This window comes from Lissotriton vulgaris, chromosome 7 (assembly GCF_964263255.1).
Source record: "Lissotriton vulgaris chromosome 7, aLisVul1.2, whole genome shotgun sequence".
Lineage (NCBI taxonomy): Eukaryota > Metazoa > Chordata > Amphibia > Caudata > Salamandridae > Lissotriton > Lissotriton vulgaris.
The window spans coordinates 1,683,374,826-1,683,519,004 of NC_141695.1; the positions used below are offsets into that span (position 1 = coordinate 1,683,374,826).

At 46.2% G+C, this 144,179-nt stretch overlaps 1 protein-coding gene across 1 annotated transcript; it reads right to left on the minus strand.

The window, feature by feature from the left end:
• Nucleotides 1-14,800: 14,800 nt before the first annotated feature.
• On the minus strand, nt 14,801-110,903 carry LKAAEAR1 (LKAAEAR motif containing 1). Its single transcript, XM_086929063.1, has 3 exons — nt 110,559-110,903; nt 73,761-73,883; nt 14,801-15,998 (listed from the first exon to the last, which is right to left on the minus strand). The coding sequence occupies exons 1-3, from the start codon at nt 110,877-110,879 to the stop codon at nt 15,936-15,938; spliced, it is 507 nt and encodes a 168-aa protein (XP_086785189.1). The 5' UTR covers nt 110,880-110,903; the 3' UTR covers nt 14,801-15,935.
• Nucleotides 110,904-144,179: the final 33,276 nt, after the last annotated feature.

Below are 144,179 nucleotides of genomic sequence, written 5' to 3' on the forward strand. Positions count from 1 at the left end.
CTTTTATAAATAAGAACCGAAGATCTACAATTCTTTTTGGACTTTCTTACACTATTGACTTCACTGTGTGCGCCTCTCTGCTCTTACATAACTATTCATTGCTGGAATCCCTGGGCTTTGGGTTAAGTATCAGACAGAACGTTGTGGGAGGAAGGAAGAAAGCGCTATTTTAGTTATGCAGACATTAGGGGCCCGATTCACAGAACTAACATAAAACAAAATCCTAAACTCACTACTTTTGGTATTCACATAAGTTAGGATTTTGTCTTAAGTTTGTCTTGAGACAGACTTAGGACAGACTTAAGACAGACTTAAGTTAGGATTTTGTCTTAAGTCTGTCTTAAGTTTGTTTTAAGTGGGATTACTAAATCGAACATAACAGTTTTATGAGAGAGCACAAGCACTGGGGTCTGGGCAGCAGACTTCAGAGCCATTACCGTTATCCTTTGGAGCACAAAGTGAGGGTGACCATACAATAAGAAACACTTTACTACACTCTGGGCCGAAGGCCTTTTTCATTCAAGCTGCTGTTTCATTGAACTCTTTAACAGACTCAATCTGAAAGCAATGGGATAATTCAAAGGCCATTCTGGATTTAAAGACTTAGCTTTATCCTTCTTCAAAAACACTGGTAAATATCTCAGCTTCTACACTGTAAAGAAGCTTCCAGGTGTAAGCACACAAGTTACATAGCAAATAGATAAAGGAACATAGAAATGTGAGGATAATATTCTTGAACTTCATTTCTAAGCTGTGCCATCCTGTAACGCTTTCCTTTGATGGTTCTGTTACATTGCAATATTTGTCACCTTATGATTTCTGAAAGATGGAACACCTACATGCCCAATCTGAGAATTAAACCCCAAAAGCTCCCTCTTTCATCAATAGGTAGAAATCCACACTGAATCCAAATTCCTCACTGAGAATCTTTCTACTGTTTCCTGTCCCAGGGCATTAAATAAGATTTGTTTATGGGAATAGAGTTGAGGTGGACAAGCCAGCAAATTATTAGGGAGAGCCAAGCCAAGGGTCCTGCTTGGCCATAACAGCCAAAGCACAAAAGAAGCCATCAAAATATTTGACCTGTAAACCGCATAGCAAACCTCATATAAAATATGAAAAAGAATCTTTAAATTAAAAAAAGAATATTTCTTTAACTTTTGTGTTTCGTTTTGATACATTAGATTCTAACACTGCATTGCGTAGTATTTACTAACAGTTATAGGGGTAGATTTACAAGCCCCTTGTAATACTTTTGCGCCATTGTTGCTCACTTTTGTGATGAAGCGGCTGCGTAAAAAATGTGCATCTAGGGAGATATGTCACGTTGTAAGCCCTGAGTCACATTATACCTGCCTCAGGTATAATGTAGGCAGGGTGTGCATTCCCACGCAGGAAATCCTAGTGAAAGTGACGTGGTGAAATCTACAAGATTTCCCTACTCCACTTCTAGGACGCCCTTGAATCAAAACCTTACACCTGCTTGAAGCCGGCGTAAGGAGTGACGCAGTACAATAAGTATAGGCCTCAACATGCATTGCTGCAGTTGAGTTGTGCTTGTGACACGACTCCCGCAATGTGTGACTTTTGGGCTATAAGCTGAGTCAGAATTTCTGGCGCATCTGTCAAACCATGCGCCATGGTGTGCCGCATTGTAAATACAGCACATCCATGGTGGTGCAAGGATATTGCAGGCTGGCGCAGGTAAACTGATGCATCTCTACGAATACGTCAGTTTCTTGTAAATCTGCCTCATAGTTTCTAAACATGAGCTTGGAAGCATCCATGAGCACCCAAACCCTGACAAAAATTCCAAAAGTGAACCAAGAGATGTCAGTTTCCAGGGGCTGCCTATACATGGCCTATATTTGTAATACAGATTTAAAACATATAGGTATTATTTTATAAACAAGAGGTTTATGCCTGGTGCAAGGCCTTAAATTAATTACTTCAAGGTGCTCTCAAATATCACGCACAAGGAAAACTAGAAAAAGTGAAGTAACGTGATAGGATCACTCAGTCTCCTGAAATGTGAATGTCTGGATTCGAACACATTTTATGCTTAAATATTGTGCAATCTAACCATTGGATGGAGATCTCCTTGTCATTCCTCTTTAAGACCAAAATACAGTTCTTTGTGTTCATTTTTTGAGAAGCTACTTTAGTACACTGTGCCCAATAAATGTATCACTGACATGTTAAAACAATCTGACACGAGTCTTCATAGAAAATACGAATTTAAGTTAAGACTTACATAAGAAACCACTGACTAATTCAGTGAAATAGCTCTCCCACCCTCGCAGCTCCACCACTGAGTGAGGCCCTCCCCGAGCCCCGGCACTCTTGAGTGTTGCTGGTGTTCGAGGCCCTCCTTCACCCGCAGGATCACCTGCGTCTCATCCCTGGTGGTCCAGTGAACCCCTGTTCTCCTTTGCCTCGCTACGCTCTCCTCCCCATTTTTTCACCCGTTTCTTGTTTCTCCCTCTGTCTTTTCTGTTCTGCACTTTTTCTGCCTTTTCTAATGTTTCCACTTATTTCCCTATTTCCTTAGCCTCCTTGGTGGTCCAGTGGACCTCTGTTCTCCTTTGTCTCGCTCTGCTGTCCACTCTGTTTTTCACTTGTTTTTCATTATTTTTTAGATCCGTTCTGCACTTTCCTGCTTTCTGCCTTATTTCACTCGTTTTCTCAATTTTTCCTCTCCTATTCCTCCTTTCCCGCCAGTTTCTCTCCGCCGCTGCTGCCCCCAGGGCCCTACCCCCAGCACAACTAGCGTGACCAATCCTGCTTCCCTCCCCGCTCCCACCTCCCAGCTGTCCAGCCCTCCCCGACCCTTATTTAATGGCGGCTGAACCGCTGGCGCATCGAAGGCGTGCCAAAGGCAAGCCCCTCTGCACCCGTCCGCGACCCAACCGCGACTAGTGCCAGGAACCCTGGATCCCCGCACCACCAGCGCTATGACCCGGCAGCACTCCACACACTCAACCCAGGCCACAAAAACAATTGCAAGTTAGCATCACCGGCCGACACCCACGGTCCTTTCAGCTGTCAATGCTGTCGGCATACCTGCAGCACCACAAAGACCATGGACCTAGCGCAACCCACCTGCAAGAACAAAACCAAACCGAAGACCCTGCAATGCATCCTCCTCAAAGTCCGATCCCTCCACAAACATGCCACCGAAATCTGGGACCTCCTCGACAGCACCACCCTCGACTCAGTGTTCCTCAATGAAACATGGACCAACACCTCCTTGGGACCGGACATCGCCATCACCATCCCCCAAGGATACAAGATCTCCAGTAAGGACCGCCCCACCCGCCCGGGAGGAGGAATCGCCATTGTCCACAAATCCACCCTCCGCCTGAGCATACTCCCCGACGAGCCCACAGACCTGATGGAACACCTTCACTTCAAGATACTGGCCAGCCCCACCAGCACCCTCTGAGGAATCCTCATCTACTGACACCCTGGACCCAGCGGACCTATTCCCAAATCCATCACGGACATCATTTTCCCCAGGCCACCGCATCCACCAACTACACCCTGCTGGGAGACCTCAACTTCCACCTCGACAAGCAACAGGACCCCAGCACAACATCCCTCCTGGACAACCTCCACAACATTGGACCCCGCAAGATCATGACCAAACCTATGCACTGAGCAGGGCACACCCTCAACCCCCTCTTCACAGCAGGAAACTCCATCACCTTCAGCCACACCACCGAACTCCCATGGACTGACCATAGATGTGTCCACTTCACCTTCAGAACACCCACTATCCACAGACACAAGGTACCTGCTTTCACGAAGAAACTGGACCCGAATCACTGAGGACCAGCTAACCTCATCACTCAGCAACTCCACCCCTACCATCGCGGAAAACGACAACCCCAACGCTGCAGCCCGAACTCTGCACAGATGGATCACCGACAGCGCCAACACCTTAGCCGCCCTCAAGAAAAACAACAACACCCACGCCAAGAAAGCTAGATGGTTTACCACCGAACTTTGAGAGTCCAGACGCACTTGCTGCCGCCTCGAAAAGGACTGGAGGAACACTAAATCCACAGAAGCCCACAACAACTTCAGAGCTGCCACCATAGTCCACCACCAACTCATCAGAAAAACAAGGAAAAAAGCGATTGAAGACAGAATCTCCACCCACACGCACAACAGCAAAGAACTTTTCAATATCATCAAGGAGTTCGCCCAACCTACCAGTGAGTCCACCGACAACCCCCCTCACAAGAACTCTGCGACAAACTCAGCACCTTTTTCCACCACAAAATCAAGAGCAATAACTTCAACGAAGACAAACAACACACTGAACCCTCACCAACCACCCCCGACACCACAAAGCTAGCAATAGACAACTGGACAGCCCTCACCACCGAAGACACACTGAAGACGATGAATTCAATCCACTCCGGGGCCCCCACGGACCACTGCCCCCGCCACATTTTCAACAGAGCCGCCGACACCATCGCACCCCTGCTCCGCCACACCATCAACTGCTCCCTTGCAATGGCATCATTCCCCGATGACTGGAAACACGCCGAGATCAACCCCCTCCTTAAGAAACCCTCGGTGGACCCCACGGACCTCAAAACTACAGACCCATCTCCCTGCTCCCCTTCCCTGCGAAAGTCATCGAGAAAGCCATCAACATCCAACTCGCCACATTCATTGAAGAGCACAACATCTTCGACTCCTCCCAATCCGGCTTCAGAAAAAACCACAGCACGGAAACCGCCCTCCTCCCCACAACAGAAGACATCCGCACCCTACTGCACAAAGGAGAAATAGCAGCCCTTATCCTCCTCGACCTCTCAGCGGCGTTCAAAACAGTCTCTCACCGTACCCTAATCCGCAGACTCCATGACGCAGGAATTGAAGACAAGGCCCTCGACTGGATCCGCTCATTCCTCTCTGGCAGAAAGCAGTGGGTCAGACTCCCCCCTTTCCTCTCAGACCCTACAACAACCACCTGTGGAGTACCCCAGGGGTCATCCCTCAGCCCTAGGCTCTTCAACATCTACATGGCTCTGCTCGCCCCCATCGTCAGAACCTACGGACTCAACATTGTGTCATAAGCAGATGACACCCGACTCATTCTCTCCTTATCCAACGAACCCAACACCGCCAGACACAACTTTCAAGAAGGCATGGAAGCCGTCGCCAAATGGATGGAAAACAGCTGCCTCCAACTAGACACCAACAAAACAGAAGTACTCATCATGGACACACACCCCGACACCTGGAACAACACCTGGTGGCTCCCTGCTCTCGGAAGTACGCCCACCCCCACGAACCACGCACGCAACCTGGGAATCATCCTGGACTCCAAACTCAAAATGGACCGCCAGATCAGCTCCGTCTCATTCTCCTGCTTCCACACCCTCTGCCTCCTATGTAGAATCTTCAAATAGATTCCCCTCGAACACAGAAAGACCGTCACTCGCACCCTGGTCACCAGCAGACTCAACTACGGCAACACACTCTATGCAAGAATAAGCAAAAACCTCACACACAAGCTACAGGACATCCAGAATGCTGCTGCAAGACTGGTCCTCAACCTGCCAAGACACTTCCACATCTCCCAGCACCTGCGCACACTCTACTGGCTCTGCATCGAAGCTAGAGTCACCTTCAAGATGCTCACCCGTGCTCACAAGGGCCTCCACGACACCGGACCAGCATACCTGAACAGCCAACTCAAATTCCCCGCACCCCAAAGGACCCTACGATCAGCCCATCTCTCCTACGCTGTGGTTCCCCGCACCAGAAAGACCAGATCAGGTGGCCGCTCCTTCTCCTTCCTCGCGGACAGAGCTAAGAATGCCCTCCAGCTCCACCTCAGACAGACAACATCACTCCCCTTCTTCACAAGCAACCTCAAAACTTGGGGGCATATTAGCAAGAACCTCATTAAAATTATCGCTGTTTTAGCGGCAGGTAACTGACACTAAAACGACAATATGGGCTTGCTAATATGCGTTATAGAATTCCAATGGAAGCCCAGTTTAGATGTTAGCGGCTGTCGCCATGCCGCATCTAAGACGTGCACATCTTAGATGCAGCATGGCGATGGCGGGTAACGTGTCTGGAGAAGCGTGGCAGTAAGGGAGGATTTCAAAATAGATGTCCCTCACCAAAACAGGAATAGACTTCCGAATAAAGGTGGTAGTAGGCTGTATGCGTATCACACGCTGGCTCCCCGAAGTATAAAAAGAAGGATACTCTTGACAGCTGTAGAGGTTAAGAAATAGTTGAACATTGGTGGATCTTTGAAAACTCGTGCACTTGACTACCCTAGTCCTGATGAGGCCCGAGAATCATAGGGCTGAAACGCGTCGACATCCAATTTGAAGACACCCTCGAAAAATTAAATACGTTGGAAATTAAATTAGGAGCACTATATAAAAAATAAAGGTTGAGGTAATAAACCTCCTTTGCTCCTTTGTTTTGGGTGATCTTCTGTCCCAAGGAATCGTCATTTAACCCTCGGCATTCCTCTGCTGAGCCTACTTGGCTACATCAGAGCTGTTCCAGTCTGCTTCTTCTCATGCCCAAACACATGAATTGGGGCCGGTGACCTTATCCCACAGTCACGGCTTGGCTATGGGATGTTACATATTGCCAAGAACATCTGTCTTACTTCTGGGAACTGATGCCCTTACGATCCCGCCCCAGGGACATATGGGAACCTTTTCAGTCCTTCATGCCACAAAGAGTTTCCCCACCACTCCCGCTAGGAGAGGCACACTTCGAGGTACCTCTGATCACTCTGGGTCCTGACTGTTTCCTTACCTAATCTAGGAGTGATATCGCAAATGTTGAATCCTGGTGTCTGTCACACATCCACTTGGCATTTTGAGCATCTTCGTTTCTCTGCACCATGCTGTAACACGTTACTATATTCACTTTCATAGCTGTCCATTACTCACCTCGTCCGGACTGATGTAGATGGAGATATTAAGTAGGAATGTCATTACTTGCTACACTATTGTGATACTTATCAATTGTGTCTGCCTGGGTGTCCGGCGATAACTCTGCACCGGACACCCACGCGGGCACGATTGATGGAGGCAAAAGCTGCGAGAGACAGTGGATATGCACACACTCACATGTGCACAAGGGTAAAGGTATGCCTATGAGGGGCCAAATCCAGGAACACTAAAAATAAACGTACATTGGTGCAGGGTGGTGTGACTGACCCACGCCCGGAAGAAATTGACGTGAGTTCTTTCCCATGGCAATGAAACATGTCGGCTTTTAGATGAGCAGACACACAGCACTGAATAAAGTTGAACAGCCAGTGTGATCTAGCTCGGTTTTAACTGGGACCGGCGGAGCCACAGTTTTGACTCCAGTCCTGATTCTTGGCTTAACTCTGCCGCACACTGAAACTAACTGTTTGGTGCAAAGGCAGTATTTGACACCACACCCTAGCACCTAGTTTATTTTCCTTTTCCTTCACTCACTTTAACACCGTTTTGTTTTGGGTCGGTGGTCGCTGATGATGAGAACCTGAGGAAGCAGGCGAATACCTTCCTGCTCACTCCCATGGTGTTACTTCCGTGAGAAACCGCCATCCCCCTCTCACATTTTCTTTCATTTCTATAGTTGCTTTATGCATCTGTAGCGCATATGCATCACATGAGGATAGGGGTATAACTGTGTGAGACACTGGTTAAAATCGGATATATGACGTTACACCGGGTCCTTTTACAACGCATACCATGACCACGGATCTATTACAACGCAGGTCATGTTACAAAGGATCCCTTTACAACGCTATTCACTACAACGCAGATACTATTACAACGCAATACCATTACATCGTAAGTATAATTACAGGTAAGTAAATAAAATTAATATTTAATGTAAATAATTATTAATGTATTATTAATTTAAATTATTTATTATTAAAAAAATAAAACATATATTAATCCAATTAATTTTAATTTTTTAAATTGTAAATATATATTAAAAATAACCCTGTACCCCAAAACCCAAACCCAGCCCTAAAACCTAAAAATACCCCTGTACCCCAAAACCCAAACCCAGCCCTAAAACCTAATATTACCCCTGTACCCCAAAACCAGCCCTTAAACCTAAAAATACCCCTGTACCCCAAAACCCAAACCCAGCCCTAAAACCTAAAAATACCCCTGTACCCCAAAACCCATACCCAGCCCTAAAACCTAAAAATACCCCTGTACCCCAAACACCAAACCCAGCCCTAAAACCTAAAAATACCCCTGTACCCCAAAACCCAAACCCAGCCCTAAAACCTAAAAATACCCCTGTACCCCAAAACCCAAACCCAGCCCTAAAACCTAAAAATACCTCTGTACCCCAAAACCCATACCCAGCCCTAAAACCTAAAAATACCCCTGTACCCCAAAACCCAAACCCAGCCATAAAACCTAAAAATACCCCTGTACCCCAAAACCCAAACCCAGCCCTAAAACCTAAAAGTACCCCTGTACCCCAAAACCCAAACCCAGCCCTAAAACCTAAAAATACCCCTGTACCCCAAAACCCAAATCCAGCCCTAAAACCTAAAAATACCCCTGTACCCCAAAACCCCAAAAAAGATAAACTTACCTATAATTATATTTACGATGTAATGGTATTGCGTTGTAATAGTACCTGCGTTGTAGTGAATAGCGTTGTAAAAGGATCCGTTGTAACATGACCTGCGTTGTAAAAAATCCGTGGTCATGGAATCCGTTGTAAAAAATCTGTGGTAACAGTTGTACACCGTTAAAATCAGCACAGTAGATAATTGTTTTATAAAAATGTTCTTGAAAAAATGGTGACCCACATCCTAATATCACAGACGGTATATTATTAACCGATGGCCCAACAGATTTTTTGAGAATCTAAAACGGAATGGTTAGGATCTGAGCTGTAGATTCACCGTGTGATCAGGTCCTATGTTGTGAATGACTTTAGCGTGGGGGGTGACCTGTTCTCCACCCCATAGCTCCTTTGTGTACATATTCTCATAACCACCATGGGTTTTGATGCACACAAATAAGTGTATACAGGGATTTATGCCAAAATCCTGTGCCTGCTTGAGGCAGGTGTAATGAAGTGAAATGTTTCAATTTCTCCTCGTTTTTCCCTCTTTGTGTGTGATGTGTTCTGCAGCACACTTACAAAGTGGGAAACGCCTTAAAGTATAGTTTTTGTACTGGAAGGGCCCCCTTACTGTCCAAAAACTATGCTTATCTAATTGCAGACACCCTTGCACTATGTCACAAGAATGTCTGCATTGGAGCATGGTAGCCAAAGTGCACCTGCGCAGGGAGAGAGCAGAACAGTGCAACATTTCAGTAGATATGGCAATGTTCTGCTTTCTCCAGTTCAAATAACAACTTTTTTTGCATTGCATAATTGTTTGGAAGTCTAGGCCTCGATATATTAGCAGTAGCTAAGTCTAGCACTTTGAAAAAAAAACACTTTGACAAACCCTGAATGGACCTGCTGATGTCTTCTCTTCCTGGATGTTGGTGCTATGAATTTCCACTCTTCTCAAGATGACTGCAAAGCCCGAACACTGTTGCTTGCACTGCTGCCTGGAGTTACCTACTTGCATGGACTGTCCCAGTAGCTGTGGAGTTCCAGGGTTGCTGATTTGTAAACACCACGCAGCCGGTGCTACCCCAGAGAAAGAGGAGGACAACCACAGTAGTCACATTAAGAGACTAGTGAGCATACTCTCCTGTACCAACATCTGCTTTCGACCTAATAGAGGGAACACCATCTTGTCTATCTGTGGCATGCTGTAGCCTTCATCTGGTGTGGCTAGGCATGGTCCCATACCATACATGACTTTAGGCTTGGATGCCTGAAGACGTGAACCTAGGCCACATCTTGGGTCATGCCATAACCCTGCATGGCTGTGCAAAGATCCAGAACCCAGTCGACATGGTTGCTTGATGTATCCAAAGATTCAAAAAAACAGCAAATAGCAGTAGGAATCGACAGTTGCACCACCCTAATGTATACACAAACAGTCAAGGCAAAACCTCATTTGCTATAGTTGCTCACCTCCTAGGTCCACTCCTAGAGAACCCTAATTATACAAACAAGATTAGAGAACAGAGAGGCAACAATTTAGAATACGGTCGACAAATAAATTCTTGTTCAAAAACAGTTTTCATATATGTTGACAAAAGAAGTGACGGTCCTTCAAGTTGTTCTTCAAATATATATTTATTGTAGTCTTCAAATTATATCTCGACAGAAATGACAGCCAACGCGTTTCGCCCAGAAATTGGGCTTCCTCAGGGCAAAGAAATAATTGAACATCAACGACACTGCAAAGTGTTCTCCCACAGGTGGCGGACTCAAAGACGTAGATGGCGAATTAAAGCTGTCTATCAGTAGTGTAGTCCGCACGCTTTCTATTTAGGTATAAAATTTCCAGTGTGTACGGAACACGGAAACGGTCTTGACATCGTAATGAGATTTCCAATTGAAGCTTACTCAAAAACGTATATTAGTCGAGTCTCAATAAATAGTGTACTAGATTCGGGTAGACACTGTGATATGTGTCACTGGATGTCATAAATTATGAGGCAGAGTAACGTGACGCCATCCAGCTCCCGGTCCGATGTCTCCGTACGTGTCGGTTTCGTACGGAGACATCTGGCCGGGAGCTGGATGGCGTCACGTTACTCTGCCTCATAATTTATGAAATCCAGTGACACATATCACAGTGTCTACCCGAATCTAGTACACTATTTACTCAGACTCGACTAATATACGTTTTTGAGTAAGCTTCAATTGGAAATCTCATTACGACGTCAAGACCGTTTCCGTGTTCCGTGCACACTGGAAATTTTATACCTAAATAGAAAGCGTGCGGACTACACTACTGATAGACAGCTTTAATTCGCCATCTACGTCTTTGAGTCCGCCACCTGTGGGAGAACACTTTGCAGTGTCGTTGATGTTCAATTATTTCTTTGCCCTCAGGAAGCCCAATTTCTGGGCGAAACGCGTTGGCTGTCATTTCTGTCGAGATTTAATTTGAAGACTACAATAAATATATATTTGAAGAACAACTTGAAGGACCGTCTCTTCTTTTGTCAACATATATGAAAACTGTTTCTGAACAAGAATTTATTTGTCTACTGTATTCTAAATTGTTGCCTCTCTGTTCTCTAATCATGGATCCAAAGGTCATCTGATTAAACGTGAGGTTCATCAAGGATCCACATCATATCCAAGAGTCTTAAACCAACAATACCTAGCCCTGAACAGGAAGGTATACCTTGCTCCCTAAGTCAGTCGCCAATTGAATTTTAAGGCTGGACTTTTTCAATCACAACTAGAAAATCCTACAATAGATATTGTAGAGTTTCTCGTACACACAGGAACAATGAGGTAAAAGCTCTACTACAAACATTAAGAATTGAGCAATAGACATTTTGTTAAGTGTTTAATACATTTAATAGAAGTTTGATATTCATGTGAATTTACAGTTTATGAGCAAGTCTTTGTTCACAAAAAGCTCCATAAAGAGTTAAAGGTTTTGGTGAGAGGATTGGCAGACATTACCCGGAAGCACTTACAAAATTAGTGCAACACGGCCCGCAGACATCTGGGGTACATTATTTCAGCATATGGGCAATTTTGCTGCCAAGCATGATGTGTGTGAAGCTCAATAGGATATCATTGGTCCCCTGTTTTCTATGGGAGAGGATTGAGATCAGTTTCAATGAACAGTAGTTTGTAAACAGCACAGATGTTACTTATAACAATAGGTCTGGGGATTTCATCTTATCCGTGTTTTCTGTTAAAAACTTGCAGTTTTTGTTATTGCTTATGAATTACTGATTACATTACTTGTTTTACGTTTTAGAATGTGACCGTTTTAAGGCATTATTAACGTGCCATATCTCTTTCAGTGTAATAATCGTGGTTGGATATTTCCTCTTTATTGTGGTTGTAATGAAAATGTGACACTCCATCTACTGGCAGCCTTCACACCACCTCCCATTATCCAGGTCTTGGCTGTTATTATGAAGAGTTAAGGTGGCTTTGAAGCCAAACTTCTATCACAGACACAGGGCCCAGTATCCTGGTCTGTAGGGTAAACTTAGAGCCTCACACTTGATGCCACTACTAGGGCATGCCAATACTCCCTTGGTTCTGGAAACACCCATGATGAAAAGAGTTGAAATGTGTGTGCAACTCTCAGGGGAAACTTCCTCGTCCAGTTCATACAACGATGTAATGACAAAATGCATTTTTTTCTTAGCAGCACAGCTATTTGTGATTCTCCTGTGGCCTTTAAAGCTTTAGTTACACTGAAATGCTACCTAAACTTTAAAAATATGTTTCACTTTTGGCCTTTTTTACCAGGATCCTTTGTTGTGTCTACTTGCATGTCGTTCTAAATAAGGACACTTTGTTATAGGCCGAGATATCTTGCACATGGGCTGTCAGAAATGCAACGATCTGTTTCACAAATGTAATTTGCAAATAGAGTCTAAACAGTGAATGTTTTACAACTAAAGAACTTGGGGCCATATGTAGGAAGCCTAATTGCGCTCGCAAATGCTGGAATTCGCAGAATTTCAGCAGTTGCGATCGCAATTAGGGCAGTGTGCTATGTAGCACACAAAAGCCCACATGCAAAATAAGGAATCGCAAAATTTGCAATTCCTTATTTTGCAATTGCATTTAAGGAATCACAAATTGTGATTCCTTAAATGCAAGTAGGAAGCACCCAAGTTTAAATTTTGGCTTAAGGAATCGCAAAATACCACCAACTTCAGGTTGGTGGTAATTTGCGATTTCTTTGAAAAATGCACTTTTTGGCATTTTTCAAAGTGCCATGTGGGTCACATACATGCCCTTATGGCATGTATGTGGGCCACATGTGCACACATGTTAATTTCAGGGGTACAACAGGGTGTCCTATTGACACCCTTGCAACCCTGAAAGTGCATTCTCAATTTGCGATTCTCTAACTGAGAATCGCAAATTGAGAATGTCTTCCAATTAATTCCTATGAGCCTTCTAGCCCATAGGAATGAATGAGAAGGTATTCCTTATTTTTGAATCTCAATTTGCGATTCGTAAATAAGGAATAATTGGGATTCACATAAAAATTTGCTAATCCTACCTATATTTCGTTTTGCGATTCTCTAATTGAGATTCCCCCAAAAATCCCAATTTGAGAATGGCAAAACAAAAATTACCTACAAATGGCCCTTGGTCAGGTTTGCATAAGATTGCACAAATATTAAACAACTGAACAGGCCCTGTGTCCCTCCAATGAATGTATGCGGGAGTTGAACTCTATATTTTAATTTGAACTACTTTAATGATATGTGTGCAATGCCAGATTAATGCCTGCTTGCATTGGGAAATAAATCAGGACTCTAGCATGCACTACTAAAAAAGCGGTATTCCTCTTAAAACATTTTAATTCATGTTTTCAATGTATTTAATTCATTTCAACATTTCAGCACTTGTTGTACAATACAAATCATCATTTCATAATATAGTAGAAGAGATTTTCATATCACATAATACATTGCATTCAAATATAAATGCAATGTATTATGTGACATGAAAATCTCTTCTCCTGTGTCCCTTTAGGCAGTCGACACTGATTAGAACTTCTTACTGGAACAGCAGATCACTTCCCACTTTGTTGTGGGTGGAGCTTCTCGAATATGAGGTGCAAGACAGAGATCAGTGTAGTGTGTGTCATCCGGAAGAGATTGCATTAAATAAAACTGTATATGGTGAAGAGGGGGAATACCTACTTGGGTCAGTATGAGACAACACACAGTACAGTTAGTTTCCACTTATTTACATTACACGTATTTTCAATTTGAGGCACAGGGAGATAATTAATTTTCAAGATTTAAACAATTTATTAAAGATGTCTGGAAAACAAAAGGATTAGAACATTGGTCTACAGTTCCAAGTTTAGCAAATTAAACACTGGACCACAAATACTCCCATTCCTATATTCACATTGGAGGCATGCCTGTTCTGAGGGAATGGCCGTGCAACCTTATCACTCAATGAATGCACCTCATACATATTCAATGAGAGACATTTACAACTGTTTAGTATCTGTAACCATAGTTGTAGCTGATTAGCATGGCAGCAGCTGTCAGTACATAACATCAAAATACATCCATGGGAGTAATTTGCCAGAGGTGCACTCTTGTTTGGAGTGCATACAAAACAGTGCAAATCAGGCCAGGATACAAAACACAACATTTAGTGCACCACCTTTCCAGTATGCCTAGATTCTATACAACTGATTACAATTATCCTCTGGTTTTACTAAAAAGATTGATGTACACAAAAAGAAGCCCAGTTTGCACCCTTCTGGAACCCTCGGGACAAGAACATAATGAAATGCCAGATACCTGATGGCATGCTGTCTGTAGTCTGATTTTACTGAAAGAGTTGTTAGTGTTGGTTTAACAAATTGTGTACAAGTTCTGAAGAAGTCACAGAATCAGATGATCTTAACATATGACGAAACATGTAAATTAAATTATATGTGGGCCATATATTTTACTATAAGCGAGATACTAAATTGTTTAGTAAAGCGCTGTGTTAGAAGATCTGGATGCCAGTCAAAGTCTTCCCCTCACACCCCCTCTCCATGATCTTCGCAAGCCTGGATTGTGCTTGAGAGCCAAAAGCACCAGTATAGGATGCACTGTGTGATGGTGACCACACCAGGGTGCACTTCATAATGAAATAGGCAGTAATGGGAGTCAGCCTACCACCAATTTCATATGAGTACACTACAAGTTATGATAACTACGAATGGGTTATATGCAGGCTCGTTTTACAGAAATTGCATGTCCTCCCCCTCCCAATAGGCCTACATCTTGTCATTCAGTTTCTACGAACACCCAATAAGTGTATGCGATTAAGTAACATCTCTAAACCCTTTGATTTGTGTCCGAGGCTGGCTTGCCAACCTTTTTATGTGCAGCCCAATCCAGAGGGCACTTCTTAGAAGCACCAAATTATATTGTTGTGCACTTAATATTGAGAGGACATACAAATGGTGAGGTTTCTTCCCACTCCCTGCTTGTTTTGCTTGAAAGCAGTCAATGGCCAACAAAAATTCTCTCCATGTCAGGATTGTTAACTAAGTATTGAGTCAATGCAGTTCTAAGGAAAGTGGCACCGCTACATATTCATTTGTACATATATTTGGCCACCGGCGCACACCAGAACATGAAACAGGTGCGCAATTTGTGTGTATGGTCAATGTACATATTAGCGTACACATCTTGTGATTTTCCATAAGCTTGTTCTTGGCAAGGCTGTCAAAAGCTGAAAAGAAATACAGTAGTTCTGCTTAAGAGCACAGGCATTGCTAGAAGGAGGGTGAATATTGGCTTGAACATACCCAGTCCACTGTTCAAGCCTGGAGAACAACCACAACACCACAAGGCAATCGGCATTTGTTAAGTAAGAGAAACCAATGTCATCTTGGGCAGATCCCAAGCAATTGGCACCAGTGGATACATATTCCATGGCGACATCGTCTTTGACAGGTTACGTGAGTGGACCATGGATACACCGTTATGCACACAGAGTACATTTCTCTAACTTTGATTTCTTGTGCCTTGGGTTTCTAAATTCAATACATCTTTCAATGGTTTTGCTGATTTTAGGACTTCTGATCAGATATTGCGTTGCCTTGAATCTGAAATGCAGAAATCCAGAGGCTCTCATGACTACTCCAATTTGTTCACATTGTGTCGAGGGGTTTTCCATGGACGCCTCCCAAAGCAAAGACGGACAAAAGAGGAACACAGGTGAGTCTGTAGAACTCTTGTTTATCTGTTTCTGTGATGCTTTTTGGAGCCAGCCTGGCTGACACAAGGGGTCTCCTACACCGTCTTCTTGCAGAAGGTTCAGATGATCCTATTGTAAGTGAGTCCACTGTCATCCTCAAGGATGGTCTCCACCCGCTCTCTCTGTGGAAACAAACATACAGGATTCAGCATGGATCCCACAGTACCCAAAGCAGCAATGTCTGGAGGTTTGTTAGATCCCTAGACTCAGCCCTAGCTGCCACACAGGCTTGACAACAACTGCCACCCTACCGGCCGTGCACCCCGGAAAAGACACTCAGGAACCTGATGTGCATCGGTGGTGTACTAGCATGGTCAAGGAGAGGGAGAGCTACATAAATCCAACATTATACATGCACAGCTATCACTCAATCGTTTTACAATGCAATTACAATAAACTAGACATTTTATTACCATTTTAATGGTTAAAATGTTATTTACTAACTGCAAGGGCAACTCAAAAATCATCATACGCTGTAAGGCAACTCAAAAATCATCATATGTGTAAACTGGGAATGTCCCTTATTGGTCCAGAATGGAGAGATTCATGCCATAATTTTTAGGATAACTACTATGTAAATGAGGTTCATTCACATCTGGCCCACATTTACTAAGCATTCGCATTATCGTTGCGACGTGCATGGCATTGCAAAGGGTAAGTAAGATTTCTAAAGCCACGCAAGGGGCAATTTGCGCCACATTGCGGTACTTTGTAAAGAAAGTTTGAAGTGGTATGCGTTTCATGCGTGGAGGATGGGCATACCTGTGAATCCACTCAAGGAATTCAACAGAATCCCGGATTTCCTGAAATCAATGAACTGGGGATTGCAGCAGAATGCCATGCCACACCAACCATTGCATAACAACAAGAATTATATTGATTTCTCCTCATTACGTCTTCTTTCTATTCATGATAAATTCTGCATCATGCACAGACAGGCCAAATTGCCTCTTAGGATTGTTTTTGTGTAGGAAGGTGCTTCTTCCTGCACAAAAACAATCCTGCCTGAAACAGTGGTACCATTGCACCATGGTGCAATGGTGTCTGTAGTGGTGCTAGGCAGCCTCAAGTGTGCAAGTGTAGGTAGAGAGCTGGAGGGTCTTATCTTAGTGGATATGGCATTGTTCATTCTCTCCTGTGCACACAAAACAGTGCTGCAACTGTGCTTGCTGCCCTGCGACGTGTGACATTTTAGTAAATATGCCCCTCATTGTATAAACATTTTCTGATCTTACATGGAACCTCCCTCATACCACTCACCACACTTTGAACCTACATTGGTGCCCCCTTACATCATTATGTATCTTCACTCCCTGGATATCATCTTATCATTGACTAGCACACTCTGCGTTAATCCTGAATTAGATAGGATCTGTTATGCTTGCACCATATGTTTCTATGCATATTGTTTCACCATTTTAGGCTTGTTGTGATCTTTTTCCTTCCACTACCACTAACTGTAAAGCGCTCTGATATCCTTCGGGATCTAGTTCGTGCTATATAAAACTTTATAAATAAATAAATAAACCCCAATCGGAGGCTCACAAGATCCACCCCACCATAAAAACGACCAGTCTACAGAAAACCTTCATATTACAACCACACCACTAGCATTTACTGAGGCCGGGACAGGTTAGAATACACCCGACACTGGCACAAACCCTCCCCCCCTTGCATAAATTGTTGCAGCCGTAATGCTGCCCAGGAGAACGTCATGTGACAAAAGAGCAAGCAATTGGCGATCTATGTGCTGTAGAAATCTTCCAAACATTTTAAAAACCTCACACGCTCTTCAGTGAGACAAGGAAACGGGACGTGGGGTGGAACAGATTACTGCAAAAGTACTGGTCGGTACAACTAAAGAGAGACCCGTCCACTTTGACTGACCTAGACCAAATATTAAAACCCTTACTCTAGGACTACACAGATCACCAACCCATCAGACAGACATTAGACCCAAATTACACCATCTCAGCAATGCACCCAGGCCCATGCACACCACACATTCACTCACACAAACATTCTACTGAAACCAAGGAAAGTACAGTATTACTTGATACAGCATGAAGGTTGCCAAAACCCCATGTGACACAAACATTCTTCTAAAACCAAGGAAAGTACAGTCATACTTGATACAGCATTAAGTCTGCTAACACCCCATGTGACACAAACATTCTTCTAAAACCATGGAAAGTACAGTCATACTTAATACAGCATGAAGTCGATGGAGACCCCAAGTGGATGGGTCAATGGGCAGAGGAGACGCATATTAGATGGAGGAAGACATAACCCACTCCCGATTGTGGTACACTCGGATAAGACAACCCTCACTGTCACACGAGTTTGGCCAAGATGTTGCAATGCCCCACATCCCTCTTCTGAAAGCAACTGCAGGAAAACCCCACCATCCAAAACAACACCGTGGGTATGTTCTGTCTGCAGACAGCCCCCACAGCGTGCTCCAAAGGCACACATATGTCTGCAAGAAAATGGTAAAAGGGACAAATAATTGGTGGACGTTTAAAATATAAAATGTGTGTAATATGACAAAGAAAGATGGAAGCACACTTGAGACCCCTTCTTGTGATCTATTCCAAACAAAGGTCATTTCAAACAAGGCAAAATAATCAAGAAACAAATCTACTCAGGATGGGTATAAGGATATTAAATTTATGTTTGTCAAAAAACACAAAAGTAAGTGAACTTGCTCAAAGAAAAGAACCTCAACTGAGGGGAGACCATCTAATCAAATCTAAATTTGCTGACTATCAGACCGTAGAGACTCTTTGCTAATCCGCTTGAATACTTACAGGACGACCATTGGGCATATTATTTAGTATCTTTTGCCTAGAAAAAGCCCTTGGCGTGCCAGCCATTTGGGCGAAACACGTCAGCTGTTTTTTTGGTTCTTTCATTTGACTTGAAATAAACACAGAACTGGGAAAAACCTATATCATATCTAGATATTGGGATATTTATTCCAAGAATTTAAATACATACACTTGCCACGACCTATCTTTCCTACAGTTACTAACCAAATAACTACTGGGACGCTAAAAACATTTTGAAAGGTAGTCTTTCTTTGTGGGGGTCAACAGAGACGAGTAAAGTTCAAAGTAGTTAGCGGAGTGTTGAATAACAGAGACATCGATTTTTTAACATGTTCACCGTCCACCAGTCTTGCACGTTGATGACCTAGCACACCTTTGATATATATAATGGCCTCTTTATAGAGGGATGGAAAACAGAACACCATCTATAATGGAAGATAATCAGGAGACCCTCATTTGCGTCTTTTTTAGTTTATATCGACTGTAACCTTAACACTGGCAGTATACGTACTCTTTTCGATAGTTTTCAATGCCCCATGAGCTTGCAGGCGAGGGGTGTTCAGCGCGGTTGACTGCAAAATAAAACCGCACCCATGTGTCATTTACGGAACATATCCGAGATGTTACTAGCCCCTATGACCCATTTATCAAAGACTCGAGGTCAGAGTCTATTACTCACATCACCGGCAGAAGAAAGAATCCTTATTCCTACCCCGTGCTGCTCTGAGGATAGCCGGTCTCGTGTGTTTGGCATCATTAAAAGCAATTCATTTTAACCTTTTGTAATTTTTTCACACTCACTTGTTAGGTCCCTACACTTTCACTGACACCCCTACACCCACACATAGCCTCTGTCACAACTTAAGTGCTCTCGCCTAGTTCGTTTGGTCGTAGCACGCCCCGTCCCGTTATAGGGACGGGAAGACCCCTATGATGAAGCATGACACTAAAGGACTTTTTAGTGTGTGAGGGGTATTTTATCAAGCACATTGTGCTCTCATCTTTCTAAACCTAAGAGAGTGCCTAGTATCACCTCATAAAATAAAACATAAAAATTATCACTTTTTCACTTTTGATAGAATCTCTTTGTTTATACAGTTCTGCTAGGAGGGTGATTCTATCAGTACCTCTACGCTTCCTTTTTTGTTTTGGACTCATCTGTATTCTCCATTGGTGAAATTGATCAGTCCCTCCCTTTTTCAATGTCCATCTCGGGTGCCAATTTTTGAATTGTGATTGCCTGAATATATTGACAGCTGCTAATGAAGGCTTTTACGGCGTGGTCATCCCTGGATGACAGGTCTCTGCTTCGCTCTTCTCTTCTCATGTCTGCGCCGTTTAACAAGTGCATTATGGGCCCTCTTCTTCACCATAGTGTCTTATTGACGACCGATTATTGTACTTGTACAGTGTACTTTGGCTTTTCCTTTCTTAGATTTACCCTCAATGTGCTGCATCCCTTCTCCTTTGCTCTTCTGTCTTACATCCAATGGCGATGATTTGCCTTTGACCCGCTCACCCACTATGTCTCTCTCTCGAGAGAGAGAATTTTCATTACTGAAATTGGCGTCTTGAGGAGTCTAATTGCATGGCTGTTGACAGGAAGTCCTCAGTTACCCACATTTGAATTCAGTCCTTGTTGGTGAACATATTGATGGTACAATGTTACAACAGATTTTTCAGTCCTGCCACACAATCTTCATTGATTTACCAGGCTCCTGGCACAGAGTTTAATGCATGACCAGTTGAATGCATACTGGTCCTGGTCCAGAATTCTCTTGTGGTTGAAATGCCCACAAAGGGCTTCTTTGAGTTTGTTATATGTCTCTTTCTTCCTTCATTAAAAATCCATAGTGTTATCCATCAGGAGCCACTTTTTTTTCCATCAGTGACAGCAGGTTTTACTTTACTGTGTTTCCCCATCTGCTTTGAAAAAGGTATCCAGTGTCTCCAGCACTCTCTTCCAACTCAGCCCCAAATCTATGTCCAGAGGCATAGCTTCAAGAGGGTATTTGGGGTGTTACACCCCCTCCTAATAAATGTGTTTTCTGGCAAATTGTTGAGTGCAGGTATTTTGAGTCAGGTATGGTGAGGTCTGTCTGATTTCACCACAACTTTTTACATACACAAAGACAAAAACATACATACACAGTCCCTCTCTCGGATTTGAAAGTCTTTAAAAAGGTTGATTATTTGAAAAAATATTGTGATTTCTCTCACTTCATACCCCTACCAATCCCCATTCCTCTCCCTTTTCACTGCCCCATGGACCCCTCTCGTGCGCCCTGCTTGTAGTATAATGTATTTTAACATTTTAGTGTTGGAAAGTCTGAAGCTCACCCACCAAATTATACTGACCAACCTACAGGTGTGGCACTTTGAGGACAGTAGTGGAATTTAACAAACCTCTTTCTTCTCATGTGTAGTGCTGCACTAGGTTATTGCATATTTCTATTGGTTCTGTGTATGAAGTCTTTTTTTAACAAGAGGTTTTTATGACGGTTTGCTGTTTGCCATCACTCATACATGGCTACTATTTTGATTGTGAGGGCACTCAGCCCTAGAAACAAAAGAATTCTGCACATTGGAATGTAAAAACCACCAATTATTCCCTGTAAATTGGAACATGCTTATCCACAACAGTTGCAGAATATGAACACTGCCAGGCTGCCAATATGTGCAAATTTTGGGACTGTAACTACATTTAAGGTACTCAGCCATAATTGCAACTTAAAAGCTAAAAATGTATTTGCTTGAATTTTATTAACACTAAACCCAGTGTAAATTTCGTTATATTTGGAATGTTAGTGGGAATTTTCCACAACTAACTACATGTCCCACAATGCACTAAGTAACTACAATCACTTAAATACTGAAAGTGAAGTAGGACAATTGTTTATGCCGCCGTGAAAAGGAACCAGGAGGTTCGAAACGCGTAGGCTTGTACATTTGCACTGAATAAATCAAAAACTTCTGACTAACGGAGTGCTGGAATACTTTATTGTGAGAAATGCAAATACGGAGCCCTGTCCTGGCTTCGACTCCAGCACCGACCAGCTAAGCGCTCCCTCTGCGACAGGACAGTTAGTGTTGAATATATATATATATATATATATATATATATATATGTCGAGTATCTCCCTCCAAAAGAAAAGAGCAGGAACCCAGGGGAAAGGTTGGAGGGACTTTATTGTTCAGGTCTCATACTCCAGTGGCGGCGAATGCATTTCGGGCATTCCCTTCCTCAGCGCCCAACACCGGACTCGTGTAGCACCGTCATAGTTATTCGTGCTGCCTTTGGAATGTTTCACGCGGGTCCGCTCCTCCCCCATTAGCAATCGTGCTCACCTGCTGCAGTCCGACTTCATCCTGGGACTACAACACCCACAATGCTGAGTGGCAGCAGTGTAGGTAGGTGAACATTGCGGGGATGGGTGATGATTCTCTGTTGCGGCACCCCTGCAAGCTAGCAGGCTCGATGTGACACCCCGCTGAGTTTCTAAACAACAGGACCCTCCTCGAGTCCCCAATACCGCCACAGCCACCAGCGTCAGGATTCAGTGTGCAGGGGCATGACGGGTCAGCAATCAGCCCAAGGGAGGTAAGATACCTCGGCTGCTCCCTTTCTCCTTCAGCCAGGGCGGGTACCAGAAAGTGTTCGTAGCCGAACCAAAAGAGAGGTCATGAGGCGTGCCAGTTATGATCTGGACCCAGGAACGTGGCAGGGGTATCCTGAACTGCGCTGCTGGCCATCGCAGAAATGTCTGTCGAGTATCTCCCTCCAAAAGAAAAGAGCAGGAACCCAGGGGAAAGGTTGGAGGGACTTTATTGTTCAAGTCTCATACTCCAGTGGCGGCGAATGCATTTCGGGCATTCCCTTCCTCAGCGCCCAACACCGGACTCGTGTAGCACCGTCATGGTTCTTCCTGCTGCCTTTGGAATGTTTCACGTGGGTCCGCTCCTCCCCCATTAGCAATCGTGCTCACCTGCTGCAGTCCGACTTCATCCTGAGACTACAACACCCACAATGCTGAGTGGCAGCAGTGTAGGTAGGTGAAAATTGCGGGGATGGGTGATGATTCTCTGTTGCGGCACCCCTGCAAGCTAGCAGGCTCGATGTGACAACTTGCTGAGTTTCTAAACAACAGGACCCTCCTCAAGTCCCCAATACCGCCACAGCCACCAGCGTCAGGATTCAGTGTGCAGGGGCATAACGCGGTCAGCAATCAGACCAAGGGAGGTGAGATACCTTGGCTGCTTCCTTTCTCCATCAGCCAGGGCGGGCACCAGAAAGTGTTCGTAGCCGAACCAAAAGAGAGGCCGTGAGGCATGCTAGTTGCGATCTGGACCCAGGAACGTGGCAGGGGTATCCTGAACTGCACAGCTGGCCAACGCAGACATCCCTCCAAAAGAAAAGAGCAGGAACCCAGGGGAAAGGTTGGAGGGACTTTATTGTTCAGGTCTCATACAGGTCGAATGCATTTCGGGCATTCCCTTCCTCAGTGCCCAACACCGGACTCGTGTAGCACCGTCATAGTTCCTCGCTCCTCAACACCAAACAACTCAGCGCACTCGCAGGCAGGTGCGATTCAAATGCGGGGGTGCACCCGCATCAACACTCCTGCTCCATTTCCTTTTCACCTCGGCTTCCGCCAGAAAGGAACCGCACTCGTAGGGACTTGTTACCATAAGTTTATTTCAGTAACAGAGCAGTTAGTAAACAGACGCGTTTCGGATTAAACCTTTCTCTATGTTTACCGGAACGCCATGCCACCACAGTATTTAAACATCATCACTTCCGATGTGAACATCAAAAAAGGACTAACCTCTATCTCAGTATTCTCTAAAACAGCGCCATATTTGAATAGCAAACTGCTCGACTTAAGAACATATATATGTAAGCAAATCACATTTACATGCAAATACTTAATCAAGCCCTGGATGGGCTATACTATCGTCATGTTCACAAGGTACAATCAAGCCCTAGATGGGCATAATTTCATGATGTAATAAATACTCAGTGATTCAAGCCTCCATTATAACAATACATAAATCGTCTCAAAATATACTAGCATGGAACACATATTCACAATGCTATCTTAGGGACGACATTCAATAGAAGAATACAGAAGATACAGAAGGATGATATGAAGAGTAGAGAAGAATAGAGAATTTAGAAGATCATGTAGAAGTATGATTTGTAACATAGGCAGATTAAAACATCAATATCAACCATTCATCAGTTCATTTCGGTTGAGTATATTTTTAAAACCACATTTATAATAGAAAGAAAGCAGATCCATGATAATACAAAGCAATTGTTCTTATTCACCCAAATGTATAGCAAGTTCTTCATGACTATTGAGCCCGTGTGGTGTTTTAGTACATAAATCAATTATGAAGCGGGATTCTAATCGTCTGAGTCTTACAATCCTATAACCCCCTCTGGGGTTATCCATCACATGGTCTAGACAAAATATGATAATACATCCCTGTCCCGTTGGTGTTCTTTATCAAAATGTCTAGCGACAAGGTAGGACTCATTGCCCTTGGCTATCACTCTCATATGCTCAAGGACTCTGACTTTGGCAGGGTGAACCGTGCTTCCCACATAGCGTAAGCCGCACGGGCCCATGAGACAATAAACCACATACGGTGTACCACACGTCATGAATTTGGTTATAGTTTTACGTATGCCTGCACTAGGGATGTCATATGCTAAAGTGCGTTTGCTGGCTCTGCACGCTTTGCATTTTCCACACGGGAAAAAGCCTTGCATAGTTCCAAGTCCTGTAGATAGTTTGGGTGTAGGGTAAGTATGTATCAATTCGCTCTTCAGTGATCTAGCTTTCTTGAATGTGATGAGGGGATTAGGGGGAAGATCTCCTCCTATCACCTCATCTGTCTTCAAGATATGCCAACTCTTCTTCATGATCCTTTTAAGACTACCTGCATCACTCGAAAAGGTGGTGATGAGGCGAAATTTGCCCTCACTGTTGTTCGAGTCACTCGAGGCCACCATTTTGTCTTTAAGCAAATCCTTTCTTTTTAACACTTTGACCTTTTAAAACGCTGCATTCAGGGTTTCGTGGCTATATCCTCTAACCAGAAAGCGATATATGCTCTCTCTGGCAGCCCTTTGAAACTCCCTCTCATCAGAGCAATTCCTCTTAATCCTGAGGAGTTCCTCATAGGGGATGCTCCTCACCAGTAGTGGGGTGACTGCTGGACGCCTGTAAAATAGAATTTCCAGCAGTTTCCTTACAAAAAAGTCTAGTTTTGAGATGGCCATTTTCCACATAAATATTAAGATCTAGATAGTTTACTGATGTTGAACTCACTTCTCCAGAGAATTCAAGATTCACCATATTGGTATTCAAAATCTTAATGTATTTCTTTGGCCATCTCCAATGATCCATTCCATACGATAAATAAATCATCAATGAAGGAGTACCATCTTACGATGTTCTTAGTCCACTCCTGATTGGTCGAGCCCCAGGCTACCTGCTCCTCCCACCAGCCGACGAACAAGTTCGCGTAGCTGGGGGCGAAGCAGGTGCCCATCGCTGTCCCAGAGGTTTGCCTATACAGCTGTTTTTTTAAAAGAAAAATGTTGTTACATAAGAACAATAGTTACTTACCTGTAATCTGTGGTTCTCCAGTATTGGTGTCTTTCATAGATTCATATGCCTGAATCATTCCCCGTCGTCAGGGTGGGAGTCCCACGGTACATAAAAAAGCAATAATATGCCATAAATATGTAGTAAATACCAATAGAAATAAACCAGGAAGTAAAGTAGCCCATGCTACAGTAGGAAAAAACTTCCACACATATGACTATCCTAGTCATTTTGTATAGTCCAAACTACAGCCAATCAGGCGCCAGCACCCACCAGAATGTTCTCCCCAGAGGCTCAGGCTCTCAGATTTTCTCGCAGGAGTGTAGGTAAAAACCCTTATCGCCAAAAATCCTCTGAGGGGAGGTGGGCGGGTTGCATGTGAATCTATGAAAGACACCAATACTGGAGAACCACAGATTACAGGTAAGTAACTATTGTTCTTTTCCAGTATTAGGGGTGTCTTTCATAGATTCACATGCCTGAATCAGAGTAGCTAGCAGTACATATCCTTGCTGTGCAGACGCTACTGAAGCCAAGCTTGTAGCAAGTAACTCATATAACAATGCAAAGTGAAAATACACATATCATAGTAAGCATAACATAATGCAATTATGGAAATATGTGTGAACAGAATATAAGAAACGTCTGACAGCAAAAAACAAGGAGGTGGGAAACAGAGGCTCACCTTAGTGAAATAGATTCCGCAGAACAGCTCGACCCACAGAAGTATCAGCCTCGCTGATTGATTCCAGACAATAATGTCTGGTAAAGGTATGGCGACTAGCCCAAGTAGCCGCCTTGCAGATCTGCTGAAGAGGGACTCCAGCAAATGAGGCCGTAGATGAAGAGACCGCTCTTGTAGAGTGTGCTCTGGGCGCTGACAGTAAAGGTCTCCCAGCCTGTGCATGGCAAAAGGCAATGGCAGCAGAAATCGATCTTGAAATAGTCTGTTTTGAAACTGCCTGCCCTTTACGAATCGCACCGTAGGTAATGAACAACTGATCAGAGGTGTGTAAAGCAGATGTTCTTTGCAGGTAGAATTTAAGACATCTTTTAATGTCAAGCGAGTGTAACGCTCTTTCCGCAGGTGTTTTCGGGTCTGGAAAGAATGACTTAAGAACAACAGGTTTGTTGAGATGGAAATCCGAAGGTACCTTCGGAATGTATTTTGGATTTGTGCTAAGTATCACAGAGTCACTAGTGAATTGCAGGAAAGGATGATGCACAGTGAAAGCTTGGATATCACTAACCCTTCTGGAGGATGTTAACGCCAAGAGCAGTGATACTTTCCACAAAAGGTACTTCAGGTCGGCCTTGTGGATGGGTTCGAATGGGTGAGGCATGAGTTGAGCTAGGACCACATTTAGATGCCATGAAGGAGGCGGACGGCGTACAGGGGGAAACATTCTAAAGAGGCCTCTGAAGAATTGTTGGATAATCCTTGCTGAGTACAGAGAATTGGTCCCATCCTGTCGATATCTGGATATTGCAGCCAGAAACACCTTTAAGGTAGCATGAGACAGACCTGTTCGTGCTAACTGCAGGAAAAAAGGTAGAATTTCCTCAGGTTTTGCTGAAAAAGGGTGAACCCCTGCTGAACGGCACCAGATGCAGAAGCGCTTCAATTTCAGACTATACGTCTTGATGGTAGCAGGCGCTCTAGCTTTTGCTAACACCTCTTTACAGTCCTCCGGGATGCAAATTCACGGTGTTCAGGAGCCAGGCCACTAATTTCAGAGATGCTGGGTCCGGATGGAAGACTTGTCCCTCCTGAATGCTGAGCAAGTTCGGGATTGGATGTAACTGAATTGGCTTGCACTCTGACAGTAGGAGGAGCTCTGTAAACCAATATTGGCGCGGCCATCTGGGCGCTATGAGGATGAGTTGGCAAGGTTCCTTCTTCATCTTCCGCAGAACCTTGGGGACTAGTGGAATCGGTGGGAAAGCGTACGCAAACGTCTGAGACCAATTGATGGAGAACGCATTCCCCAGAGAGTCCTTGTTGGGATGCCAGCTTGCGAAGCTTTGGCATTTGCTGTTGGTCCCTGTCGCAAATAGATCTAGGTCTGGCCAACCCCACTGATGAAATATGTGTTCCACTGTTTCCTGGTGAAGCTCCCATTCGTGGGTGGTGATCGTTGTTCTGCTGAGCGCGTCCGCGAGGACGTTTTCTGTCCCCGGAACATGCACTGCTTGTAGATTTACATTGTGGTGAAGAGCCCATGTCCATAAATCCTGCGCCTCTTGAGACAGGAAAAGAGATCGTGTTCCCCCCTGCTTGTTCACGTAGTGCATGCTTGTTGTGTTGTCTGTTCGTATCAACACATTTGCATCCTGAATAATGGCACAAAACGTCTTGAGTGCAAGAAAAATGGCCCCCAGTTCTAAACGGTTGATGTGACACCGTTTTTGATGAGCAGTCCATTTGCCGCTGATCGTGAGGCCTTGTAGATGAGCCCCCCAGCCCTCGAGGGACGCATCCGTAGTGATGGTTAGATTCGGTGCTTCTTGAAGGAACGCCCACCCTTGTCTCAGATGACTCATCTGTGTCCACCAGAGAAAAAACTTTTTCATGAGTGGCGTGATTCGAATGAGGTCCTCGAAAGTGCCCGAAACCTGTTGCCACTGTAAGGTTAGTTCCTCCTGGAGTGGCCTCATTCGGAGCCGGCAATTTGGAAGTAATGGAATACAAGCCGATGCCATCCCTAGAAAAGACTTGTACAGTCGGACTGAAGCTGACTTTCTTTGCATCAGATCTTGTGCTAGCCGACTTATCTTTATCTGTCTCTCTTTTGAGACGAAAGCTCTGAGTCTTTGAGTGTCTAGAGTCGCTCCTAAGAATGCTCTTCTTTGAGACGATTGCAACTGGGATTTGCTGAAGTTGATTGTCAGGCCTAGAGACTGAAATATGTGCAGACACTGTTGTAGGTGTTGATGAACGGTTTCGTGAGAACTGGCCTTTATAAGGCAGTCATCTCGGTATGGGAAAATTTGAATTCCCTCCAGCCGGAGGTGCGCAGCCACTGGAGCTAAAACTTTTGTAAATACTCTCGGAGCTGACCGTAAACCAAAGGGAAGGACCTTGAATTGGTAGTCCCTGCCAGCCACCCTGAAGCGAAGGAATTTCCTGTGGCGAGGTAGAATGGGGATGTGGAAATAAGCATCCTGGAGATCTAAGGTGACCATGCAATCTCCTGCTGCTAGAAGATGCAATATTTCCTGAAGCGACAACACCCGGAATGTCAATTTCTTTAGATATTTGTTCAGAGGGCGAAGATCGAGGATCGGGCGCCATTCCCCGTTGTTCTTCTTTATCAGGAAGAACCTGGAGTAAAATCCCATTCCTCTCATCTTCTGTGGAACGCTCTCGATCGCTCCTTTTTGTATCATCACCTTGATTTGGGTAAACAGCTCCTTCAGGTGAGCTGGAGGCGGTTCTCTTGGGGGAAAATTTGGAGGGATTTTTGCGAATTCTAGGGCATGGCCCCTGGCCACTATATCCAGGACCCATTTGTCTGTTGTTATTGACTGCCAGTTGGAGTAAAATTTTTATATTCTTCCGCCAAGTTTTTTGTGAGGGTGGAAAATTGGTGGTGGCAGGTGAAAAGTCTCATTGGCGCTTGTCTTTGCCGCGGTAGTTTGTCTTACCCCTGTTTTGGGTGTAGGTTGATCTTTTCTGCCCATAAGACTGGTAGCGCTGTGTCTGATAGCGCTGGTTGCTTTGTCTGTATCTGGATTGTTGTTGGTATCCACCTCTTTTGGAGGACGTCCCTTGTCCTCTTGCTCCTCGAAAGGGCGGCCTGCGGAATTGTAGGGTGCCCAAGGATCTTGCTGTTTCAGTATCCTTTTTAATTGTTTGTAAAGCTTCCTCTACTTTGGGACCAAATAAGTATTCGCCATCGAATGGCATGTCTAAAACTCTGTTTTGGACTTCTTGCCTGAAAGACGTTGAATGCAACCACCCCTGTCTGCGGAGGACAGCTGCTCCTGCTAACTGTCAAAATCCTGTAGATGCGACATCTATAGCTGAATTGATAATCTCTTCCGAGATTCTTTGGCCTTCTTGAAGAATTGAAGGGCTTCAGCCTTGGATTGCTCTGGGATAAGGTCGATAAATGGTGCGATGTCAGACCACATTTGGCGGTCGTACCGCCCCAAAATGGCCAACGCGTTGGCCGCACGAACAGTTGTTGCAGCCATGGTGGAAACATGCTTTCCTATTGAGTCTAGGCGTCTACCATCCCTGTCCGGAGGCGCCGTAACTGCAGAGGATGGGTTTCTGGCCCTCTTCTGGGCAGCCTGGACAATTACTGAGTCAAGTTTCGGATGTCCGATCACACATGCAGGCGACTTTTCAGGTGCTTTATACTTTTTATCTATGCGTGGCAAGACCGGAGGAATGGAAGCCGGCGTTGACATTACCTTGATCCCCTCTTTCCAGATGAAATCTATGATGGGTATTGTTTTTATCTGTCGTCTGGGCTGATCCTTGAAATCGTACAAGAAACACTCTTGCTCCGTATGTTCCATCTGTATATGAAAGCGTTTGGTTGCACGCTCCATTAGTAAGTGAAAGCTAGCCACATCCACTGGAGGGGAGGCCGACGCAGTCTGAGGAGATGTTGAAGGAGATTGTACTTGATAGTCATCCCACTCCGACAAATCGTCTACTTCTCCTTCTTCCCTTTGTTCTTCGTCCTCCGAAGACTGCGGAGCGTCTTCTTGAGTAGGTTGTGATTGTGGAGACGGACGTACTGCTGGAAGCATGGGTGGAGGTGCTTCAGAGGTTGGAGTTGTCGGCCCAGAACCTGCTAACTCTGATGGTGGGAACCTCCTGTAGTAATCGTCCAACATATATTGTAAGTTGGATAGCAGAGCCATAGGCACTTGAGCAACAGGGTTTTCCTCCACTGGTGTCGAAATATGCACAGGAGAAAGAGAAGCATCATATTCTTCTTCTTGAAGTTTGATATGCAAGTCCGATGGGCTAGTTGCTTGTCCAAATGAATTCTGGACCATCTCATCCTCACTTTCAGTGTCCAAAAGTTGGTCTGGCACTTCAGAAGGCACCTGGTGAGGTGAAATACGAAGGGGTGAAAGCTGCATTGTTGCTTCACGTGTTTGCCCCGATGCCTGTTGGAACACTGTCGACGGAGACCAAACCTGTAGTGCTGTGCATGATGATAATTGCGGCGTCGACGGAGGATTTCCTTCCAACATTTTTGTCGTCAACGGGACACTTTTCGTCGACGGGACACTTTTCGTCGACGGGACACTTTTCGTCGACGGGACACTCTTCGTCGAAGGGACACTTTTCGTCGACAGGACACTCTTCGTCGACGGGACACTCTTCGTCGACGGTGACACCTTCGTAAACGGTGTGAGCCCGTCGACGAGCTCGACGACGATCTCTTTTTCGTCGGCGGTAGAGCCTTCAGAGGAGTTGACGACGAGGCGTCAACGATGGACGTCGACGGTACAGGCCTCACGGAGACAAATACCATAGTTGGAGACGCCGTCGACGATGACAATATCATACGAGGTTTTGGTGAGGAAAAAGTTACCGTTGATGTCACTGTAGTCGTCGCTCTCGTCGACGAGGAGGTAGAAGTGGACATCGCCGCTTGAGGAGATGAAGTCTGTGGTAAATTCCTCTCAGATGTCTGAAGAGTTTTGACGGTGACTCCCTTTTTAGGGTCAGAAGTACTCTCCAAGCCTTTGCTTGAGGGAACAGCCTTGGATGTTGAAGGCTTATTAGGTGGTTGTTTTTTAGTCACCTTTGCCTTAGGAGATGACATTCCTTCAGGCGCAGGCCTCTACCTGGAGGCTATAGTAGAACCAGAGGCAACGCTGCCCACATCAGATGCAGGATTAGAAGAATCCTTTAGCCTCTTTAACCACAGAAGTAAGCGACCCTCTCTGTGCCTGAGAGTCTTTTGAGGCATGGTTCTGCAGATCTTACAGTCAGAGGCCTGATGATCTGGGTATAGGCAATAGATACACTTTTTGTGTGGATCTTTCTCAAAAAGCCGAAGCTTACCACAACAATCACAGGCTCTGAAGAGAGACTTCTTAGAAGACATCCTTGAAAAAGGTTCAAATTGAAGTTAAAGTTGAGAAAACTGAGCAGAGCTCAGGGAGACTCCCTTTCACACGACGTGCGGTAGAAAATCTGAGAGCCTGAGCCTCTGGGGAGAACATTCTGGTGGGTGCTGGCGCCTGATTGGCTGTAGTTTGGACTATACAAAATGACTAGGATAATCATATGTGTGGAAGTTTGTTCCTACTGTAGCATGGGCTAATTTACTTCCTGGTTTATTTCTATTGGCATTTACTACATATTTATGGCATATTATTGCTTTTTTATGTACCGTGGGACTCCCACTCCGACGACGGGGAATGATTCAGGCATGTGAATCTATGAAAGACACCCCTAATACTGGAGAAACAAAATTCAACAAATTCCAACACCATGCAACTATGCTGAGTGTATTTTACTGATCTTTTTTCAAGAAAGTACTTCATGGCTTCCAAACTGTCCTGATGCCTTATTGAAGTATAAAGGCTGGTAATGTCCAACACCATCATGACATAACCATCCTCCCATTGCAAGAGGTCCAATTTACTCAACAGGTCTTTCATATCCCTGATATACGACTGTAATACTTTCACATGGGGCAACAGAAAAAAGTCAACAAAAATTGACATATGTTCGGTGAGACTACCCTGTGATGTCACAATAGGTCTCCCTGGTTGTGCGGATCTACTTTTATGCACTGTGGGTAGATGATAAAATGCTGGTATCACCGGATTGAAACGTCTCAGAAATAGATACTTCTCCATTTCCAGTAGTCCCTTTTTATGCCATTTAGATATCAAACTGACGTACTCCTCAGTGCTTGCACGATATTCGTCATGTTTAATAGGAGTATAAGTGTCTTTGTTATTCAATTGTCTTAAGGCTTCACCTTCATAGTTGGCCTTTGTTTGAAGGACAAAGTTCCCCCCTTTATCGGATGGCTTATACACTGTCCCTTCGTCCATACTCAAGTTTTTTAGAGCCATTTGCTGTTCCAATGAGAAATTATTTTTGCTTTTATTCTCATCATTCTTCCTATATTTCTGTTTCCGTCTTTGTTTTTCAAGGTCCTTTATGACAGCCTCAGAAAAAATGTCAATGGCGTCAACTGCCGTTTGCGGAAGAAACTGGGATACTGGCTTAAAGGGAGTCAGGCCACCACTTTGTTCAATGCCTGTGATAGACAATTGTTGGGATCTGCTCATCGACAATAAAGCGTCTTCGGAGGTTTCAGTTCTTAGTTCCTCCAAGTCCATAATTGCTTCAAGGTCTTTGCTAGCCAGGATATCAGTGGCTGATGTCAAACCTCCTTTTTTCGTGTTTTTGCTAGTTTTTGGTTTCGTTTTGAAATATTTGTGCAACCGAAATGAACTGATGAATGATTGCTATTGATGTTTTAATCTGCCTATGTTACAAATCATACTTCTACATGATCTTCTAAATTCTCCATTCTTCTCTACTCTTCATATCATCCTCCTGTATCTTCTGTATTCTTCTATTGAATGTCGTCCCTAAGATAGCATTGTGAATATGTGTTCCATGCTAGTATATTTTGAGACGATTTATGTATTGTTATAATGGAGGCTTGAATCACTGAGTATTTATTACATAATGAAATTATGCCCATCTAGGTCTTGATTGTACCTTGTGAACATGACGATAGTATAGCCCATCCAGGGCTTGATTAAGTATTTGCATGTGAATGTGATTTGCTTACATATATATGTTCGTAAGTCGAGCAGTTTGCTATTCAAAGATGGCACTGTTTTAAAAACTACCGAGATAGAGGTTAGTCCTTTTTTGATGTTCACATCGGAAGTGATGATGTTTAAATACTGTGGTGGCATGGCGTTCCGGTAAACATAGAGAAAGGTTTAATCCGAAACGCGTCTGTTTACTAACTGCTCTGTTACTGAAATAAACTTATGGTAACAGGCCCCTACGAGTGCGGTTCTTTTCTGGCGGAAGCCGAGGCGAAAAGGAAATGGAGCAGGAATATATATATATATATATATATAGAACTTTCCTTTCCCCACGCTACACCTACCTGATTGTCGAAATGGACTTTGGGAGTTGCAGTTCACACAGACCATGTGACTTGCAACAGGTGAGCTCCAGTACTTACTGCTGTTGGGGGCGGAGACTGTGAAATATTTTTAAGTCGATGACCTGCACACATCTCAAACACTGCTGGCGCTGAGGAAGGCAAATGGTGCCGAAATGCATTCGCCGTGTTCAGTGACGAAATAAAGCTGCCCTCATGGTTTCCCCTCTTGTGGCCTCACCTCTTTCTTTGAAGGAGCTCACCTGGATACATTGCGCGGCGACCAGGAACGCGCTGTGAGGTCCCCGCATCTTTAAGTTGGTCTGGCTCTGCTGGTGTCTGCTGCGGCGGAAACAAAACTTTGCTCCAAGGTATTGGAACTGCCAGAACCCACCCATTCGTTTTGGAGGAGAGAAAGTGGTGCAGGGGTCATTGACCTCGCAATTGGGCGTTATTGGATTGCTAATTTCAGCCCCCACGGACAAGACTCTGAACTTTGGGTTGATGCGGTTGGGGACCCGAGGGGGTGCTGGAAATCGGACACTGGCAATAAACAGGTTTGGTGCTTCATTTTTCATCGTGCTTTTAAACACATCCCGCAAAATTTGGAACTTTCCTTTCCCCACGCTACACCTACCTGATTGTCGAAATGGACTTTGGGAGTTGCAGTTCACACAGACCATGTGACTTGCAACAGGTGAGCTCCAGTACTTACTGCTGTTGGGGGCGGAGACTGTGAAATATTTTTAAGTCGATGACCTGCACACATCTCAAACACTGCTGGCGCTGAGGAAGGCAAATGGTGCCGAAATGCATTCGCCGTGTTCAGTGACGAAATAAAGCTGCCCTCATGGTTTCCCCTCTTGTGGCCTCACCTCTTTCTTTGAAGGAGCTCACCTGGATACATTGCGCGGCGACCAGGAACGCGCTGTGAGGTCCCCGCATCTTTAAGTTGGTCTGGCTCTGCTGGTGTCTGCTGCGGCGGAAACAAAACTTTGCTCCAAGGTATTGGAACTGCCAGAACCCACCCATTCGTTTTGGAGGAGAGAAAGTGGTGCAGGGGTCATTGACCTCGCAATTGGGCGTTATTGGATTGCTAATTTCAGCCCCCACGGACAAGACTCTGAACTTTGGGTTGATGCGGTTGGGGACCCGAGGGGGTGCTGGAAATCGGACACTGGCAATAAACAGGTTTGGTGCTTCATTTTTCATCGTGCTTTTAAACACATCCCGCAAAATTTGGAACTTTCCTTTCCCCACGCTACACCTACCTGATTGTCGAAATGGACTTTGGGAGTTGCAGTTCACACAGACCATGTGACTTGCAACAGGTGAGCTCCAGTACTTACTGCTGTTGGGGGCGGAGACTGTGAAATATTTTTAAGTCGATGACCTGCACACATCTCAAACACTGCTGGCGCTGAGGAAGGCAAATGGTGCCGAAATGCATTCGCCGTGTTCAGTGACGAAATAAAGCTGCCCTCATGGTTTCCCCTCTTGTGGCCTCACCTCTTTCTTTGAAGGAGCTCACCTGGATACATTGCGCGGCGACCAGGAACGCGCTGTGAGGTCCCCGCATCTTTAAGTTGGTCTGGCTCTGCTGGTGTCTGCTGCGGCGGAAACAAAACTTTGCTCCAAGGTATTGGAACTGCCAGAACCCACCCATTCGTTTTGGAGGAGAGAAAGTGGTGCAGGGGTCATTGACCTCGCAATTGGGCGTTATTGGATTGCTAATTTCAGCCCCCACGGACAAGACTCTGAACTTTGGGTTGATGCGGTTGGGGACCCGAGGGGGTGCTGGAAATCGGACACTGGCAATAAACAGGTTTGGTGCTTCATTTTTCATCGTGCTTTTAAACACATCCCGCAAAATTTGGAACTTTCCTTTCCCCACGCTACACCTACCTGATTGTCGAAATGGACTTTGGGAGTTGCAGTTCACACAGACCATGTGACTTGCAACAGGTGAGCTCCAGTACTTACTGCTGTTGGGGGCGGAGACTGTGAAATATTTTTAAGTCGATGACCTGCACACATCTCAAACACTGCTGGCGCTGAGGAAGGCAAATGGTGCCGAAATGCATTCGCCGTGTTCAGTGACGAAATAAAGCTGCCCTCATGGTTTCCCCTCTTGTGGCCTCACCTCTTTCTTTGAAGGAGCTCACCTGGATATATATATATATATATATACATACATCATGGGAGCTGTAGTTTCTATTGTTAAAACTGCAGCTGCTCTGCATTGTGATGTGTCAGCTGACTTCCCATTGGGGGAGGACCGGAACACTTAAAGGGTGATGTGGTGCACTCTCCATTTTGTCAAGGGCGTCTGACGAAGGCACACTACGCCGAAATGCATTATGCCCAGCAAAATCTGCATTAAAGAGTCTTCCAAAGCCCCTTGGTGTCCTCTGACCTCTTTTCACTTTGAGGGGTCGCCTTTGTTTATATTTCTCCGCGGCACCTGGCAAGCCGCGTACAGAGGACCCGTTCTACAAGAGGACTGTGTACTTGCCGGACCCAGTGGCAACACTGTACTTTCTTTCTCCGAGGTATTGGAATGTCGCAGTCCCACCTCACCTACCAGGGCGAGCACACGGCCATCGCTAGCAGCGACTTGTGACTTCACTCGGCAGCAGCCTCACTGGAACGCTGCTGCATGGCGCGCTCTCATCCTGCTGATTGAGGGAGAACGTGAGGGGACCCGAGGAAGACTCTCAGTTACTTTCACAGGCTGCACCAAGGATCCCATTGCTTGGTATCACAGCGCTCATCACACAAGGTACTCACCGAACACTGCATCATGGGAGCTGTAGTTTCTATTGTTAAAACTGCAGCTGCTCTGCATTGTGATGTGTCAGCTGACTTCCCATTGGGGGAGGACCGGAACACTTAAAGGGTGATGTGGTGCACTCTCCATTTTGTCAAGGGCGTCTGACGAAGGCACACTACGCCGAAATGCATTATGCCCAGCAAAATCTGCATTAAATAGTCTTCCAAAGTCCCTTAGTGTCCTCTGACCTCTTTTCACTTTGAGGGGTCGCCTTTATTTATATATATATATATATATATATATGTATATATATATATATCGCTCCCAAGTCCACCAGCCTGCTGCACTCCCGAGCGGGTGCTCTTTAGGCGGGGGTGTACCCGCCGACCAAATAACTGCTCCCAAGTTCTCTCAGCTTTCAATCCATGAACAAGAAACAGCCCTCACAAGGGGGGTGGGGGGGGGGGGGGGGGTTAAACAGTACCAATACTCTTTATTGGCAACCCAGCACAGACAAGACGCGTTTCGGCGCTTAGCAATTGTCAATTGTGATTGTCGAACGCGCCGCCATTACATTTAACACATTTTATTGGTCATGCACAAAATAGAAGGTCGCATAGAAAGAGGACTAGTGATTACTATATCCATTGCCATTTTGTACTATGCAATTCTTATAGAAACGCAAAAGAGTATAAATACATTCTTTTCATGCTTTTGCCAATTACACATATTATGTACAAATGATAAATCATTTCAATACGGTTATTGTTGTTTCAGTATATCGCCCTGGATGGGCTGTATTGCCCTAAGCAATTAATGAAGCCCATGGATGGGCGTAAACCTCTATAAAGTGCTTCATAGACCAAATAGAATTTACATGTACAATTAATTACATTAATTCACAACCAAAGCAAAATATCATAGAATCCAGTTCAATTATAATTCATCTAGAACACGACTCAGATCAGAAAAGAAGAAATCCTCTGTTATTGATCCTTCAAATATAGCTACGCGAATCTTTGCGTTGGCTGGTGGGAGGAGCAGGTAGCCTGGGCCAGCACCAACTCTATGTGGAACAAGAAAATCAAAAAATGACATCGTTACATCGATGATCTTTTTATTATATTTGAAGGATCAATAACAGAGGCTGAAGCATATGTGAATGTGTTGAATGATAATGATGTCAATTTTAGATTTAGTGGGGAGATAAGTACAACTAGTGTGAATTATCTAGATTTAACTGTGTACATTGAGGAAGGACAAGTGTGTACTAAACTATTTTGAAAAATGACCGCAGGGAATTCCACTCTGTTCTCAACTAGCAGCCATCCAAACAAGCATTTACAATGCAACGGTTTCGCCTTTGTAAAAGTTAGAGCTATTGTCATTATAAATGACAAATTTGTTTATTTATATGTTGGTTTTGAAAACAGATAAATAAATGGCATTGTCATTTACAATGCCAATAGCTTAATCTTTCGCAAATGTGAGACCTATTGCATTTGCACCCACACGCACACACACACACACACAGAGCCACCCACACACACACAGAGCCACCCACACAGGAGTGAGGGCGGAGGGATGGAGGGAGAGAGCAGCGTGAATCTCTCCGAATCTAATGAAAGCCCTTCCTAAGCCTGATGTATTGCACCTGGCAGTCACTTGGTCTGCTCTAGCTATTGAATAATTGAAAGGGTCTGATCGGGGGGAGGGGGGACCTTCCCGAGGAAGTGTCTCTACACATGTACATTTCCAGGCGGACCTGCTCGGCTCCCCCTCTCTGGAGCAGCTTTAAGTGTTCCACTCTTGGTTGTGTGTCTTTCCTTCCCTTGTTTATTCGTTTCCTGTCCCTTGCGCTCTTTCTATGGCGGGCGTTTTTGCGGCGGTGGGAGGCGCTGTCTCTTCTGGTGACCAGAGAGAGCAGACACGAGGGGCACAGATTGAGCGAGGAAAGAGGAGGGGTGAGAGGAAAAGAGACGGCAGGAGGGGAGAGAGAGTGAGAGAACGAGAGAAACCGAAACTGTAAGAGGGAAGAAAGAAAGCTGAGAGGGAAAGATGTGGAGAAAGCACAAGAGAGAGGCAGAGGGAGAGAGAGAGAGAGAGAGAGGGAAAGGGGACGGAGTAAAGGGGTTGCGGCGGGTCATGGAATGAGCCGAGAGGGCAAGAGGTACGTTTGGAAGAGGAAAGCAAAAGAAAGATAGGGCGAGTACAATGTATCAATGGAGGATGTGAGAGGATGGGAGGGAGAAAGGAAAGGAGGGGGCATCCGAAATGGAGAGGAGTGTGTGAGGACAACGGTGAGCGGGCAGGAGGGACGGCGAATGGAGGAGGTTGAGCTGTGTAGGGTGCGAGGAGAAGAAAGAGAGGGAAAGGCAGAGCGGGGAACCAACAAGGAAATATAGGGGAAACGCGAGAGGGGACGGCTGGGGCAGAGGGGTGAGTGAGGGCAGAAGAGAGGGAAGGTAGGGGGACATTTAAAAAAGTGTGAACGGGACTGATGAATTGGGAGGAGCTGGGGAGGGAGTCTTATGGGTGAAAAAGACGCGAGGGACAGATAGGAAAGAGGATGAGAGAAGAGAGCCAACTGCGGGCAGAGGATGGGGATGGAGTGAAGACAGGCAGGAAAGGATCACCAGGGAAAGAAGAGAGGACCTCGTGACCCGTGATCATTTCCTTATTTCCCCGCACCAGAATTACCATGACCTGCCTGGGATCCTGGTTATTAGGGGACACGAAAGTAACAGCAATTCGGAGTTTTGGAGAAACAATATACGGAAATCGGATTTACTGTGCCGATTTTACGCTTTTGCCCAGGTGCTGCATAATTTCACTGGGGTAAGTAACGGCTGTTAACAGCCTCAACAGAATTACCGGGCCGCTCACAATTTGAATCCACCACAAACTGAGACCACACAGGTAAGTATTTTATAGAAATAGAAATAACTTTTATCTGGTTGCAGCAATGTAAATAAGCAGTTGCACGATAATCACTTCAGTATAGCAATGATGAACTTAATCTTAATTGGTGTTTCTAAATTTCAGGAAGTTCTTGAAGCAAATGTCTCTAGTCTCTTTAATCAGCCCACGATATGCCAATATTATGTGATTGAAAACGCTCTTCAAAATGAGCCAAGAACCATGCCAATGTTTTATGCTAGAAACGCTCCCAAAATGAGCCAAGAATCATGCCAATGTTTTATACCGCTAACGGGACCCGGCCCCTAGCGTCAGGCAGCACTTGTTACAGATGGGGCGACTGGCCCATGGAGGTAGAAGATCTAGTGAGAAGAAGCTGCTAATGCAAATAAGGCAGAACTTAGCTTTGTATAACAAGGAGAATTGATGAGTGAGATATTTTTGCACTCATCTTTTAACATTGCTCCCCAACTAAACTCAGTACCACTACAATTCTGCACCACCAGTGTCAGTTACCCCTTTTGGGCTCAAAACACCACACACTGATTGTTGATGCCCCTGCTTTGTTCCTTAGTCTCCTTGACCCAACTAGTCAATGATACTGTCCATCTCCTGCTCCAATAACAGGGCATAAAAAATACAAATCTTGATCCCTCCCTTAAAGGCTCAAAATTTCGATTGGACATTATAGGGATATGAAGAGTAGGTAAAGCATATGGTTAACTAACAATACTCATGTTCGCCCCTTGCAGTCAATCTGAAAGAGAAGCCAAAAGTTATGGCCTCAGTATTTCTCACGCTCCTCCTCTATCACTACTTTTAATTGGAGGCATGGGGCCTTCCTAGAACAAAATTACATTGCCTCCTAGAAAGGATAGGTGAAAGGACCGCGGAACTACCCGGCCACAGACATTAGCTTCCACAACACCCTCGGCCCAACCAACATTGGGAATGCTGTTACACAGAAACAGGTGAACTGTGACACAGAGAATATCTGACACTAGGACAAAGAAATGGCATAGACATTGGGAGGGTAACATGCGGACTCTGGCTCAAAAACACTATGATACTGGAAAAGGCAGACGTAGATACAGGGACTGGGGTGCATTAACAATAAAGTGGAGAGAAGCCAACACCAGGACAATAATACATGGAGAAAGACCCATTTACTCTAGATAACCAACACATTGATATGGAGAGAATAAAGGAGGAAGTCTAGTGGGCGTGTAAATATGCATCCTAGTATATGAAAGAAATGATATCAGGATGGCGGCACACTGAGTGGGAGAACAAAAGACTGTCACTGGAAAAGGAAGTCTCTGAAACTAGGGGATAGAACAATAGATAAAAAAGATGCAGAAAAATGCCATAGGAAAACGCCTTTATGGATGACGACGTGGGATGACGATGAAATGGACTCTACTTCTCCTTTCACTGCCACTCTCCTACCAATATTCACTTATTACGTAATCAGCCACCTCCTATGTCATTCTCCATAGTGTTTATCATTTTCTCCTGTTCCCATCTTTGCTGTCACTGCCCACCACCCGTGTGAGGGAATGCAAGGCTGGCCCAAATAACGATGACCTCAGACACTGATGTGTAGTAAGGAACAAGCCACGAGGTTAGTGCCTCGGGCAATTTTATTACGTTCCCTTTTCTACGTCACGGCCCAGAACATCCGATACGTAGGTGGAGGGTTCAGGTAGTGAACACCCCTCCTACATCCGCTTGCAGTGGGCTCGACCACTAACACAACAACACAACACAACAACAACACAAGCCACCACAGTCCTCTTCTATTGTCATTACTCCCTCCTGTCCAGTTCACCTTTGCCTCGGCCTTCACGATGCAATACGAATAGATTGGTTCCCCGTCGCTGCCCTCTGCCCACCATTACTGACCTTTACCGCAGGAGCAGATAAACCACAGCGGGCATATTATTCACTCGGCACTGGCAATGCGTTGCTCTATTCGTTGATGCAAGCACAACTGTCTTTAGAGAAAGACTGAATTGACGTACTAGCCACAAAATGACGTGAATGGGTTACACGCACGACCTCTAAAAACGATGTATCATTAACAAGACTTTTTTCCGGGATGAAAGTCGTCGGATATTCAAACTGCAAAATTACCCCAGAATATACCGAAGGCGTGGCAGCCCTGCTCAGGGACCCTTCGCGCCTCTAGCGCGTCTCACCGCAATGCTGTTGGGAGGGGGGGATTCCCTTCCAGGCGCACCCCGCGGCGAGCGCTCATTAGCGCTCCAGCCCGGCCGGTCTCAGGACGCTCCTCCGCCCGCTCTCTGTTCTCCAGGGAGCAGCGGGGGGCAGAGACGGCAGGCCGGGGGCTGGAGCACTCTTTCAGGTCCCTCGGCGAGGTCAGGTCAGTCTTCCCCGGGCCCGGCGGTGATCGCGGTGAATTCTCGGCTCCTCCAGTCGAGCGGGCCAATCCAGACACGGCAGAACGGGCGAGCCTCCAAAGCACCCGGGAGTCAGCCTATGGCAGTGCGGCTCCCGGGTCAAGCCTGCGATGACGCTCCTCGCCCTAGCCAATCACCACACGGCAACAGTGGTGACGCTGCGCCGCACGGGCCAATCCCGTCGCGGCGTTTGGTGAGGGGGCTCGGCTCTCCCGTCCAATCGGAGAGCAGCGGGCTCGTTTTCGGTCGCGTTGGTACCAGCAAGGTACGGGGCCCTTCGTCGGGGGTTTACTGATCCCGGGTCGCGGTGGTGAAGCTGCACACAGGTTATTTTAGTGCGCTCTGCTCGGGGAAGGCTCACAAACCTTCAGTCTGCACCAAACACGTGTCGATGGATTCGGGGGCGTTCCCGGCGTCGCGTGACGTCGGCAAAAGCCAAAGAATCTCGGGAACGCCCCCGTGTCTCCTCCGGCCATGACGGACGCCTCTCTGTTCCAATGGCTAGCCTCCATTTATGGAGCTAGCCAATGAAGCAGAGGGGCGTGTTCAAGTCACCCATACTAGAAACTACAGATTTCTCTGGAGGCGGAGCCTAACGGCTCCGTCCCCCAGCGAAACCTAAAAAACTAGTTGAAAGCATACCGTTTGGTGAACTATTAAGATTGAAAAGGAATAATTCCACAGAAGGAGAATTTCAAAAATCTGCCAAACAATGCTTAAATTGCTTTAAAGTATCGGGCTACAAGGAGGGGGTTTTAAATCAGGCCTTGACAAAAGTAAATCATTGTGCAAGAGCTGACCTCCTAAAAGCGAAGACTAAAGATAAAACAGACAAAGGGGCTTTTAGGATGAGTACAACCTTCTCAGAAAATGCAGGACAGGTGAAAAAAATCCTTTGCAAAAACTGGAATATCCTACTTACGGATAATGTCATCAAAGATGACCTTCCATCGAATTCGATGCTGACATTCCGTAAAGCTAGAGCTCTAAAAGACCAGTTGGTCCATAGTCATCATATGTCTAAAACTTCAACCCCCAGTCAAATACCATTAAATGGATTCTATCCTTGTGGCGGATGTAAGGCGTGTAAAATCAGCAAAAGGACTTTGACATATAACATTCCAGGTCTTAAAATGTCTAAAAAAATCAACACATTTTTAACCTACACCACCCCCTACGCTATATACTGTCTGGTGTACCCTTGTGGGTTACGATACATTGGCAGCACAATTAATCCTGTGAAACTCCGCATATTAGAACACATGCGTGCCATAAATAACATCTTTGAATCGTACCCAGTCGCAAGACACTTCAATAAAGTGCCTGGGCATAATAGGGATCCATTAGCCGACTTCTTACTATCAAAACAAAACCCACAAACATAAAAAAATAACACAAGTTATCAATATAGCATTACTAATGTTAGGTTAATTATTAAATAGAACAAATAAAATAAAAACAAATAACAATAAATAAAAAACTCTTTTGCAAAATTGTATTAAATACACTGATCAATTCATTAACAATCCAATTTATAAGCACAACACAAAAATAATATATTTTATCCATTAAATATTTTACATAATTACCAATTAATGTTTAATTAATGGAAAAGAATCTTAAAAATAAACAATTTATATTTTGAATAACTTCAAACCCTAAATCCATACAAACCCAACAACCTGCTACTAAATTAAAAATTACTAATTGAACACGAAAAATGTAAATTAAACATTAAAAATTACACGGCATACTAAAAATACAAATATCTAAAAATAAAAAACTGATATATATATATATATATATATTAAATACAATATTGCATCAAAAATCAATATTTAATACAACTATATTAAAGTAAACTATATTATATATAATTATATATTAAAAAGCAATATGATATACCTAAAAAATTATACTTTTGTCTTCTATATATATTATGTCCCACAAGATGTTTGAGTTTACCATATTATTGACACAACATTTTTGTAGCACAATCTTTTTCCATGATATTTTGGTAATTCACCCTTAAAAACATGGAAGAGTCCGGTATGCAAGTCCCTTGGCAAGCAACAGATAAAAAGGACTGTCTTGAGTCCTGACACTATACTCGGTTGCTGCTTCAACTATCAGGACTCTGCATCCCAGCGAGCTGAAGGAAGTCTTGCTTGGATAAGCAGGGTGCACATGGGATGCCTCCTCAGACCGTAAAGCCCTGTTCTTGGTGGCATTCCATGTCACAGGGAACCCTCAATGCACACACGCCCTCAATGCACATGTTGTGTGGGCTGAGGCACAAAAAAGTCAAAAACCTCCATTCGCCTGGGAGACACGCACCTTTTACTATGGAAAATGTCAAACATGGTGATTGGTCTCGTTTTTCTTGTTCACATGGAATCTGCATATAAATGTAAGATGGCGTGCTTTTCAATTTAAGTATAGAAGATACACAGTAATGTTCTGTTCAATTCAACAAAGCCAAATGTTTAGAAAAAAAACCTGCACACAGCTTGAAGGCAATCTTCACCTTTCATTTTTTCCTTTGAAAACATAATTTCCATTTACTCAGTTCCCCTTCAGACTCCCGTGGGAAGTTTCCTTTCAAAGCACTGCATTTCTAAGTCGTTCCAAAACTAGTTTCAAGAGTGTTCTGCATAATCAATGAGGTTGTGTGTCAGCCTACTGAGTTGTTTCTGTGTCGTGCGTTATGAGTTTTTCCTCTTTGAATACGGGCATGAGTAGTTAATTTTTCAAATACATTTTTCAATAAAAACTCAAATAAAAAATCAAACTGAATGCACACTTCTCAAATAAAAAAAGCAAACTGAATGCACACTTCTCAAATAAGAAAATCAAACTGAATGCATGCTTCTCAAATAAAAAAAAACTGAATGCACACTTCTCAAATAAAAGATCAAACTGAATGCATGCTTCTCATGTAGAAAAAAATCAAACTGAATGCTTGCTTCTCAAATAAAAAAATCAAACTGAATGCTTGCTTCAGGTACCTGACCCCACGAAGTTCACTCTGTTGAGGGGTTTCTATAGTCAAAGTCTGATATGTGTATTTAAAAAATGAATGAAATGTAAAATAATATATAAACTCTATTTTGCAAAAATGGTGAAATGTAGATTCTTCAAAATCTTTTGAGGTCCATTAAAATGTTTGATGTGTGTGGGCACACCCGACGCAGTGGCATCACTTCCGGAAAATCCGGACATGTAGTACCTCCATAGAAGGGAAAGAGGCAGAAGAGACCTATATGAACGTTTGATTCACATCCCTCCAACCCAGCTTGCTCAGCCCACTATCCCATTGCTCACCTCATTCATGCCATTGTGCACACGCCCATCATACTCTTTCTGTCTTTGAGTAGGGGTCTTCCAGCTATCCATCTTATTATGTCTATATCCCAGCCAGTTTCTGGGACTGGGTCAAATTCACAGAGGGTAGGCGAAAAGTCAAAAGTGTAATTCCCTGATGTTAATTTTAAGTGGGAATCCCAAACAATCCCAGGAGCACCATCGAGATCTACACCAGTTGAAACATTTTCTGGAGTACTCACCCGCATAATATTAACACTCAAGGAGTTTGAAAATATGAGGTAAATTTGCATGCAACTTTTTTTTGTCCCACACATTAAATATTGGGATGTTTACCCCCCCCCCCCCCCCCCCCCTCTCGGCACCTGAGAAGTGGTCATCTAATGAGTAGAAGGATCTTAGAACAGCCAGGTCTTAAGCAATTTTTTTTAATCGGGAGAGGTTGGAGCATGTACAGATTTCATCAGGGAGGCTGTTCCAATGAACGGGGGCTAGATGAGAAAAAGCCTGACCTCCCATTTTGACTTTCTTAATTCTCTTGGTGTACAGGAGCTTGTGATTGCTAGATCTCAGCTGACGCACAGGAAGATAAAGTTCAAGGGGCCCATTAGGATGGCGGGCGGACCCAGACGTAAAACGGGACCGCCCACCATAAGGGCGGCGGTCCCGTGGGGGCCATTAGGATGCGCCCGCCACACTGGCTGGCGCTTCCCGCATTTTTTACATTACGGCGGGCGGTGCTGAAAGCACCGCCCCCTTAATGCTAAAAATGCACATTGTGCACTTCGATGCACAACGTGACAGGCACCGTGCGGTGCCTGTCACGTTGTACAGTGAAGTGCAGGGGGGTACCATAGGTACCCACCATGTGCTCCCCCACCCCCCCGGAGTCCTTGGGGGCCCGTAACGGGCCCCCACAAGACATTCCCACATGCCTTTCCAAGCATGTCCACCTACTTATAAAGGGCACACACTCTTGCTAGGATATTTACTTTCCAGTAGAAAAGGCATTTTATGTTGGAAAGGTTCCTTATTTCAGCACAACTAGTGCGTTGAGCTGCATTTTTGGCCTCTTGGCGTGAATTTGGTGTTACTTGGGTCGAACGTGGGCATTACAGTGCAAGCACTCATAGTTTTTTTTCTTTCAGATCTTTTTCATTTTCTGACAAATACATACACCACAGGACCATTAGATACACAGCGGTAAGCCTACAACCCTATCCAGGGCCGGTCGCGTGTTTGGATATTGTTGGAAATGGGATCCCTGGCTGGCCAGGGCTTTCGCCAAAGTCAGTCAGAGACCACCACACCCAAGTCAGGGCAAGGGAGTTACACACCAAGATAACCCCTACTCGCCCTCTAGGTAACGTGGCGCGAGCAGTCAAGGCTAAACTTGGAGGCGATATGAGTTAAGTATTTGCGCACGCACCCCAGCAACAACACCCAAGGCCCACCACAAAGGAAACTCCACACAAGGTTATATAAAAAAATAGCCTTTGTATTCCAAAAAACATACATTAGATAAAACACACACTTTACATTGTGCCAGAGGCACGGGCAGAATTTACAAGGGGAATTATATGTACAAGGGACAGGGCCACATGGACCACTGTCAGGGTATGCACTTTTAGAAATGACACTTTTTAGAAATAGCACTTTTTAGATCATAGAATTATCAATGTAGCACAAAAATAACATACAACCAGTCACTACTGGTACCAGGTCAGCACCACCTATGCAACCCTCACTATCTTAGGAGATTACACTAGGGAACCTGGGCTCTGCTAACAACACCTCTACTAGCAAGAAGGAAACCACCTAAGTATTGCTATACCTGTAGGGGTTTAAGGAAAGAAACACATGATGCATCGCAATACATTCAGCGGTGTAAAAGGACAGAGCACATGACGCATAAAAACACATTCAGAGGTGCAGCACAAGAGAACACATGATGAATAATCTACCCATTCAGAGGTGTAAGGAAAGGAAAACACTTGATGCATCGCAATACATTCAGAGGTGTAGAAAATGAACAATTGCGCCAAACTCACGTAAGTCACCACCTGTGACTGTCCCTAGGCCAACTGGCCTCTCTAGGGCTAGGACGCCCTGTGTCCCAAAGTCAGGGGGCCTAAACGGAGCAGTTGCCCACAAAGTGCTGGGCAGCTGGGTAGCACAATGATGGAGCCAACACGATGGGGGAGCCTCACAGGCTCCGAGTAAACAACTGTCCCCTTGAGCCTCCCAGGAGCCTCTCTGGCTCAACCAACAATAGTGCGCCTGAGCCCCTCGTGGGCTCTACAAACAACTGTGGCGATTTTGAGCCTCTCTGGGCTTGCAAAATACAAAATTGTCCCCAGGAGCCTCGGGGCTCCTAATTAAAAATGCGGGGCCGTTGGAGCCCTTCGTGGACTCGGAATGGACGTCGGAGCGGCCCGCTGCCAACCGGGGCCGCTCTGTCACCCCCGGGATACTTGGAGCCTCTCGGGGCACAAAGAAACCACAAATTGCCCCCGGAGCCCTTGGGGGCTTCAATCACTGCAGTGCCTTTCGCAGGCACCGAAGCACACCGGGGGCTTCCTCCCCCCTTTCGGCACTCACCGGCTGCTGGCTGGAGAGCTCCCGCTCCTCGGGACTCTCCTCGGTGGCGGCAGGACTCTCTCCCTCCTCTGGGGCTGGCGGAAGGTCCGGGGCTCTCCCTCACTTGGGAGCCTCGGCTGGACGTGCAGGCTGCTTCCTGCTTCCCCGCCTGGCCCCGTCACGCTGCAACTTGCCTGGCTTCCTGCCTCGGGTGTCCGCCAATGGCAGCGCGGCCCGAGCAGGGAGGCGGGCACTTCCGGGTCGCACTTGGCAGCGGCCCGGCAACGTTTTCACAACACTCCGGGCTGCGGCGGTGATTCTCCCAGGCACGAAGTCGAGGTGGGCACTCGATCCTGGGCAGAAATCAGTGGCAAAGTCCCGGGCAGGGTGGGCACCTGCCAGGGGACAAATTAATCCCAAATAAGCGAGGTGGCACTCGCGAATGCAGTAGCGACCGGGGCAAATGCCGGGTGGGCACCGGCTCTGAACAATAAAGCGCCCCGAGGCGCTTGCAGGAAATACAGCGCGCTCTCAGCGCTAGGGGGTCGCAATAAAGCGCGCTCAGCGCTATAAGCAAAACAAAGCGCTCCCAGGGGCTAGGAAAATCAGGAAGCGCTCACCAGCGCTAGGGACAACAGAGTCCAGCAAAAGTCCTTCTAGGCAGGTAGGGGGGCAAGGCTGGGCCCAGAGCCAGCTCACTGGGTCTCCAGGCAGGGAGACAGTCCAAGTGGCGGTCCTCTGGCCCAGCAACAGCAGCAGCCCCCTCAGGCAGGATCCTGGCAGAGAACAACCTCTCTGGGGACACAGCCCCATTTTTATACAGTACATTCCTTTGTCTGAAGGTGCAGGGTGGGGGCGGAACCAGTCGCAGCTGGTTCTTGAGTACCCTTGATGGCCCAACCACCCCTTTCTTTCACTGGCAGGGCTAGGGACATCAGTCACACCACAGGGGGGCGGAGCCAGCATTGTCTGGGGAAAACCCAGCCTCATTCAGGCCACAGGTACACTCCTCCCCAGCCATCAGCATGCTAATCTCCCACTCACCACCGGGCAGACCCATCCAGACTTCCTGGAGCCTGGCATGCCAGCCAGCTCCAGCCAATCACGCTCCAGCACCCTCACTGCACCCATATCTCAATGTCCAGAAGTAGCACTTCCCAACTAGACACACACATGCCGCAGACACCATCTCGCAGCATTCACTCTCACGAGTTTATACATACCAAACTCGAGCCTGCACTCCCCACGCATCAGGAACTACCAGGGACACACACATTCCCCATGCATTCCTATGGGAGGGCAGGCCAGCCATACTACACACACGCACTTTCACTCTGGGACCCAGGGAAAAGTGCGCAGAGACCCAAAAATTACTAACACAGGGTCACAAATAAAAGCAAAAAGATTAGGGGGGAACCCGCCCTAAGGGCCAAGTCCAACACAACCCCCTTCCAGCCAAAACGCAGGGGAGAACAATCACCACCGTGATGGACTTCCCTGCTTGGGGCGATAGAACACGGACGCAGGCCCGCCACTGCCGGGACACCCTCCTGTTCTATGCCACAGTGAACCCCTAGGGTTCCTTCTAAAGCAGAGGTCTTCAAACTTTTTGATGCCGAGACCCCCTTGTAAAACCTTTTTAGGCGTAAGGACCCCCTTACGACAAAAGATTCTAGAAACTGGTACTCCTCATCATCAACAACTATCGACAACCATAAATGCGCCTGTTAGACCTCATCACATCCATCCATCCATCATTCATCCACCCACACTTTCACACATCCATCCACCCTTTCATCCTTCCATCCATACGTCCATCCTTTACCTATCCACCCATCTATTCATCCACCCACCTTTTCACACATCCATCCATCCATCATTCATCCATGCAACCTTTTACCCATCCATCCATACATCCATCCTTCATCCATCCACCCTTTCATCCTTCCATCCATACATCCACCATTTCACCTATCCATCCTTCATCCATCCACCCTTTCATTATTCCATCCATACATCCATCCACCCTTTCATCCATACATCCATCCTTCATCCACCCACCCTTTCATCCATCCATCCACCCATCATTCACTCCCCCCACCTTTTCACACATCCATCCATGCATCCATCATTCATCCATGCAACCTTTTATCCACCCATACATCCATCCTTCATCCATCTACCTTTTTGTCCTTCCATCCATACATACATCCTTCATCCATCCACCCTTTCATCCATCCATCCTTCATCCATCCACCTACCCTTTCATCCATCCTTCATCCATCCACCTACCCTTTCATCCATCCATCCATCCATCCATCCACCCATCATTCATCCCCCACCTTTTCACACATCCATCCATACATACATCCTTCATCCATCCACCCTTTCATCCATCCATCCACCCACCTTTTCACACATCCATCCATCCTTCATCCATCCATCCACCCTTTCATCTTTACATCCATCCACTCATCATTCATCCACCCACCCTTTCATCCATCCATCCACCCACCTTTTCACACATCCATCCATTCATCCATCCATCCATCTACCCTTTCATCTTTACATCCATCCACTCATCATTCATCCACCCACCTTTTCACACATCCATCTATTCATCCTTACATCCACCCATCCATCCTTCATCCTTCCATCCATCCATCCATCCACCCACCCTTCATCCTTCCATCCACACATACATTCATCCTTCATCCACCCACCTTTTCTGTGCCTCTCTCATGGGGGTGGGGTCAGTATCTCTCTGTGTCTTCTTCCTTCTTCCTCTCTCATGGGAGGGCATCTCTGTGCTTCCCTGCTTGGGGGGGAGGGGGGGGGGGGGGCAGACAGGCTGTATAAACACCTCACGGTGAAGAACAGTTTCAGGCACATTTCTCCTGCACAGGCGCCAGGTATGTGGGACTTGAACCAATGACTGTAATGTCCTTCTGCTGTTTGCTATGTGTGTTTGTAAAGCGCTCTGATACCTACGGGTTAAGCTAGCGCTATATAAAACGTTAAAAATAAAAATAAACCCCACAGCTAAGTCCATTGATTGAACTCAAAGGGCTACAGCCTCCTCCCCCAGACACCCCCCCACCCCTCCACCCCCACTCCCTAGCACGTGTAAGTGAGCCCGGCTGAAACAGCTTCGGGACACACAGAAAGGCACACCCGAGTACTTCACAGGTCTTCAGAAGACCTTTACTTGTTAATGAGGCGTGAATTAGGCCTCCACCGTGATCACCCGGCCTCAATCAGCCTGACGCCAGGAACTGCTGCACGCTCCAACAGAATCTGCGACCCCCTTCCCAGGACTCCACGACCCCCCTGGGGGTCGCGCCCCACAGATTGAAGACCTCTGTTCTAAAGCTACTGTAAGGACCAACTGGGCTACCCCACTGGTACTCCTCAGCTGTCCGCGGCCAGGACCAGGCCCTAGGCCACCCAGGTGCCACTGGTTCCTGCCTATTCACGAAGTGGGGGGTAGTAACCCCTGGCACATAGTATCCATTCTCCACTCTCCCTGTCTGCAAGACAGGACTAGACTGCCACTGGTTCTCCAGCCTAGGGCCTACAACCTCAGGCGGACCAGGAGTCTCGGGGAAGGCTCTCCTCCCCCTACCTCTTCTTCTAGGGTTCCTCCTCCTCCTGCGAGGGGTACCCTTACAACGCCACTCCAACCCAGAGTTTAACCCCTCAGGTTGCACCGGGGTCAGAGTTGGGCTTTCCCACCCTCTGCACCCCCTTCCAGAGGTCTGCCCTCTCCCAACTGGAGAAGTTCCTCCGGAAGAAGAACCGGTCAGGACACTGGTTACAGTCGTCCTACCCTTCAGGTCAGGCTGATCCTGAACCTGGCCATCCACCCGCCGGTCTAGAACCTTTGGTGGAACAATTGCCTGGCACTCCAGGACTTCTGGGGATTCACACACCATCCCCCTGAGGCTGACACATGACCCATGTGTCGTGTGACTGTCTGCCTGGCGCAGATCTCCCGCCTCCTGTCCACCTGACAGTGCGCAAAGATCCCGCAGCACAGAAGTGGCGCCACCCGGGTCCCCCCAAGAAGATCTAGCCCAACTGGCTAGTCTCTGGTCCACTGGTGCATCCACTGGGAAACTCATCCCCCAATCACTCCTCACGCTGGACTCATGTACCCTCCCTACCGGAGCGGTACTGCCAGCCTCTAGAACCACAGGAGCTCTGGTTACAGACGCTCCAGGTCCTCTACTCACTGGGAGATCCTCCTCAAATGGGCTAACAGGACAGCCTAGGTCCCCAACCTGGTGTTCCCTCAAGAAACCACCCAGGTTCTGAGACAGGGCTTTGGGCCTCTGGGGGCATTCAGCCGCCCACTGACTCCTGCTCCACTGAGCCAGGTAGTCAGCCCCTACACCCTTCTCACTATACTGGGACCTAGCTGGGCTACACTGAGCCTCTTCCACCATGCTGGGCTGGAAGATCCCTGACCCACTACTTTCGGAGTCACTCCCTAATGACTCAAAGGAACCTCTTGCACTCTCCCAGCGCTCTGCTTCATCTGCAAGGTCCCAAGGACTAAGGGATTCAGACTTCAACAGGTGCTGGCGCAACTCTGGACCAACAACACTGAGCAACTGCTCTTTGAGAAACATATTCAGTACTCCGTCTCTCTCATCATCCGAGCTAGCCGCCAGCCAATCCCACATTGCATCAGAACAGTCATCCACAAACTCCCCCCACTCCTGGTGAGGCAGTCTCCTAAGGTTCCTGAACTTCATCCGGCACTCCTCCTCTTGGGAGCAAGGGACCATACGTTGGGCCCTGGGTAGGGGACTTCCTACACTGAAGTCTAAATAGCTGCCACCACTGGACTCAACCCTCCCGGGGGGATCCAGAAAATTATGACTGCAGTCAGGGGATAACCTACACTCTAGGGCTATCTTCTCCCTGGCCAAGGCCCTCTCAGCCTCTGCAGTCAGCTCATTCACACCCAGCTGCGCCATTTCTCTGGCATACTCTAACCTGAGCTTCTCCATGGCCAGCTGGTGCTCCCTCTCTTCTCTCCTATCCACCCACTCCTCTGGGGACAGGGAAAGGGATGGGGTGCTACATCTGACACTGGACCCAGCAAGGGACTCCCTATCTAGGGGGTACTCGCTCTCTGCTGGCGCCCATCCACTGTCAAACTCACTTTCCACATCAGACTCTTCAGGGCTCCCCTCAGACCCACCACCCTCATGGTGTGCGGTCCGGGCCCTCTCCCTCTCACTGTGCTCACGCTCCCAGTCACTCTTCTGCCACAGGATCATGTTATCCCTAAGCTTGGACTGGGTGTCTGACTCACTCACTGGGATGTCTCTCTCCTTACATAACCGTACCAACTCATGCACACTGTACTTAAACAGGCCACAAAGGTTAAAAGGAGATTCCATCTTGACAGGATGCCCACAGACACATGCAACACAAGGGACCTAGCAATCTGAAGTAAAAGTACACAATTCCAAAACTTCCACACTCTCCTTAAAAAAAAGAACTCACTCATGCGTCCAGGGAAACACACCATTCATCCACACACACCCTCCCCTCGGATCGGTAAGGCAGTTTCTACCACCCCTGACTTCTCAACCTGACCACATGTGACACAGGTACCAAACTCTGGAAGCAGGGCGGGGGACAAATGTACTGAACACAATTATCAAATGGCACTCTTCAGGAGAAGCAATAATGGAACTTCACCAAAAACACAATAATCCCCAAAAATGTGGTCATCTAACGAATGTAGAGCTTTGAAGTGCGGCCTGTCGCTACTGTGGTACAACGCAAACACAAATCCTTATCCTCACCGCTTGCCGCCAATGTTAGAAATGGGACCCTGGCTGGCCAAGACTCGCGTCGAGGTCAGTCAGGGATCACCACTCCTAAAGTCAGGGCAAGGGAGTTACACACCAAGATAACCCCTACTCGCCCTCTAGGTAACGTGGCGCGAGCAGTCAAGGCTAAACTTGGAGGCGATATGAGTTAAGTATTTGCGCACGCACCCCAGCAACAACACCCAAGGCCCACCACAAAGGAAACTCCACACAAGGTTATATAAAAAAATAGCCTTTGTATTCCAAAAAACATACATTAGATAAAACACACACTTTACATTGTGCCAGAGGCACGGGCAGAATTTACAAGGGGAATTATATGTACAAGGGACAGGGCCACATGGACCACTGTCAGGGTATGCACTTTTAGAAATGACACTTTTTAGAAATAGCACTTTTTAGATCATAGAATTATCAATGTAGCACAAAAATAACATACAACCAGTCACTACTGGTACCAGGTCAGCACCACCTATGCAACCCTCACTATCTTAGGAGATTACACTAGGGAACCTGGGCTCTGCTAACAACACCTCTACTAGCAAGAAGGAAACCACCTAAGTATTGCTATACCTGTAGGGGTTTAAGGAAAGAAACACATGATGCATCGCAATACATTCAGCGGTGTAAAAGGACAGAGCACATGACGCATAAAAACACATTCAGAGGTGCAGCACAAGAGAACACATGATGAATAATCTACCCATTCAGAGGTGTAAGGAAAGGAAAACACTTGATGCATCGCAATACATTCAGAGGTGTAGAAAATGAACAATTGCGCCAAACTCACGTAAGTCACCACCTGTGACTGTCCCTAGGCCAACTGGCCTCTCTAGGGCTAGGACGCCCTGTGTCCCAAAGTCAGGGGGCCTAAACGGAGCAGTTGCCCACAAAGTGCTGGGCAGCTGGGTAGCACAATGATGGAGCCAACACGATGGGGGAGCCTCACAGGCTCCGAGTAAACAACTGTCCCCTTGAGCCTCCCAGGAGCCTCTCTGGCTCAACCAACAATAGTGCGCCTGAGCCCCTCGTGGGCTCTACAAACAACTGTGGCGATTTTGAGCCTCTCTGGGCTTGCAAAATACAAAATTGTCCCCAGGAGCCTCGGGGCTCCTAATTAAAAATGCGGGGCCGTTGGAGCCCTTCGTGGACTCGGAATGGACGTCGGAGCGGCCCGCTGCCAACCGGGGCCGCTCTGTCACCCCCGGGATACTTGGAGCCTCTCGGGGCACAAAGAAACCACAAATTGCCCCCGGAGCCCTTGGGGGCTTCAATCACTGCAGTGCCTTTCGCAGGCACCGAAGCACACCGGGGGCTTCCTCCCCCCTTTCGGCACTCACCGGCTGCTGGCTGGAGAGCTCCCGCTCCTCGGGACTCTCCTCGGTGGCGGCAGGACTCTCTCCCTCCTCTGGGGCTGGCGGAAGGTCCGGGGCTCTCCCTCACTTGGGAGCCTCGGCTGGACGTGCAGGCTGCTTCCTGCTTCCCCGCCTGGCCCCGTCACGCTGCAACTTGCCTGGCTTCCTGCCTCGGGTGTCCGCCAATGGCAGCGCGGCCCCGAGCAGGGAGGCGGGCACTTCCGGGTCGCACTTGGCAGCGGCCCGGCAACGTTTTCACAACACTCCGGGCTGCGGCGGTGATTCTCCCAGGCACGAAGTCGAGGTGGGCACTCGATCCTGGGCAGAAATCAGTGGCAAAGTCCCGGGCAGGGTGGGCACCTGCCAGGGGACAAATTAATCCCAAATAAGCGAGGTGGCACTCGCGAATGCAGTAGCGACCGGGGCAAATGCCGGGTGGGCACCGGCTCTGAACAATAAAGCGCCCCGAGGCGCTTGCAGGAAATACAGCGCGCTCTCAGCGCTAGGGGGTCGCAATAAAGCGCGCTCAGCGCTATAAGCAAAACAAAGCGCTCCCAGGGGCTAGGAAAATCAGGAAGCGCTCACCAGCGCTAGGGACAACAGAGTCCAGCAAAAGTCCTTCTAGGCAGGTAGGGGGGCAAGGCTGGGCCCAGAGCCAGCTCACTGGGTCTCCAGGCAGGGAGACAGTCCAAGTGGCGGTCCTCTGGCCCAGCAACAGCAGCAGCCCCCTCAGGCAGGATCCTGGCAGAGAACAACCTCTCTGGGGACACAGCCCCATTTTTATACAGTACATTCCTTTGTCTGAAGGTGCAGGGTGGGGGCGGAACCAGTCGCAGCTGGTTCTTGAGTACCCTTGATGGCCCAACCACCCCTTTCTTTCACTGGCAGGGCTAGGGACATCAGTCACACCACAGGGGGGCGGAGCCAGCATTGTCTGGGGAAAACCCAGCCTCATTCAGGCCACAGGTACACTCCTCCCCAGCCATCAGCATGCTAATCTCCCACTCACCACCGGGCAGACCCATCCAGACTTCCTGGAGCCTGGCATGCCAGCCAGCTCCAGCCAATCACGCTCCAGCACCCTCACTGCACCCATATCTCAATGTCCAGAAGTAGCACTTCCCAACTAGACACACACATGCCGCAGACACCATCTCGCAGCATTCACTCTCACGAGTTTATACATACCAAACTCGAGCCTGCACTCCCCACGCATCAGGAACTACCAGGGACACACACATTCCCCATGCATTCCTATGGGAGGGCAGGCCAGCCATACTACACACACGCACTTTCACTCTGGGACCCAGGGAAAAGTGCGCAGAGACCCAAAAATTACTAACACAGGGCAAATAAAAGCAAAAAGATTAGGGGGGAACCCGCCCTAAGGGCCAAGTCCAACAGATATTATATGAACTTCGCTAGGAATCTATGTGCGAGGCTAAGTGATACACAGCGTTACGCCTACAACCCACAAGGGGCCGGCCGCGTTCTGTAGTGCAAAGTGTGGCATACTCCGGTCCTTTGGGGAGGGTAGACCGCAGTGTTCACCTTCATAACAAACAGGCAACTAGCCCGAACTCAACAATCGGCCCAACAGGGCCCAGGAACCCACAAAGTAGTGGAGAGAAGTGAGAAAAGGATAGGCGAAAAGAAATGAGCAAAGAGAGAAGAGGAGGGAAATCACAGTGAGAGCAAGATTAGTGTGTGCAGGGGATGGGAGGTCAGGGTATTCAGGCCAACCCAGGGTCGGCAGCGATGGGGTCGCAATGCAGGAGGGCAGCTATGGAAGCAGTCTGTCCGGGTCCGGGGGGATAACAGCATCTTCAAAAAGGCGCAGCGTTCTTAATTTAGTGGGCATGTGGCGGGCATGTTCAACAGTACAGAGGATTTTAATTAAAGGTTGCCAAACAGCCTTCAAGCGTATATCGCGTGCCTCAGGTTTTTTCCAATACAAGGCTATAAGCTGCTTGGCTGCTCCCAACATTTGAAGCGCCAAAGTCCAATCGCTCCTGGTGAGCGCCTTCAGGCCAGCAGGTTTAATGCCTAGTAAGATCGTGCTCATGGCTTCAGGCAAAGGGAACCCCAGCACCTTCCTGATGTGGCTAAGGACCTCTTTCCTGAATAGAGTCAGCAACGGGCATGCCCACCAGATATGAATAAAGTCCCCCGACGCGGACCGGCATCTCCAGCACAAGGGGGAAGATGTGGGGGAACATCTTGTGAAGACGTTAGGGCATTTAGTACCACTGAGTCATGAGCTTATAGGCATTCTCCCGCTGCGGGATGCTACGGTACACTTTAGGGATATCCTGCTATAGGCTGCTCCACTGCGCAGGGGAGATGTCCGTGTCTGACATTGCTTGCCATCTGCTTTGATAGGGGTGGGAAGGCAGCGTCTGTGGATGGTGCAGAATCTGGTAGACCTGGGAGATAAGCCCTTTTCATGCAATGGGATATCAGGCTAGGCGCTCAAAGGGGTTGAAGGCCTGATGCATTCCTTCCTCAGACACCCAATGTCTCAACTGGGCATATTGTAGCCCTGCCGTCAATGGGACTCGGAATTCTTCCCTACATTGAGCAAAGGATTTAAGCACACCCTCCTCGAATAGGTCTGTAATCACCCTGCAGTCCTCTCGTGTCCATTTGGCAAAGGCCCATGTGCGATATGCTGGTGGGAAGGATGGATTTCCCTCTATCGGGGTATGCGGCAAAGGAAATGTTGTGAGGCCTCTGCGCACAGCTACTTTATCTCATATGTCCAGGAACGTCCTTGTGGGTATCACAACATAGGCTCTCTTATGACGCGCATCCCGATGATGCCAGACAAGGTCCTAGATGGTGCGCCCTGCCACTGCCCGGTCCATGTGCAGCCATCCCTTCTCACTCTCTGTTACCCCCCATTCCACCACAAACCGGAGACACAAGACCCAGTAATAATCCACTAGGTTGGGACATGCCAGTCCCCCCCTATCTCTCGGCGCCATCAGAAGCTTCTGTAAAAACCGGGGTCGCATCCCGCCCCAAATAAAGTTTGTGAGGTTGCGCTGGAGGCTTCGTATATAATGTAGCGGAATGGGCGTGGGGAGGCATTGAAAGAGATATAAGATTTTGGGGAGGACCGATATCTTGACGTCGTTGAGCCTGCCCAGCCACAACAGCACCAGGGGCCGCCACCCCTGCAAGTCCTCGTGCACCGACCTGCGACAGTCCCGCCAATTGGCTTGTGTCCACGTGTCAAGAGAGGGAGCCACTTGAAGGCAAAGGTAGCGAATGGACTGGGAAGCCCAGTGGTATGGCGCTAGGCTCTCCAGAAGGGGGATCTCCTCCTTCGGAATGGTAAGATTGAGAGCCCAGGACTTGCTGTGATTAATTTTGAGGCCGGAGGCCCATTCAAAAAGGCACAGCACTGTATGGAGGGCAGGGAAGGACTCCTGGGGCATATTAGGGTGAGGATAAAATCATCCGCGAACAACGCCACCTTATTCGCACGTCCCCTCATGGGTATGCCATGTATATCGGGCGCCTGACGAATCATCTCTGCCAGTGGTTCCACCACTAGGGGAAATAATAAAGGCGAGAGGGGGCACCCTTGCCCAGTACCCCTATGAATGGTGAACGGCTCCGTGAGCTATCCATTGATCCGAATCCTAGCCTGTGGGGCAAGATATGGCGCCATGATTCGAGCGATCATGCTCCGGCCTAACCCAACCTTACAGAGAACCGGACGCAGGAAGGTCCAATCCCCCCGGTCGAACGCCTTCTCTGCATCTAGCGATAGAAGGCAGGCCTGAAACCCCCAGTGATGCGCCTTTCCCACTAGATGTGTATGTTTGCGCACATTGTCCGCTCCCTGCCGATTGCGAATAAAGCCAACCTGGTCCGGATCCACCAGGCCAGCATATAGGGGTCCAGACGCTTTGCCAAGAGTTTGGTGTAGATTTTGAAGTCAGTGTTTAGTAGGGCAATGGGGCGGTACGACGCACACTGCGCGGGATCCTTCCCTGGCTTCAAGATCAATGCTATCTCCGCCATACCAATATCCTGGGATGGTCTCTCTGTGTCAGTAAATGAGTTATACAGTCTTAAAAGATAAGGCCAAAGCTGTGACTGGAACATACGATAGAAGGATAAGGGCAGACCATCCGGTCCCGGAGTCTTCCCAAGGGGAAGATCGCTCATACCTGCTGTTACCTCTTCTTGGGTGACGGGGCCTTCCAGGGTCTCTGCTTGGTGCGGGTGCAGCGCCGTCCCTGTATATTTACTCAGAACGTCCGCCACTACATCTGGGGATGGCGGCTCCTCCTTATACAGTGCAGAATAATAGGCCCGGAACACCTCGCGTTTGTCCCTCTCCAAGGTGGCCCTCGTCCCGTCTGGGAGCTGGACATTCGCTATATGAGCCTTGGCCGCACGCGCCCGCAGTCTCCTCGCTAGCAGTTTGGCCACCTTGTCCCCTCCCTCATGGTACTTTTGCTTCAAGGCCAGCAGAGATTTTTCCGCTCTGTTAGTGCTCAAAAGCCGAAGCTGCCCTCTAAGGTTAGCAAGCCGCCTCCTGGACGCCAGTGAGATGTTGCCCTGGTCCCTTTGTTCCTGTAGCTTTATGGCCTTTGCCAGGCTATCTTCTAAAGACCGAGCCTCGCGCGCCCTTGCAATCGAAAGAGTGGTTATATGGCCTCGTATTGTTGCCTTGAAGGCGTCCCACACCACAGGGAAAGGCGTCTCCAGTAGATCGTTAATATTGAAGTAGGAATCAATGGCAGTTCTAATACTTTCTATATCCGCCCAGTCTCGGAGGACACCTGGCGGCATGCACCACTTTGTTTCACGAGTAGAGCAAGCGGCCGGGTCCTGCAGGAGCAACTCGACATGCACATGACTTGATAGCGAAATATCAGACATGGAGGCTCCCAACATGTCGCGCAGTAGAGCGTGGGAGATAAATAAATAATCAATCCAGGAGTACGAGCGATGGGCGTGAGAGTAAAACGAGTCCCTCAACCACAGGGAATGATAGCGCCACACATCAAACAGCCCCAGCATGGCCCCAGCTCCACTGAACAAAACATCACTACGGTCCGTTTTCGGGTCCCAGACGAAGTTAAAATCCCCCCTCAGGATCAGCAAAGGGTCCTCTTGCGGGACGTGTTCTTTCAGGAGTGTCTGGAGATACCGATCCTGCATCTGGTTGGGTGCATACACATTACACAGAGTGAAGATGCGCCGTCCAATCCCCACACTCACTCTAAGAAAGCGCCCATCCCCGCTCCTGAAGGGTTTGGCCTCCCCCCCCTTATGTCAGACCTGCACAATATTGCTACACCTGCTGTCTTAGTGTCTGCCGCAGCCTAAAATTGGAGGGGATGTCTAGAGTGCGCCATGCGTCCTATATCAGCCTGCAAAAGGTGGGTTTCCTGCAAAAATATGATGTCTGGGCTCTGTTGCAGGAGATAACGCCACGTCTGGCGCCGCTTATTTGGGGAGTTCAGGCCCTTGACATTAAGCATTAAAACTTTTAAGGGCCGGGGCAAGTTAGCTGTCATAGTGTGATCCAGTCAGGTCTCACCCACGCCTCGCCCTCCCATCCCTTCAGCAGCATATACCCGCAGGGAAGGTCCCCCACCCTACCCCACGCTAGGCGCCGCTGTTGCATATCCCCCAACCCCACGCACACTAAGAAGGGGAGAGAGAAAGAAATAGGAAGCAATGAAAAGCAAAGAGAAGAGAGGTATAGAAGAGAGAAGCAGTGAACCAATAGTGGCCAACCGTGCCAAGTCCATCTGTTCCCGTCACCGAGCATCCTACACCATAGGGTTCATATAAGCCCAGGGATGTCACTCCCTCAGGAATCAGCTGGGATAGGGGTGCAGTCGACCTTGAATCCGTCGTGTAGAAGAGTCCCGGCGTCCCCCACCCCAAAAGGAAGGAGCCAGGGTGCAGGTCGAGGCGGCATACGACCAGCAGTCCCGAGAGTGAGGATGCATCTCGAGGAATGCTTCTCATTCCAGTGGTTACGGGCGTGCAGTCCATCATGGGGTCGGAGGGTGCGAGCTAAGATCTCCCTTGTCCCCCTCAAGGGAATCGTATGTGGGCAATAATGTCCTGCTTGGCCTAGGAGGCAGACTGCTCATCTATTAGCGGCGAGCTCCGGGGGCACGACACAGTAGTCCAGGATGACTTGGCAGGCACGCGTTCCTGGCGACGAGGTCGCAAAGGGCTGGTTGGCGGAGATGTCAGGATGCAAAGTATTTGGGCCGCCTCCCTGTAGGTTCACACCACCCGGCGTTTGGACTCCCATTGGCAGAGAGTAACATTTGTCTAAAATCTACTAAATCGACAGTAGCCACCCACTTCCAGGAACGGAACCACACCCCCAGCCAATTGAGATACTGCATCCTAGAAATGGTACCAATCTTGCCAGGAAGAGACAATGCCCAGACGAGACGAGAATTACATTGGATACACCGTTTGTCTGCAGTACAGCCCAAGGGGCTCAATGAACGCTTAGAATTCAGTTGTTATCTATAATTTAACTATCTAGGTGGACTGTTCCCCGCATGAACTTTAATTTAATTTAATTTCAGCATGATCGTCAAAACGAGGTATCTGCACACTCCGCCATTGTGATTTATCGTTTTTCATTTTTGTATTAACCAGCGCAATCAGTATTGTTTGTACACATGGAATCAACTATTCCCCCCTTTCAGCACATCCCCTGCTGACGTGCACCATTGCATGTTCATCTAACTCAAATGCAAGGGATAAATCATCCCTCTATTCGTTCACTCTACTTTTTTTTTAAAAAGCGTCGGCTCGTCGGCCGGACACCATGGTAGCGCGGCACTCGCCTATCACAGAAGGCCTTGCATATGGAGGAGTCACATGATCACACCTAACCTATTAACACACTTGACTCTGGTGGCAGTCACTCACGGAAGACAGCCGGCCATAACAAAGCACGAGATTTTGTCTACAGTTATTCACCCAGTAAGCTAAAGCACCGCAACTTATCCCATTATCGAATCGAGCACTGCACGCATATATTGTAGAATACTTATTATGGTTTCACACTTTTCGTTAAAGGTCGTTCAGAAAAGTTATACTGGTTGGAACGTAAGCCACCGTACCGATTGTAGGTCAGTCGAGAGCACACAAGATCACTCAATACGAAGACGTTTTACCATGACCCACGAAATTGCACGTTGCCCAACTCACTTTCTCAAGTTTGTAAACGGCATGATTACATTGCACCCGTTTTTTCAACCCATACTACGCTTTTTCACCTTTTTCCTTCGGCATGCTTTACCCCTGGCACAGTCCCACTAGCAAACTGCCCGCAGTCATCCAACGCGTGTTCCATGTAACTAACACGAGCACGAGCATGATGATATAGTTGCGTTAAGCCATAGACATATGAACTGAAAGTGTGTTACACCAGATTACTTTACAGGATTAAGTCCCCTGACCAAGGGCGAATGCTCGAAATGCATTGGGCGGAAGAAAGTTTTACGTCTTGAAAACATTATGAAGTAATAATGTGCAAATTAATGCTTAACAGAAAATAAATCAAATATGGATCAAATTTGAAGAAGTCTTTATTGGAAAGAATCCAAGGAAAATATTCAGTAGAGTGCACTGAAGAGACATCACTCTCGAGGGCAGTGACGCTTGTCCGGCAAATGGGTGCCCCCATTGATACGAAATGCCCATATCTCGAAACTTCTCTGTCACAGGTCGCAACGTCGCTTCAGGGTGTTGGGCGCCAAGACCTGAAAGATTTGGATCTTATGTCCATCGTGACAAAGATCCGGCTTAGCGCGGGCCGCCTTGAAGATAGCTTCCTTTTCAGTGAAGAAATGGACTCTTGTTAAGATGTCAGTAAGGAGACCCGGCCTCCCCGTGGGTAAAGGGACCCTGTGAGCTCTATCCAAAGTCGGTGGAGAAGCATCTTGATCCCCCATATCTCATGAAGGAGTCGCGCCACGTAGGTCATGATATCAGCTCCCTCCGCACTCAGAGGAACCCCCCCGGATACGAAGGTTGTTCCGGCGACTCCTGTTCTCCAAATCTTCCTGTTTTACTTGGAGCTCAATATGCTGTTCATCCAGAGTTGCAAGGCGTTTCCACAAAAGTTCCTGATCCTCTGTGCGGGCATCCACCGTTTTTTCTAGTCCGTCAACACGGTCTCCCAGGTCCGTCACCTCCTGTCGAAGCTCTCTCACACACGAATGTGCCTCAGTGCGCAGGGCGCCAATCTCCGATTTAAGACCGGACAAGAAGGATGTCATAAACGCCTGGGGAACCTCCGTCTGCCGGGGGCGACACTGCACTGGGGGCCGAAGCTCCGGTTTGGTCCCACATCGCCACCACAGTGTTGTCTCTGGAGGTGGCAGCCGGATCCGCCTTACCCCCTGTTGTATCTTACCCATGCCACCCCCCTGCACCCCTGCGCATGGTACCTTCCTTTCCCCTGCGCGTGAACCTTCCCTGAGTTCTCCCCTTCCCATTGGTTCCCTGACATTCCATTCCTTCCCCAGCTGATAACGTTATCACCAACTGTCATCATTGATGTTCCGTTTACCTACGCACCACCACTGTGTGGGGCTGTTATAATAAATCTAACTTCACTCTACTTCAGCATTCAGACTCCTTTGTAACAGTGGCGACGAGGTTTTCAGCGGAACTACAGCCTCACACCGTGGTACAGCTGATGGACATTCACTTTGCTGTAATTGGTAATCTTTCAGTTCATGGGAGAAATCCTTCTCACCTGGGGAATTCCGGTGCCCTCTCTTCATAGGTAACGAAGACGTGGACCGCATAGCTGTCGAGGGTGAAGTGGCCGTGTGTGTCCTTTCGAGATTTGAGCATCTCACAACGACCGGCTGCTGCACCACACGGAGGTAGGAGCGCTGCTGCACTTGTGGGACTCCCCTTCGTGTGTGCCTTCTGAACGTCCTCGACGCCCTTCCCTGGCTGAAGTTTCCTTGGCGCACTTCGATTCCTGTGGGTGGCGTATGCGCTTATGCTGCGCATTCGAAACGGAATTTCCTGTCAGCTGCTTTCGCGCCTGTGATTCCACGCTTCTGCGCATGCCTGGTGACGCGTGACGTCACTGGAACGCAGCGCTGGGGGCCATTTAAAAAAAAAAAATACTTCATTTGAATTAGTTCGTTTCCTTCAAGTCAGTGTTCGAGCCTGGCCCAAGCTCCGATTTCGTTTGACTTTGCGAGATGTGCTTATAAAAAAAGAAAAGTGTCACAAATAACTGAGCAAGCACGTGTTTATCAAAAAAAGTATCACAAATAACAGAGCAAGCACGCACTTAAGCCTAATCTTATTGATTGAAAACTACAGGTTTACCCTTCACAACTATTGTGTACAAAGTGACATTGGAATCTTCGCAGTGTGAATCTTAAGCCTATAATTTATCTACCGTCATGTGTGCTCTCAGTTCCTTGAATCTTTCGCAACCTCAGGCATTTCTACCTCTTAAAGGTGCACCTTGCATGCCTTGGAAAGAGTGGAAAGAGTATTTTGTTAATTACATTGAGACAGTTGAGGATGAGGACTTCACTGCTGTAAAGAAGAAAAAAGTACTTTTGTACTGCTTGGGCCCTGGTGGAGTTAAAACCTACAATAACATTGAGAAGAAGGTAAGAACAGGTGATGATGTTTACCAACATGCCCTAGATGATCTGGACGATCACTTCTCGCCCATTGTGTGTGTTGCTGTTGATCGATACAAATTCTCAAGAAGGAAGCAAGGAAAAGATGAAAGCGTCGAGGATTATGTAGCTGCTCTGAACAACTTGGCCTTGACCTGCAGATTCGGAGCACTGCAGGAAGAGTTTGTGCGTGATCAAATAATTATGCACGCGAGCAACCCCAACATCCAAGATAAACTTTGGGTCAATGGCGAGGCTTCCTTGAAGGAGGTTGTTGCCCTTGTCAAGAAAGCTGAACTTACTGGCAGATGTGCCAAAGCGGTAATTGATGAACCAGCGGAAATAAAAGCTATTAGGTCCTCCAATGCAAGTAAATTCAAACAAAAAGGAAACAGAAAAGATATGAGTCATGAGCATTACAAAAGAAGTGAACCTAGCAGATCGAAGCAGAGCAGTGATAGACGCATTAATACCAGAGAAAATGATTTTCCTGAACTTAAATGTTATCGCTGTGGGTCCCCTACCCATCTAGCCGATTCCAAAAGGTGTCCAGCTCTACATCAAAAATGCTTGTCATGTGGAATGACTGGTCACATCGCTAAGGTTTGCAACAGAAAAATGTACAAACAAAGCAAACAGGTACGACAAATTCATGAAGAGAGTGATTCAACCGAAGACGATTCAGAGTATTCTGACTCCGACAATGTCAGCTATGTTTTTTCTATTGAATATGATGTGTTAGAACTCACGCCGACAAAGAAAAAAAAACCCATGTGTGATGTCAATTTGGGAGGCGTGACAGTCAATCTGATGGCAGACTCTGGTTCTCCCTTCACGATTATCAATGAAAATGTTTGGAAACAATTCACGGATAAAATTGGCTCAACTCTCGAAAAGCCCAAGGTTATCGCTAGAAGCTACACGGGAAACAACATAGAATTCCTAGGAACACGTGATCTGGAATTTGAATTTAAAAACCGGAAAGCAATTTGCCGACTTTATGTTGCAAAAAAAGGCCCCTCTGTCCTTGGCTGGAGTGACCAAGCTGATCTAGGCATCATGCTTGATCCCAATAGTGAAGATCCCGTCTTGTCCATAAATGATTCCTGTAAATTGACAATACAAAAAGACTTCCCCGAAGTGTTCTCAGGTAAAGTTGGTCTTCTCAACAGTTTCGAACACAAAATTGAGCTCAAGGACTCTGCTGTTCCTTGCATTCACAAGGTAAGACATTTACCAGTGTCAGTGAGAAGTGATGTTCAAACTGAACTAAACAGACTTGTCAAGGATGGCATTATAGAAGTTGTGGAATCGGCAGAGTGGGTTTCCCCCTTGGTAGTTGTGAAACGTCCCAACGGGAAAATCAGACTCTGCATCGATCTCAGGGACCTCAATAAGAACATTATTGTTGATCAATATCCTCTACCACGCATATGTGAAATGTTCAGTGCCACCAATGATATGTGTGTATTCTCCATTATTGACCTGAAATCCGCATACCACCAGATCCCTTTGCATGCGGACAGTAAGAAATTCACAACCTTTATCACACCCTTTGGTTGCTATCGGTTTACAAGGGTACCATTTGGCTTGGCCTCTGCCGCAGCACTTTTCCAAAGGGTCATGACATCCATTCTGGAAGATGTTGATGGTATCAGGTTTTTCCAAGATGATATCCTGGTCATGGGCAGCAACCAATCGGAACATGACACACGCCTTAGACAAGTGTTTTGCAAACTGAAAATGCATGGTTTAACTGTAGAATTAGACAAATGTAAAATCTCACAGGACAAAGTGGTTTACCTTGGACACACCATCAGCCGAGAAGGGATCAAACCCAAACAAGGTTTGGTGGATGCCATCCTGAATGCCCCATGTCCCTCAAGCAAAGAGGATGTAAGAGCCTTTCTCGGCTTGACGGAGTATTACTCCAAATTCATAAGGAATTTCTCTGAAAAAACCTACAGCATAAGACAATTACTGAAAAACAAAACCAAATTTGTCTGGTCACCGGACTGTCAGAACACCTTCGTTACCATCAAAAAGGAAATCAGCGAGGCGCCTTTCCTCAAAGGTTTTGACCCCAAAGCGGATATCTACCTAACTACAGATGCAAGCAACAAAGGTATTGGAGGTGTGCTGGCACAGAAGGACTCATCTAACCAAGAATGGGTCGTAGCCTTTGCCTCCAGGTCGCTCACCTCTGCGGAGAAAAAGTACTCTGTCATTGAGCGCGAAATGCTGGCTTGTTCATGGGCGCTCAATTACTTCAGAGCATATGTGTGGGGTTACAAAATCCATCTCCGCACAGACCACAAACCGTTAATCAAGATACTGACTGCCTCTGGTCTACAAAATGCTTCACCAAGACTCAGCAAAATGTCGATCAAGTTGTTGGATTACAACTACTCGGCTGAATATTGGCCAGGGGTGAAAAACAAGATCGCGGATTTCCTCAGCAGACTACCTCTGCCTCACACGGAAAGCATGATCGCTCAAGAAGACGAGGAGAAGGTAGCTCTGCTCTTCAACACTGACCTGGATGGAATATCAGCGGGAGAATGGGGTCAACACATGTCGCGCGACTCCACTCTGCAAATGGTATGCCAATTCATCAACTCCGCATGGCCAGATAAGCGCAACCTGCAGGACAATGTCAAGGTGTACTGGGAAACTAGAAATGAACTCAGTTTGGAAAACGGCGTGTTGTACAGAATGGGTAAAGCCATAGCCCCTGCCACGTTCAGAGACAAAATCTTAAGTTTGTGTCACGTTGGCCACCTTGGCATCACCAAAACTAAGCAACGAGTCAGGGCAAGTTATTGGTGGCCGGGTATTGACAAGCAAATCGAGGTCCAGGTCAGGAACTGTATAGAATGCTGTGACTCGGACAAAACTCTCAGAACTTCAAAAGTCAGTCTCTCTCCGATTCAACCCCCGCAAATGGCTTGGGAGAAATTGGGTTTGGACATTGTGGGGCCCATAGAAGGACATAATGGAGAAATCAAGTACATCTTGGTGGCAATAGATCACTTCTCCAAGTGGCCAGAAATTAAGATCGTAGAGGAAATTGACAGCTCCAAATGTATAGACTTCCTGGACAAGCTCTTTCTCAGTGAAGGTTTACCCAAATCCGTCCTCACCGATAATGGCCGGCAATTCTGTTCTGAGGCATTCAAGTCATTCCTTGCTAGAAACTGTATCACCCACCACACCACCTCAATTTATCATCCAGAAGGAAATGGCCTCACTGAACGTTTCAACCGTGTCTTGAAAGGACATATACAACTATCCAGAAATGCAAACTTAAACTGGGAAGAGGAAATATACAAACTTATCTGGGCATTCAGGATTGCTCCTTGTGCAAGCACACGCACAGCACCATTCATTCTCATGAGAAGCAGACAGCCCATGAGCATTGATCTGGGGTGGATGTCTGAATCCAAACAAATTGAATGGTCACCTGAAAACATAAGGAATAACATCATCAAGGCACAGAAGTACTACAAGGAATGGTATGATTCTAGACACAGCGCAAAAGATCATTCATTCAAGGTTGGCGACCTTGTGAAAGTTCGTTTGGAGAAAAAAGTAAAGAAAGGAGAAAGCAGATTTACCGCCCTGCTTCACATTGTCGAACTGTTTAACAATGCGGCAAGACTCAGTGATGGGAAAGTCTGGCACATGAGCAGACTGGCGAACTATCATCCTAGTGACAAGGCCCAAGCTCATCAGCAGCATGTTACCATTAGCAATGATTTGTGGGTAGATGTCGATAGATTCAGTGTGGATGAAAATAATAGGTCTAGAAACAACAGCACACGTGACCTCCAACCTGACTCTGACTCTGATGATGGTCAATCGACAGATCGGTCTGCAGGTGTCAATCCCAGCACTTCGACTTGTAATCGGAGTTGCCAGGATGACCCTCATTCGGATTCTGAAGTTGCATCTGATGGTCACAGATTCGGTGGTAGGTTCGGCAGATCTGACCTTGACTCTCATTCGGACACCGAATGTGCACCACACTTGCCCGCGGTCTCTGGAAGGTTTGGTAGAACCATCCGTAGACCCAAACGTTTAGATGATTATGTGTGTGACTAACTACCCAACTGTTTATGCACCCACCTGCTTATTGCCACTGAATCCCGTGGCGCTGTTTCCTAAACTCTAAAGAGAGGAAGATGTGTTGTATCTTACCCATGCCACCCCCCTGCACCCCTGCGCATGGTACCTTCCTTTCCCCTGCGCGTGAACCTTCCCTGAGTTCTCCCCTTCCCATTGGTTCCCTGACATTCCATTCCTTCCCCAGCTGATAACGTTATCACCAACTGTCATCATTGATGTTCCGTTTACCTACGCACCACCACTGTGTGGGGCTGTTATAATAAATCTAACTTCACTCTACTTCAGCATTCAGACTCCTTTGTAACACCCCCCTTAGAACGTGTCATTGCTAGGCCAAGAGTTACCCGCGGGCCACCAGGCCGCGTGGTCCATGCGTGCCTGTTCCGATATATAGGTGAAGAGGATTACCACAACTGGGCCTATGGGCAGAGTGTTGCAGACGCTGGGGGCCCACCGCCCCGGGCCAATGGATTCAAGTGGCCTCCTCTGAGGTGCCTAGCCCCCCAAAACGAGTTACCAGAGCCACCCTGACTTCCCCCAGCAACAGGTAATCTAAAAGCTCCCTAGAACCCAGAAACCCAGTTCCAACTAGTCAGTGCCCTGCACCGGTCAGCCGCGCCTCGGAGTCTCTCCCCTACTGTGAGAGATCAAGCTGTCCAGTGTCCCCAGTCCACCTCGCCGAGCAGCCTCAAAGCGGCACTGCGCACACCCTTTGTAATGTGTCCCTTCCCCTGACGCCCAGAGGCAGGGGCACCGCAGGTAACACAGGTGACATAAGCCCCCCAGGTGCAGCAGCGCGAGGAAGCCAGTGTCCTCAGGCCACTTGGCCGGGATGATGGTCAGAATCGGGGGTTGCGCTTGGCTCACTTCACCCTTCACAGGCTGCTCCCAGACTCCGCCGCGCAAGTCCCAGAGGGCAATGTCCACTTACTCTCCTCTCGTCTGGCCAGGCGGAGTAGGGCGCAGGCTGCCTCAGCAACGGTGCCGCACGCCCCCTGGCTTCAGGTCGCCCTGCACGCCAGTCTCAAAATGGCGGGCGGCACCTCTATTGCGGGGTTCTCCTCCCCGTCGTCACCCTGCAGCCAAGTAGTAGCAGCCGCCCGCAGGAACGTTCCGGGCCTCCCAAGCAGTGCAAAAGATGAGGACAGAGGCCTCCAATACGGCACAGGACTTCAGGGGCAGCCGCGTACAGAGTCCGGTGCCCCCAGGCTGCCCAATGGGGGAATACAAAGTGGCCGTGGGAGCGCGCGGCCAGCCTCGCCGCTCACCTGGAACCCCTCAGGGCTCTGCCGCGGGGTCCAATGGATCTGGAAGAGAGGGTCTGCAATCCCTGTAGTCGGGGACCCCGCCGCCGATACTCCTCTCTCAGGGCTCAGCAGGGCAGACGCAGAGTGTCTTCCAGCAGCCCAGACGCGGGCCGCCAAGCCGCCAGTTCGCCCGTCGCAGCCCTCTCCAGCCACCAACGAGCAGGGGTCCCGCCACCACCGCTCTGTGCAGCTCACCACTATTCCGGGCCAGGGGGGCTCACTGTCCCCAGGGGGTCGCCTCCGAAAGCTAGAGCCGGGCCTTCACCACGCGGCTTCCCCGCTCCGCAGGCCACAGTTAGGCGCCACAGGGACTCACCAAGCGCGGGACGGATGGTGCGGGCTCCACCGCCGCCGGGGCCCCCAGGTTGTCACCAGCCCGGCCTCCGCTGCCACCTCCCCGCCTCCTCCAGACGCGGCGTTGCTCCTCGATCCAAGGTCACAGGGTGCTCCAGGGGCTGGCAAGTTGATGCGCGGGCACCGGTGGAGTATACTCAAGATTGCAGCCCTCGCCTCTGGGCCTCCGACCTCTTCGTCGCCCGCCCAGGGAATCTCTGCGGGTCAAAGGTCTGCTGCTCAACAGGTGCCTCTGACCGCCGCGAACAGCATCCACTCTCGGGGGGTCAGGTTCAGCACCCCAGCTCTGCTCAAATAGCTTCTAATGGTGGCGTAGTACCGGAGCTCCCCAGCGAGATGTCTTACCGCATCACTGGCAAGACCACGCCCCCTACACCCATAGTTTTTAATGCTAAGCCTGAACTACTAAGTTAGTCAGACTAGGCTTTGCTTGAAAAAATAAAGCATCCTTGAGGCAGGCACTAACTTTGAAAAATATTTTTATTTCTCCAAACATTACAAACATTGCATGTGTGCTGCACTGAACAGCACACTTTCAATGTCTGGCACAGGATTTTGTACTTCAAAGGTAGGCTTCCAGTACAAACCATATGCTAGACATCATAAAAAAACTCTTCGCCGTGGTGGAAAGGTTGTGCATAGTCCTGGGTAGCTTGTTTGTGAACCAATGCAGGCAAAGAGAGCAGCAGCAGGTCATTTTTAGGCCACAGTGTACCAGACAGCGCCTCTGTCTAGTTTGCTAAAGAAATCTTGGGGATTTTCAGGAATTTGACCTAGTAATGCATTCCACCCATTGATCACCATTGGCTTTGTGGTTTGTAACTCAAATTATTGGGCTTTCTATTGGCTGGCTTTATTTGCTCAAGGCTTGCAACGTTCATTTTGTCCCTCCCATTACCTAAACCGTGTTTAAAGTATTCTCCATGATCTCCCTTCCTGTAAACAGGCCTTTAAATCTTGTTCTTATCTTGTCACATTTCCTGTGCACTCAAAGACTGAAAAAATGTCAGGAGCTGTCTTCTGAGGGCGCTTGTTTACTTTTATTTCTTTGACTTTAAAGTGAGAGGATTTATGTGACAATCTTGCTGGATACTGCAGGTAGGAAGGAGTTTTTTTTCTAGTACAAGACAACATTTAAATGAACTGTGTAAGTATTTCAGAATATATCAGAATTAGGAGCACAAATGAAGCAAACTGTTATTTCTGAAGTGTGTTGGAAACAAATTCTTTAATATGAAAACGAATCTCCAAGCACTCAATAATAGATCATATGTCGATGTAGTGGTATCAGCTGTTCTTTTATTGCAGTATCCCATTCTATTCCTCACATTTGGACTTTCCACTTGCCTAATTGCCAACACATGTTTCGTCAAAGCTGTTTATTGTGATAGCAAACTTCCTCAAGGCTCATTCACAAAGTATACGGGCATGGTCTTCATATTCAGGATATCTAGCAAATCCAATTGAATTGAATCTGGTAATTATAGCAAATAGATTAGCTCTATATCACAGCGTAAATATCTCAGTATTCTAGAATATAAACCTGATAAGGGTATGAGGTATCAGAATGACAGTGACTCAATACACGATGGGACTACTCCCCAAGGAGATTTTGATCTTGTCTCATACCCTTATTTGGTATATATTCTAGAATACTGGGATTTGATTCTATTGGATTTACTAGATATCCTGAACATGATGACCATGCCCGTATACTTTGTGAATGAGCCCCGAGAAAGTGTGCTCTCACAATAAACAGCTTAGACGAAACACGTGTTCGCCATTGGGCAAGTGGAAAGTCCGAGAGTGAGGATTAGAATTGGATACTGCAAAATAAGAACAGTTGATACCACGACTTCGACATATGATCTATTATTGAGTGCTCGGAGATATTTTTGAATTCAACTCGGAAAATGTTTCCCTTCTTCCACCAGAGCACCATACACACATAGACAAATAAAATACGGACTTTTAGGCATAACTACTGACCACATAGATTTTGATGTGTGCGCCAAAATACCTAGCACCATTCTGTTTGTCTGAAATTCTTTAATATGATCAAAACTAAATCATTACACTAGGTTATGCAATGTGCACACATTTTCGTTTGTACACTGTGTTGTTTTATTAGTAAAATTGTATCTCTGTGCAAATGCAATGGTAATTTCAATTTAAAGTTTGTGGTCTGTGCTGGCCGTGCGCTTTCAAACAATGCATACTCCACTCTACACCAATAAACTCTACTCCACATCACTGTACTCTACTCTGCACCACTCCATTTTACACCACGCCACTGCACTCTGCACCAGCCCACTCAATGCCACTGCACTCCGTGCCACTTCACGCTATACCTCTCTAATCTACCCTGTATCACTTTACTCTATGCCAATGCACTCTTCACCACTATACTCTACACCACTGCACTCTACACCACTCCAGTCTAGGCCACACCAATCCACTCTGCAGAACTCCACTCTACACCACTGTACTCTATGCCACTCTGCAACACTGCACTTTAGGCCACTGCAATCTATGCCAATAGATGCAACGCAAAGGCACTTTACCCAGTAACACTCAACTCTCTGCCCCTGCACTCTACGCCAATCTACTGTACACCAGCTAATCTACTCTGCATCACTGTACTCTATGCCACTGTCTACATCACTTTACTCTAGGCCATTACACTGTATATCACACAACGCAACTGCACTCTACCCTGCACCACTCCACTCTACGCCACTTCAATCTACTCTGAAACAATCTACTGTATGCCACTGCACTATGTGCTACTCCACTCTATGCCACTGCACTCTGTGCCAATCTACTCTATGCCACTGCACTTTACGTCACTCTACTCTGCTCCCCTCTACTCTGTGGCACTCCACTCTAATCCACTCTACTATGCACCACTGTAATATATGCCACTGCATTCTACGACAGTGAATTGAATGCCCCTGCACTTTATGCCACTATACTGTAACACTGTATGCCAATGCACTCTACACTGGTCCCATCTACTGTATGCCACTCCAGTGTACGCGACTACACACTGTGCCATTGCAGTTAATGACACTCTCTGCCACTCCCCTGCCACTCCCCTCTACTCTTTGCCATTCCACTCTAGGACACTCCACACCACTTTCCTTTATGCCACTAACTGTTAGCCATGGTGAACAGCATCCACGCTGGAATACAACATGGCTAAAATACACTGGCAAAGCCAATAGCTCTTGCATAGGTGAGACATATTGGCTTTGCCAATGCTTGTTAGTAAATATGTCTCTGTACTGCTTTATCTCCTTTGCTGCACAACGCAGCGCAGCAACTTTAGTTGCTCCGCTGTGTTGAACAAAAAACGTATAAATCTGAGCCACATCTGAAATGGTGTGGTGCAAGAAACACATCTGGACAACTGTGTTGTAATGGCCAAGTACCATTTCAAGAGTAAATCTAATTAAAGAGGACTTTTTCATTGAGCCTCTGTCAATATTTTATTCCTGTTTCACCCTTCTGTAATGCATCACTTACTTATAACTCCTATGTCTCTCTCTTAACCCTGAAACAGGCTACTGCCTCATACAGTTCTAGCAAAACAAATGTAAAAATACTGGAACAGTAGAAACTTACCTCTACACGTGCTAGGGGATCTGGGGGGTATCGTATGTTTTGTTGTGGTGGAAGAAAGACCTGCAATCTGACCGAGTCCCTGGCCGTGGGCTGGCTTGCAATCAGGTGGCTTATTTCTTGAGACTGAATTAAAAAGACAATAATAGAATCAAGTCAGCAAATTAGACTGTAGGTCATGTAACAGGTGTATATATTCTTGATATCTTGTTGCAGTGTTATAGAATCCCCTTGGATACTGCAAAATAGGATACTACAAAAAGCTTTAGCTTTTTAGTGAATATCAAGAAACTCATACAGATTTCGATTCCAGTGAGCCATGATGTTCTTGCTTGTTCTGGTGTTGATTACCGATATTCTCATATCCGAAATTAATAAAGGCAGCTGCTGTGTACTGGCTGATATGGATCTCTTAGCTTTGATGAAAAATTTTCAGCATAAACCTCAGTACAGAGTTTTACATTCGGTACTGAGATGGCCTATATATTTTTGGCTGACCTTGTATGCTTTAGAGTGTTAGATGGTATTGAACCAAAACTTGACTATAATGGGGAATTAGTCAAGTTTCCTCACTCTTACCAGTTATTGCCAACATTTTGTAGCAGTTTTGACCTTCTTAGGTCTTGTCAGTAAGGTACAGTTTGAGTCCTGTGGCACAGTGAGCACAAGACCTAGATCTAGGCGTACCCATTGCGGTTAGAGTGTCTTCTGAAACAAACAACAAGGTAATGCAAGAAATGCTTGCATTAATCTCAACCCCCGGAGATTGTTCAGTCACATTCCAGTCCACTGTTTTACAGGACTACACCACTCTAGACAGAGCCCTTCAAATCAATTGGTGGTCCTGGTCCAATGGGAACACTCCGGGCTGAAGTGCCAGGCCAGGACCCTTCAAGACCGGAATACAAGGAAGCCACAGGACGCAAACCATACCTCACTGATAAAGGCACAAGTAGGCTTAAACAGGTCTTGTGTGCTTATGTTCCCATTCTGAAGGAACCTGCGCTGGAAGTTCAGGCTGGATTGTTCTTACTGGAGCGGGGCCAAGGCTGATTTGCATATGACTGGTCTTGGTCTAGAGTGGCATAGAGGGTTAAAAAACTGGACTGTAATGACTACTGTTTTTCACCCACTTGTGGTTTAAGCGATCACAAGTGGTTAAGAATATTTAAAGTAGAACATCCAATAGTTGTGTTTGGTGATTTTTTGCACTGCGAGCAAAAGGTATGCCCAGATGTGGGTCCGAGTCTCTGTGACACTGGAAGTAAGCTTGGAACACTGACAGATTATTGGAACCAAAAATATTGCGTGGATAGACTATCACGTCAAAAATATTGAGGACCAAAATATCAAGAAGGTAAGTGCACATAAGTAAGTATAGATTTACTATTCTTAACTCCACATCTACGTACCTTGAAGATATATATATATCCAGGGGCGTAACACAGGCCCCCGCAGCCCACGCATTGCGGGGGGGGGCCCCGCGCTCCAGGGGCCCCCACGCTCCAGGGGGCCCTCACTTCATCATTGATTGAATGGTGCGCAGTGCGCACAGCACTCCCCCGGCATTTTAATAAATTAGATCATGATGCGCAAGGCATGCACCAGGGGGCCCCCCGGCCCGTCGCCCGGGCCTCAGAGGCTCACGAATCCTTAATTAAAAGGTGCGTGCCGTACGCACACTCGGACGGGCCTCAGAGGCTCACCCACTCTTCATTAATAAAATAGGGCACAACTTTTTCTGCGCAGGCAGGGGCCCCAGCCGAGCCTCTTATAACTGGAGTGTGGGCCCGGCCGGGGCCTCTGAGGCTCGTCGTTTGAGTGTTCTCCGGGGTGGGCAGAGCTGGTAACCAATGCCTGCCCTGGCCTGATTGAATTTGCCATGACGTGCGCACGCAATTAAAAGTGTGCTGCGTCACAGCGTGAGACTGAGGTGCGCCTTCCCAGGACCCAGCCACGCTCCTACTGGAGTTCTGGACTTTTATTTAGGTCCAGAGGTGTCAGGGACAACACCCGAAGACCCCTGAGTTCTACCTGTCTCGGTGCACAAATAAACAGAAACACGGGCTTCTCGATGGTGGCGTCAAAGACCAAAGGTTTATTACTGCAGGGACACAGAAGTCACAGAAACTACACACAGGCAGATTCTAGGAGCCTGTTCGATTTGCACTTAGTTGGTTGCTCCTTAAATACAAATTTTTTAGCTGGGGGCAACATTCCCCACATACTAGTACGTCTCTTAAACTTTATGTCCTAAACAATAAATATTTGGCGTTAAACAGGGATCGTCAACAATTTTCTGATGTCAAAACATTACGAATGAGAGGTTCCCACTGTTCGATCATAATCCCATGTCATCTTTTCATTCAAGAGCCGGACCGCCTCATCGTAAATTTCGTTACCTCCCCCTAATAAAGGCCCAGAAGGAAAGGAGCAGAGCCAGGTGCAGAAGATAGAAAAGCAGGATAAGAGATGTTCGTGGGTTGTAAATGGGCAAGGCTACCAACTTCGGCCGCCTAATCATGATCAGGCCAACGAGCACGGGAACCAGTATAGCAGGACTGGCCTCAGGCAGAGGAGGCAGCTTTTGCCGAGTCATGCGGCCACAGCGTTTCTGTCCTAAGGTGCACGTGTCACTAGCAAGGTGAATCGCCGGCCAAAGCCTACGTGTCCTTAAGTGAAATGAGGTGATCAGAGGTCACTGTGTGTCCATTGACTATGTGAGGGCAAGAATACAAGATGGATGCCATAATCTAAAATGGATGCCATCGGTGCACCGGAAATGTGCTCGTAACAGGAGTGCTCTTGCTCGTAGCATAGCGAAAACACCAGGATGTACTATATGGATCATTTACGGTTCACTGGTACCGAGATTATGGATTTACGACAATGTCGAAAACACGGGTTCGAATCGTCACGGAACCTCAGACCCTCCTTTTGCCCTTACATAGGCAATTACTCAGTCTATGTCAGAGTCTATCTCGATGTTCATTAGGTCAGTGATATGTTGTTGCAGCATTATCCTTTCTTGCACTTTGTCTCCAAACACAGGCGGTTTTCTAAAACAGGTTGCAGCACAGAGGCTACACAAAGCAGGACCACATTGGATAATGAGGCAGCACGAGAATAGGAACACTAAGATAATACCAACGACCATCAGAACCTTCCATCCCCATGCTGATAGTAGAGTCCCAAGCCATTCCATTAATGACCAATTTCCCTTGTCTACGTGAATAGAGTCGGAAATCTTGTGTAGCTTAGAGATTGCTTCATACACTGTCGGAGCATTATTGGGGATATAAACACAGCAGCTCGATTGGATCATTCGATCTGGAAGTATTACATCAAGAACCATACGGTTCTGTAACGTCATGAGACGATCCGCCTGGAGCTCAGCTGTTAAATTACTAAGGGCACCAGCAGTTTCTGTAATAGTAGACTCAACTACCCGTGTTAGCTGACGTAGATTTCTACTATTGGCCATAGGCCCCCAGAACGGAAGGAAACCTTTGAAAAAGTCCTCGGCTTCCTGACCAGCGGTATCTTCTTTGCTGAAAACACCTCTTGCTACTCTGGTCTTGTGGTAATCTGGGGAAGCAGTGTATGTCGGAGGCAACAGTCGAGCAATATAGCATGAACCTGATAAGTCAGCAGGCAACCATGTATATGCCCTATCGACAGATGAAGTAGGTACCCTTAGCAGTTAGGAAAGGCAGGGGAAGAGTTTGGTGGATATATGTAAGTTTCAACACAGTCACTCTTCCCCAGCCGAGCTCTTGGATTTCTCCCATTACCTTGCAAACAGACTTGACCTCGGTGAGGTACGACCCAAACTGGAGTGGAGCTCTTACGCTTGCTTTCACCCACACTAATGCTATACTCCGTAGAATTCCAACTCAGATAAACCCGTAGCTCATCCTTAGGATAAGATGGGGTGTTATTGACGTCTTTAATCATGTCAATGATACCCTTGATCAAGGCTTTATTAGCGGAGTTATACTTGGTGGAACGTGGAGGACGCGGGGGATAGGTCTCGAGGGCATAAACAAATATAGTCTGAAAGGCCCGAAATGATCCATTATAGCTGAAAGGCAAGACCAGATAGGGAATGCCTTTATCCATGGTGTGTGGTATCAAACCACATACCCAGCAGTCTGTTGTGTTAACTACCAGTTGGTGTTGATGCAAGAGTTGTACAAAAGTGTTATTTATGAATTCTGAGCGTCGAGCTTGCTCATGTTCGGGGAATGAATGAAAGGAATGAAAAGAAGCAACAGTAGGAGTAACAAGGTCAGGAGGAGGTACTGTAGTCATTATTGGTGCAAAAATTAAGTAAATCCCAAAGACTATTCCACCCACCAACGTTATTAAAATAATCAAAAACGTAATAGCACATTGCATCAGAAAACATTTGTTATGTAGAATTTTGGATAATCTGTTTCTGCGAACATAAATTACATTCTCTCGGTGCAGCTCAGGAAGCTCCATCTTCTACAACCGCTCGCGACCACTGATGATATGTACGTAGTTGAAAATGCCTCTATCAGCCCTGGGAGTTCCCAGAACTAACAGAAAGACCGACCCTGTGTCTGGCCCCCGCAGATTCAACTAGGCACAAAGCCACGACCCTACGGCGACCCAGACGGCAAGGCAATAAGAACAACAAAAAATACACAGGGAAATACAAAATTTTCAGCAAGCTTCCTGGCTGGAGGCAATATATCAGAGCAAAATATAAAAATAGGCAGTTTCCTGCTTTATTTGTCCTTGGAATGAGATCGAAGGTTGTATCTCAGTTTTCCTGGCGTAGTTTGATCCGGGAATAGTCTGTTCTCAGCAGGAGTAACAATGTTCGAGTTCACAGAGGACAAGTGTTCGCTTGATGCAGTGTTCTCGTCAGTGATCAAAGAAGCAGCTTCCGAAGGACAGTCAGAGTTCGGTGAATCAGTTATCAGTTCTGCATCACTGAAAGGAATGTATCTAGGAACAGGTTCTGTATCAGAGGCACCAATTCCTTGCCTAACCCAGTTGTCATAAGGAAGTGGAAGGGGTACACGCTTAGTATGGGCCGCGTGGACCCAGTTTTTCCGTCCAGCCACACGTACAGCAGTCCTTGTTGCCAACAGCACTTGGAAGGGACCCACGAATTTGGGTTCGAGGTTCCTTGTCCGTCCAAAATTTCTGATGACGATGTAGTCACCGGGTTTCAGCTGATGACCTGGACTTTCCGGAGGCTTTGGCAATTCATCGAAAACCTGTTGGTGAATGAGACTCAATTTAGCAGTCAAGTCAAAAAGGTAATCAATTAGCATTGGGTATTCCAGCTGTTTAAACTCCTTAGGTCTTGGTACCCCCCAAATATTAGCAGGGCGACCGAACACAATCTCGTAGGGGCTGAGCCCTACTCGGGAATGCACAGTCGCTCTTGTAGATAACAGGGCCAAAGGTAGTGCGTCTGGCCAAGACAAGCCCGTGGAGGCTTGTATCTTGGCTAGTTTCAGCTTGAGGGTACCATTGTACCCTTCAACCAAACCAGCTGACTGAGGGTGATTCGCACTGTGAAATTTCTGCCTTATCCCTAGGCCCGTACACACACTCTGCATAACTTTCCCTACGAATTCACTCCCATTATCCGACCATACAATCCGTGGCATACCATACCTGGGGAAGTATTCTTTTAGGAGGATTTTGGCAGTGGACAAGGCAGTATTATCTTTTAGTGGATATGCTTCAATCCATCTTGAGAAAGCACAGACTACCACTAGGACATATTTAAGGTTGTTACATCGATCCATGTGAATGAAATCCAACTAAATCACTTCAAAGGGGCAGGAAGGAGGAGCGAAGTGACCAGTAGGTGTGGGGGTTCCCTTGCCAGGATTATGCATCAGGCATATCAGGCAGTTTCTCACCACTCTTTCTGCACATTTACTAATTCCATCATTCTTCCAGACTGGAGCCAACATCTTACAAATCCCTTTAGAACTGATGTGCGCTGCTCCATGCGCCATCGTTACCACCGCAAGCACATACGCATCAGGCAACATCCAACGCTGCTGTTCCGACAAATCGATCCAACATCCACTCTAGTCCAATTTACCCGTTTTCTCTTTCCATGCAAGCTTTTCCTCTTCAGTCGCTTCATCCTGAATCACTTTCACACTTTCTACTGTGTCCTCACACATTCCCGATTCAGCAACCCACCTTGCAGACGTTGCCACATACATCCCACTCATCGTATTCCTAGCTGTCTGTTTAGCTGTCTTGTCAGCAAAAGCATTTCCACGACCAACATCATCCGTGATTGCTCGATGAGCACTGCACTTCACAATCGCAACTTCTATTGGTAAGGTTAGAGCTTCCAACAAGTCATTGACTAGCTGACCATGCTGGATCTTAGTCCCATGAGACGTAATAAAACCTCTTTCCTTCCACAATCGACCAAAACTATGCGCTACGCCGAACGCGTACTGACTATCTGTGAACACATTCACTCTCTTTCCCTTAGCTAAAACACACGCTCTAGTCAATGCAATTAATTCTGCAGCTTGGGCAGAATTCTGACTCACTCTTGCAGTCTCCACAATCGTACTCAAAGTTGTTACTGCGTTGGCAGCTGTTACATCACCATTCTCCAATTTAAAACAAGACCCGTCAACATACAACGTGCCATCTGGGTCTGACAACGGAGTGTCTTTAAGATCAATCCGTCCTTTTGTCTCCTCCTCAGTTCTAAAACAACAGTCATGTGGTTCAGAATCACTCGACTCCTGACTAGTCGGCAACAGTGTTGCTGGATTCAATACATTGCATCTTTTAATCTGAATATGACTTGCTAACAGTGTCAACTCATAGCCTGATAATCTAGCACTGGTAAGATGCTGTGTCTTTGTTCGGTTCATGAGTGTATCCACGGCATGTGGAACCATGACCACTAGCATGTTGTTCATAACCAAACCAGCAGATTGTCGAATGGACACTGCAGCTGCTGCTGTAGCTCTCAAGCAACTTGGCAACGCTCTGGCTACCGGATCTAATGTTGATGAGAAATACGCACAAGGGCGTTGTTTATCACCAAATCGTTGCGTCAGAACACTCAATGCACAACCTTCTCTCTCGTGAACATAGAGTGTAAATGGCTTACTGTAGTCAGGTGTTCCCAACACCGGAGCTGAACACAGTGCATTTCGTAACTCAGAAAAGCTCTGCTGACATTCGGCAGACCATGGTACCGGACTCGGAACACCTTTCCCAGTCAAGGCCACCAATGGTTTTGCCAAAAGCGAAAAATTTGGGATCCATTGCCTACAGTATGAGGTGATACCTAAAAAAGCACGCACTTCTCTCTGTGTGTTAGGAACATTCATTTGCGTAATTGCTTTTATTCTCTCTGGGGTCAACCTTCTTCCCTCCTTTGACAAGAGATGACCTAGGTAGGTCACTTCTTGACAACAATATTGCATTTTGGAAGGTGACACCTTGTGATTTAAATCAGACAAATGATGCAGTAGAGAAATTGTAGCTGCTTTGCAAGTTTCCTTGTCATCGGCAGCCACTAGAAGATCATCTACATATTGCACCAAGGCAGAACCAGGAGGAAGTACAAAAGAATCTAACTGACTTTTTAATGCCTGACTGTAAATGGATGGGCTTTCACAATAGCCTTGTGGAGCACGTTTAAACCTGAAGCTTCGGCTTCCTAGAGAGAATCCGAAAATGTCTCTGCTTTCTTCAGCTATCGGAATGCTGAAAAAGGCATTCTTCAAGTCGATCACGGAAAACCATGTGGCTGAGGCAGGAATCAACGTTAATAATGCAGTAATGTCTGGAACCACAGGAAACTGTGGAACCACAATTTTGTTAACTTCTCTAAGGTCAATTACAAATCTGTAGACTGGAGGTTTTGAAGGGTCAGTGCGTTTTAGAATTGGCAGTACAGGACTGTTACAGACATTTCCCCTAGTTTCTTCTATTACGTCTTTTTGAATCAAATCTTGCACTATCAATAAGAGCGCACGTTCGCCTTCACTAGAGATCTTATACTGTGGGATTCGTGGGAATTTCAACAAGAGGAGTGCTGAACTGTTCCTAAAAGATGATTTACCCAATTACGAGAAACATGTTGACCAACTGTTCTTCAAGGCTCTTCTAGGGTCACTCTACCTAACGTGGTGACACCTAGCGAGCCATTTTCACGGTTTTAATTGTAGTAGGGAGACCTCCAGAATAAAGTGGTTTCCGGCACCCCCTGCTGCATTTTAATCACTACACCAGGCAAGCCTGCTATCCCGCCCACACACCCGCACTTCACTACAAGGCAGTTGGATACAAAAGATCTCCGCCAAAGAGCCCCTCTTTGAGGTGAGCCCGTCGGGGATTGCACTGCCTCCCCGACGAGGAGCAACCGCCAATGATGAAGCATGCCACCCTTTTGGGTGTGTGAGGCAAATACATCCAACAAAATGGATGCCCAAAGGTGCAATACTCACACCTTCGGTCACGCCAGCTTTACCTAACTTTCCCCTTCTTTTAGGAACAGTTCAGCACTCCTCTTGTTGAATTACTTGTACTAGATATGGGCACATGCTGTGACTGGACCTTCCACCCCCTTGAGTGGTAATTAGTGTCCGTTGATCTATTGATCAATATCCCCTCTTTTTGACAAATATTCGTGGGAATTTGACATTTGCTTTCAAAGTTACTACATAAGGAGGAATTTCCAAAAGACCTACATCGTTAGGACCAGTCGCCCAAAGAGTATCAGGGAGAGAACGCAGCTCCAGTGGGAGCGCATCCATTGACAAGTACATCGGGGAGATGATTCTCTTACCTAATGTAAGTTGTACTCCTGACGGAGAACAGTACAATGTCGCATACAGGCGTTTTAACAAGTCTAAACCAAGCAGATTTTCATTACAACCGGTCGTCAAAATCAAAGGTGCTTTCAATTGACAAGGCCCAACAGAAATAGACAAAGGACCAGAAACAGGGTTGTGAACAGGGGCGCCTGAAAAACCTACTGAAACATTTGTTAAGCCGGACAAAGGTGCGCCAGGGAGTTTTGCATGTATGATAGAACTTTTTGCTGCACCAGTATCCAACAGAAATGGTTCGACTACACCTGATGTAGCTACTGCGACATAAGGCCCACTCTGATCTACTGGAACTGATACTACTCCCTCTCTTTGTCCATGGCTGTCCTAGTACTCATTTTGCTGAAATTCCTCACTAACTTCACAATAATCCTCAACGTGATACTGTTGAGATCTAGTTGGCTGTACAGATTGTCCATTTCGCTGATCAAAATAATTAGAAGGGCGATCATTCATTTGTGGAGGCATAGCACCTCGTCCTCGACCTCTAGAAGGTTGGGAAAAACCACCACGACTTCTCTGAGCTGCAGCATTATTATTTTGTGCTAGCACTGGACACTCATTCTTGTAATGACCTTCCTTTTTGCAATAAGCACATTGATTCCACTGGTATTGCGGTCTCTGAGAACCGTAATCGGTCCTCTGGTATGGCCCTTGCTGTGAGTTTGTCTGATTCGTGCGGGGGGGATATGCCTGCTGTAAAAGGACTTTAGTTTTTAAATCTTTTGTTTTCTTTTCTGATTTTCTTTCTCTTCTTTATCCCTATTTTCGTAGTACTGGGCAGTCGCAAGTATTTGCGCAGTCGTAGAGACAGCCCACGCACTTTCAGAATCTTTTAATTTATTACTAAGCTCTGGTAGCAAATTGTGCACAAATTTATCAACAAATAATCTCTGACCTCCTTCCGTGCTCATATCCTGACCACTGTGATCTACGAAAGTTTCCTCAAATCTAGTGAAAAAGTCGGAAACGCTTTCGTCTTTCTTCTGCCGGCATGCGGACAATTTGTCCCAGTTAACGCGCAATGCTGGCATCAGAGTTTTCATTAAATCGATTATCCTACCAGGCAAATTAGCAATTAGAGGTTCGGGTTTAGAACCACCAATTTGTTGACCATCTGCCGCTATTATAGCCGGCCAATCACCACCTAGAGCAACTGGATGATTTTCTCTGCAAATTTTAGTCCAGATTGGTTGCGGTACTACATTGCCAAATAACATGTCAATGTCCGCTAAATTCATTACACAAGCTTGAACCGTCTGAGTCAGCTCTTTGTAATATCCAGCGGGATTTTTACGCGGATCTGGCAAGGCCTGCTTTACTGCTAACACTTCAGCTCGCTTCCACGGAATGTGTATCCACACTCTTTGGAATTGCGCTGGAGCGGCCGCAATACCACGCACTGCATCAGCTTGAACGGCTTCGCGCCATATTGGCGGAACCTCCCTCATAGGATATTGACGACCTTTATTTGCGCTACCTTTCTCTAAGTCCCTTGGTGAACGGAGGGAAGGATCAAACCTGAAACCTAAAATCAATTCCATTGCTTCTTTTATCTCTTGATCGACTATCATACCTGCAGCAAATTTTTGTTGAACATGAATTAATTCATCCGGAACTTGTTCAGAATCGTTCTCCTCCCATTCCTCACGTAAAAGTGAACACATAACATCAAACACATAGCGTTGTGTCGGTTCATTCCATTGCATAAATGTATCTAATACATCTCGTACTTCATACCTTCCAACTTTCGAAATCCATCAAAGAGCTGTAGAATCTAATATTCCTCGTTCCTCAACACTAGGAAGCTGACTACGTCTCTGAACAGATCCAGAGGCGGGACTCCTAATCAGAGTTTTGTAAAAGGGAGATAGAATGTTAGAGACAGATTCAGTGATTCTCCGACGAACAGAAAGCGGAGTCATATAGCTTGAGGAAGTTTGAAGCAGAGTAGTAGTTGGGACAGAAGAAACAGCAAGAGTAGGAGTAGCAGGCAAAGTAATTTGTGAAACAACAGGTATAAGCGGAGCAGGTAGAGGCAGAGGAGCTGGCAACCCTGGAAAAGGGGGTGCCGGAGGAACATTGTTAACCACAGGGAGTGCAGGAGCTTGATTCTGGAGAACAGGGGCAGGTATACCAGGCTGTCCAGCAACCGGTAACACAACATTCGGCAGAGGTGGAGCTGTAGTACCCTGCGCATACGGTGGAGGTGATCTCAATAAGTAAGACAACAGGGGATCCTTTTCAGGGTCCTCTTCTGTCTTAGCAGTATTCAATGGCAAGGCAGGGTAACACTTGTCTATCGCTAAATTACGCTCTCTATCGGCTACCTCCATCGCTTTCTCAGAGTCTTTGAGTTGCAGCTGCTTGGCAGACTGTTCTAAAGTCAACTCTTGTTCTTTTTGCTCTTTCTTCAATTTTTTAGTCTCTCTCTGTTTGGATTCTTTTCGCCAACAACGGAAAGAATCAAACATTGCCGGCCGGGCTTTCTTCTTAAACAACTTTATTTCTAAATTATCGAGAATTGCAGGTTCAAAACTACCATGTAGTGGCCAACTAAGGACACCATCTTTCTCCGTGTAGCGGATCCATACCTCATTATAAGATATAGGACCCACACCGTGCTTACAGTAAAGATCATAAAGAGGAGTTCCAATCGGAGGAACCGGACACAAGTCCTCCAACCAGGAATCCTTGTTGCAACCAAGACATGAAAACATACAGTTTTTCCGACTTACCATTTAATAAACCGGAACACAGAACAAACACAAACAAAGGTGCGCACTCGAACTGAGAACTTAGGCCTACCAAAGTGAACTAATGTATCGATACCCAAACCAAACCAAAAGATTATCGTAACAAGAACAACCAGTGATAATCTTACGAAACCAAACCAAACCAATGAACTAAAAGGATTATCCAAACAAGAGCAAAAAACCCTTATGAGGTAACCAAACAACTAGCAACCACTTAATACGTAACTGAGGCACTGAAGACGTCACCAAGGAGAAACCCGTCACGTCTCGCCGTACTAAGGTCTGCACCTCGGGTCCAAGACAGGGCGACAGTCAAGGCAGCGGACCACTGCAGCCGTCTGAACGGGAACCCTCGTGGAAGAGAACGTCGGGCCACTTTTGCGATATGCCGGGATCGATGAAGTGGGGCGCCTCCCTCTGGAATCTTCACACGAAGCTTCTCGAACTCTTCGGGCTTTTGGACCGGTACCGAATGACGTCGCCCTTCGTTGGGCGCCAATTGGAGTTCTGGACTTTTATTAAGGTCCAGAGGTGTCAGGGACAACACCCGAAGACCCCTGAGTTCTACCTGTCTCGGTGCACAAATAAACAGAAACACGGGCTTCTCGATGGTGGCGTCAAAGACCAAAGGTTTATTACTGCAGGGACACAGAAGTCACAGAAACTACACACGGGCAGATTCTAGGAGCCTGTTCGATTTGCACTTAGTTGGTTGCTCCTTAAATACACATTTTTTAGCTGGGGGCAACATTCCCCACATACTAGTACGTCTCTTAAACTTTATGTCCTAAACAATAAATATTTGGCGTTAAACAGGGATCGTCAACAATTTTCTGATGTCAAAACATTACGAATGAGAGGTTCCCACTGTTCGATCATAATCCCATGTCATCTTTTCATTCAAGAGCCGGACCGCCTCATCGTAAATTTCGTTACCTCCCCCTAATAAAGGCCCAGAAGGAAAGGAGCAGAGCCAGGTGCAGAAGATAGAAAAGCAGGATAAGAGATGTTCGTGGGTTGTAAATGGGCAAGGCTACCAACTTCGGCCGCCTAATCATGATCAGGCCAACGAGCACGAGAACCAGTATAGCAGGACTGGCCTCAGGCAGAGGAGGCAGCTTTTGCCGAGTCATGCGGCCACAGCGTTTCTGTCCTAAGGTGCACGTGTCACTAGCAAGGTGAATCGCTGGCCAAAGCCTACGTGTCCTTAAGTGAAATGAGGTGATCAGAGGTCACTGTGTGTCCATTGACTATGTGAGGGCAAGAATACAAGATGGATGCCATAATCTAAAATGGATGCCATCGGTGCACCAGAAATGTGCTCGTAACAGGAGTGCTCTTGCTCGTAGCATAGCGAAAACACCAGGATGTACTATATGGATCATTTACGGCTCACTGGTACCGAGATTATGGATTTACGACAATGTCGAAAACACGGGTTCGAATCGTCACGGAACCTCACTACTGCAGGACTGTCCGAAGGACGTCACCGGCCATAATTTAAATTAATGTATTACTAGCCCCCCAGCCCAGCCCCTGCCTGGCTAGCCTTGCCCAACCCTGCCCCTGCCTTCTGCTTCTGCTAGCTGCCCGGCCCGCCTACCTCTGAAACAGGTATGTTTTAGACAGATGATGACAGCAATCGCACGTTTTTAGGCTTATAAACCATTGCCTTTCCTTTCCCAATAACCAATGTCACGCAGGTAGCCCACTCTGCTGGGTGCAGGGTCGTATTGGTAACACCGTATTATTAGTAGAAAAATGCTAATTAAGTTCTTAACATAAATTATTTTCATGCATATTGATGTTTAAGAAGGCCGACAGGCTGAAGCAGGAAGGTAGAGGCAACACTTTGAAAAGGCTCGAGACTTTCCCCACCCACCCTTTACCCCCAGAATCTCAGTATCTGCACTGCCCATGTATATAAAGTCGGCGCTTCTATAGATCCCGCAGTTCTCTGAATGTAAACATGACAGGCTCAAGAGTTTCTGAGGCACTTGAAGGAAAACGTTCCCACTAATTTACAAGTAGATCAGCTGCTTAAGCAGCAAGTGAATGTGAAGAGCAACAAGTTATATATTTGAGGCCAGGCTTCTTCTGGGATTAATAAATGGCTGCACCAGATAATTTGGCCGAGCCCAAGGACACGGTATGCAGAAGAAGGCATAATTAAAACCGCAGTGATGATTTGTGACTTCTAGAGATAACCCTTCAATCTCCACAGGCACAGCCCTTTGCATCAACGCTAACATTAATTTATTGGGTATTCAATTCCAGTAGAACCGCCAGTATGGGAAAACTCTATGAATTCGTCCTTGTTTTTATGTAAGGGGCTGCCCACGTGCATTACTGTGCACAGCGTTTCAGAAACACCTTCGCAGAAGTGCAGCAGCATGTGTTTCTTTTCTGAGGAAAAACATGTACTCCTGTGGAGAAACTCCTTCTCCTCCTCCCCCCTCCCAATCTTAGAGGTGATCCCTGTCCATTCCTACAATGGAGATTGATTTACTATGACCCCTTACAGGAGTAAACCGCCGACCATAGCCAGGATGTGTAGCAGTCAGAGGAAGTTTGTGACTAACCACAGACACTGGGGAGGGGGGAGCATGTGTGTTTGTGTGTGTTTGTGTGTGTGTTTGTGTGTGTTTGTGTGCGTATTCGTGTGTGTTCGAGTGTGTGTGTGTTCAGGCCGTCAGGTACTTTCCACCCCAGACCAAACTGGATCCGTAAGGCCCATTCACCCTCTACCGCGAGCAGATGTACTCACAGGAGTATCTTCTTGTGAGTAAATCTTTTACCTAAAGTTAGACCCAACTTGTCAATGTCAAAAGTGGCCTGAGACTTGTATACCAGGCTGGTAGTAAATGTGAACCAAACGCGTCGTGCAGCTATCTTTGATTATGCAGTCCATTGTGTTGACTAGTGAGAAAGCCTATGTAAATATTCATATCCATAGGTTAACTAACAGAGTTTTAAATACAAAGATGGGTATTACTGTGCAACACTCGGGTGAGTCATGCATTCAGAGTTCACACCTTTCCAAGAGAAAATTTCCTGCCATCAATTGTTATTATAAGACTCTGCAAAGGCCTGGATCCTGGACATGCCTTATACTAACTGGAAACAAAAGCATATTTAGTCATTTGTAATGTGCAATTTCGGTGTTTGTTTACTTTAGGTATCAGTTGGTCAGAACACATTTAAGCATGCTTTCTTTTTATGTGTGCGAAGTATAGGGATAAACGGTAAAAATATGTAGCAGGTTTGATTTTACTTTTTCTTTTACTGGCTGGAACATCAACATATCAACCCTGTGTTTTTTCGATCTCAGCAAACACGTACTTCACTGTACTAATAGGACGCAATAAAATTCAATAGCATCTGGGTGTAAGACATTTTATGGTGATGATTGCTTTACTTTTCTATGTTCTTGGTAAACAAATAGTTTTGTATCAGTATTTTAACCTTCCATTTTGTGGTTTTGAAGCAGTTGAAAGATGTTTTAGGGCTTTTCATTGATCAAAGGGGTATCATTTCTAATATTTATTATTTCCTTGCACTTTATTGCTTGGTCTTGCTCACAGGAAAATGTCACACTAAGTGTCACACATTTGGCTGTTGAGGGTCATTCATAAGTGCACTGAATCCATGGTGATGTCACAGAATCTGAAAACTTGCCAGCTATGTGTATGTAGCCTTCTCACACGCCTCTGCTTCCCTCAAAACCCCTGACTCTGGGGCCTGGCTGCAGCAAAGCACAGCCTCTATGTAGCACTCCTATGTAAGGGCAATAGGTTAGTGTCCTTACATTTCCGGTGCTTTGTAGCAGTTTTAAGATCTTCTTAGAGTTTCTTGTTGCTTCAATGGGTGTAATTTCTGATATTTCTATGTTTCCCTCGTCTTCATTGCTTGATTTGGCACACTAGAAAGTGTCACTCCTAGTCGTTGAAATGTCACTCATAATTACACTGAAATTATGAAAATGTCACACATAAGCAATCTGAAACCTTGGCAGCTATGCCCCCAGCAGCCCCTGTTTTTCAGCCTCCCGGGGACCCCATCAGCACTGTAGCACACACAGCCAGTACTACACTCTCTCGTCGGCGTTGGTTGCACCAGTGAGTTGCCTCATAACAGTCCTACCTCATAAAATTAAATGGCGCGTGCCATGTGCGGTGGGTGCAGGTAACTTCATCTTGCAGGCCCAGAAGCAAGGGGGTTGAAGGCAACTGCCTCGAGGCCAGAGACCTTTTGCATATTTACATACCTTTGTAAACTGGTTACCAAGGTTTAGTTTTTTTCTGGTTCCAGTACCCCCTGGGCCCACACTCTGCCTATTCCTTACATTTTTTGAATTTTACATTTAATGCCATAGTGTGAGAATGCATTTCATGAAAAGGAATATAAAGTAAGGTTGCCATAAGAAAAATTACAACAATGTGTTGTTTAAAGAGCTTGGAAAAACCTTGTCTTGACATTAAATAGCTTTATAAATAAAGTTTGTATTGATCTGTAATGTGACTTTCCTGTCTTTGCTCACTTTAATAATCAGTCATGGATCATTCAGGCAGCCCAAGAACACAATTAAAAGTGCTTTCTATTTATATTTGTTGTTCGAAGTATGAACAGATAGGTGCTGAAAATACAGCTTTAGGTGAGTGCTTATTTTTGTCCCATCTGGGACATCAAAATAATGAGCTAGCAACCCTAATCATAAGACAGGAAGTTTGTTGGAGGATCAGCACCTTATTTATTTCCTCAACCATCGATCCCTGATTAACACCGTAATAGCAATATTTTAACGTATATCTGAAAACCCTACGCCGGCGTCAATAACATGCTAAGTTACTTCAAGTGTCTGGGAATGCACACTGCATTCAGACAACTCACTCCTCATTCTCGCCCGTCACTTTTACGCTCAACCTGCACTCACAGCAATCACAATGTGCTCACACCATTCACCCGCTCACCCTGCACTTACAGTGATCACTCTTCACTCACAATGCACTTGCGTTGTTCACCCTGCTGTACCTAACCCTGCAGTCACACAAGCACACTACTGGCCCTGCACTCATGTCACACTTCACTCAGCTGTCCCACTCACTGCTCAATCTGCAAACTCACTTAAACAAGCCCATCACTAACCTTGCATTCATATGTCCTACTCTGCACTTACATCCACAACCAAATTCATATCGTCACCTCACTCACCCTGCAGCCACTCCTCTTACCCATTTCTCACACTGTCGCATCACTCACCATGCACTCACGTGGGCACTCCAACCACACACAAGGCGCATAGGGTTAATATGCATGCTACAAAAAATGTGTACTATGCAGATCACAGAACTGAGTGTGAGTAAACTATGAGTAGAGCTATAAAAAATGAAATGTTTGTCAGAAAGGTGTTATAGAGAGATGAGGTGCATTGTCGGTGAGTGGTAGTGAGGGAATTCATGGAAAAGGAGGAGGGAGGGTGCGGCAAAAAAGACTGTCAGATGCCAACCAGAGACTTTTTGAGCATGGGCAAAGTGGGCTCCGGCCCAGGGTCCCAGACTTTCAGGGGGCCCCCTGATAAAACCAGCTCTGTTCTGTAGCGTCTTGCCCTGATGACATTAAATGATTCTTGAACAGATTGTTTTAAATAAAACTTTCCTTCGCTTTTTTTAAATATTTGTGGTGTGTGGTTCGAGCAGGTCGGCGTGGCGTCGTTGGATCAACATCCTGTGATACTGGGGATTGGGGAAAAATCATTAATATCCCCGTGCCTAACAAGAAAGTATGTAGTTCTTTCCAGTGAGTCCCTGTGTATTTTATTACACCGTGGACTTTGCAAACTCACTATTAACCCTGTTAGTGAGTTTGCAAAGTCCATGATGAAATGAACTAAATACTTTTTTGTGAACACTCTTTGAAGTGCTTCAAAAAGTGTTAATGTTTATATAGCGGGAACGCGACCCGAAAGTATTATCGCAGCTGGCTTTAAATGAGCGTGCCAGTCAGTTCTTGACTTTGTTTGTATGAAGCTCGGAGGGAGGACACTGAGTGATACTGATTGCGTCCTAAATGTGTACTGACTGGCGCGCTCATGTAAAGCCAGCTGCGCTAATACTTTCGGGTTGCGTTCCCGCTATATAAAGATGAACACTTTTTGAAGTGCAGAGTGACTACTTCTCTAGATTTTGTGGCGAGAAAGTGAACAATACGTCAATCATAATATTTCTTCTTGAATGTTTCTGTTCAGTTGTTTGTTTAGTTGTTTGCAGTTTAAATAAAAAAAATCCGTGAGGTTCTCTGCATTGTGTATTGAAGTCTGTTTGAAGCTCTGTGGTTATACTGAACAAGCAGCTATCATGTTGTTGGTATGTGATATGTCTTTAATAATGTAATAACTACACTTTCACAATTGCTTTATTAACCTTCTTGCTTCTCACATTTGCTTGAAAACGCACCATTTACCTACTCTTTTTAAAAAAAATTCTCAGAGGAGAACCCCGAACCCTCTTTGAATGGTTCAGGCTCGCTCGCTGCGCTCACTCGCCATGGTGCTCTCCCACACAACTTTTACGCCTCACCATTTATAAACATCACCATCACCACTGGTTGTCAGTCGAGTTTTTATGGAATTCCAGGTTTGGGTTAGGCTTTCAAAGTTTCATGTTGTTGTTTTGTCAATTCTAATTCTGACCCCTTCATAGTTATTCTTCAGCCATAGGCAGTTCCTGAGACAATAGGACCACTCTTTGGCATTGTTTGGATTGCTGCCATTCCTGAGACAATAGGATCGCTCCTTGGCATTGTTCTTATTGCTGCAGTTCCTGAGACAATAGGATTGCTCCTTGGCATCGTTCTGATTGCTGCCTCAATTAAATATTCTGCGTTTGACATTATTGTTAGAAATGGCATAGCTTATATGTTGAGAGGGTTTCCCACTTTCTCATTAGAACTTTGAGAAAGACAATATAGAGGTATTTCATTTAAATGTTGGAGGTTTCAAATTGAAATATGCTAGATTTTTGGGGGGTGGGGCAAAGTGGCAGGTGGTGCGCCGGGTCACCTGGGGGGGGGGGGGGGGCATCCATGTGTTTTGCAGGGGGGCCCCCTCAAGTTTCGTTACGCCACTGTATATATCGTGAAGGAACATATATGTGAAGTTATAGATAGGAAAACTTTGCTTACCTATAGAAAATTACCTTCACAGTATTTTTGTTCTTGATATTCTTGACAAGATATTTTGTCCCACGATATCTTTGTTTCCGATATTCTGTCTAAATACCCTCAAGCTTACTTCACTGATGAACATCAAGTAGGGCGAACTTGGCCTGGTGGTGCTTGTGCTTCCATCTGAGTGGATCTGGCCTGGCAGTTCTGGCTGCACTGTTACTACTGGAGAAGAACCAAGGCTAATTTGCTTATGACGGGTCTCTTTCTAGAGTGGCATAGTGGGTGGAAAACAATGGCCAAGAATGCAATCAGAGCGATTGCCAGCAGTGCAGATTTATTCAAGCATTCCATCCTTCACTGATGTTCATGACCTAGGTGGGACAGGTATGCCCAGACGTGGGTGCTATGCTGACTGTGCCACTGGACTCAACCTACTCACTGACAAGGCCTAAGAAGGCCGAAAACAGTCTGGTGGTTTCTGTCTGGAGGTACCAGATCTGGCAATTCGGCCAGAACATTTCCTATTGGAGCACGACCAAGACCTATTTGCATATGTCAGGTCTCTGTTTGGAGTGGCATAGTGGCTAAAAACCACAGTGGACCTCATGGCAGTCCAATTGATCACCAATAGTCGAGATTAATTAAAGCACTCAATCTATCACTTTTTGTTTGTTACTGTTCCTGGTATAATTGCAATGGGTATGCCTTGATGTGGGTCCCTTGCTCACTGTGCACAGGACTCAAGCTGTACCTCACTGACAAGGCCTTCATAAACTGAAACCGATCTGGGTGTGCTTAATTTCCCATCTAGAGGGGACTTGGCATGCAGTGTGGACTAGACAGCTTCTTTTGGAGCAAGATCAAGAATGATTTGCATAGGATAGATCTCTGTCTAGAATGGCATAGTCTCTCGAAATATTATGGACTGGAATGTGGTCCCCGGTGATTGCCAGGGGCTGAGAGTAATTCAAGCATTCAATTTTTTTTTTATTGTGACTAAGCTACAATTTTCACCAGCTCTCATGCAAAAGCAAGATTGGGGAATGGGATAAATGAGAATCCTCTAAAAATACCAAAACTTGATTGAGAAATCAGGGCCTGATTACGATGGTGGGGAGACCGCCACTGACAGGTTGTCGGTGGCGGTCTCCCCACCATCGTAACCAAGTTCACCGCTTGCCCGCCAAGCATCCGACGGGCTCCTTAAGCCAGCCGGTGCATTGGAGAGAATTGCATTCCCTACAATGGTGGCGGTGCCTGCAGGCACCGCTGTAGGAATTTCAATGTCACTTTACGCCCACCATGAAAAGGCAGACAAAAATCGGACTTTGGAGGCCCTTAGCGGGCCCCCCTTTACCTCTCCCCCAGACATGGGACCTGGGGGCACCTATGGTGCACCCCTACATATCCCTACACCATGGTGCCTGCCACGTAGTGCAGGGATATGTGCGAAGTCCCCTTTTTGTCTTGCGGCGTGTGCACATGCCGCTATACAAAATATATAAGCATTGGGACACCTGTGGTGGCGGTCGCATTGTAATGCCTATGTTGGGACCGCCGGCAGACTGTCGGGCGGTCCCGTGTCCGATACGGTCTGCCTACCACCGTAATCAGGCCCTAAATACCAACCTAAACTGTTGGCAACACGAGCCATCTTTTCAACATAAAAAAGCATTGAAAAAAGGTATAATACATATGTTAAATGTTCAAAATCCGGGTCTTTAAAACTGTTTTTTCTCTACTACAAACTGATGAAGTTGTGGAAAGATTTATGAACCGATTTTTTATATTTTAGGCAAACTGTTTTTATGTGGGATTTACGGTTCATTCATTGATCTGAATAGATTTGTTTGGAAGATGGTGCTGGCAGTTATAGGTAAGGGCGGGAAGGAGGGGATAATGGTGGATGTAGGGGATCACAACCCTTTCAGACTCCATGAAATTATGAAATTAGACTGCAAGCGATAGGATTCCTGTTAAAATTGACATATTTGCTATTTACACAGTATGTAACATTTAAACACAGTGTTTCCCACAATGGATGTTACAAGTCTTTAAAATGCGAAAAAGCACAACAAGGACCCATTATAAGTGTTTACAAAGCAGGAAAGTATTTTTTTAAAGTGACATAATTTTTATGTCACTTAAATAAAGTAGAATTTAGGGGTTAAGGAATGGGGTATTAAGGGGTCAGAGGTGGGTATTGGTAAAGGGATATTAATGTATTAGTACATTTTATGGGATGTATACAGGTAACAAGAGGTAAGGGTTTTAGGGTTAAGGGGTGGTAATGGGTTTTTAGGATTGTGGGGTGGGTAGAAGTAAAGGGAGGTGGCAGGAGTGGTTAGAGGTAGTCAGGGCTGAAGCAGGCTCATGCTTAGAGACTGCTGAAAGTAATGAGCCTTCCAAGGTTCCATACGTCATCATGATGGTGTTGCGTTGGTGTCGGGCAGCTGGCTAAGCTCATTTCTCCATGATGGACACAATGTGTCCAGCTGTAACCCTAAATAGGTTCTTCCATGCATCTGGGCAGTTCAGTCACTCATCCTTACAGAAGCAGTCTATTGGCTCACCAAGGGAGGCTGGACTTCCTCTCTTGATGAATCAGCAACAGCAGAACCTTAAGTTTTACTGGACTTAGCCTCATGCCAGACCAGGAAAGCGGCAATCTGTAGGGGTTCTAGTCCTTGATCTCAGTTCTTCTTGGCTACACGGGTGAGCAGATGCGACTTGATTGCGGAGACAATGCTGACTGAAATACTGCTTGAAGGATCGAGTGCTATCCTTACTAGTGGCCGGGTCGAGCCAAGCTACATCACTGCAGTATTCAAACACAAGGGGTGGGGGTCCCACTATACTGAAGAACCTCAAGTTTTCCTGGACTTAGCCTCATACCAGACCAGGAAAGCGGCAATCTGTAGGGGTTCTAGTCCTTGATCTCAGTTCTTCTTGGCTACACGGGTGAGCAGATGCGACTTGATTGCGGAGACAATGCTGACCGAAGTATTGCTTGAAGGATCGAGTGCTATCCTTCCTAGGTGGCCGGGTCGAGTCAAGCTACATCACCGCAGTATTCAAACACCGGGGGGAGTCCCACTATACTGAAGATGCACGGCCCTCTCATGATCACCTTGTGATAGTCATGAAGCATTACTGCTCGCATTGGTGTGAAAATAGTATTGGCATCATACAGGATGCCAGATTAGTCGAAAATGGCGATATATATTTAGGAAGAGTGGGCAGGGTAGTTTTTCTTTTGAAAAGAAAATTGTGGCTCCGTCTAAGGGGCTGGTGGGCTACCGTCCATATGCACAGAGTCAAAAGATATAGAGAGGGGGCCAAAGGAATGTATACTTGACACCTTGCTGGTCTGAGAGGGGCCCTGGACAGCCTTACAGATAACTGATGACCATCTAGTCGAAGCACTCACAAATGGAGGCCAATGGAGCCACCTCTCACTCCTCTAGGCAGACAAGAAAGCACCCGCATGCACTCTTAACATACACGTGTAAGCAGTCTCCATGTTTCCCAGACACAACAGATTTAAAAGACCCAGTTCAAGCAAATTACAAAGACTTCACAAGGAAGGTGCAGTAAGCCTGCCCTTCTTACTGGTGCAAGTAAGGCCAGTAGCCTTGGCTACTGATGTTCCGATTACTGCGTTAGTTTGTCAAGTTTGGCTTGTGGGGGCTGTAGTCACCATGGACTGGAAGGGTGCACTCTGGGTGCCCCTTCAGGATCAGAGCCCTACTCTGATGTCTCACATCAATGAAATTTGGGAGAACCCTCAGTAGACTCACATGATTGTTGTACTCACCTTTAGGAGAAACTGGCAGAGAACCATTGACACAGTCTAAGGCCAGGAAAGCCAAGATATGGAGAGGACCGAACAAGGGGATAGGTGTGGGACTAGCGTCTAACCCTGTGATGTCATCAATGGCCAAAGGGTACGTGATGTCAACACCCCTGCCATTTTGGTCAACTGACATCTTGAAACAGCTTTCACATGTTCCTCCCTAAATTGTTGACAAGGGGCTAATATCCTAAAAGAAAATGGCGGCAAGCATCAGTTTCAGCTTAAGATGGCGGCGACTGCAATAAGAGCTTGCTGTCAAGTAGGAGAGTGGCAAGGAGTTGGACACCCATTCCCCTAGCCACAACAGAAAACAGAAAGGTCCGAACAAGGGCGTGCCTTTAAATAATCACAGGTACAAACAAGAGCGTAGTGTTTGTGCCTGCTTACCAGACTTATTAAAAGAAAAAGAAAAACATTTTTTTGCATATCTATCTCGCCCATAAATAAGTAGGCCAAATAAGAAAAGGGGCGGGGTGCAGGATGTGATAAAGGAGGACCATTCTGGAAAGGAGGCTGCTTTCGTGGCAATCTCATTAATAGTGCTGTGAGGGCTGCCAATGTCGACACTGCCAGAACAGGGGCACGTTGTTTTATTAATAATTCACGTAGTTTCTTTCAGGTCTCGAATCTGACGGTTCCAGGCGGGCCTCAGTCGGTCCTACTTTGGTTAAAAATAGCAACCCCGCCCCCTTCTGCCCCCAGCCGCGTCAGAGGCGAACGCAGTAGGGGGCTATCTCGTTGGCTATCCCTCGTCAGACATTTGTGATACACACAGTGAGCGTAGAATCTTCAGAGTTATTAATGACCAAAAGGCTTTCTGTTCGGGCTCCTCAGCCAAGTCTGACATCATGTGATTTGGGGTTAGTAGCTCCAAAAATATCAGCCCCTCCTGGCTGAAGAGAACTATTCCTGGAGCGGGCCGTCTGGAGGAGAACAGCGAGGAGTTCGCGTAGTCCGGGGAAGCAGGAAGGGTAATGCAAGGCCAATGTGAAGAGCAGATCGCATTACGCGTGCGCCCCCTTGAGGGAAAAGCGGAGAACGTCATGTCAGTGTAGATCAGGACTGTGACCTTGAGGTGGGCTGCTGGCTCACACGTTAGTCCTGAACTTGTTCAAGCCAGCAGGCTTTGGCCCACTTCGTAACCCAGTCAGTGGCGGACTGGCCTACCTGGCAACTTCAGTGCCCTGAGGCCAGGTATCAGAGGTTGGTATGTGGGCTGTATTTACAGGATGTTTGTCCGTCACGGCCCCGGGCCTGATTTATAGTCTGTTGGCCCTGTTTTTACTGTTGATTTCCCCGATATTACCACAAACATAGTCTGCAGAATATCCATGAAATGTATGTTAACACGTTAGGGTGGAAAGTTACCCCCACCGTGTAGGACCTCAGCCTGTATGCTTGCGCAGTCCCCCAGTACGTAGCCGAAAACACAGTGGATATTCTGAAGGCTCTTTAGGGCCCCTTGCTTTTTTACTGGTCATTGCTTGGAGTACAGGTTGGCCAGCACGCAAGTAAGTTTCAGTGAGGCGTTTTCTGCCACGTACTGAACCCCAGTCAAGAGATGTAGGTTAAATCCGTGTTATTTTGCTCACCACGCCACCCCGGTTTAGACCCAGCCATATGCAAACCAGTCTTGACCCTGTGCCTCATGGGAACAGTCCAGCCTGAACTGCCAAGCCAGGTCCTCCCAGGACCAAAAACAAGTATCCTGGGACCAGTTTCAGGGCATCACCCCTCATCAGCCAGGCTAGCTTGAATCCAGTGGCACAGTGAGCACGAGACCCACGTCTGGGCATACCCAGCGCAATTAGGGCAAACTGAGGCTAAACTGGGGTGGTGAAGTGAGCTAAAGAACGATGAGGGAATCAACCCAGATCTGAGTCTGGGGGTGAGTGTCTGAAAAGTTTCAGCGCTCCGTCCATCATCCCCTTGTGTTTGCTTTGTTCACCCTAAGTTGGCATGGAATGCATAGACATGGGTCCCTTGCTCATTTTGTTACTGGATTCAAGCTAGCCTGGCTGATGAGCCTGGCTGATGAGGGTGTCACCCTAAAACCGGTCCCAGGATGCTTGTTTACGGTCCAGGGAGGACCTGGCCTGGCAGTTCAGGCAGGACTGTTCCCATAAGGCACAGGCTCAAGACTGATTTGCATATGGCTAGGTCCAAACTGGGGTGGCAAAGTGACCTAAAGGACGATGATGGATTCACCCAGATCTGTGACTGCGGGTGAGTGTCTGAAAAGTTCCAGCACTCTGTCTATCATCTCCTTGTATTTGCTTTGTTCTCCCTAAGTTGGCAGGGTATGCCCAGACGTGGGTCCCTTGTTCACTTTGTCACTGGATTCAAGCTAGCCTTGCTGATGTGGGGTGTTACCCCGAAACCGGCCCCGGGATGCTTGTTTCCGGTTCGGGAAGGACCTGGCCTGGTAGTTTCGGCTGGACTGTACTCATGAGGCACAGGGCCAAGACTGATTTGCCTATGGCTGGGTCCAAACTGGGGTGGCGAAGTGAGATAAAAAGGACGATGATGGATTCAACCCAGATCTGTGACTGGGGGTGAGTGTCTGAAAAGTTTGAGCACTCCGTCCATCTGTTTGTACTGAATAACACACCCAGGTCGAGGAATATGAATAACTGTGAAGGTAATAAATCATGTGCAACAAAACACCAAATGTGCAGAAAGGAACAGGTTTTTCATTGAAAGCATTTTACACTTTTGGACTACTGTTTGTGCTTCGGAATGCTTCTCTGATAGGGGTAAATAGACTGCAGCCTGCCACATTCACAGATCATAAAGGACATTTTCTCCTATTTTGTTCACATAGTATCCCACATGTTTAAAGATTTTAGAGGGCCATAACACTTCCCATGCCGCTTATTGTCAGGGCGGGACTGATCGCTGTCTTATTTCTACTGCCTTATGCACCGTATAACAGTCACATTTCGCTCTTATTAATAAGTAGGGGTGAGAGATCATTTCAACCTCCAAATCATTAAATATCTTTGTTTTTGTTTTCTTGAGAACCATAAAGGGATGGTTGCTAATAACTAATGGGAAGTTTTGATGCTTTGGTGAAATTCCAGGGTAACAGAGAGATTGGGAGCCACATTCCGATTGCATCATGTCACTTGTGGGGTGGGCTTTGGGCCCTGGTAAGTAATAATTATGAATTGTACTTTCTTTGAACCTAAGTTAGTCATTTTCTGAACCTCTTCCAAAGGGTAAGGTGCTTTACTGCAAACAGTGCATTGGTAACCAAAATCAGTTCTGGCAAAAATGTTCAAACCAGCCCCACCCTGTAGGAGGCCATGAACTGCAAGTACAGTATTTCCACAGGGGCATGGATGGGTCCATCCAACTCTAAAAGCAGCTTCACATTAAGAATTATGTGATTTTTCAATGCACAAATGTATCCAGATTTCACGCAGTGTAAGACACAACTTGTGTCTTACACTACGTGAAATCTGGATACATTTGTGCATTGAAAAATCACATAATTCTTAATGTGAAGCTCAGAAAGCCGTAAATTGTCTGGCACTACATGGTTATCCACCAGTCCAATCTGTGGCACATGGACTGGGAAGGTAAAATCCTTCCAGGGAAAAACTAACCCCTTGGAATCGTTTTTTTCCCAGGTGGCTTTACCGCTAATGAACAAGTAGAAACCCATAAGTTTGCATGCATGAAAGAATTAACGAAAGAATGATTTTTATTGAATAGCTATATGATGCAGGGCTGCCAAGAAGAGCACCTGAGAAATGTTGGATGGCCACCACATAATTATGTATTGAACGCAGCAGTGAGGCCTTGTTGTTTACCATGGAAAGTAAACAAGTCATCAGAAGATTATGACTACCAAATCAAGGTTACAAGCACCTCAAAGGAGGTAGTTCAGCACTACAAATAAGCAGATGAGAAGACATCAAGTAGGTGGGTTCTCCAAGTAAAGAGCTTTCAGTTACTTAGATGTTCAACAGCCAATCAAATAGGGGTTCACCCGAATGATTGGTAAGATGCGTGGCTCCAAAAACCAGCGTGCTCTGAGGGAAAACTCCCACAGCCACTTTGAGAGGTAAAGAGAGGGGCCAGTCGCTAATTTGGCTTTTATGAATACCAGGGTTCAGTTCTTTAAGGAAAAACAATAACACAAACATATAAATGAGGCCAGTGAGATGGGAGGATTTTCCCACCCCAGATAAAGTGACAGTTTCTCCTGTCTTGTGGCAACATTTGGTGCTTGTCGTGGACATCTGACCCCCTCCTAGGCTAGCCCCTAATGCAGCGGCATTGATTTTTTGCCTTGCCATAGTAGAGACCCTGCTGGAAACTGACAATATGGCAGCCTGAGCTTAGAATGTAAATCAATGATAAACACGAGTTCTACCCAGTGCTTTTGTTTAGGGTTCAAGCAGAACTTTGGCTCCTCAAGTAATACAGGTTCTGGTGAAAGGTATGTCATTTCTCCTGGCCCAACACACTGATTTCACTCAGGCCAGAATGGAATTAATTAAATTGTTTCACAAAATCAGACTTTGTGATTTCTCTGGTAACATCAATGACACAAGCTTTATGCGCCTCAGGAAACCATTGAGATTTTGACCCCTAACCAGTAAAGTTCTGGCAGAGATCACAGTATTTGAAAAAACGGTCTTCAAGGAAGTAGACAAATTGGAGGGCAAATAAGAAGTATATTCAATTATCGTATCTAAGGTTCTGATTTAGATTTTTGCGGGCAGGTTACTCAGTCACCATGGTGATGGATATGCCGTCTGCCGAAATACAAATCCCATAGGATTTAATGGGATTTATATTCGCATACAAGATATCCTTCACCATTGTGGCGGAGTAACCCGTCCACCAACGTCTAAATCAGCTCTAAATCTGAATTGGAGGCCTTGCGTAATTTAAAGTGAACGGATTACATTTGAATAAAACCAGAAGAGGGGGTGCTATTGTGGTCCAAGATCAACAGGATTAGGAAGCAGAGATGATTAATTCTGAACAACACATTGCGTTGCTGTAGAATTGATTATAACCCTACATGACCTATTCAAGCAGAGATTAAGACTATCATCGAAAATGCACATTCAAGAAGGATGGATTTAAAAAAAATGAAGCACAATATTTGATTAACAGTAATCCAAGGACACCTGTATTATTCATTGTCAAAAACTCAAGAATCCCAACAAACCTCATTAAGACCAATTATATCAGGATTTAACTCAGTTCTGGTGCCCCTTGCCAAGTATATTGACAACTTCTTAAAACCATTTATAAAAGAGTTCAAATCATACATCAAGTTTACAACAGATATCATCTACAAGATTGGAAAAAAAGGAATTTGATGCGGAACATAACATTTTTGTAATGATGGATGTGGAAAGTTTATCTACTAACATGCCACCGGATAGGGCACTGGAAGTCTTGGAATAGTTTCTGGATCAGAGGACCTGTCCCCACCCGGTCCCTACTGGTTTCATATTACAATTGGAAAAAAGTGTCTAATAAATATTTTTTTTAGATTCACTCACATGTACTACTTTCAGATTAAGGTGACATAGATGGGATGTCCTTTAGCACTGGGACTGGCTGTTCTTTTTAAGGAACAGTCTGAGGAAAAATTGGTATATAACGAAATCCATACATGGAGGAAATTCCTTTGTGGAAAAGATACATCGACCATGTATTACTGATTCAGAGAGGAACAGTAGAAGAACTAATACATTTTCATGAGTGGATTAACTCACGCACCCCAACATTACATTTTCAATTAATTTCACTCAAAACAAAAGACATTTTTGGACCCGTCCTAAAAAACATCAGGATGTAAGAATCTTTACCACTGTTTATAAAAAGGCTACTGAAGGGAACTCATTTCTCCATTATTCTATCTTTCATCAGTGCAACCTCAAAGATAATTTACCATACAGTCAGTTTCTCAAAATTCTTAGGAATTTCAATAAAAATAAGATTATTTCAAGTATGCAAATAAACTCCTCGAGAAATTAAGGGTTGCCCAAATAAACTCTTCCATGTTATATCCCAAAAGAGGCACCGTTGGAGGAAAAAAGTAAACCAAATAATGAAGGATTGGTTTGTGTAACAACGTATAACTTCTATACAAATCAAATCAAGAAAATGATCAGAAAGAATTGGCACATGATAAAGAATAAATGCCCTACATTGGAAGAGCCCGTGCTTGCGCTCAAGCTTAATAAAACATCTGAGATATGATTGTGCACTCCAATATGGAAATGAAAAAGGAACCAACTATGCAGCGTATAAATGCTTGGTTTGCCACGTAATAAAGGACATCATAAAGGTGGCAACTGCTCGGTATGCCCATTAGCTGTTGAAGGAAGAGAATTGGTGCATAATCAACACAAAATATTGCATCTGAAGTTCACGAACTGTTATAAGGAATCTTCTGAGATAGAAAACTTTTGAATCATGAGTAAATTAGATTCTACTGTACGTACCATTAAAAAAAAAATCACAAGGAGGAATGTTTCTGTGTGTATAGAACGGTGAAACTACATTTCCCATGAGAGTGCGGAATTCTGCATTTGACACCACATATCTTATCAGCAAGGGATCGTCAGGGATTAACTAAGGAGTATGTATTAGCGAGCGATACTGACTGAGGAAAAAAGAGTTTCTGTCAAAATGACCTATGGAAATTATACACCGGACAATTGTGAAGATAAATCGTTTTTTTTTTAAATATCACTACATGAAGGAACTATGTTTCCGATGAGAAACTACATTTCCCATGAGTAATCATGTACGTTGTTGGACATACATTCAATCACATTAAAGCTGCATACAGTACTACATTTTTCCTGTCTCCATGCGGCGCGGTTTACACGAAAACCGCGCCGCATGGTAAAAATCCAGAAGTGACTCCCAGTCCCCGTTGAAGCCAAAACATTGAATGCACAAGCTTGGAAATTCCATTTTGCTATTTTTGCAACACACACAGAAGGTGTGCGTGTTATCTTTATGTGTGTTTGTTTTTTGTTACTGTCCTGACGAAAGCTCCCCCGACCCCTGTGGGCCCTGAGAGCTGAAACATGTCGACACCTTTTCAAAATGATATGGTAGCCCAATAACTCAACTACCTACATATCACAATGGTTCTTAATGATAGTGACTAGTTTCCTCTTTTGTTATTAAAATTTTTATTTTTGACTAAGTCATTATTTTTTTAAATAATTTTCCCCTCCCTTTTTTATTTCTGGACACTTCTGCATACACCAGAAGTAGCCTCGGGTGAGGCAGGCATCCTGCACGTTAATCGTTGACCCAATGACTATGCCAGGACTCCTGATGGGGCGGAAAAAAGATATACCGCTACGATAATTCCAGGAAGTCTATGAGGGTTCTCGATAAAAACTAATGGTTTTTTGCAGAAACTAGTGTCCATTCTCTTTTTGATTATCAGTAACTTACATAGGGGAACCGAATGGACTCCTTATCCTCTTCCCTTCTTTTTGATATGAACACTTTAGGAATGTATTCAAAAGGAGGGAACACTTATTTGGAGAGAACCACGTTAAGCTCCCCTGGAGGGTATGGGGTCTCCTTACTGGGGGAAAGACTTGTTAAATCCCTCTTAAAATAATTTATCACTGGGAATCTAAAAAAAAAATAGGTATGGGAGGGACTTTTTCTAGAAACTGTAATGGCTGCAAAATTTATCTTTAACATGGAAACTGCAGCCCCTCTTGTTCATCTGGAGATTATAACGGAGTACCATCTCCTCTTTGAGTGTATATTCTTCTGAATGCACTCAATGCGGAACGCCTTTCATTTGAAAGCATTGGAAGCCCTGGTAGAGGAACACCTAGCCCCCCCTTCAAGATATCCATACATTCTTGTGGAAGGTATAAATGGTAAAATTCATGATTAGGAGCAGAGTGACAAGTTCAACGATGAAAGAATGGGAAGCTGGGTGTGATCCCCAAACATGAACAGGAGATCTACTCTGTACAGCTGCTTCTTCGTGGGGACTCTGAGAGGTGTGGGAGGTCTGTGGAGTACAACCGATGGAGCGATTGCAGGGCTATTAGAATCATCTGAGTCTTCCCTTTTAATAATTTGATGATGACAGTTGGAATCAGGGAGACAGGTGGACATGCTTAAACAAACCTCCTCAACCAGTTTATTAAAAGGGAATGCCCAAATATGCCCGATTGGTAGAATCTGAAGGCATAACTTGGGCATTTAATGTTTTCTGCTTTTGCAAACTGATCTATCTAGGTAAAACCCTATTTGCAGAACACGTTGGCTAGCACTTTGTTGTTACTCACACACTTGTGATTGTCTTGAAAAATCCTGCTGATAGTGTCTACCTGTAAATTTTGAACTTCCAGGATTGACTGTCATGGTGTGGAGGTACCAGGCAATAAATAGTGCCAGATAACTTGACCTTTGAAGGACAGAATTATGGATTGGTTTTCTTCCTGTTTGTTCATTGTTGTCATGTTGTCTGTCTGAATCAAAAGAGACTGCACTTTGATAGCTGGAAGAAAACGATTTGAGAGACAGGACCCATGTTAGGTTCTAGGAGCATGAAATTGTGAACATCTCTTTTTCTTACCATGTGCCCCAAATCTATAGATGATCTATGTGTTCCCCAGTCCGATGAGGGAGACATTTATCACTATAGCCTGTGAAGGTGTTTCCTGACGAAAAGGAATGGCTCTCATTCCACATGGCACCACCAAGAGAATGATTTGATCCTAACTTCTGGGACCTAACCCATCCTCACAGCTGCCTGGGAGTTGGCACCACTGATCCTCCAGACATTGTTGAGGTGGATTCATCCGCAATTATGCATGAGGAACCATGAGGGAAGAGGATGTGGACTTACGGCTAGAGCGGCCAACCTCGACGCTGGGGAACCAGGTTCGAGTCTCTGCAGGGACGCTCAACATCCTGTGATTCTGGGCATATCACTTAATCTCCCTGTGCTTAATAAAAATTAATGTGTCCTTGTGTAACACAACTGGTGCTCATGTAAGGGCTCTGATACCTGAGACCTTCAGGTCACGTTTGCTCTATATAAAACTATGTAAAAATAAACAAATAAAAAAAGAAGATGAAAGAGGTCATGGGTCTTAGCAGAGAAGAGATTTGACGGGCTATCGGATGTACAATTTTAGGAGATTGTGACGCTCCTCAATAGGATAAAGCCTTTGCAGATTGTGTATCTAGGAGCACTCCATGATGGTGAATGGTTTGGAGGATTCTGTTTATGTAGCTTATATTTCTTCTACTTCTTTGCTTGTGCAGCTCTCACTGAAGCTGTACTCAAGAACAATTCAATTGCAGCTCTAACAAGCCGAAGACCAACGGAATGAGTGAAATTGTGGCTGCAAAATGGTGAAGAGTTCCGAAAATGACATAGATTGTTGTTTGTATTGTAAGAGGAGGAATGATACAGTTTGTTGGGACCTCTCACCAAGACCTGATTGAACACGGTGTCATGATCTATGTGAAAGATACTAGATGGAGAATCAGGAATAGTATGGGAATAGTCTCTAATGGAACCGTAAGATCGGGTATAAGATCCGGAGAGGTATGTTGACCTCGAACATCTAGCTCTTGATGAGATGAAAATGATGAGTACATTTTCTAGAGTGCTATCTGGTGTCCTATAGCACCGACTAGCAGGCAGAGAACTTCCATTTGAAGTGGATGGCAAGGGAGTTGGAGATGAAAGCAATGAAAATCAAAGACTGTAAAGCAAAAGGAAATGGTCCTGCAGAAGCAGGAGTCAGGGGCTAATGAAAGATGCTGCAGAGATGCTGTGCCCGTTAAGAGACTAACCACAGGTAAAGTATGGCTTGATGGTAAAAACTCTCTTGAGAATTCTGGATCTGAGCTGCCAGGGACTCTTAACCTATGTAACTTAGGAACCTATTCTGCTGAAACATGTGGTGAGCTACTTGATGTAGTCCCTTTGGAGAAGAGGGATGCTTCGATGTTAAACGCTTCAATTTCAATGACTATTTCACATGAATTTTCTTGGATGCCGCGATCTCAAAGGCAATCTCAAAATCGATCCTGTTCTTGTCAGAATATGGCACCGACATGTAGTGTATTTTGTAAAGCGCACAGCTGCCCCAACGGGGCGTCCCGGCGCTGTATAACGCTGTGGAACCCTTCCTCACTCTCCCTGTGAGGTGCCCCTCCTGGGCACCCCCAAGGTGAAGCCAGGCATCCCAGTGTTGTAGGGGCCGTTGTGAAGATTAAGCAAGCTATTGCCCAGAGTTGCAGCGTGGGACCCATGATTAGAGTAGGTGCCGAGGCGAGAATTATCGAGTCCGCGGACATTGAGCCCAAGACACTGCCGCGTCGGGACTTGAACCCTGGTCCCGGGCCTGATCTCTGCTTCAGAGTCTGCCGCTCTAACCGGTGAGCCACACTTCTCCACATCATCATCGCCCTCAAAGTCAACTGGAAAAGTTGGTGTTTCTCTTGATAAGAAATTTCTCTACATCTGCCAGTAGGGGAGTCTCTTTAGTTGGCGGTGTGAATTATGGTAGAGGAAGCCCCTATGCCACTTAGATCTTATGGAAGCATTTTCTTTGTTCCTTCACTGAGTGTCTCGAAGTCCTTAATTGTCCTTCTAGATGCTATTTTTCAATAAGGACATTCGCCAGTTCAATGAGACTCCAGAAAGCAAACAATACAGATGCTTTAGGGGTCTGTTTGCACCTTCTTCCAGCTCAATGGAGGGCATTTTACAAAGAAAGAGATGGTATTTTTTTGGAAAAGCAAAAACGTTTTGTCAGTAGACATAAAAAGTTAAACTTTCAGGGCCAGATGTATGAAGTGTGTTTCCCATTCGCAAATGGGACAATACACAGAATCAGCGCGTTTGTGAACGGGAAAAAGACTTTTGGGATGTATCATCCCAAGAGGCATTTGCAAAATAGGGAATCACAAAAATTGCGATTCCCCATTTTGTGGATGCATTTAAGGAATCTCAATTTGCGATTCCTTAAAAGGAAATGCAGGAAGCCCAAACAGTTTGCGCCCTGCCTGTAATGAATCGCAAATTGCCACCAACTTCAAGTTGGTGGTAATATGCGATTTCCATGAAAAATTCACTTTTTTGCATTTTTCAAGGTGCCATGTGGCGTAAATACATGCCCGTAGGGCATGCATGTGTGCCACATGTGCACACTTACCTTTTAAGGGGTGCAACAGGGTGGCCTTTTGGCCCCCCTATCGCTCTTGAAATTGCATTCGCAATTTGCGAGTACCTATTTGGTACTCGCAAATTGCTAATGTCTTCCCATTCCTTCTTACGGGCCTCTAGGCCCATAGGAAGGAATGGGAAGGTATTCCTTAATAGCGAATAACACTTTGCGATTCGCAATTAAGGAATATGTAGGAATGGCAATTATCATTGCGAAACCTACATACATTGCATTTTGCGATTTCAAAATAGCTAATCGGTAAAATTCGCTATTATGGAATCGCAAAATCGAATATTGATACATCTGGCCCTCAGTCCCTAAAGATATTGAGTAAAACCGTTTTCATAAACCTTCAGAAGGATTTTCCAAGCAAGAAAATCCAAAGAAGGCAGAGGTCAGTACTCCAGGATCTTATCACCAGCAGGTGAGAACAAAGAACTGGCTCAACTGTCACTGACAGGGCATGATGGCTACTCGTGCAGTGACTTTCCCTAAAAGAACAGTGACAACTTTTAAGCATTTCCAGACTGCAGCCTGTTTGGACAGCCTGCACCCCTTTTCATACAGTTTTCTTGTATTTGTGTTTAATCAGTGACCAGTACTGTGTTTACAACTGGCTTATGTTTATAACGAAATGAAATTTGGCAAACATAGCTCACATTAGACAATCAGAAGCTTTGCTTTGGCGGTTTTTAAACATTGGCTTTTCAAAATTGAAACGTAGGTTATGTGTGTCCATATATATAATTAGTAAAAAGTGCTCAAGGATCCTGAGCATGGATGGGACATGTCAATGCTTATGACTGTGAATGAAGACCCCTTGGAGAACTTACATGCCTGTTGTCTATTGCACATTGTGTGAATGATGGTGTGAAACTGTAAACTCCTGCTGACTCTACTAGACTGTGGGTGCAAGCGACAACGCTTTGTGCTCGTGCCACTTGTGTCAGATGGTGTGGATGTTGATGATGAGACCTTGCACTCCTGGTACCAGATTGCGTGTGTGCTGGTGGTAGGGTGTGTGCACATTCTTCCTGAATCATTTCTTTAGTTTCCTATCCACATGCCCAGTCTCGTCCTGTTTCATATTCTTTTGGTGCCCTACAATGGTAGGTTCTTGGACCTACTATATTAAACTCCATACATCTTCACTTGGTGATCTCGTTTGCTCACTGCATTCAATTATCACTTTTTGTGAACAATCCTAAGATCTTATTTCCTCCGTTTGATTTCAGTATTGGAACTTATTAATTCTAGCCTTCTGGCGTACTTATAGGGTCATCAGTCCTGGATGCATTCTAGTTTTCTTCCTATACATCCAGGCAGAACCCAGTTCTCTTCCATTCTGCTTCTTGTACCCTATCCTGTGTGCCCTCTTCTATTCCTTCTCAATGCTTTTCTAACCCCTTGATCTTCCTCTCCCTACCACTGGAGGGCAGCAGAAGGAGTTGGGAAAGGACAAGACTTGGCATGTACAAGGGGTACTAAAGAAGGGGTGGGGGAGGGGACAAATTAGCACAAATAAAGAGTTAGCCGTGGCCACTAGGCCCTCATAGCATGTGTCAGGTATGCCACCTTGCCCGGTGACTAGCAAATGGCTGATGCCTTGGTGCCATACATCAATGAATTTCCGTATGTTCTTACCTTGACCAGACTATAGACATTGGCAACTTTTTAGGGTGCTTATTATGGACTTCCCTCTCTTATCAGATTCTCCGGAGCAAAAAGTTAGTGTGCATCCACTGTATCAAATCTCCATCAGTAGACTTCAACCTATGACCGCAAAGCCGGATCAATGGCCCAACCACCATATCCTATTCAGACAGAATATCCCAGGGAAATCCCAATCCACATTAAGCCCAAGTAAATCTCAACCTTGAAGTCATGAAAGGCAGGATCTGCAAGTTCCTCAGCCTGCAGGTGCCCTTTTTAGGCAGCTCAAATATCATAATGACACCTTTTCCTCTGGCATGCCAAAAGCCACCAACCCACAAAGGCCTTATTCAGACCCTCCCACTCATGCTTCCAACCTGCTGCTCCATCATGAGTGGGAGCCTTTGTGCTATCACGACAGTAGACAGAAAGGTGGGGGGCTTAATCACATGATAATGCAAACAGGAAAGTAGGGAAGCTTTCTTCGCCACACTGTAAAGAAAGGTAGGGAATAATGAAAGCCTCACTATATTATATTCAAGGCTCCATGTTTTCCGTTTTAACTGAATTTTACAGATAAATGCAGACAGAAAACCATTTATTTTCCTGTATGCATTTAAAATGTTTAAATATGGATAAAAACAGACATTCAGTTGTTTTTAAGTGATTCTAAATTACTGCCAGGCCAATAGCTGCATAGATTGAGAGGTACAGGGAATTAAAAAAAGAACTTTTTAGTAATGAGGTTTAAACAGCAGCAGATAAGCCCACAGTTTATACTAAAATTTCCAAGTTTTCATATGTTTATTGATTTATCGTCTTTGGGTGTTTATATCATTGAATTCTGTCAGGCATTCAACTAAGAGCATACATTTATCAGCTAAATAAATGTGGAAATATATTAGTTTCAGCTATATTTTTTCACAAGATCCAGAATAAATATGGATAAATACAGATAAAATGGACAAAAAACAAATATGGATAAATACAAACGGAAATGCCCAAAAAATAAATTAAATAAAACCGGGAGCCCTATTCATATTGTATGACATGCCTAAAGTAGGGTGAGCCTCTGTACACCTCATGATAATATAGAGAGGACAGAGAGAGCCTTTGTGCATCACATGAAATAAGCAGAAGCAGATGAGAGGCTACATGGCATCATGACAGGTGAGAGACAGAAAGAGGAGGTTCTATGTGCCATCACACAACAATTGGATTAAATTAGAAGCTGCTGCACAACATATGATAACAGAAAAGGCAGTAGAAGCTTTTTTAGAACTGACTTTCAAGCTCTGGTAGCGAAGTCTCAGCACCCGGACACGGTTCCTGGCTTCTGCTGCCTTTAGCTGTCCCACCACGTTGGCCTGTCTGATTTGCTCCGCATCGTGAGCCAACCTGGGTTCTGCTTGTACAGCCCTGGAATCCTCCCTCAGCCGATTCCGGGTGCTGAGCACAGACATCTCCACTTCTTTACTGGGCTTTTCATAGGCCAGATATCGTGCCCGCTGCATGGGAGTCATCTTCTTCGGATCCATGTCGGTAGAAGATCTAGAGAACTTTGCACCAAGGTTTTCCTTGAAGCTGCCAGTACCTTTTCCCGCCATCGTTTTCTTCCAGTGTGACAAATTCTAACTATGAAACAAAAGAGAAATATATATTTTGGAAATACTGAAATCATTTACATAACATTTGTGGAAACAAAAAACATTAAAATGCCCAACATTCATTAACAACCATTTGCAATGCAATCGGTCTCGCCTTTGCGGCGACCTATATGTATCTAACTATGCAGCACATTAGCCTGGGTGCTGAAACATCTACTGTTCTTTAACATGGAGGGACAGTAAGCACCAAACTGCGTGACACACCAGGAATGGGACCACATGGAGAGAAATATTGCCTTTCAGCGGGAAATGGTATAGTCCAAAGCTCTGTGTTTAATATAAAATCAGGGCCTTCTGTGGTCAGATCACTGAAAATACAAGATTTGAAAAAAAAATTATTGTCTACGGGTGCTTGTGGAAGACAATTTCTATGGACTGGAATCTAGAGAATGCTAAGGTGATTCTGGTATTTTACTGACCTATGCTGGTCGTTTTCTATCAAGAAAGTTAAATAGAGGCCGTTGCCAGAAAAATAAAAAATAGAAAGTCCCTCATCAGAAAGCAATTCTGGTATTTTACTGACCTCTGCTGGTTATTTTCTATCAAGACAGTTAAATAAAGGCAGGTAAACAGAAAAAAAGCCCCTAAGTGGAAGCAGACAAGTCCTAGGGCTGATCTCCAGAGCCCACAAAGTAATACACATATACGTATATATTAAAGTATATACAAGCGGTCTCGAATGCTCGACCTAAAAATTATGTAAACTTAATGCATGAGTTCGTAGAGTTGGGTTTCATATATGTGGAATAGTTCAAAAGCTTCAAGATGAGGCAGCAAAAAGATATAGGTATGTTAGGAATATAGAGGTGGACGGATATGGAGGTTAAAAAGGATGACTAAAATGGAAGACTGATGTAGTGGAGATATCCTATATGAATGTTAGGATATGTTAGAACAGGGGTTAATATACCAAATTGTTAATAGTATGAGGTGGAAACCTCCTGCACCACATTTTTATAGTTTAACAAATATCTGTCTCTCTATATATAAATATATATTTACTGAAAAAAACAAAGGTTAAAGTAACATTATAATGTTGAGTAACAAAGTAAAGTTAGAAACTCTATAAACCACTGAAATTCACCAGTCATAGTTATAATTTTCTCAAGTAAGTACAACTCGTGCACTGACATAACTAGAACTCGTGCACCATCATGCACAATTTTTTCATCAATAATTTCACTGCAGTGATATTGTCAACTATGTCATAGAAGATATCATGAGTGATGTAATATGTGGGATAATTAGCAGTGCATAGCGAGGGAATGAGTTATAGTTATGGTAGAGCACAAGTTATAGTGACTTGAGATAACTAGAACTATGACTGGGGAGTTTCTATGGTTTTCAGAGTTTAAAACATTATGTTGTTACTGAACATTTCACCTAATAATAACGTTACTGTAACCTTTTTTTCCAGGGAATTTCTAGAGTTTTTTTAAATGTAAGGTAATATTTACACAATCCAACCCCCTGCCGGGTATGGCATTGGGCCGTGCGCAGTTTGTGATTGGGTGCAGAGCCCCACATGTAGCCAACTCCATGCTGCACAGGGCCTTCGATCATACACAATGAGGGGAGAGGCCACAAGTCCTGGCCTGTGGCTAGGCCCTGTGGCCAAACCCCATGAAGGCAGATAACCTCCACACTGTGCAGGGCCACAACTTTAAAAAAAGCGGAGGGTACTGCGTGCTCCCTCCCCAGGTTTTGTTAGGCCCTGGGTATCCCACCCCTCTGGGCCACTACTCAAATAAAAGGGAAGGGGCCTGTTCAGCTCCGCACCCCTAGCATCTTTAATCCCTGGGGGCCCCATCCACCAGAGCCATTTCTAAAACTTAAGGGAAAGGGCGCCACACATCACCTCTCCCAGAGTCATTTTCGGCCCTGGGTACCACATCTCCCAGGAACTGCATTTTTTAAATGTGGGTGCCCACCCAGGGCACCTACCATACACTTGCTGGGGGCCAGCTTCCCCCTCATGCGGCAGAAGCCGGCATTGCTGCTGCCCACAGGGAGCAGCTACTAATGCTGCTCCTTCTGGGTGGGAGAAATATTTAGATCTGTTTCCTTGCTAGCTTCATTGGGGGCATGGAAACATATCAAAAGTCTGCTGCCAGGGGGCGGGAGTATTTTCAAAGCTCCCGCCCACTGGGAGCAGACTTTGTGTTTGCTCCTGCTTAGTGGGAGTTTTGAAAATGCTCCCGCAAACCAAAAGCAAACACAGGTTTCACTGCCCGCAGCGGTGTAGGCAGGAAAACTGCTATGTCCCGGGGGCCGGCTCCCTGGGGCATAGCTTGTGAGCCAGCCCCAGCGGATGCACCCTCTCCCCAAAAACTATGCCCCTCTCCTCACGCCATGTCCAACCCCCACCCCAGGGGGAGGGGGCTCAAAAACAAGCGCAGATCCACCACATTAATTGCTCAGAAACTACTGAACGGATTTACACCAAAGTACAAGAAGCACTGTTCCAGACCCAAGATATAGCTTTCTACCAGATGTGGTGTAAAGCTATGTTTAAAGTTCTTATGGGAAATTGAATAGCGAAAACGTGTTTTGGGACCCCCTGTTACTAGGACCCCACTTGACAGATCACCCCGAAACTTTCTATGTACAAACTAGGCAAAAAGAGCACTTTTTTGGAAAGCTTAGTGAAAATTCGTCAAATGGCGCCAAAGTTATTTGCAACACAAAAACACGTTCCTGACTATAACTACAGAGTCGCGATCGCCATTGGGATGTACATATTAGTTTCTAAAATGTACATTTGTAAAGCGTTTCAGAAAAGTCGCCACACAAGCGAGTCTTTCTTCCATGGTAATCATCATGTGATACGGAGTGGTGGAGGTGGGTGGATACCAAACAAAAACTTAAAAAATGCAATGGCGATCTGTAAACCGCATGTGATCAAGGGCTCTTGTGGCCCGAAACGCGTCTTGCGTGGATTGTTGATCTTCAAAAAATAAACATCTTGTCAGAAATACTGCGGGGTCTGATTCTCCTTCTTCGCCGCCGCCGTGTGGAAGTGTGGAAGTTGGAAGTGGTGGGAGTTGGAATCTACCGATATATATATATATATATATATATATATATATATATATATATATATATATATATATATATATATATATATATATATCTATATATCTATATATATATATATATATACTAGCAGACCGTCCCGACGGTGTCTGGGAGCAATTAGGCTTCAGGGCCCCCGCCCGTCCCGACGTTGTCAGTGGGTCCCCCGGAGCCTTCCTCCATATATTGCAGTATTATACCTCTATGTTTTCTTTGTACGCTTTTGTAACCTGCACAGGTCACTTTTTCCTCCTATACCTCTATGTTTACTTTCTACGCTTTTATAACCTGCACACATAACTTTTTCCTCCTGTAATGCACCGTTTGGCCCACTTTTGTAATGCTCCGTTTGCTTCCTCTTGCTACCTGCACACGTCACTTTTTCCTCCTATACCGCTTTGTTTACTTTCTACGCTTTTGTAACCTGCACATGTAACTTTTTCCTCCTGTAATGCACTGTTTGGCTCACTTTTGTAATGCTCCGTTTGCTTACTCTTGCTCACGATTGTCATTTTTGCTTCATTTTTCTGCCGCTCACAGCTCCTAACTAAATAAATAAATAACCTACCTCATCCGCCATTCACCGCTCCTCCCCGCCTGTCCGCCGCTCCTCATCGCCTGTCTGCTGCTCCTCACTGCCTATCCGCCGCTCCTCACCGCCTGTCCCCGCTCCTCACCGCCTGTACGCCGCTCCTCCCCGCGCCATGTCGGCCGGTCCTCCTCGCGCTCCTGGACGCCGCTCCTCCCCGCGCTCCTCATGTCTACACGCACGTCGCGGCCGGCGCTTCTTCCAAGGGACTATTTTTTTTCGGTAAATTTTTTAAATAACGTTAATTTATTACGTTTATATAGCCTATGTCCTTCTGCACACCCTGACGATTACAACAATGTATCGGGTGTGTGGATTGGCGCTGTGATTCCCGAGTTTACCCGCCTCAAAGGTTCAAAGTTCTTCCTTTATAATAGTAGTATAGAGATATATATATATAGATATACTAGCAGCCCGCCCCAGCGTTGCCTGGGGCAGAAAGGGGCTGGGGGCAGTACACCCCCTCCCGCCCGACCACCTCCCGCACCGACTCCCTCCCGCCCCGACTCACTCGCGCCCCCCTCTCGCCCGACTCACTTGCGCCCCCCTCCCACCCCGAGTCACTCGCGCCCCCATCCCGCCCGGACTCACTCGAGCTCCGACATTTTCATTTACTGCTGCCTCCTTCTTGCCTCCCCCTGCATCACACAGTCTCACTTTCCCTTTCCTTACCAGTGCCGCCGCTCGTCACTGCACAGCCGCTCGTCACTGCACAGCCCTCCTCCTTCGTCATCACGCACGTCGCGTAGCGGCCAGCGCTAGGTCCCGGCCGGCGCTACTTTCAGGGGACTACTTTGTTTACAAACTTAATTTTTTTTATTTAATTTTTTTTAAAAATTTATATAGCCTATGTCCATCTACACACCCTGACATTTTCATAGATGTATCGGGTGTGTAGATTGGCACTGTGGTTCCCGAGTTTACCTGGCCAAAAGGTGCAAGTTCTCTCTTTATAATAGAAGTATAGATATATATATACATATAATAAAACAAAAATCGTGACCCTCCAAGTCCACGGAGGGAGTTCGCAGGCACAGACCACAGCAGGATGAACAACCCCAAGAAGGTACGAAGGCTGGTTTCTTAAGATTTCATCATGAATTTATTCTTCACCTAGCTAAAACAGACAAGTGTCCACCTCAGACGCGTTTCGATCACCTCCGCGATCTTGATCACCTCTCTCTCTCTCTCTCTCTCTCTATACTTGATGTAATGATGAAAGTAGAAAACGGTAAAATTGAGACATCTCTGCACCGCAAAGTAACTGCAGGAAACAGCATGTTACATGCTTGGAGCTGCCACCCCAAAAGTCTAATCCAAAGTATCCCGTATGGAGAACTACTGCGTGCAAAGCGTAATTGCAGTACAGTGGAGGGGTATGAAAACGAATGCAGGGTTATGACCAAACGATTCAAAGAAAGGGGATATAGTGATCAATGCATATCAACAGCCTGCACCAAAGTAAGAATGAGAACGAGAGAGAATTTGCTAAAAATTGATACAATTGAAGAGCAAGCACTAGTCAGCAAAAAAGTTAGATTTGTAACCACATACAGCAATAAAGCGTATGGAATGAGGAAATGCCTTGAAAAACACTGGAGCATTTTACAAACAGATCTAGACATAGGAAAGGCAATAAGTGAGTCACCTCAAATCACCTTTAGGAAAGGGAGATCAATTAAAGACATGGTAAGCCCGGCAACTTTACCTAAATTATCAACAAGAATAGCAAGTCCTATACAGGGATTTTATATCTGTGGCAAATGTAAAGCCTGTAAACACAGTACCAATTGTAAATCAGTGAAGTTGTCAGCCAGCAGCAGTCCATTCAAAATTCTGAAACACTTGACATGCGAGACGGAATATGCAGTGTATGCCCTCAGATGCCCATGTAACTTGAGTTACATAGGGAGTACCATACACAAAGCAAAGAAAAGAGTACTTGAGCATCTGAGGGCCATCAACCACCACGACAAACAGTATCCAATTGCCCGCCACTTCTATAATGAACACAACCAAAACACGAACCTATTATCGTTTGTGGTATTAGACTGTATACCTAAGAGGGAAAGAGGTGGTGACCGGGTGAGAGAACTGAGAAGATTGGAATCTAGGTTCATAATCAAATTCCAAACACTTTTTCCATCAGGACATAATGCTGATGAAGGGCTGGCATCTCATCTGGGAGAATAATGTGCTAGTGTGGTTTTAGTTTCAAAGAATTTTGCTGAGTACAATGAATTCATGGAAATTAATGTTTTAATGATGAATCATAATGACATTATGTGTAAAAATGTCACCACTGAATTTTAATGGGTATACTCTCTCATTTTTCAGATCACTCAAGATCCATGTGCATTCCAGAGTGTGTGAATACGTTTGAAAGCCACAAGTAGAGTGAACATGAGTGCAATAAGTATAATGAAAGCTGAACTGTGATGTTTCAAGTGAAAAGCATTAGACACCGATTGGAGGTCACTAGCCCACTTGGGCTCAAGCAGTATGCCTCAATTTTGGTTGTGGATGGCTATATTAATGAAATGTGAAAAAGACTTAAGCATAGTTTCAAGAAAGGCCCACAGGGGCCAGACAATAATAATTGGACTACCTATACTTCGTCATAGGTTCGCTTAAATAGATAAACTGATGTGGTTTTGTGATTTAAACCCACGATAACACTGTACGATGTGAGGCACTTCGCTCAATGAAGCAATTCAGACAATTGCGCTAAAAATCGGCATTCAGTTTAATACATTCATACGAGTGGGGAATGTTTTACTTGCCCAATAAGATGCATTATGGGACAAGTAGTACTTAAGGCGGAAATATTGTGTTTGTTCTCACAAATGGCTAAATCTTTTCTGAAAATCGAAATACTGGAATGCACATGTTATAGTTGTAACTGTGATGCAATGAAAGCTAATAATTGTATCAGTGTATTATTTGACATGAAGCAATGTTAAATGTTGAGAGTCTGATTTCACTGTTCATTTTAAGTCACATGACTAAGTTTCCTTTTTGTATATATCTTTATTGGTTTAACACAACCTGTCACTCGTGAGCAAGCGGCGAAGGCTGCGAAACGCGTTGGGTGTTGTTGTTTAAATAAATTCACTTAAAATGCAAATTGGGCCTCGACTTGTTGTCTTGTGAAGAGTTGGAGACGGCGTTTTCGTTGATTGATTGGGGTGAGACGAAACCCCGTCGAGGCCCGCCATCAAAGGAGGCGCAGGCTGATTTTCGTCAAACCTGTGGTATATATATATATATATATATATATATATATACTAAAAAGGAAGCAGACGTTGTGACTCTCTAGCTCGGCTTGGATGGCACTATGCGAGTATCGGTGGTGTTGTAGAGTTCTCCACATAAAGGCGCTTCCTCTCCACCTAAACTTGGAAACTACTCAGAGGTTCATGCTTCCTTTTTTTGCATAGTTTATGCTATACTCTGAAAGGGTATTGTCTTGGCTTATACTGGGTGCTCCCTTGTGTCTATACAAAGTTATAACTCCCTGATGAGCGTTAACTATATTGAAACACATATGTCAAGGGTTGCTTTTATTAATTCCAGGTTGACTTGGGTGGTATTTTACCAACCCAAAGCAGTAATATTGTACCTGGAGTGGTGAGAGTGTTTTGACATTTTATAGCGGAGTGTGGAGAAGTGTGGCTCACTGGTTAGAGCAGGCAGACCCTGAAGCAGAGGTCAGACCCGGGACCAGGGTTCAATTCCCGACACGGCAGTGTCTTGAGCTCAAATGTCCACGGACTCGATAATTCTCGCTTCGGTGCCTGACCTAATCATGGGTTCACACTCTGCAACTCTGGGCATTAAGCTTGCTTAATCTACACAACTCCCCCCCGCGGCGGGATGCCTGGCTTTCACCTTGGGGATGCCCGTTAGGGGCTATCTCACAGGGAAAAGCCAGGACGGGTTCCCAAGGCAAGCGCCGAGATGCCTCCGGGTAGTCAAGCGCTATATAAGAACATACAAAAAAAAAAAATTGCTCGGCGTGGGTGGCACTGGCTAATCCTATGCTTAAAGACCTTGCTGTAAAATCCTGTACTTTGAAACTTTTCTAGAAAACAGACATTTGAGGTGAGCTGATTCAGAGTGTCAGTGGTGTTGCAGGGTGCTTTATTTAACATCTCTGGTTTAGGGAAGAAACCTCAAAGCATCAGTTGCAAACTCTTTCAATTCAGCTTGTAATTGGCCGAACCATTATTCACAAAATGGAAGGTAGTGGTCAAGGCACATATAATAAGATAAAGGTTAATTCCACAATTGGCTATATAGGACAGCATGTCTAAGGATGTTCTACAGCAACGAGGAAGGACCATTTGATTTAAATTGGATGAGTAAGTTGGTACTGAAATCATGTCTACAGAATGCCTTGTTTGTATACTTTGGGACAGTGAGAAATTGGCCTGTTTGAGATTGTGGGTGAAACCCTACTGAAGCAACAGCCACAATCCACGTCAGGGTGAATCACAAAAAGTCACTAAATAAACCTGTGCTTTACTCTCTGGCAGCTTGGCACAAAAACAGTCAGGCTTAGCTTGGAGGCGATGTGTAAAGTATTTATGCGGCACTCAAACAATAGTAAAGTAAAAACAAAACACAACAAAAATCCCACTCCAATTTTGAAAAATGTAGTAAATGATTTGACACCAAAATAATAAAAATCCAATCAGTAGAAAAGGAGTTATGTATTTTTTATGTTTTAGCGCAATCTAGCGCATAAAAGATCAAAGTACCAACCGCAGACATCTTGTCGCTCAAGACCGGGGCAAAGTTGAACGTTATAGCTGACTGCTATGGAGTGCAGTCAGCTATTGAGAAGTGACTGAGACCGATCTCAGCTTACCTTTGGACTTACAGAGAAAAACGTCTGAGAAGGTAAAGTTGGGCAGAGCAAGGCGGCTGGCGTGTCTGAGGAGAAGATGTAGTTGGGGAACCACTGGACGAAGAAATGCTGAAGATTTCTAGGTTCAGACTTTGTTACTTTTTTAAAGTAAAAAATCTGTGAGACGAGGCTGCACGCTGTATCCGAAGAGGGCTCCAGAAGCCTGAATACTCTTCCTGAGAGGAGCTTCTGAACAGTATTTGTTGCTGCGGATCGTTGTAGGTGCGACTGTGAAGTCAGGGAGTAGGTCCTAGTCTCCCTGTAGTAACTACCAAAACGCTAACCATCCCCATCACGATCCAGGATTTACATAAAACGATCAGTGTGGCAACACTCACACATATCGAGCGCTGCTATATAACATTGATAAAAATGAGCTTCATATCATGAACATGTTTGAATAAGAATCATTAGCAAGATAATCGTGTTATTAAGATAGATCCTGATTAACCGCTCGTTATCTGAAGGCTTAGTTCCATTGGAGTGGAAAAATGCCCTGGTCAAGCCCATTAGGAAAAACACCTCCGTCCCTTGGTCTGATATGTCCAACTTGAGGCCCATCTCCCTTTTGCCGTTTGTCGGCAAACTGATGGAGAAACATGTCAACCTTCACTTCTCCAGTTTCATTGAGCAGACCGGATGCCTGGACCATTCTCAATCAGGGTTCAGGCCAAAGTATAGTACCGAGACTGCTCTCCTTTCGGTCACGGATACTATACGCATGTCCCTGGACAGGGGTTTGTCTGTGGTGTTGGTGCTGTTGGACTTGTCCGCAGCATTCGACACCATATCACATGCCATTCTTCTAAGAAGACTAGAGGAGATCGGCCTGGAAAAATCTGCCCTGGCGTGGTTCACCAGCTTCCTCACAGAACGTACCCAGCAGGTGAACATGGGCACCTTCAGTTCCAATCCTTCCAAAATCACTAGAGGAGTCCCGCAGGGCTCTTGTCTCAGCCCTACGCTATTTAATGTTTATGTGGCCTCTCTGGCCAATATTATGAGGTCTTACGGGTTTGTACCCATATCATACGCCGATGACACTCAGTTGTTGTTTACCTTTAAAACCTTCACCCCTGTGGTAAGGCAAGCCTTCTCGAGTGGCATGACGGCGGTCCCCAGTTGGATGGCCAACAACTTTCTCCAGTGTAATGTGGGAAAGTCAGAAGTCATGTTGTTCGGGGAAGCTAAAATCTTGTGGACCCCTGACTGGTGGCCTACTAGCCTGGGAGAGGCCCCCTCCCCTAAACAGGTGGTGAAAAATCTGGGGGTCCGCCTTGACCAAGACCTCACACTTGTACATCACGTCAATATCACGGTGGGGTCTTGCTTTCATGTCATCAGCCTCCTTCGGAAGGTGTTCCCTCTCCTCCCCGACAGCTCGAGGAAGACCTTGGTTCAGGCTCTCGTGTTGAGTCGCCTGGACTACTGTAACAGGCTTCTCCTAGCGGCCAATGAGGGCGTTTTAAACAAACTCCAAGTAGTACAGAACACCGCAGCACGCCTGGTGACAAATGCCCCTCCCAGAACTCCATCCCGGCCCCTTCTTAAACTGCTACACTGGTTGCCCATCCGGGAACGGGTGGAATTTAAGACCTGCTGCGTGGTGCATAAAAGTCTGCAGGATCTAGGGCCGTCCTACCTAGCTGACAAATTTGTCCATCATCGCCCCTCACGAAACCTGCGCTCTAGTAACCAGCTGTTACTGCAGATTCCCTGATTCAGCAAGACCAGACAGGGAGGACGTGCCCTCTCTGTAATGGGTCCACGACTGTGGAACAACCTTCCCTTCTCCCTTAGGCAGTGTACCAGCCACTCAATCTTCAGGAAGAGTCTTAAGACCACTCTGTTTCAGTACTAGAGCTTACCTCTTCTTGCACCCTCCGACAGCACTGCGTGGAGATACACCTCCGGGTGTGATTCCGGCGCGTTACAAACCCATAAATAAATAAATAAATAAATTAACCTGATACCATCCATGAATATTATGCACTCCAATTATCGATAGCGCTTCGTCATCCTCACCACTAAAGAGGATATACCTACCCCACAGTAGTACTACAGTATTGCATTTTTATTCACAAGCCTAATCAGATTTCTAAACAGATATCATAGCCATCACTACACCTTCCCGGTTCCAGTTGCACCAAATTATTCCTGTCAAAACAGAACATGATTATACCTACTTTTTAATGTATGAAATGTATCTACAAGTATTTCCATCTGTAAGGTATTTTATCCCTCTATAGTTATAGACTAAATCAGCAACTACTACTCAATGAATGAGCTCGATGAACATTGGTGAGTAACGGACTTACTTACCATAGGCTATTCCAAACAATAGCCATCCTTGAACTGGTCCTGAAGAAGGCCCACAGATCTGGGAGGACTACCAAGGGCAGAAATATGTCAACCTTTCACGATCTATCACTAGGTACGGTAGAACAGTAATACTTCAACCAGAGTACCACGCCACTTTTTTTAATCTTGCCACATCCTCAGTAATCAAAGTTCCATCTGAGGACAGAAGGTATTTTTAACTCACACTCTGCTAGAACATTTTCTCACTTTTTATCACAACTGTCCTAAAACCAGACGGTCCACCTCCGGGTGACAAAAGGAGATCACGTGTGGAACCCAGTGTTTCGAGTGATAAAAGACCCAATGATGAGACTACTCACATAGCCGACAGGGCGGAGAACCAAGATATACTGCCCCACACTTTGCATTTGAATGAGGATCTTTGATATACCAGAACCCTAGACCTTGGTAATAACAGTTTTTGTGATTTATTCTCCTTTGATTTCTTCCATGCCGATAGCACCCTCATATACGGATTGGTTACATAAAATGTTTAGGATACACCAGCTAGAACACTTTCACTGTTAGGACTGACTTCCAATATTTTCTGCTGTTAGGACTATAATACTGCCATTCAATGTCTCAGCACATTTGCTTTTCCCCTAAATGCATACTATAACATTGTTTACACCAAATTGGCTTATTTACATTTTCCCGTAAGGTCATTGTATGTAGACGGGAGAGATACTCAGAAGGTGTGGAAGTTAAATAGCATGTATAGGCTGCAGTGTGCAACTACACCCTCCACATATGTAACTGAAATTAAAGGTGGGCGATGCACTGAATGCCCAAGGTAGGCTCAAGCAGGGCCGGACTGGGAACCAAAACCGGCCCTGGCAAAGTGCTTGGCCGCCCCCCGGGGGCTGGGGTGTCGCCGAGCTCGTTGCCAGGGCTGGTTTTCGGCCAATTTTGTTACAGGGCCAATTTTGCAAAACGGCCCTGTAACAAAAGTGGCTCTGGTCTGTCTCAGCTCTGTGTCCTCTCGGAACCTCAAGCCCAAATGGCTTTTGTCTGCCGCCCATGCTCTAACCACATTCACCATGAATGAAAGAAAAGGCATTGACTTTTAATGTGAAAAAGAGTGATGGAAAGAGATACCGATTTGGTGGCTGAATTGCACAATGTGAAACAAAAAAAACTTTAAACTGTGTGCTCCATGGCAAATATTTGATTTCACTGAGGTTTTTTTCTTCATTTTCTCATACAGCACATCTTTAAATGAATGAGTTCAGGATGTGTGCTGTTCAGAACCTCTTTTGTTTGATTTAATAGACAATAGTGTTGCTCTATATATAAAATAAAAATGTAGGCCACATATATTCACTAAAGTAATTGTTGTCAAGGCGGGGGCAAGCTGTAATTCTTCTAAGTTCCTGTTTATAAACTATCACTTTTAATGTATACCTATCAAGGCAGTAATATAATCTGATGTACTAAGGTGAAATGCTTCTGCGTGTTAGAGGAATACATTTTTTTTAACAACTCTTTTTATTGACAAATCACATAGAAGATACAGCTCTTCGTACCCCGGAGGAACTGTGGCAAATACAGTACAGCATAATCAGCGATTCAGTTTTCAGTAATATATAAAGAAGAAAAGAAACCCCCAACCCCCAGCCCCTTACCCCAACTGTCCTGACCCACACCCTCCCTTACCCATCCCCTGCACGGCGTCTCTCTCATTCTGCAGCTAGTGTTCACACATGACAGTAAGATATTAAACATCTCCCTCACGTGCCTGTCGCCTCCGCCCCTTCAACATCTCTAGACGGTGCCGGAGGTTCCAGCCACAGGCCTCTGTAGTCCGCCCATCTTTTCCAGATTTTATAATGTTTTGTGGGGCAGCCTCTGGCCTCAAATATCGGCCGCTTAAGACTCATACAGAAGTACAGGCCCTTTTTCCACAAAATCACTTTGGGAGCACTGGGATCCTTCCACGCCTGGGCCACATCCCTTTTCGCCACCGTAAGTCCCAACAGAAGTAGGAGTCTCTTATAGATGTTACCCCCAACTCCTTCGAGGACATGAAGTAGGCCTAGGTTAGGGGTACGGGGGAGGTCCCAGCCCAGCACTTCCGACAAACAGTTCCACACACCCGTCCAAAATCTCACCAGACCAGCACAATCCAACACTGTATGCAAAAAAGCCCCTAGTTCGTAATTACATCTCAGACACGTCGGGGACTCAATCAGGCCTGTCCTCCACAGCCTCTCCCTAGTATAATAAGCGCGATGAAGATACTTAAATTGTATAAAGCGCAGGCGTATGGCAATAGCCGCTCCCCTGGGTGATTCAAGGGCTTCTCTCCAATCTTCCTCCTCCAGTTCCCCCACATTTCTCACCCAGCGATCACGCACTGTCTGTAGATCGGAAGAACAGTGTATAACTAATGTCTGATAGATTCTGGAAATTTTTCTTTCCCCCAGGTCCCCCATGAACAGCTTCGCCTCTATTGGGCTGAATTCAGGCAGGGTGTCTAATCCCTCTAGTGTGGGTGCGATGGCATGCCTAAATTGTAGATATCTGAAGAACTGTGTTCGGGGCATACAAAACTCATCGCTAAGGTTTTGAAATGATTTAAGTGTTAGGCCCCTCAAGACATGCCCCAGTGTGGATATCCCTATCAGGTCCCATCAGTGAAAGCCCCGCAATTGTGTTAGTGCCGGCAGTTGCCCATTGTGCCATAGTGGGGTCTCTTCCGTCAGCTTCCCCCACCATCCCATATGACGCAGTGCCTGCCACCATATCTGGAAGACCACCTGGGTCGCCCCTGGTAGCCTCTTTCTCAGCCTTGCCAAGTACAGAATAGTGTGCAGTGTATCTGGGTCCATCAGGTATCTCTCTAGGGCGCATGCAGGGTCCCCTCTGTCATTGTACCACCATTCATTCAGAACTACGAGATGGGAAGCCTGATAGTATGACAGCATGTCCGATGTCGCCAAGCCACCACAATACGTGGATAAGAAACAGGTACGCAGGGCCACTCGTGCCGCTCCTCCGGCCCACAGGAATCGGCCCAGCGCCGAGGTAACCTGTCGGAACCATTGCATCGGAATTGAATATGGATGATTCTGTAATTGATATAATAGGCGCGGGAGGGCAACTATCTTAAAAATGGCCGACCTGCCGTAGATGTTAAGGGGCATACGAGACCAGCTCTTCATATCCTGCTGTACCCTATCCCACACTGGGGCGACATTACGTTCCCAAGCAATTGTCGGTGAGACCGTCAGGAACACCCCCAGGTATTGAAGACCTCCAATTGCAATCTGCAGTGGCGATGCCCACGGCCCAATTTCCATGCGGTTATCCAGCAGCCAAAGTGTGGATTTCCGGGGGTTGAGGAATAATCCCGAAACCTCTCCAAAGATTTTCATTACCTCCAGAACCCTAGGCCCGGATCTATTCACGTCTGTAAGGAAAAACAGGACGTCGTCCGCATATAATGCTATTCAGTCAGACGGTCCCTCCTCCCATTCGAAGCCCCTCAGCTGCGCGTCCACCCATACCCACGCCGCCAACGGCTCCGTAGCGAGAGCAAACAGGTATGGCGAGAGCGGGCATCCCTGTCGGGTGCCTCTTCCTATTGGGAAGGCCGCTGAAGTCGCTCAAGCTACCCTTACAGAGGCTGTCAGATCGGTGTATAGCAACCGTACATATGATATAAAGCGTGGTCCTAGGTTGAGCCGTGTCAGGAGAGCGAACAAGTATGTCCAGCTCAAAGAGTCGAAAGCCTTGTCAATATGGGCCAATAGTAGCGCCGCCTGGTCCCTAGTCCTACTCATCGCCTCTACTGCCACTACTGTTGCTCTGTGAGGCATAAATCCCGCCTGATCCGGGTGGATCAGGTCCGTGATATATGGGAGGAGGCGATTCGCAAGCACTTTGGCCAATATTTTGGCCTCAGTATTTAGAAGGGAGATCGGTCGATAGGACTCATGTCGGTCCGGGGGTCTCCCAGGTTTGCAGAACACCACAATCTCCGTATGCCTCGAGTCTGCTGGCAGTAGGCCATCTTCCCTCGCCGCCTCCAGGGCCGCCCTATAGTGCAGTCCGAGCTGGAGATGGTATCGTTTGAAAAATTAACTTGGGAACCGATTAGGTCCTGGGGCTTTGTCGGTGTTAAGTTCCCCCAATGCAGTCCCCAGCTCCTCTGCCGACAGGGGATTCTCGAGGCGCTCCCGTACATCCTCCGGGAGCGCTCTAGGTGGAAGGTCAACTATGAACTTGTCGACGTCTGGCACTGGGAGACGTTCCTGCGGGGCATATTGGGTCGCGACGTAAAGCGCGAAGCTCTCCGCCAAATCCCTCGGGGCTGAGATTGTGGCCCCAGCATTATCTCTGAGGCCCGGTAGCGACTGAGCCTGGAAGGTAGCCTGACAGAGTCTATATAGCATTGTGCTGGACTTGTCGCCCCACTGGTAAATTCTGCTCCTCGTTGCTAGCCACACCTGCCGAGCCTCATCCATCAGCAGTGACGCATACGTTTGCTGCGCCAGAAGGAGCGGACCCACTTCCTCCTGACGGCCCGCCACTCCGCATTGGGTTTCCAAATATTCAACGGTCGCTGCGGCCTGTACTAGTTTCTCTTTCCGTTCTCGGCGCGCTGCCGCACACCAGGCTATGTCCATCCCTCGGAGTGTTGGCTTCAGGGCCTCCCAAACCGTCCTCACGTCTGACACAGTACCTAAGTTCTCGTCCCAGTAGTGTGCAATAGCCTCCCCCATCTTCTGCTGATAGGCCTCCTGCTGTAGGGTCCAAGGCGAGAGGCGCCATCTAAATGGCTGCCTCTCTTTGCCCAGAGTGACCTCTATCGTGGCCAGGGAATGATCCGACAGTCCACGCGGTAGGATGGATGCCAAGGTAACCCTGTGTATCGCGGCGGTAGGGACAAAAATGTAATCTAGTCTTGAAAATGAGCTGTGCACCGCCGAGACATACAAATATTCACGTTCATGTGTGTGGAGGTAGCGCCATGTGTCCACCCATCCCATGCCCTGGACCATGTTACCCAGTTTGGTGGGAGTGTCTATATAAGGTTCGCCCCAGGGCCTAAACCGGTCCACTCGGCTTTGCATAACGTCATTTCAATCACCTCCAATCACTGCCAGCCCCTCCGGGATCTCGGCCCATATCGTGAACAGTTTCTCAATTAAGGCCCATTGTAGCAGGGGTGGGGCATACACACTCCCAATTATCAGCGGCTCTGTGCCCAGCATCCCTTGTATGAAAACATATCTACCGTGTGGGTCAAGCCATTGTTTTGTGTGGACGTAGGACAGTCTACGGTGCACCAGAATCGCCACCCCCCGTGATCCCTGCATGATAGACTTGGTCATACTCATATCTCTGCAGGCTGAGCGTTTTGTTGCGCAGCATATCTGCTTTCTCCCTTTTCCCCAGCCTTAACACCGCACTCCTCTTGATCTTATCGAGCATGCCTCGTACATTCCAACTCAACACCTTCATGGAGGCGCCTGCGGGCCCCAACACAGGAACCTAAGCCACCATTGAGACGAAGACACAACATCAGGCACAGCAACGGGCATAGCGAGCTTGAACACAGCAGCAGCACCACTCGAGACAACCATGTGCAGTACAACTCACTTCCCCCTAGCCCTTCAACCTCCCATCTCCCCCCCTCCCCCCCTCCCCAGCAAACCAAATGAAGCACCCCCGTCTTCAACTCTTCATCAACCCCCCCCCCCCCCCCCCACCCCCCCATACCTCAGCAACAACATTGAAGTACCTGTCGCTGGACAGCAGGGGCCCAGCCCCCAACTGGAGGCCGAGGACCCCCTACCCCAATGGATCCCCATGAACAGTCCACCCCAACTCCCACCAACCCCCCCAAAGGCGAACTTTAACCAAGGGGGAATCCATCCGCCCCTAAGACCACCCTCCCCCCACCCTTAGTCGCCACCTTTATCGGACACAGTCTCATTCATGCAGCAATCATTGTCCATTCCTTCAGACAGTGCCAGCATTTCGTCCCAATGCAGTCCCATCCTACCAGGCATCACTGATGTCCATATCTGCCACCACACCTCTTAGGCATCGTCCAAATGTTCAAGGATCAGGCTGTGGTGGATTCTGAGTTTTCTTCTTCCCATCAGCTGCCTCTCCTGAGATGGAGCCCCTCCTAGATCTGGACCTCCAATTGCTTGCCCTCTGTGAGCGTCTGGGGGCCTGCCTCCGTGTCCCGCTTGAGGAGGAATCTGAGTCGCGGCCCGGCTGGTTATGTGCTCTCACTCTCACTGTCTCATCTGTCCAATGGAACACCTCCTCCGGGGTGTCGAAGAAGTGCGTGCGGGACTCATACAGCACTCTTAGACGGGCCGGAAATAACAAAGCATAGGGAAGCTTGAGATCACGCAGTCGTGCCTTGGCCGCTGTAAAGGATTGTCTCTGCTGCTGTACAAGCCGAGTGTAGTCTGGAAAGATCAGGATCTGTCGATTTTCGAACGTAAGGGGTTCCTTTACTCGGGCTTGTCGTAGGATGGTGTCCCGATCGTGGTAGTTCAGCAATTTGGCAATCACTGGTCTTGGGCACGCTCCCTCCGGCGGCTTCTGTGTGAGGGCTCTATGCGCACGTTCAGCCACAAAGCATTTGGAGAGGGAGTCCGGTGGGAGCCAGCCCTCCAGCCATTGGGTCAGGAACTTTTCCATACTGCCCTTCTCGCAACCCTCCGGGAAGCCCACAAAGCGCAGGCTGTTCCTCCGGGCCCTCCCTTCGGAGTGTCAGGCCTTTCTGGATCCCCTCCATGGCTGTTACCTTCCGCTTTAGGGTCGCCACATCGTCCTCCACACACAAGATCTGTGTTTCTGCCGCCATGATGCGGGCCACTGCATTCCGCAGGTCCTGGCGTAGTAGTGTAACATCCGCTCCCACAGCGCCAATCTTTGCGTCCAGCATATCCCGGGATTGAGTGATCGCCGCCATTAGGGCTGCATTGTCCGGCCCGAGCCCTGCTGGCCCCCAGCGGCCCCGGTACTCCCGCTCGGCCCCGTGAATTTGTCTATGGGACCCTGTTTCGAGGTCCCACCTCCACTCCCGCCTCTCATCTTCGTGAGCGGCGACTGGGGCGCGGGTCACGGGATGAACCGTCCGGGTTTTGGAATACCTGCACCAGGTGTTTGGTTTGCCGAGCTATGCTCCAAGGGTCAAGCAGATGCCGGTGCGTCGTCCCGTCCCTTTACCGCTCCCGCCTCTGGGGGTCCCCCGTGGCCTCTACTGGGCAGCTCCGGGCCACCCTTCGGATAAGTGTCTGTGTGTGCCTCCGGGTTCCTTCTGACCCTAGGGTCTACAGCGTCCACTGCACCCGGGGTGTACGCTCCCGCCGCCTCCTTCGGGGTCCGACCTGACCCCCGACCTCGCAATGCAGTCGGCAGAGTAGAAATGGCGCCACCGCAGGTTGCCCCTTCCTCCACTCCGACCAGGCCTCGGGCCACTCAGCCCCTCCACAGCAAGGTTCGGTGCCAACTGGCCTCCAGGGGATGATCACGCAGTACAAGGCACTGGCCCCAACTAGTACCCTCCAAGCTCCTTCTCCACAATGCCGCTCTCTGGGGGCCCTTTACCACAGCCGCAGCCTATCTGCGGATCAATGTGCACTCGTTTCTCCCTCAGGGCCAAGCACCAGTCGTCCACCACCAGGCACCATCCAAGATCCTTGCCCCCACAATACCAGGACAGGGCAGTCGTCTCCTGGGCCTCTCCTCGGTGTCACCAAAATCGATCTCCAGGCCTCACATGTGCTGCCAGGCCCAGTCGCTCCAAAGCCTCCACAGCTTCACAACAATGCTCGGGGTCTACACGCCCCACCGGCGAAGGCCCGGTACCTGTCTGTGGATGCCTCCACTCAAGTCGCCAGGACAGCTGGGGCCGCTCCTGCACCCCCGGCCCGGTCAGGATGTTCGCGGCCGCCCGTGGCACCTCCAGCCCGGGGAGCATCAAAATCGAGGTCCCGGCCTGGCCGCGTCCAGCTAGCCCGCTGCGTGCTCTTCGCCGCCACTCATCACCGGGAGGTCCAAGCGCCCGGGAAACACCACCGGAGGATCTCCGGGTCAAGCAACACCCCACCCCGTCGTCTCAGGCAGCTGCAAGGGTCGGGGGACAGGATAACTTGCCGGATTATGAGCGGGCGGGACGGAGCTCATTCAGGCTGCGACCGCCATGCGTGCCCGCCAAGTCACGCCCCCAGAGGAATACATTTTTAAAAATAATTTTGAAGCGATTTTATCATAATTATACATTATGTTTTTGCATGATTAACATGGCAACTATTTTTATGGCTCAGCTCCTAAATGGGCTCTGAAAGCTAAGTCTGACTCTTGGCCGGCTCTACCTGTTAGTTTTTTGATTCGCCCACCTTTAACTGAAATGTATAAACCCAGAGAACACTATTGTGTCCTTGCTAGCTCCAGTTTTAAAACCACTGCTACACTGCATTGCAAAGAATTGTGCTCTGTCAGGTAGGAACATAGTTTCATACATTAGATACGTCGTACCTTGGTGTGCTCTGTACACCCACTGGACCTGCTGCATATTGTATAAAAATGGGATTGAGTACGTTTAAGAAAAAGTGTCCCCGCAGTGAATGTTTGCCAAAAGATATTTGTAACTGTGGGCTAAGTTAAATTGCACCTAAGGAGAGCCAATACTGAATTCTGGGAAAATAGTGAAAACTTGCATGAAAGTTATTTTCCACGTTTTATCAAAAACCTAATTTAGTGATTAACTAACTTTTAAAATTGTACTTGGTAAAGTCTACCAGCCAAATGGAACTGAGCCATTTCTGCCGGACTCCTTTTCTTCCAGTTGTTTCATGTAGCATTCCAAGGACCTGCAAGGTCAATAAACTACTCCTGAAGCTTACAAGACTGTTGTAGAGCAAATACTTAGATACTAGTGCTATCAAAAAAACACTTCTGCAACAGCATCATCTTTTACATGCAAACCCCACATGGGTCCCAACTGACTGAAACTTTCATGAAGAGATGCACCTCAGATATTCATCTCTGTCCACAGCATGAATGGAAAGCTGTTCCCACAACAGGGAGAGAAAGTTCCCCTTATTTATATGGGAGGGTGGGGGGGGGGGGGAGTCTTTTCCATGGGGCGGGGTGTCTGGGAGGTGACTCTGAGCTCCTAAAAAGGAAGCCGGCTTCTAGCCATTTTGAAAGAAAGGCCCTTCGGAGGTTTACAAGAAGGTGAAATACATAGTCCTGAAAGAATGGCCCAGTTTGGTAGGAATTCTTACAGGACTGGGCCTTGGGAATTCCCAATCACTGGCTAGTGCACTGGATATAAATGGCACCTCACCACCAACGACTCAGAGCATTCATAAGCCTAGAAGAACATCTGAAAGAAGGGTGAACCCTCCCTGACTTGCTGTTTAAAGAAGATTGAAGGATTCACAATTTCCACTGGTGTCCTGGGAAGGGAACTGCTCTGCACTGGTTGCCTCTAGTTCATAGCTGAGGCTGTGTTGTTGGAAACCCTTGGGTTCCTCCAATTCTAAGTGGGGAAGGGGCACCGAGAGCTTGGCGGGGTGAGTCAAGGACCTATATATAGAGCAGTTCCCTCTCAGTCACACCATAAATGACTCTTTTTGTTGTTCCTGATTTCTATAAGATCAGGTCAAGCTACCAAAGCTCCCTAAGGAAAAGGCCACAGATTGCCGTTTTGTCCCTTTCAGAGCATTTTCATTCAGTGTTCAAGGCAAGTGCCACATAAATGTACAGCCTAGCTGTCTGAGGTTAAGAAAAGTTTCTAATGGAACCGTGTTATGACCTAAATAGACTATGCAGTAAGTTGGTAGAATAGAGGTACAAGGGTGCATTGGTATGTAAATAAAATATGACAATTTTACTTTGTAATCTTATCAATTGATCATGATTGAGATCATTGTTGAAATAATGGTGGGCCAGATCTACAAACAGTGGGTGCAAATTATGCACCAAGTGTTTGTGATCTGCCAGTGATTTTGTGATGCGACCTTTGTACTAATAGTTCCGCACGACAGAATGCCTGCCTACTGAATATCATTAAGCAGGTTGCTAGTAGTGACCCCAAGCAATAGCTTGGGGCTTTTGGAAGAGAGAGGGCTTGTTGGCCCTGGGAACCCATCGAGATGCCCGCTTTAATGGATGAGGAAGTGTCTTGTTTTGGCACATTCTTTAGTCGAAAGACCCCCTGACCCACTGATAAATACAAACTTAGTTGGCCAAGTAGAGTGCTAACACCGTATAATATATTCATTCATTGAACATAAATAGATAGGCACTGATTAAACATAAACAGAGATAATTGTAGAATTAGCCCTTATTGGTTTAATCATGGTGTTTTTTTCATTGAGATGCAATGTGTGATACAGCCAACATGTGTTTCGCCCCTTGGGTGGCACACAGGCCTGCGACTTTTCCAGGCAATTCTTTAAAAAAATCTGCCTTAAGTTGATTCTATGAAAGGTGTCAATTCAGTAATTCACCTGAAGGGCTTATGGTCCTCTGGTCTGCAGGGTAACGGCTGTAGGCAGTGAGGTGTCTTAATATCTTGAAATATCGTATGATATGTTAAAATAATTTCTTGTGTTGTAGGATTCTGGGTGTAGCTTGTGTCCAATTAACCAGCATGATTCCTTATCTAGAAGCTGACCCATGGGAAAAGATTCCCCCTTTGCCAATCTGTTAGCCCCTCCTTTGGGGTTTTGGTAACTCACCAATAGCATGAGAATGCAATTGTGGTTGCAAACCATTGACACGTACAATTCCGAACTGCATTTGGCAGAAGCCATTTTATGTCCCTCTCAATTGTAATTCAGAGTGAGCACCAAAACCCTACTGCATTTCGGACTCATAGTGTTTAATGCTTGGTCAAACATCATTTTGAGGTTGCAAACTCTGTGATTATGCAAATTGCAAGGTTTGTGACCAATAATTGTTTTGTGCTTATGGCCCTATAATATATATTTATATTTGTTTGCTATGCCTCACAATAAAAAATAAATAAACTGATCTCAAGAATGTATAGGGAAGGCTCTCAGCAGAGGCCCTCTGGGAAGAAACATAATAATGTCAACTGTGCACAGATGCCACGGATTGTATCTTCAGTCGGTTCGAGGCTCCAGACCTCGAGCCATTTTGTAGCTGAAAAATGAAACAATTCCAAAACTTTGGATGCCTGTGTCCGGAGCTGATGTTCCAAGGCATGTCCTTTCCATCCACTAGCAACGTAATTTATGACACCACAGATTGCCTGGGTAGTCCGGAGGTTCAGAATGGTGGAAGTATCCATGAGCATAGTGATTCTGTTTTGGGTGAAACAAAAAAGAAAGCAACCCAAAGGACCTTACCACCTCCTCTCCAGTGTGTACGTCTAGACCCTGCTGCACAACCCAGCACATTTCCGTGCGTCTCCATCAGTACAAGACATTAGTGTGGTGGTAGTGGGGATGCTGATGTTACTGCTCTTATTTTTGTGATTTTTTAATGCAAGAACGTGACATGGCTGTTCGCTTGAACTTGCAATGTGGATGTTACGTTTTTAGCTATATAGGAAATACAGTTCTTACCTTATTTTTGAAAGGGCCTGTGCTTTAGTTAGTAACTTCTGTCATTCCATTTTTTTTAACTCTATTACTGTTTTTGGGACATAAGCGGTATAGGAGCTGGGCAGTCGATCCTGTCTTTTTGGTCTCTGCTTTTACACCAGTTGTCTCCATTTAAGAGTGGCCAGTTCCTCATTTAACAATTTACGGGTTCTGTTTCTTCCTGATGTTGTCTGGAAGCAGTGGCGGCTGCTACTTAATGAGGCTGGCGGGCAGAGTGGATAAAATAAAAATCACTTACCTGCAGGGCGTCTCGGCCGTCGACTCGTTGAAGCAGGAAGCACACAGGCTCCTCTAGCCAACCATGACGCTACTGTCACCAGCATGACAGCAGCATCATGATTGGTCTGAGCGGCCTGATTTGGTGCTCAGACAGGGACTGGGAGCCTGGGCATGTTGTCCACCCGGCCTTGCAAAACAGCTGGGTAGAGGACATGCTAAGTGCGCATGACTGTTTGGCTAGCCCAAGACAGCCGGCCAAACCGTCATGCGCACTTAGAGAGTGCCCACCACTCCTCCCCCTGCTCTGGCCAGCCCAGCCCCGTCCCGCTCCTAAGCCAGTAGGGAAAAAATAAATTATAATAACAATGCGTTATTATCATTAAATTGTTCTTTTTTTAACTGTTCACAGAGGAATGCATGACGTTACATTGCGGTCTTTACACCGCGATACGTCTACAACGCAGTCATTACAACGCCAGTCGTTACAACGACTTGCGGTGGAGGACGCTGGACTTAGTAATAAGGAATAGTATGATTTACTATTCCAACTCCAGCCTATGTAACAGTAGGGAATGTGTTGGAATAGTAAAGTAATATTAAAGCATACTATTCCTTAGTGTAGAGCGCTAGGATCTCGGACATGATAGATATTAAAATTAAGACCATCATCAAGCCACTTATTGGGAAGATAGACAAATTAACAGCAGAAGTAAAAAAGATGGGTGTGTCGCAAAGTAAGTTGGTTAATGATTTGGAGAATCTAGCCACTCACGTTATCAAACCAGCAGTCATAGTGGATGAGGACACGGGCACTGACACAGGCCCCATGGAAGTCCAATTAAAGCCTACCCCGGTAGGGCAGTTACCACCACCTGCGCCCAGCCAGGATGTAAATGTAAATGTAAATGTAAATGTAGGTATACTTATATAGCGCAACCTGTCACCACAAAGGGCATCCTGGCGCTTGCCTAGGGAACCCGTCCTGGTATTCCCCTGTGAGAAGCCCCGACAGGGTGTCCACAGGGTGAAAGTCAGGCATCCCGCCGCGAGGGGCCGTTGTGGAGATTAAGCAAGCTATTGCCCAGAGTCGCAGAGTGTGAACCCGTGAGTCGAGGAGGCACCGGGACGAGAATTATCGAGTCCGTGGAATTTTTAGCCCAAGACCTGCCGGGGCGGGGAAATGAACCCTGGTCCAGGACCGATCTCAGATTCCGGGTCTGCCGCCTCTAACCCCTGAGCCACACTTCTCCACATAGATGTAACAAGAGAGTCCCCCACTTTACCACCTGTTGTGCCAGCACCACTGAATTTAGGGGATGATTCATCGCAATTTATCATGGAAGCCTCACCATTAGTTCTGGTATTGGCGAACGTCCCTGTCCTATCTCACGGACAAAAAGAATCCACTCAAGGCCTAAAAGATAAAGCTCTTTATTGGCTCACCAATAATATGCGCATGGCATACCAGGGAGTTGACCAGTTAGCGGGGGAAATTGTCATGACAAGGAGGGTATCATGGATTGGGAACAAGCCAAAGAAGTTTAAAGGGGACTGCGTAGAACTAAATTTTGCCAGCGCAGAAGTACTCCCAAACATTCTTGCTAACATCTTCCACCTCAACGTAGAAGCGGTTCCATAATCCCCCTTACCCTGAAATTCTTTTATAACGAGAATCAGATTGCGACCTCTTTTAATTTCCCCAGGCCTAGAAGGAACGCAAGAGTTACCCACTGGGGTGGGGAAACTAGACCCAGATTTAACAATGACTGCTTTCACCCTATGATTAGTCTTGGGACAGGGCAACACAACTTTCCGATTGGGCCAATGGCCAGAACACCGGGGTTATATTGGCCCAATGTAAATAGGTGGGGTCCAAGTACCCCGGGATATGATAATAGAGGCCAGGGAAACAGGTTTATGGCCAGGCAGGGAAATGAACATTTCTTGATGCGCCCTAATACTCCTCAGCCTATGTGGAATACAGCAGTAAACGGATGGGGTCAGGTGGCCACCCCTTTTGATTGGGGATTTGGAACAGGGAACAGGTATGGAGTCTTGTCCAACTTAAATGACTGTGACTGACATATAGAGGTCACTAACCTGGGTAAAGATGCCATAGATCAACAATTAGATCAGAATAGCCTACGCATTAATGGTTTAGATCCCAGTGAGCCCATCCCTCAGACAGGGCAGGAAGACCAAATTACATTTAGACATGATCATCTTCCCATGCCATATCTGTCTGAGCACAGTGCGATCCAGGGTCTCGTCAGTGATAACCTACAGAGCCTATCGAAAGTGGGACCTAACGAAGCAACCCAATCACCACGAGAGACTGAAGCGGCATTGGTGCTGTATTCAGAACCCAAGACACCCATAGACTCCTGTAAGCTGATAAGTTGGAACATTGCAGGGCTAAACGGCAAGCGACAGGATAAGGCATGGTCAAGCTTTGTTTTAGGCCACCACATTATTGCCCTCCAGGAAACTTGGGACATTTCTGCCAATCTTTGGTGGGATGGGTTTACTAGTTTTACCAAAGCAGCTGTTCCCAGTCGTATGGGGAGGGCCAAGGGAGGCCTTTTAATCTTGTTCTCCTTAGACCTAAAGGGAAGCTGTAGGCAGATTAGCACTGACTCCCCCAACATCCTGATGGTAGAAAGAGTGACTAATAACACCAGCAGGACCATTTACATAAATTTTTACAACTCAGGGAATAGTGATTATAGAGGTTGTAACATCACTGACTTAGATAGTATTTTAAATTTGATCAGTCAGAATACCAAGTTTGACATAGAATATATTTTATTAGGTGATTTTAATATTCATCCGTGTAACCTAATCTGTAGGAGAAGTACCAATGAAGGGGATGATGGACACGAGGGACCTCATTTCGAACATACCACAGAGGGAGAGGAGCTGGAAGATTTTCTTGCCAACTTTGACCTGCATGAACCAGATGGTGGCACCAGATTGCCAACTTTTACTGGCATTCCTCAAGGTATAATTATAGATTACATATTCATATTCCTAGGTATTTTAAACCGGGTTATTGATTACCGTACAGTACAATCACATTTTAGCGACCATAATCCGGTAGAACTGGAAGTGGCGTGGGGAGGTCATATGGGACCATCCCCATCGATAGTAATCGCCCACCCCCTGAGGACTACTGACCAAGGTAGACGTATGAAATGGGCAAAGGTGGTACCGGAAAAATTTTATGCCGAAAATTTCTTAAAGATTAAGGAACAGGTTGAGATTTGTAAGAATCCTTGTGCTCAGGGTCAAGAAATTGTAGAGGCATTTGAGGTAATATGTGGGCAGGTGTCACAGGAACTTTTAGTAAAAACAAAAAAAGGAACCCCAGGAAATAAGCGCTGGTTTGACTCAGCATGCTCAAAAGCACATAGATCATTGCTGGCAGCCTTAAAAAATACTCCTAGGGTAAAAGACGAGATTACCAGACTCAGGAAGATCTATAAGTTAGCCGTAAAAAAACGAAAGGACATTATTAAACAAGAAGCATGGGATAGTCTCCTTTCGGTGGCAGTCCTGAAGGATAGTAAAAAATTTTGGGAGATTATCAAACAGCCCTTTTTCTCAGATGATAATAATGAATCCATGGACTGCGTTATCTCTGACGAAAAATGGCTGTCTCATTTCAAAAATGTCTACGGGGATACTGTTGATGCGACTAAAGATGTCTTGTTGACAATCTTAGCCACCCGCCCCATCCTTTTTAACCGAGATGAGGTGGAAAAAGCCATTTTGGCCACTACAAAGCATAAGGCACCTGGCCCTGACGGTGTTCCCGCCAACTTTTTCATGTATTCACCAAAATTGTGGGCTGAAGTCTTGGCAAACGTGTTCAACGCAGTCAATGGTAACTCTGCACCTGCCTCATGGGTCACCTCTACTATTGTCCCTATTTTTAAAAAAGGTCAGCGGGATGATCCAGGCTGTTATAGGCCTATATCCCTTCTGGATTCATCCGTAAAAATTTTAGGTAGAGTTCTTTTATCCAGGCTGAGGGAGAATGTTGAGGGCTGTGGCGGGTTGTCCGAAATCCAATACGGCTTTAGGGAAAGAAAGGGGACTATTGAACAGTGCGACAATTTACATTTGCTCATCTCCAAATACACTGTGGCCAAGGAGGGGTCCGTGTATCTTGCATTCATGGACCTCTCCTCGGCTTTTGACCTGGTCAATAGGACAAAGTTGTGGTCCATCTTGTTGGAGATGGGTATTGATGAGGCATTGGTTATCTTTATAGCCACCCTGCACCAAGAACTCTTTTCAAGTGTACGCGTAACGAACGAGGGTAGGCGTACCCCTCTCTTTAGATCATTATGGGGGGTGCGGCAGGGCTGCATTTTAGCCCCCTTGCTCTTCACCATCTATATCAACGGCCTGGGCGCACATCTAGGTGGGCAGGAAGCTGACGTCCCGCGTGTAGGAGCGACTAAGATCCCGGCGCTAATATATGCGGATGACGCCGTGCTGATCGCACGCACGAGTGTTGGCCTCCAGCGCCTTCTGAATGCCTTTGGTTCGTTTATGGAGCAACTAGATCTTAAAATAAACGTAACCAAGTCACACACAATGGTGGTGGGTCAAGAGTGTTGCAAGAAGAGAAATAAAACATTCACATGCAGGGGGGACACGGTTTCTAGGGTATCTACATTCCCCTACTTAGGCGTACTGTTCGATCAGAAAGGGTCCTGGGGTCCGCAGGTAAGAGCTAAGAGGTTGGCTGTTATTAGATCATCGTCAGCACTCCTGGGCTTTGCTGGTAGGCTAGGGGCTAGGCCTATGGAAGCTATACTAAAAATCTATAATAGTAAATCTGTGGCTATTGCACTATATGGTTCCGCATTGTGGGGATATGTAAATGTGGAACCAATTCAGAGAGCGGAGAATAGATCTATCAGAACCCTACTCTCTGTACCCCAGTCGACCCCAACCTATTCCATTCATAAAGAAGTGGGCCTACAGTTTCTTTCTGATAAGCTGAGCATGGCCCCCTTGATTTTTTGGCTAAAAATGTGGATGAATGAAGAACTCCCATTAAATCACAAGATTATGTCTGACGTTCTGTCCCTGGATAAATCCAACAAGATTCCTTGGCTGGCCTATTTGGCCAGGGCATTTTCAGACCTAGGCCGCCCGGAGCTTTTTACCTCCCCTGAGAATATTAGGATTCAAGACTTTGACTTTGTGAAAAAGTCCTTTATGGGAAGGAAGGAAGCATGCCGCGAAGAATGCGAATTGGTAAAACCGGCAGTGAGGGATCATTGTTTATTGGTTAACTCGTTATCACTTGCACCCTATCTTGGTTTTGTCACAATCCCCTTCCATAGGTTCCTTTTAACCAAATTCAGATTTAATTTGTTACATTTTTATTTAGGCTCTTTTAATAATTGGCAGAAGCCAGAATTAGCCCCGCCCTGTAGCTGCGACCAGTTTTCAGTGCAAGATACAATGCATTTTGTCATGTTTTGTGGGTTGTACTCAGAGCCAAGGAAAAAATATCTGTTGCCTATTCTTAAAGAGGCCGGTTTCACTCAAGTGAGACCGGCTCTGCTCTTTTTACAATTACTGCCCAATCCCCACATCACTTTTTGCATTGCTAATTTTCTGGTAGCCGCTTCAAGGGTGAAAGCTGTCTGTCAAGATTAGTCATCTATGTCTATGTTCAAACGTAATATTTTTTTTTAATTGTTTGTCAGATTTTTAAAACTTGTTGTTTACATCTAATGTTTTTTGTGTAAATAGGAAAAAATGTGTATGAAATGTATTTTATCTTTTTTTTCTCTTTGTATGGCTTTTAAATAAGCCGAATAAAGATATTCTGACTGACTGACTGACAGTGCAAGTCATTTTAACCACTTGTGTTGTAATGGCCATGTTGTAAACGTATTGCGGTGTAAAGACCACGTTGTAATGGATGTTTCCCCTCACAGAGCAGTGTGGCGACCCTCCTAGGCCCTGGCTGAGGACCACCGCTGTCTAGAAAAGGCAACCATGTCCCATGCGAGTTGTACGTCATTGTGCAATCAATGTAAACATCCCCCATATTTCCAGTGGATGTTTCGAGGTTGTTTGTGACTTGATGGATTACTTGAGAGGTTGAGGGGGCTTTGATTCCCACGCTTTCTTTCTGTTTCATTGGTGGATGCAGGTCTTTTAGTACGACTATGATGAAGAAATGATCTCTGCACACCCTGGAAGGCTTGGATAGGGACCTATCTTTGCGTTTGGAATGGGCAAAGGTAACCTGCTCTGTTTCTTTAAGATCATCAACGAATTATATATGTTAGCTGAAACATGATTGATTAAAGAATGATCTGGCACAGATTGGGGATCAAGGTCTCCAGATATGGCATAAGGACCAGATCTAGAGAGTGATCAAACTACATTGTTGGATTTTGCGGTGTACTGTTTTAAATGTAGTGTGTGGATAGTGGTGATTAGAAGAGGGACACTAGTACAGTAATGACCACCTGATCATTAATGTCTGTTATCTTTGAGGCCCGAAGAACATTTTACAGTGTTTTTGCAGACGCTAGACAAATGTTTTAAGGCCTCATACAATTTGCTTGGAGACAAACAGTGCATTTATAGCACCAGGGGCGATACAGCCTGTAGACTAGCTCTTAGTCTTAGCTAGCCTCTCATTGATTGGAAAGACATGTTCCCTGGGTTTCTCTTTTATAACTATGCTGAAGACATCTTGAGCATTTTTGGATGGGTGGGAGAGATGTTGATATTGTTCCTACTTTTCAGTCAACATTTTTAGGAATGCTTGACTTTTTCCGACTAGGATTTATAATGACCTCTTACCCCTGTTACCGTGGGTCCCAATTTAGGGCTACACATGGGCTCAACTCTGAATCCAGAGATTAGTTGAATTTTAATAGGATGCATCTACATTTTTACAGACTGAGGAGTCTGTTGAGGCCTTTTCACTCCCAAAAACGTGTCACATATATTTCCGCACAGTTTCACTATTGGCTATAAAGGCTTCTGAATAAATTGATAAGATGCCTTCAGCTCTCTCTGAATGGCATATTTAAAATGACCTTTGCCTCCATGGGGCCTTGATCACTCTTTGTTGGTTACCAGTGGTGTGGTGTAGAAAGTGTGAGGCCCCCTCTTGGTTCATATGTCTGCATACAAATAACACCCAACATTTCTCGCACCCAGAATTCACCTCTGCAAACTTTGTTCACCGCGACTGAACAAACTACTACTCGAAATTGTGAAAGGGACCAATCTGGGCTAAATGTCCTTCTCATCTCAAGCAGCAGCCTGTGATTTTCGTTCCATTGAGTATTCGGGTGGTGCTTCGCAGATCCCTTTTCCGCAAGCTATTATTCGACTTTAATTAAGGCTGATCCATATTAAAACACAATGTTGGCAATCTATGCTTTTCTACACTCTAGGGCATATGTGCACATAAACGAAGTTTGAGTGGCTACACCGAGTGGAAGAGTGGTTTAGCCCTAGCGGTGTCTTTCTTGAATGGTAAATTGTAGGAATGGCAAACTGTACACTTAGCTGAGAGTGATAAGGGATCTAGCCATCACATGTGGAGGGTAGGACTTTGCAGTTTTTTTGGGGAGCTATCACATTTTTCAACAGGAACAATCATATTTTGTCAGTGAAAATATCCCTAACTGGTAATGTAGACTTGTAAAGGGCACAGCTTTGAGCCTCGAAGAGGAGCTTGAAACAGATCAGTGGTACACAACATATGGAAGCCATGTGGCGAGGTACCGCATTGCAGTATTAGATGTGGGGTCGGTTGAACAGAACCAACAGCCTCAAAAGTGTACTCACCCACTGCAAGTTTCTTTAATGCCACTCACCAGGAGACCACGATTCACCCCTTACCAGTAGGAGGTAATCCCTCCACAGCATTGAAGACAGGTGGGCATGCTAGAATTATTGTGGGAGTGGGAGTTAAGTGACTCTTGCAAAAACACACATTTCCCGGTTGAAATAATTTCAAATATGCCTTTATATAATACTGAAAAGGACAATAACTACTTTGGTTCCACTTTCGATGTTTTTCTTTCAAACCCTCGGGCGGAAGTCGAACAGGAAGTTACTGCAACAAAGAGGAAGTGGCTTGTGTGGGATAGAGTTTAAAGACGCCAACTGGGGCTTCTGCCTGGTGAACAGCAGCACTTCAATCAATCATTACAATTGGGCAGGTTTCTTGGCCTCCTTCCGGATACTCAACATCCGATTGGCTCTCAATGAATACATAGCTTGCCCTTGGGCATTTTAAAATGCTGAATTCTTAAACCAGACTACTATCCTGGGGCTTCGTGCCAGAATACTTGTTCCTGCAGGGCACAGGTGGGAAGTGAAACTTTCACATTGCCCTGAGTCACGTGATTTCACAGAGAAAAATCCACCCACTCGAGGTCTTCTGTGTGTAAAGAACAGAAGATGTAATCGCGTCCTGTGGACAACAGAGTAATACCCTGAACTTTAGATGTCAAAATTTAGCCTGATTTAGATCTTGGTAGACGGATTTGTCTGTCACAACAGTGACGGATATCCCATCCGCCGAAATATAAATTCCACAGGATAAAATGGGATATATATTTCTTCCACAGTATATTATGGGATTTTTTTTTTTACGGCGGACTGGATATCCGTCACTATTGTGACGGAGTAAAGGTCTAAATCAGGCTCTAAATCTTTTGCATATAAGGAACAAAGATTACATTGGACCACGTCTCCCTCAGGCCTGAGGTGTAGCCACCTGGCCTTTGAGTTAGAGTGCCACTGAAAACAAAATCCCCAATTTCTAGAATTTATCCATTACTCGATTATCTTTTGGGTGCTGCTGTGGTCTCAATGACGCCCAGCTATAGGGTGCCTCAAACATGAAATGTCTTAAATACAGTGTTTTGCCCATTGGAGCATGTGATTATTATTCTTAGCACTGTTGTAAGCTCAGTGATGCTCAACGGTATGATACATCTGAGATGTGTGGTTAATGTTCTGCTTAATGTGTTTTGTTGTTTGGTGTCTCCTAGTGGAAGGTTGTGTGTGGATTGGCATTCAATCACAGGTTGCATTTGCAGTGCACCACACTAATGTGTCCAACCCTATTCACTGTACTCTGTTGTACGTGTTGTTTATATTTGAGCCTAGTGTTGTGAGTTAATTGAAACCCAGCACTATGGAATATCAGAGCAGGGATGGATGGAGGTATAGGTCCTACCTAATAGGTTATGTTCAATGTGCATTGTTGCTCGGAGGGTAATGTACTGTTAAGTACACAATGAAAGCAAACTATATGGTCTATGTGCACTATGTTGGCTGCAAGAAAGATGTCCTGTCAAGGGCGGGAACTAAATGTCTAGAAGTACTGACCACCAAGATCCTGGATGAAAGGTTGTCATGTGTGGGTAGAGTGGGGACAAAAACAGCATCGAACCAGCACTTAACCCCTTCCATGCGGCCGCGATTCTGCGGCAGAATCGCGAGTGGGCGGGTTCACGACGGCCCCCAGCCGTCATCAGCACACGAGCACCGTAGTGCATGACGGCTGGGGGCCGTCATCAGCATGGAAGGGGTTAACTAAAGAGAGGGACATGAGAGAGCTGTGTACATTGCACAATAATACAGGTAGCAATATGTGCAAGGTAGGAAAAGTGCCAAATGAGTGAAATTCCCCTAAGTGGATGATGTAGTGGCGGGCCAGTCACAGTTGTAGTTTTCAGTGCTTAATTTGTGCTGGTAGTTGCAGGCAATGATTATGGGCATTCATTTTGGTGGACTGAGACTTAATTTTCCTCAACAGACATTGGCAGAGCAAGAGAAAAGAAAGGCAGGAATGGGAAACAAGAAGTGATAAAAAGACAGATAGAAAGCAGGGATGAAAAGGCACCTGCAAAGGTGAATAAAGAGACATGAAGTGTGCGTGGTGGCAAAAAAACAGGCATGAAAAAGAACCAAGAAAAGGCACCATAAGAAATACTTAGGCTCCCTGCACTTTTTTATTTGTTTTTAAAAACAAATGAAGCACAGAGGGTAGGCGAGTGCCTACTGTTGTAGACCTACGCCAGATGAGCTTGAAAACAAATCAAAGTGCAGGCAAAGCTGTAAACCGAAGTATATGCATGTACACTGCACTAACCTAACCACCGGGGTAGCAGAGGATTGTGTGTGGACATGATCACATAAGGCCCAGAAATCCAGGTGGTAACATCTGCATGACAGAGGCACTGCTAAATGAGTGAAAGTATTGCCAAAGGATTGAAATAACATCTGGAGCAGCAATCAAGGTTGGAAACCTAAGCAAGAGCTGTGCACTGACACAAAGGCCGGGAGAGGGTCTCTTGCTGTACATTTAATTCCCATTAGTGAGGTAACAATTAGATTAGCAATCAACGTTGAGGAGAGCCTTCATGACCTTTAAAGGCCCAGATTTCCTCCAGCGG

Coding starts and splice junctions, on each gene's coding strand:
- LKAAEAR1 (XM_086929063.1), bottom strand. CDS start 110,879: ATGGCGGGAAAAGGTACTGGCAGCTTCAAGGAAAACCTTGGTGCAAAG. Junction 73,884..110,558: donor TTCGCTACCAGAGCTTGAAA/GTCAGTTCTAAA, acceptor TTTTTAATTCAG/TCTCAAGAAATAAGCCACCT. Junction 15,999..73,760: donor ATCCCCTAGCACGTGTAGAG/GTAAGTTTCTAC, acceptor TTGTTTCCACAG/AGAGAGCGGGTGGAGACCAT.